A 120,160-nucleotide genomic window follows, 5' to 3' on the forward strand; every position below is an offset into this window, starting at 1 on the left:
TGACTGGTGTCTCCACTTACACGGCTGGTCTATTATGTCGCCGGTGTTGGGCATCCACGTCTTCACCGACCGGCTTGCCTTCGTCGCCGCCGTCTGGTGTCTCCGCCAGCACGGCTGGCCTATTACGCCGCCGCTGTTGGGCATCTACGACTTCACCGCCGGCTTGCCTTCGCCGCTGTCGACTGGTGTCTCTGCCTACACGGCTGGCCTATTATGGCGCCGTTGTTGGGCATCCACGTCTTCATCGACCGGCTTGCCTTCGTCGCCGCCGACTGGTGTTTCCGCCAGCACGGCTGGCCTATTATATGCTGCCGTTGTTGGGCCTCCGTCGACTGGTGTCCTCACCTATATGGTTGGCTGGTCACACCACCGTACATGGGCGTCTACGTCTTCACCGACCGGCTGGCCTTCGCCGCCGCCGACTGGTGTTTCCGCCTGCACAGCTGGCCTATTATGCCGCCGCTGTTTGGCGTCTACGACTTCATCGCCGGCCTGCCTCTGCCGCCACTGACTGGTGTGTTCGCCTATACGTTTGGCGGACTTCGCCGCCGTTAATGGGCTTCATCATCTACACCACTGGCTTTGTTCCACTGGCGCCGACTGGTGTTTTTGTCACCATTGATGGACTGCTTCGTTCCCACATCGGCTACTTTTGCTGTCACCGAGGGAATACGACAAAGCTAAGTCATCATTTATTTTATTCTTTATATGATATTTTTCCTTTTCCTTTGCCTCACTACATCAACTGGTTCGCCGTTGACTAGTGAGTCGGGGGCTATAGATGTTATATCATATTTTTTAAACAATTTTCATAATATTTATCTTGATTGCTTACAACATATTCTGAGTACAAAAGTGCCTATCGAGTTATGGAGTTCCATCTTCCTATGCTTTCCGTTTGGTTTGCCAATGGATAGTTGTCTTTGGGCCGATTCCTAGCACCCGGGGGCTTGTTGGATGGACGGAATAACGCAAAGTGCTAAGTATTATTCGGAATAAATCAAAAGCATAGAGATAAGATAATTTATTTTCTGCTCTTAATAATTGCAAAAGTACCCGAGTAGTAAACTCCGACCCGTGAAACTTTGTTCCATTAATGACGAACTCATGTCACTCATACGCATGTTTGGGAAGTGCCTAGGCCAACTCCCGGTGCTTGGGGGCTATGACTAGTCGGGCAGAGTTTTTAAACATAAGGAGTCATCTGCTCGGGGAAATCAAAATTGACAAGAGGAGAAATACATATTTATAAACATTTTAAATACTTGAATTTTTCTCGAGTATTATATTTACATCAGATACTACTCATCCTATATGTTTGTTCTGTAGGATCCAGATCTAGATATGCATAAAAGGGATTCATGGCTTTAAGCTTATCTCCTACGCTTTAGGGATGGATCAGTCAGAACATCACCACCGGCTTGCTTTCGCCGCCGCCGACTGGTGTCTCCGCTTGCACGGTGTCACGACCGGAAATAACTCAACGGGCGTTCCTTACGTGCGTGCATTATTCCTTGTCCTAGGAGGCAAGGTACACCAAAAGTTGATACAATTCAGAGTTTAACAAGCGGAAGCGTAATTAATTAATTTATTACATGGGCGGCGAAGACCCAATACACAAGAAGACAAACGAAAAACAGCGGAAGACTAGGGTGTCGACCACATCCGCTTGACGGCAGGCACGAGCCAGACACCAAAGCCTTCATCATCCAGGGGCTCCTCTTCTGGGTTTGGCAAAAATTGAGAAAGACTGAGTACAACCACCGTACTCAACAAGACACACCCACAAGTGCAGAATAAATGCAAGGGAGTACAAGGGGGTTATAATATAGGGGGTTAGGGTTTGCAGTAAACAGCATTAAAAGACACTTAGTTGCTCAAAGCTATTTTGTAAACACGATTGTAGAGCTATACAATATTATTAATCAAGGCCGTGAACCCACACGAACCTGCCTTAACCCAAGGCCTACGATGATTCAGACCGAACTGGCAACCCGACCCTGGGTCCCAGCTCGTCCCAAGCCAACCCAGGCCAACCATTCCACATTTTAGTTGTTACGCAGGTTTTAAGAATTAAAACACTAACTTGGGTACATTGCTCGGCTCGCCCATAACCGAGGGCGCGGCTATCCGAATAGATTATACTCTGATCAGAGGTGTACATCTTTACCCACAAGACACATCTTCCTCACGTGTAACCACGTGCCACATACCACCACGGTATACGGACGAAAGACGTGACATAGTTTCCAACCCATCCTAGCCATAAACAAGAGTACCGACCCAACCCCACCTACGGCCGAAACCCCCGGGACAGGTAGGCAGGACTGAGCCCCTAGCAGCAGGACACCGGCCCTATGCCATGACATCTCGACTACCGGCCGCAGCTCGTGTAGCCTTCATTTGCCCTAGAGATGTCAATCGACCCCCGACTTCGTCCATCTCCATCCGTGTACTTTTGTTTATAACCAGACTGAGCCACAAACTAAGCCTTACCCATTAGACATGTGGAAGTACGGTAGTGCTTTGCAACAGAGGCCCGAAGACCGGTCCTTATATGGCCGAGGTGCTACTATCAAAACCATGCACCCCGAGCCCAGCCTAAAACCATTTTGAGGGTTTTGAATAGAGGGGGAGGTGTGAATCCAATTCCACAATAATCCAACCATTCCATAGTGTCCAGGTGAGAAGAGTATTCCCAAAGTCTAGAGTTGTAAAACCACCTAATGTTGCCTAATTAACCAGCGAAGCATCTACCTAAAATCATACTAGTGGTACCATGAGTAGAGTGTCCACTAGTTGGGGTTTTGTTTATTCTAGGGTGAACAAGGAAATAATAACAATAACAATAATAAGGTCATAACAAAGGTAAATAGGCATGGCTAGATAAAACAGTGATAACACGGGAATTTAAATAAAGCGATAATGCAATAATTTAAATCAAAATAATTTTATAAACTGGGATTCAATATGTTCAAGGATGATGTGACTTGCCTTGCTCGCTTTCCCAAACGTCGGCTTCAACCTCCACGAAGAGCGGATCTTCCGAAGCTGCAGCGTCTAAACGACCAATGGAAAAGAAAAGGCTTTTACTCTAAGAAACTCCATATAACAAGCAGGAACAAAGCACAAAAATGGGTTCTTGACTTCTTAAGGAAAAATTAGAGACTTGAACGGTCCAATTCCGAGTTCAAATGGCCAAGTTATGGCCATTTGAAGTTTATATGCTCTTTAAATGGATATTTGTGAATTTCTATTTTTAAATTTTAATTTAAAAAGGGTTTATTGCGTCAGCCGAGGGGAGGGGGCGCGTGGACCGGGTCCACGGGAGTGGGGCCCACGCGGCAGCCTCACGGTCCACGGTGGACCGGGCGTACCCGGGCTCGCACCGGCCGGCGCCGTGGGCCCCACGCGTCAGCCGCACCCGAGGGCACGGGCGGCTGACGGCCGGGCCCCACGCGGCGGCCACTCGCCGCACCCGAAGGCGGCCACTCGGCGCGGCCGGCGGGAGGCGGCGCCCGCGCCCGTATGGTCGCCGGCGGTGGCCGTAGGCACGGCGGAGCGGCGGCCGAGAGAGAGGAAGGGAAGGGGGGAAAGAGGCGGCGGTCCACGGCTCACCCTAGGTCGACGGCGACGACGAAAAAGGCGGCCGGAGCGGAGGAAGGCAGCGGCGCGGCTCGGGTCGACGGGGTCGACGGCGTTCCGGCGGTCGGCGGACTCGGCGAGGGGGTGGACGGGGTCGACGGCGGTGCGGCGAAGCCGGTGGAGGCGACGCCGGGGCGGGAGACGGTCCCGGCGAGCGGAGAAGGCCGGCCGGAGGTCGTCGGCGACGGAGGAGAGAGAGGGCGACGGCGCGAGCTCGATTCCGGCGGGGAGACGGTGCGGCAAGGGGCGGAAACGGGCGAGGGAGGTGCGGGGAGGGTTTAAATAGGGTTGGAAGGGGGAGAGAGCGGCCGGAGGGGATGGAAACTGCCAGGGTGGATGGAATAAGGACTTTCGTGAGCTTCCTGAAGTATCAGCTGTTTAAGTTCCTTGTCGTCCGGAACGCATACACGATTTCCGTTCCATAGGGTTCCATGTTCATCTTCTGTGAAACCAGCGGCTTTACCTTGTTTCATATTCTTGAGGATCCCATGCATATCTGGATCATTCTTCTGAACCTCGCGGATTTGATCGAGCAAGGTAGGCTTGGCTTCCAGCGTAGCCAAGAATCCATGACCAACTATGCTTAGGTTCAGGGCTTCCATCTGTTGATGAAGTTCCGGTGGAATGCCACGGACGCCAAGAGTGTTGCAACGGCTTTTTCGACTCAGCGCGTCTGCGACCACGTTGGCCTTACCAGGGTGATAGTGGATTCCCACATCATAATCCTTGATGAGCTCTAACCATCTTCTCTGCCGAAGATTCAGATCCGACTGGGTGAAGATGTATTTCAAACTCTTATGATCAGTATATATTTCATAGCGATTCCCAATGAGATAGTGCCGCCAGATCTTTAGAGCATGAACCACAGCGGCTAACTCCAAATCATGGGTAGGGTAGTTGCCTTCATGAGGCCGTAGCTGGCGTGAGGCATAGGCTACCACATGACCTTCCTGCATGAGCACGCACCCCAATCCTTGGCGCGAAGCGTCACAGTACACCATGAAGTCCTTGCGAGTATCCGGTAAGATTAAAACTGGCGAGGAAACCAGCTTTTCCTTGAGAGTTTGGAACGCCTTCTCGCATTGCGGGCTCCACACAAATTTTTCTTCTTTCTTCAACAACTGTGTCATGGGTCGAGCGATTTTGGAGAAGTTCTCGATGAACCTCCGGTAGTATCCTGCCAAACCCAAAAAGCTGCGAACCTGAGTAACTGTCTTGGGTTGCTTCCCATCAGTGACGGCGGTCACTGTTTCGGGGTCCATAGCAACTCCTTTAGCAGATATCACGTGCCCTAAGAATTTGACTTCGGACAACCAGAACTCACACTTGCTAAGCTTGGCATACAATTGATGTTCCCGCAACTTTCCCAACACCAGACGGAGATGCTGTTGATGGTCTTCCTCTGATTGTGAGTATACCAGGATGTCGTCGATGAAGACCACAACAAACTTATCCAAGTATTCCATGAACACTTTGTTCATTAAGTTCATGAAGAAGGCAGGAGCATTAGTCAGACCGAACGACATCACCGTGAATTCATACAGCCCATATCGCGTGGTGAATGCGGTCTTCGGGATATCTTCTTCACGAATACACAATTGGTGATATCTGGAACGAAGATCGATTTTAGAAAACACAGTGGCACCTTTAAGCTGATCGAACAGATCATCGATCTGGGGAAGAGGGTACTTGTTTTTGATAGTAACTTCATTAAGAGCTCTGTAGTCAACACACATCCTCTTTGTCTTGTCCTTCTTTTCCACAAAAATCACGGGAGCACCCTAGGGGGAAGTGCTCGGTCGTATGTACCCCTTTTCTTTCAACTCTTCCAACTGTTTCTTGACTTCGGCCAGTTCATTTGCTGCCATACGGTTGGGTCGCTTGTACAGAGGAGTGGTTCCTGGAGCAAGATCTATCCAGAATTCAATCTCTCGCTTGGGCGGCATACCGGGTAGTTCTTCCGGAAACACATCTCCGAACTCACTGACGATGGGGATTTCTGACAGTCCTATCTGATGAAGTTCTGAACTGCCGACAGAGGTTGGGGGTGCAAAGAAAACAACCAGTTGATCTGGCCCTCGGTACAGAGTGACAGTGCGTCTTGCGCAATCCACTACTCCTTGGAATTGAGCCAACCAATTCATCCCAATGATCACATCCAAATTCTTGGTGTCTAGAAGAATCAAATCCGAGGGAAAAGGAATTCCCTGGATTTCTATAGGAATGGTAGGGCTATAATACTTTGCTGTCATAACCCCTCTAGGGGTGGTGATGAGCAGAGGGTTCCTAAGCCTTTCTACCCCCAACTGATTTCTCCCCACGAATGGCACAGACATAAACGAGTGGGAAGCTCCAGAGTCGAACAAAATGGTAGCAGGGATGGAATGAATGAGGAACGTACCAACAATGACGTCTGGAGTTGTCAGCACATCCTCGGCAGTCACGTGGTTCACACGATCCCGAATGACATCCTTACCACCGTTGTTGGGGCGGGGAGGCGCTTGGCCTTACGAGCGCCTCGGCTTTGGGCATTTATCCGCAAAGTGCCCGGGCTCGAAGCAGTTGAAGCACAGACGCTGCTGACCTTGAATGTCTCTGCGGCCTTGACCAGGCTGCACAACGGGCGCAGGAGGACGGGGCGCATGGGTCCCTTGCTGACTCTGCTGTTGCTGCGGCTGTGGGACGCGCACCACGAATTGAGGTCGGGGCGCGGAGCGTGGGTGCTGCTGCTGCTGCTGCTGCGAGGAGGATCCCCCTGGATAGGGATTGGTGTAGCGGACCCTTTGGTTAGCAACCTGTTGATTGTGGAAATTCGCCAAGCGATGCTTGTGCGACTCCAGTTCCTTGTGCTTGGCTTCCAAGCAGATGCTCTTGTCCACCAGATGTTGGAAATCCGGATAGTCCCCGGAGTCCAGACGCACGGACAGGTCAGGGTCCATTCCTGCCAAGAACTTCTCTTGCTTCTCCTCATCTTCACGAACATCCTCTGGGGCGTACCGGGCCAGGTTGTTAAACTCATGCAAATACTCCATCACAGAGCGGTTGCCTTGCTTCAACTCTCGGAATTCCCTTTTCTTAAGGGCCATGACTCCGGCGGGCACATGGGTCCTCCGGAAAGCGGCGGTGAAGCGGGCCCAAGTAATAGGCTGTCCTTCTGGCTGCGTAGCCTGGAAGTGGTCCCACCATAGAGATGCGGGCCCCTGCAGTTGGTGAGCGGCAAAGATGACTTTCTCCTCATCATTGCACTGCACGGTATCCAACTTTTTCCCCACGGCATGCAACCAATCCAACGCATCAACGGGGTTATTGGAACTAGAGAAGGTAGGCGGACAGATGCGGAGGAACTCGGCGAGTTTAGAGTGTTGTGGGGGTGGTGGTGGAGGTGGAGCATTATGCTGTGGCGGATTTTGGATGTGATGGAGGAAAGCAGCCATCATGTTGGCCTGCTGGGCGAGGATTTGGGTGAGGATGGAGTTGGTGTCTGGTGGTGGTGGTGGAGGTGGGGGAGGAGGTGGAGGTGGGCTGCCTTGGATGTTGGGGTTGCTACCTTCGGGTTGGTTGTCATCACCGGTAGCAGCACTTCTCCTGGTTGTCACCATCTGAAATATCCCATACAGAACCAGCCAAGAGAGAGAACAGACTATTAAAGCTAATCACCCACGACTACCAAAATTATTGAACTTATTACTGATATAAAATGGGTTCATTAAGGTTCAAGTTGCTTAAGCCAATAAAATAAAGACAGGCTCCGACACAGTTATACCGCACACCGGTATAACCATGCCCCACACGACTCTAGCAGAAAAACAAACGAGAAGAACACACGCGCAAGCCTACTAACTGCTCGTCTACTTCTGCGACGGGCCAGGGCGGAAGGTGAGCAGTAGCGCATCCTCCATGCTGCCAACGCCAGAGGCTCCCTCCTCCTGAGGAACCACGGGCGCGGGCTCGGCACGAGGGGTCTCGACAAAACAGGTCCATGCCAAGGACTGACGAACAAGCTCAGGCCTGGAGGTACTCTTGCGGGCGGTGATCTTCAGGCTGCGGTAGACGCGGCGGCGCTTGGGGCGACAGACCTCTCCCTGGGCGATCTTGAGCTGACACAGCTGCGCCTCCACTACGTCTAGGTCCTTCTTCAGCTGCAGATTCTCCTGACGCAGCTCCAGGATCTTCATGTTGTTCTCGACCAACCCGCGGCGCACCATCTGGTGGAAGTCGATACGGGCCGCGTCATACGTGTCCACCATGCGCGCCAGGTGCATGATGGTAGCGTCATCCTCCGAGCTAGCATCCCTGAAGGTGGCGTAGTCGTGGGCTCCTCCGCGACGAGGGTGGTAGCGGTAGGGCGAGTGCTGCAACTCGTCCGGGTAGCGCTGGTGAAGAGTGCCGATGGCGAGGGGTGCGGCGTTCTGGCAAGCGGCGGAGAAAGAATCTCCACCCGCGGTGACTGCCAACGAGGTCCTCTCGGGTGAGCCAGTGAGGATCACTACAGTGACCTCCCAAGCAGCGTGGGGCTCTGCATCGTCACCCTCTTGCTCCGGGAGTTGCTTGCCCTGGTAGTCCACTCCATGCGGATACCCCAAGACAACGCACATGCCCCGCAGTCAGGTCCAGACCACGACGGTTGATGCTGCCGGCCATCTACAAACAAAAACAAAAGAGAAAAGCAACATTTTAAAGGTTAGATTTTGACGATAAATGAAGCAGCAGGACAGAGAGAGACTAGAGGATTTTCACAAATAAGAAACGATTTTTATTTTGAAAATATTGCTAAGGCTTGGGATCTAAGGCTCGTCCTAGGGTCAAGGGGCTCTGATACCAACTTGTCACGACCGGAAATAACCCAACGGGCGTTCCTTACGTGCGTGCATTATTCCTTGTCCTAGGAGGCAAGGTACACCAAAAGTTGATACAATTCAGAGTTTAACAAGTGGAAGCGTAATTAATTAATTTATTACATAGGCGGCGAAGACCCAGCACACAAGAAGACAAACGAAAAACAGCGGAAGACTAGGGCGACGACCACAGGCACTTGACGGCAGGCACGAGCTAGACACCAAAGCCTTCATCATCTAGGGGCTTCTCTTCTGGGTTTGGAAAAATTGAGCAAGACTGAGTACAACCACCGTACTCAACAAGACACACCCACAAGTGCAGAATAAATGCAAGGGAGTACAAGGGGGTTATAATATAGGGGGTTAGGGTTTGCAGTAAACAGCATTAAAAGACACTTAGTTGCTCAAAACTATTTTGTAAATACGATTCTAGAGCTATACAATATTATTAATTAAGGCCGTGAACCCACACGAACCTGCCTTAACCCAAGGCCTACGATGATTTAGACCGAACTGGCAACCCGACTCTGGGTCCCAGCTCATCCCAAGCCAACCTAGGCCAACCATTCCACATTTTAGTTGTTAAGCAGGTTTTAAGAATTAAAACACTAACTTGGGTACATTGCTCGGCTTGCCCATAACCAAGGGCGCGACTATTCGAATAAATTATACTCTGATCAGAGGTGTACATCTTTACCCACAAGACACATCTTCCTCACGTGTAACCACGTGCCACATACCACCACGGTATACGGACGAAAGACGTGACATAGTTTCCAACCCATCCTAGCCATAAACAAGAGTACCGACCCAACCCCACCTACGGCCGGAACCCCCGGGACAGGTAGGCAGGACTGAGCCCCTAGCAGCAGGACACCGGCCCTGTGCCATGACATCTCGACTACCGGCCGCAGCTCGTGTAGCCTTCATTTGCCCTAGAGATGTCCATCGACCCCCGACTTCGTCCATCTCTATCCGTGTACTTTTGTTTATAACCAGACTGAGCCACAAACTAAGCCTTACCCACTAGACATGTGGAAGTACGGTAGTGCTTTGCAACAGAGGCCCGAAGACCGGTCCTTATATGGCCGAGGTGCTACTATCAAAACCATGCACCCCGAGCCCAGCCTAAAACCATTTTGAGGGTTTTGAATAGAGGGGGAGGTGTGAATCCAATTCCACAATAATCCAACCATTCCATAGTGTCCAGGTGAGAAGAGTATTCCCAAAGTCTAGAGTTGTAAAACCACCGAATGTTGCCTAATTAACCAGCGAAGCATCTACCAAAAATCATACTAGTGGTACCATGAGTAGAGTGTCCACTAGTTGGGGTTTTGTTTATTCTAGGGTGAACAAGGAAATAATAACAATAACAATAATAAGGTCATAACAAAGGTAAATAGGCATGGCTAGATAAAACAGTGATAACGCGGGAATTTAAATAAAGCGATAATGCAATAATTTAAATCAAAATAATTTTATAAACTGGGATTCAATATGTTCAAGGATGATGTGACTTGCCTTGCTCGCTTTCCCAAACGTCGGCTTCAACCTCCACGAAGAGCGGATCTTCCGAAGCTGCAGCGTCTACACGACCAACGGAAAAGAAAAGGCTTTTACTCTAATAAACTCCATATAACAAGCAGGAACAAAGCACAAAAATGGGTTTTTGACTTCTTAAGGAAAAATTAAAGACTTGAACGGTCCAATTCCGAGTTCAAATGGCCAAGTTATGGCCATTTGAAGTTTATATGCTCTTTAAATGGATATTTGCGAATTTCTTCATTTAAATTTTAATTTAAAAAGGGTTTATTGCGTCAGCCGAGGGGAGGGGGCGCGCGGACCGGGTCCACGGGAGTGGGGCCCACGCGGCAGCCTCATGGTCCACGGTGGACCGGGCGCACCCGGGTTCGCACCGGCCGGCGCCGTGGGCCCCACGCGTCAGCCGCACCCGAGGGCGCGGGCGGCTGACGGCCGGGCCCCACGCGGCGGCCACTCGGTGCACCCGAAGGCGGCCACTCGGCGCGGCCGGCGGGAGGCGCCGCCCGCGCCCCTATTGTCGCCGGCGTCGGCCATAGGCACGGCGGAGCGGTGGCCGAGAGAGGGGAAGGGAAGGGGGAAAAGAGGCGGCGGTCCACGGCTCACCCTAGGTCGACGGCGACGACGAAAAAGGCGGCCGGAGCGGAGGAAGGCGGCGGCGCGGCTCGGGTCGACGGGGTCGACGGCGTTCCGGCGGTCGGCGGACTCGGCGAGGGGGTGGACGGGGTCGACGGCGGTGCGGCGAAGCCGGAGGAGGCGACGTCGGGGCGGGAGACGGTCCCGGCGAGCGGAGAAGCCCGGCCGAAGGTCGTCGGCGACGGAGGAGAGAGAGGGCGACGGCGCGAGCTCGATTCCGGCGGGAAGACGGTGCGGCAAGGGGCGGAAACGGGCGAGGGAGGCGCGGGGAGGGTTTAAATAGGGTTGGAAGGGGGAGAGAGCGGCCGGAGGGGAAGGAAACCGGCACGGGAGGTCCGGCCGCCATCAATGGCGCCGGCGAGATTTGCGGGGGCAAATCCGCCCGTTTGAACGCGAGAGAGAGAGGGAAAAATGGGGGGAAAGGGAGAGGGGATCACGGGGAGTGATTCCCCCCACTTTATTGCACGCGTGGACGGCGGGAGGCGGCGGGATTCGCGGCGGCGGCGGCGCTAGGGCGCGGGGGAGGCGGCGGGAGCGGCGGAAGGAAGGGGATGACGGGTGGGCCCCACCCGTCAGCGAGGTTGGCGGGCGGGCCCGTCCGTCAGCGGCGCGCGCGCGGGGAGAGAGGCCGAATGGGCCGCGGGGAGAGGAGAGAGAGAGGGGGGGAAGGAGAGATGGGCCGGGCCAGCCCAAGGGAGGGAAGGGGGACTTTTAGGGTTTTTCTTTTTATAAAATCATTTTAACTTTGTTTATTTCTTAATAATTATTATTTGTGCTCTGAAAATTCCACTAAAATTTATTTACGCATTTTAGGCTTTTAGGAAATTTACAAAAATCCTCTAAGCCTTATTTGGCTTTTAACTTTGCACATTTTAATTGTTGGAGGCTTTCACATGGATTTTAATTATTCTAGGCATCATTTAAGGGATATATTTTAGAGTCGTTTTGGGACGTGACACACGGCTGGCCTATTATGCCACCGTTGTTAGGCGTCTACGTCTTCACCGTCGGCTGCCTTCGCCGCCGCCGACTGGTATCTCCGCCTGCACGGCTGGCCTATTATGCCGCCGTTGTTTTGGGCGTCTACGTCTTCACCGTCGGCTGCCTTCGCCGCCGCCAACTGGTATCTCCACCTGCACGGCTGGCCTATTATGCCGCCGTTGTTTGGCGTCTACGTCTTCACCGCCGGCTCACCTTGGCCGCCGTCAACTGGTGTCTCCGCCTGCACGGCTGGTTTATTATGTCACCGTTGTAGGACGTCTACATCTTCATCGACCGGCCGCCTCGTATGACGCCAACTGGTGCTATCGTCTTCCCGGCTGGCCACGTCACCGCCACCGCAAATAGGCGTCATCACCATCAACGCAAGCTGTCTACGTCTGCTACCGATTGGTTTCTTCACTTCCATGGCTGCATGATTCTGCCAGTGTTGATTGGCCTTATCGTCTTTACCACCGGTCATCTCGTCTGCTGTTGACTAGCATCCTCGCCTCTACGTCTGGTTTATACAGCTACCACTACTAATGGACATCATCGTCTTCCGTCGCCGACAGGTTATGCCGCCGCCAACTGGTTCTTTTATCTTCACAACTGCGCGTCTTCACTACCGGTTTGCTTCTGTTGCTGCCGACTCGTGTTCACTTCATCACGGCTATGCAATTTTGTCACCATGGTGGAGCAACTTCATTTTTATTATCTTCGGCATCGGCAAACTCTATTGCCTCTACTTCACCAACCATGACGACTACAAGAGTTTCGACACCTTGGCATACGTCACCAAATATGATGCCGTGTTATTTTATTACAACAAGTGGTGTTCCAATCTTCAATATTTATCTTCACTCAAGCAATGACTACTCGACAACAAGAAGTTACAGTTCTCAACTCTATGTTCAGTTGTTTCCCAACTAACCAAAGAGTCGGGGGCTACACAAATACATGGCTCAAAATTCGATAGGTTTTATGTCAAGATGAAGCAATCAACAAATCAGCCAATGAGTTCTATGGAACCTACTTCGGGAGTCATCAGTTTCATCTTCGCTTCAGAGCAGACGTTCTACTTCAGCAACTCTTATTATTTCACCGGCAATTTTTGGTTTCTCCACGCCGCTACAATCTACTCCAAATTTCTCAATTATCAAGTTTAAGATTTAATCTACATGTTTGGGAGTTTAGAATTATCAACCAATCAGCTCAGTTTCGACGAGTTCGACAACAACATCTACATTCTTACAAGTGGAGCATCTGCAACAGCTATAACACCAAGTTCTACTAACATCTTTATAAATCAAGGAGCTTTGCATCAATCTTCGTTATACACACGCTAACGTCAAGGAAATTATTCGAGCTTCGATATCTTCTCAATAGTTTGATGGATTATTGTCATTGACTTCATCACCAGCACCTCTACCTCATCGGCCCTGACATCTCTGCCGTTGCTAATGGATGATTACGTCTTCTCCTCCGGTTGCTTCCGTCATTGCTGACTTGTTATTTCGCCCTCACGGTTGACCTACTTTGCAAACGCTGATGAGCGTCTTCGTCATTATCATCAGTTGCTACACTGCTATTGACTGGATCACCGACATCGTCATCTTCATCAATATCCTGTCAAGCCTCTTCAACATAGCCCTATTCTACTGCTGTTTGATGGCTGCCTCGTCTGTCACCGACTGATTATTTCGCTGCCATGGCTACACAACTTTATCGCTGGGCGCCTTCATCTTCATTGCTGGCTGACCTGACTGCTGCCGACCGGTTTCTTCGCCTCCACAGTTGTGCAACTTCATCACTTTTGATTGGTATCACTATCTTCACTACCATCAATATTTTTGCCACTTCTGGTGGGCAATATTATATCTATATTGGTCATCCTGTCTCTATGCCAACTACGTCAGCTACTATCAATGGACCATTGTAACTACGACAGAAGGACAAGCTATATGATCAGGGGCTTACTAGCTCAAACACAAGTATCATACCTTCAATTTGAACTTGTTCCGGATACATGCAACATGAATTCATGATCATGGGTCTATTTTCTATGCTCAAAGACTGGACTATTTATTATTCCTCGTAAGGGTTATCAACCGAATACTTGCGCCAGTCGAGATTCAATTATTATATATATTTTGGAGTATCTCATAAGGGATAATCACTCAGATCAAAAGCTATTCATATGAGCTACACTTGGTCTATATCACCCGGAAGATTTATTACTCGGGAGCATGTTACATGCGTCATCCTTTAAAGGGTGTCGAAGGCATATTTTTTGGCCTAGGCCTAATATGTCTGCAGCCCATATTTTCAGGTGTGGCCTGTCACGTTCTTTTAGGGACTTAGGCACTTTTTGCTTACGCCAAAGTGCGCGTGATCAAGTGCCCAATACCTTAAAATCCTTTTATACCGCAGTTACTCAGCTTTTTAGGAGTTGGTACAATGCATCTTAAAAGGTGTTAAACAGTAAAGCTTTATATAGCTGCCCCGCTGACTTTTTTATATATAGTCAGGGCACTGTTTGGGTTTATCAAGCAATTGATTGGATACAATATCATTGCTTTTTGCCACGTAAGTGTGCATTTTTATTGACCAATATTATGGCTTAGGCTGATTATATATCTTGGTCATTTTCCAAGTGGTTGGTAAATCCTTTATGAGTTTATTTACTCGGATTTCACACCACATATGCCGTATATTTCCGGGTGTGGTGAAACCATGTGTCTTTTAGGGACTTAAGCACATCTGTTAAAGCAGTGTGCGCATGGCGTATGCCCAATACTTTGGAAATTTCTTTATTCACAACATACAAGCTTCTCTATAGCTGTTTTGCTATGTGAATTTTTAATGATGTAGCCAACTTTAGGTTACACTCATCATATTTTACAAAGTAGTCGGTATATCACTCGGATCATGTTATTCAGGGATTCACACCGCATATGCTACATATTAATATCAAGTCGCTTAGTTGACTATAATTATCGAAACCACTCGGTTGGTTGGATTATTTATTCCTTGACTATATGCTTGGTTTGTTCAATTAACCACATAGTCGAGGGCTACACCTATTAGGTGCATCTAGTCGATGCACCTGACTTTATTTTTCAGCCCTCCACAGTCTTCAGATTTGGTAAAAGTACTCGGGAGACCATGGCAAAGATGATTGAAGCACTCGGCTTTGGAGTAATCTAGTTCGAGAGAAGATTATCTTTTCGACTGTGAAGGTCTCAGGGACTACTGTGGAGATTATGGGTACCCCATACCCACACGGCATGGTTATCTGAGTAGTTATAGGGGATAACTTATATCTATGGAATATGTAATAGATCATGACTTGGGTATTACGTTTCCTTTTATATTATGGAGCGGCCTACAGTCCTGATTTGATAATATTGTAAAATAGATTTAGGAAACCGATACCGTATTGGTTAAGGTTTCTATCTTGTAATCCTGCCCCCCATACTATATAAGGTGGGCAGGAGGCCCTCTAGGGGGCATGACACACAAATTGATCATCAGATCAATATACACCCGGCGGATTCAAATCCCCAAACAGGAGTAGGGTATTACCTCTCGTCGAGAGGGCCTGAACCTGTCTAAATCCTTTGTCTCCGCATCCATCCACTTTTAGGTCTCGTGCGCTACCCCCTTTTCATATTGTCGAAAATTTGTTACGACATACAACTATAACATTAATCCTTACCAACATTCCCTAATTCACACCACTTCTCGAGCCACATTCAACAACCCACGGTTACAACCAAAATACTCAATAAAAATAAGGCAAACATTGGGAAAATTAGGGATTTTGGAGGGGATTTACCTTACAAATCAATCTACAAAGCAATGCCCACAAAATAACCTTTGATTCAAGGGAGATTTGAGGAGATTTTGGGGGAGGAGGAGAGAGGGCGCTGTGAGGAGGAGGAATCCTAGCCGCGTTGGGTGGGGAAAGAAGAGAGGAATGCCGGGCCGGCGCACTAAGGACCCTACCTTAATGCCAACGCGGCTGGTGCTAAGGTTAGCGGGGTCAGTGCCAATGCGACTGGCGCTAAGAAGGCTAACCTTAGCGCCAAGGCGGTTGGCACTGAGCTAATGGCCTATTTTTGGTTGAAGTTTTTTTTTGCACGGTCTAGTTTTGAAATAACTTTTTGAAAAAGATCAATTTGTCAAAAAAAAGGCTGTTTTTTTTTAATCTAGAACACTTTTTGTATGAGGCTTGATTCCATAGAGAATTTGGTATATGGTGGGCGCACCAAGCATAGTACACAAATATAAGGTATCTCATATTCAAGATACTGATAAAAACTACCCGCTAAAAGAGATTTCGCAGGCGACTATCTTAAAGTGAACAATGTATGTTTGCACATGTGTAAAGATTTTTGACGGGCGGTTTTCTTCTCTGCAAGTATAAACACCTAATTTCCATGTGCCATTGATTGGAGAGGGCTAGATAAATGCCCGTATAAAAAAGGAGAGGACGGGTGTGTTAACAGTGAAATTTGGTAAGCCCCGAAGACATCATCGGCCTAGAGTCAATATTGGCTTCAGAGTCCTGGGATCGGCCGATGTGAATTATCACGTCACCAATAGTCGGATTCCTGCTATATTCGGTTAAGGAAATTAATCTATTAAAGGAAGCTTATCTCAAAGTGACAGAGTTCAAGGAGGATGTGTCATGTCAGTTTATCTATTAATTAGGAAGAGTTTGTTAGTTTCCTTTTATCTTTAGGAAAGTGTGTTAGTGTCCAATAAGGACTTTATGTTTTCCTTTTATCTTTAGGAAAGTTTCTTTCTTGTCCTACAAGGACTAGTATCTCCCCATGGGTATAAATATGTACACCTGGGGTCATTGTTATAGATCTCTCCACAATCAATACAATTTGGCGCATCGCCACCTTTTTATGTTTTCTACTTTTTATTATCCGGCGGAACATGGAACCTGACGCGGGGCTGCATCTGTTTTCGATCTCCGGCGAGAGGGAAAGTCCAATGTTCCACCAGCCTAGGCAATTGTATCGTCTACGTCGGCGTCGTTCAAGGCTGCATCAGTACATTCGACCTCTTGGATTGCTCTGATTTGGATGATATATTTGCCTGCCTATTTATCATATGTCTTAGTTAATCTAGTTTTAGTATCTCAATTTAGGTCTATCGGTTGTCTCTCGCTTTAGGGTTTCTGTCGGTATCGGCTAAATTGTTTTACTATATTAGATTAGCTAAGGTATCTACCACTCTAAAAATCAGTCAAGGGCTTGATTGTCTACATATTATGTTTCTTTTCATACTTAGTGCTACATTAGTTAAGTTTGATCTACTAAGTCATGCTTAGAACCATAATCCCTAGTCTACTTGTTGACTACCAATAAGGGTGTCATCGGGGTTTCAGGCGATGAGTTATCTGGACATTGCATCGGCTTATAAGGATTGCATATATAAGTTGGAGTTAGCCGATGATAACAAAGGTTTCATTGATTTATCTAATCTTGTGGAGTTTATGACATCGGACCTCCAGCTGATATATTCTTTAACCTTCGGATCAGTGCTTATTCTATCATATCATTGTTAGCCAATTGGTTTCTTCTGGATTATATTGTTATTTACAATTATTAGTCGTTTGTCTTTATTTACATCAAGTGTCAGATTCTACATCAAACATATAGCCGATAGCTCAAAACCCTATCACTATCGGCTGGTATCGACATCGGCTGGAATTACTCCATCAGCTTGTCAGCCGATCGGCTTATTGATCTACTATTTGCATATCTTATTAGTTGCAGGATCAAACTGACTGGCACGCCCACATCTCATCAACCTTTGGACCTGCACTGGAGCTAAGCAGATCTCTCAGGCTAGTGTGTGTTTTTGCATCAACACGGTGACCGTTCATATTTTCGTGAATCTAGGGGGGCAAAAAGTAGTAAAATTTGCCCATCTTGTAGGGCATATTTGTCTTGTCCTCACCATTTCAGTCGTGCGTGATGCGATACGAGTGAGGGGCATATTCGTGTTGTCCTCACCATTTCAATTGTGGACGACGCAATACGAGTGAGGGGCAGAGCGAGCGAGCGAGAGAGAGAAAGAAAGAGAGAGAGAGAGAGAGAGAGGGAAGCGAGGCCGACGACGACGACCCCGCCAAAGCCAGTGGCGCCATATCTCAGGTACGCGTGGCGGCGTGCCTTTAACCAGATGACCCCTCTTTGCTCCCTCCGATGGTCTCAACTCTCACCGACTAACCCTAGAACGTACGAGAAGCGCAAAAGGCTATGTGCAAGCTCTTGGTGCCCTTCTTCTTGGAGGCGGCTGCCGCCAGGCTCGTCGGCTCTTTGAAGTCCATGTCTTTATCCGCTGCGCTCCAGTAGTTCGACGTCGAGCCCCCATCCACAGAGCGCCCCGTTCGACCCATACCTGCTTTCGACCCCTAGTGTGCACCGAACGGAGAGGTACTCATCATCATTTCGTTGCTTCTAATAAATAAACATGTCACAAAACTTGCAATGCTTGAACACCTATTGCATGAAATTGAATGTTAGGGCTTTGTTTCACAATATTGGCCTTAGTTTTATTGGTTGATGCATTGAAATGTGAATCTGTTCATGTTATTAAGAGTTAATGATAATCATCACTAACATCAAGGCCATTAATTGGGCCCAATTTGAGAAAGAAGCCTTACAAGATAAGGTGTTAAAAGCCACGGATGGAATGGTTAGTTGATACAAGTCTCATTAGAGATTACTTTATACTAATTTCAGCTTAGTATAAGAAATGAGATTACTTTCCACGGATGGAATGGTTAGTTGATACAAGTCTCATTAGAGATTACTTTCTAGTGATTTCAGCTTGGGATAAGAAATGAGATTACTTTCTAGTGATTTCAGCTTCATATAAGAAACAAGGACTTAGAGGAATGTAGTGGAAGAATAGCCTTGTGGATCAGCTTAGTGCTTTAAAGCAATTAATATAATCTGATGATTTTTTTCATCGTTTCTGTTTAGGATATGCATATGATAGTATCAGGCTTGGATTTTAGGATGTTAACTGCAATTGAGTACATGTAACTAAACAAAAGTTCCTCCATTTATCGTCTCTTCTTTAAGTTGAGTAGAATGGGAAAGTAAGTATATCTAATGAATTCTTTAATACTATTTTTACTAAATTGACTTTTATCAATAGCAACCAGCGTAATGCTCCCAGCTTGACTGAGTTTGCCAGCTTTCTTTCAGGGAGATTCATATTGGATAGGGTAGTTATTTTACATTAAGTCATGCATAAATAGTAAGAATCATAGTGGGATCATGCTGAAACTCAATTTGAAGGTTTATGATAAGGTACAATGGGGTTATCTCTTTGAGGTAATGTAAAAGAAGGGGTTTGATGAAAAATGGATTGGATGGGTCAAGCAAACAGTTACAAATGGTAGGGTGGTAATCAATATAAATGGCAAGGTAGGAGGTTTTTTCAAGACCTTTGTCACCATTGTTTTTCAATTTGGTTGCTGATGCTCTAGTTGAGATGTTTAAGTTGGCAAAGGAAAGTGGGCACCTGGATGGGCTAGTTCCACACTTGTACAAAGGGGGCTAACACATTTACAATATGCAGATGACACAATTCAAATTCTAATATTCTAACAGTGAAACTCTTGTTGTACTGCTATGAGGCTAATGTCAGGAATGAGGATCAACTATCTAAAGAGTGAGGTGATAGTGGTGGGGGAGATGAAATTGAAACAAAAAGGGTGGCAGATCATTTTAATTGTCAAGTTGGGACCAATCAAGTATTTGGGGGTTCCCATAAGTGAAGGGAAGCTGATTGCGGTTGATTTAAGTATCCCAGCAAACAAGATTGAGAAAAGGCTAGCAACATGGAAAAGTGGCCATTTGTTGTATGGGGGAAGCTGATTGCGGTTGATTTAAGTATCCCAGCAAACAAGATTGAGAAAAGGCTAGCAACATGGAAAAGTGGCCATTTGTCGTATGGGGGAAGAGCAATCCTTCCAAAGACAACACATCATAAGATGGATAATTTGAGAACTAGATTTTTTTTGGAATGATTGGAAAACAAAATAAAATATCATATGATTAGGTGGAAAGAATTATGTAGGCCCAAGGACCTAGGGGGTTTGGATTTCATAAACACCAAGGTAATGAATGAAGCCTTATTGTGCAAGTGGATTTTCAAGATTGAGTCAGAGGGGAAATGACCCATGCTGTAGACTTCTCAGAACCAAATACTGTGCGAAGGGAGGTTTCTTCCAATCTACTGACATAGGGGTTTCACAATTTTGGAAGGGGGCTGCATGAGTTCAAACATTGGATGAGAGCAGGGAGTAAATACAAAAGTGAGAGTGGGAGATCCGTATTTTTCTGGGATGATGTGTGGATTGGAGAAACTCCATTGAAGATTCAATTCCCATATATATATATATATATATATATATATATATATATATATAGTATATGTAGGGAGCCAAGGGCAGCGGTCAAGCAAATTTGTACAAATGGGGAGTGGAATATAGAACTGCAAGGAACTCATGGAGAAGAGGACCTTGATGAATGTAATGGTTTGTTGGAGATCTTAAGGGATGTTACACTTACAGAAGAAAGGGATGTAATGAGTTGGAGCTTGACTAAATCAGGGAATTTCACCACAAAGTCTTTATACAGGGAAATAATCTCTGGGTGTGTAAGAGATACTAGAATGCAGGAAATTTTGACTATCCCAGTGCCATATAAATCAGAATGGTAAAAGGGAGAATACAGGCAACCAAACAATTAAAAGCAATGAAATGGCCTGGGGAGGTGTCATGCAAATTCCTTTGTTTGCTGGTGAAGATCTTGTTGACTGATTGAAGCAGTGTGAAAAGTTTTATGAAATTACTGGTACACCTGTTGATCAGTGGATAAACTTGGCTTTAGCCCACCTGCAGGGGAGAGTAGCAAAATGTTATAGGGGAATTGGGATACCATGGCAGGTGATTACTTGGCAGCCATCGTATGCACCAGATTTTCAGCTGCTAGCACTCATGAGGCTGTGGAGCTGTTTCAGAATGTGAAACAGTATGGTTCTTCTATTAATGTTACGTAGACTATAAATATTTTTATAAATTATTAATATATTTTTATATATGATAATATCAGTAAGACATGTATTTATACCAACATTGCTATACATGTTGAATTTAATTAGTATTGTTTAGTTTATGATCAAACTTTTTAATAAAATAAGCTAATTATGTGTGTGACGATATTTGTTTCTATTAGAAGTTTAGGCGGTTTTCATGTTGAGAGAAATATTTGTTCTAGTATTTGCGTCCGATCAAATTCGGTCCTTATCTGTATTCGAGATAATTTATATTTATTTTTTATCCGAGCTATTCGTACCTGTATCTGGCATTATCCATTAGTATCTGCTTTATTTTTATCTACTAGGCGTTAGGATCCTAATCTCTACTATATTATAAATATTGAAGATGTTTCTGTCAAAATTCTGGTATGTCATTAATGTTTGAGTTGGTTGTATGTCGCTTGTATCTAATTCAACATGAGACTACAGTAACTATTATACACCACCTCCCAACCCAACCCAACAGGCCCACACCATACCGTTGTCCAGTCCCACGTGTCTCCACTCGGTGCCACACACGCCCCTTCCCAATCAGCCACCTTCTCTCTCCCATTTTTTTCGTTTTTTCTCCTTTTTTATCATCCTGATCCTCTCTTTTCTTCTAATTTCTCTATTTTTATCCTTTTCTTCTCTTCCAAATTTATCTCACAATTATTTTTCTCATAAGTTGCCGCATGCAAAAGAATGAGTCTATTTTCACATGCATGTGGGCCCCCTAAAAGTCCGCCTATAAGTCTAACTTGCCCCTCTTTCCCTGTCAGCGGTTAAAAAAATTTTCGAGTCAACCTTCTCCTCATATTACTCCTCTCTCTCTCTCTCAAACTCCTGTCTTATTTCACTTCTCTCCGATCTCTTTTTCCTCCTGAGTGAATGGCAGCCGGCGAGGGCCGCGCACGGTGGGTGGTAGCAACGGGCAGTTGGCAGAGGAGAGGAGCGGCAGCAACGGGCGCCCCTTCCCCCAGCCGTCAACGCGCAGGGGACGGCCCTCCCCCGCCCGGTGGTGGAGGCGAGGAGCGGCTGCGGCGGGTGGCGGGGTGGCAAGCCATCCCCCGTGTGGATCCGGTGGCGGTGGCTCTTCCGTGCCTGGATCTGGCGGCAGCAGCGACAGGAGGACGACGCCAACGATGGTGGCGGCAGTGATGGGAGGATGAGGAGGATAGCAGTGGCGATGATGAGAGGATTTGGATTTTTTTTTTCTTGATTTTTCTTTTCGCATGAGGTCAGCTTAAGTGCCTAAGTGCGAAAATCTGATTTTTGCATACCTTTGGGCGTTTGCAGGCTACCTGTCCGCATGTAAAAATCGATTTTTAGTAGTGAATTATCTCACCTGTTGTAACGCACAAATATTTTTACTCCTGACTTACAAAACGTTGGATCCTCCGCCGAAAGGCAGGTAGGGAAATCGAATAGCTAGCGATCTCAGCTCGATACGGATACAGATACGGAGTTACGTACGTACCGACTCGAGTCAGTGCCCAGCGGCCGTCCTCCCGACGCTAATAGCTGCAGACAGAGCCGACAGATGTCCACCGCGATCCATCGATTGCTCGCTACTCGCTAGCTAGGGTTTTGCAAAAGGATGGCGACGGCATCGCTAGTGCTCCTCCGATCCACCGGCCGCTCGCTGCTGCAGCGGCCGATTATTCCGCGCGCTCTCGAGGAGCTCAGCTTCTCTCCCCGCTGCCTCATGGAGACCCCACCACGGCGTCTCTACAGCTCCGACGTCCAAGGGACGAAGCCCCCCCCCCCCTCCCCCCACACGTATAAGGTCAGCTATCTAGCTCCTCGTCATCTCACTCATCTGTGTAATTAATTAATTACCCACACTCATCATAGATTCGATCAGAGGCGGATCTAGAAACAGAAAGTTGGGGGACTCAACATACCGAGTACATCGACATAAAAACATAATCTCAATACTCCCTCCATCCCAAAATATAAGGCACAACCATTTTTCTCTCATGTCACATAATATAAGGCGTGTATGCATGTATATATTAACTAGCATCTCTTGACCCTATAAAATTGATTTGTTTTAAATCTTATACCATTAAACCTCCCAATCACATTGCTTGCATGCATCCAAGTGATCCAACCATGAAGATGATAAAATATTTTCTTGGTCTTTGTGTTTTGAGTGTTATACCTTATATTTTAGGATGGAGGGAGTATTAAACTATACTAAAATACTATTAGGAGACCTTTAGCACCTCCTATCTTATCAACTATGACGAAAAATTTGAAGGGGGGACTCAGGGGGTATCCATGGTCCGGTGGGTGTAGGGGGACTTAACTTGAGTCCCCCGCCACCCCCCCCCCCCCCGCGCACCCACGTTGGATCCGCCCCTGGATTCGATCTAAATTAATTCATAAAATCGTTGGTAAGCCAAAACCCTAGGGTCATTGTCTTTTCTTAAAGTAAATTGTATACATTACCCCCCGGTACCATGTTTACAAAGTTTCGGACAAACAAAATATTAATCATTTTAACTGTGATCCACCGCACTTTTTAGTCTTATAATCACTTCAAATTTATAAGTTATTTATCGTCATGAAAATATTACATGACATAACTAAAACATTTTAAAATTTTGAAATAGGAATATGTTAGTTTGGTTAACGGGTTATGTGAAACTTTATATATAACCATAAATACCTGAGTATGTGTCATGTGCCAAAATTCATGTGTTTGTGTAACTTTAATCATAATAGGTAGGGTTCTATGATATTTACTCCTTTTTATATAAAAAACGTAACCGCTGACTCCCAACAAAATCTGATCAAATTTTGTTGAAAATAATTAAAATTCAGTTTTATTTTTTAAAACTTTACTTGAAAACCAAGTAGTTTATGTTATCGAGACGATCCGAAAGTAACTTTTGGGAAAATCAACCGGTTTCCTTCAGTTTTATAAACCGTTTCAACGTCTCCTTCCCTCGATTGGGTAGATAATTTTTTTTTTGTTAATCATATCTGCAGCCACCACATAATGACTAGCATTGTACTCCCCTGTCCTACAATAGTTGAGAGGACTTTATGATTAATATACTGGCAGTATGTAGCATATATAAAACATATTATGAATTTCCTCAAAGAGACTCATGTGGACGTGACGGAGGGGGGGGGGAGCTAGGCGCCACGGTTGCTGCCTTCGCCAGGTAGAGGAGCTGCCTGGGTTTTGGATCGGTTGGAAGGTGAGAAGAGGAGGAGAGGGCAGAAGGTGATGAAAATCTAATTGATTTCTAGGCAACAGTTAAGCATTAAATCTCGCGGTGGCTGTCGGCGGCGTACTGGTTTGTGTCAACATGGGATTGGTATCCATGCAGTTTGAACAGGGACTGCAACTTTAGCAGTCTTAGGTCTTCACAACCATCAGATCAAAGATTTCAACGGCCAGGATTTAGTAGCAGTATTGTTTGTTAGCACTTGCTACAGTATGCGCTACAGGATTCGTCTGCTGCAGTAATCTGATGAACAGTGCTTTTGTGTGATCTGAGTCCTTATTATTTGATCCAACAATGGTTCTATGACTGGTAAAGTTGCAGTGATACTACCAACTAACTGCAGGTGATCTCAATTTGTCAACACGTGGTTCCTGATAGCACCTCGCTATGGCCGGAGGCTGGTGGTGTACCACGGAGGGATTGGAGAATGGGATCGAGCAGGGACTACGTCTATCACTATGCTAGCTATACATTATGCACATGTCTGTTCTTAGGCACGTACTATACATTATACAATATGCATATGCACGTCCTTAGACACATGCGAGCGGTGTGATCACACATGGCCCTCAAAAATTAGCGGACCTAAAAATTGTGTTTCAATTTAAGCCTATATGTTCTGATATATTAATGTTTTCTAATTATATACCATAAAAATCAATATATTGCTCCCATAAAATCAATATATATTAAGACATCCAAATGTTCTCCCAAAATAAAAGAATGCAGTTCTCCCAAAAGAAAAAAAAAATTGACCGACCTGTCTTTCTTCCATGGGTTCACAGTGCAAAATATATATAATCATCATTATGAAAGGAAAATTGAATTCTAATACAAATCCATGCATGTGCATGTGTATGCAGGCTTCACAGCTTGAAACGGCAGAACAGGATCTCGTGGAGAAGAACAAGGCTCTAGAAGAGCACATGATTTCGCGTATGGGTAATTTGAACCGCGCATTAGATGCGCTGGAAGGCAGGATCGACCGCCTACGTGATGTCCTAAAAGAAAGGGAGGTGCAATATCAAAAGTAATTAACTAACCATTTGATTTATATATATATATATATATATATATATGTATATATGTATGTATGTATGTACTCCCTCCGTTTCACAATGTTAGTTATTCTAACATTTTCCACATTCATATTGATGTTAATAAATCTAGATAGATATATATGTCTAGATTCATTAACAACAATATGAACATGAGAAAAGTTAAAATGACTTACATTGTGAAATGGAAGAAGTATATATTAGCACTGTTCATGAATTTTTACTGCTTGTATCCCAACTATGTTTATCCTAATTAACCTGCAGATACGACAAATGGTCACTTGGGATGCCTTGTCTCGCCGCCATATCTTCTGTTTCTTTGCTTGCTAAGAAATCACAATATGGTTGAGTCAAAAAGGGGAGAAAATGGATAGAGGCTAGTCAAGATCAGTGTGATAAGTGGTCACGGGAAAAGCGGGCCTTGCATTGTGTGCTTGTCGTATGGCTTTATATAATATATATATATATATATATATATATATATATATATATATATATATATATATATATATATATATAAACCAATTAACAGATTACTAATTTTCCAATCGTCGCATTAGAATTTTGTACGTTTTATGTGCTTGTCGTATGGCTTTATAATATATATATATATATATATATATATATATATATATATATATATATATATATATCTTAACTAATTAACAGATTACTAATATTCCAATCATCGCATTAGAATCATGTATGTGAGGAATATGGTGAGAAGATATCACAGGACTCGGCGCCCGATCCTCCTTTTCAAGTTGGACATCTCCAAGGCTTTTGACTCGATCAGATGAGACTACCTACTTGCGCTCCTCCAAAATAGGGGTTTCCCGTAAAAATGGCGCGACTGGATATTCGGGCTGCTGTCCACTTCCACCTCAAAGATCACCCTGAATGGAATCCCGGGCGAAACAATCAGACACAGGAAGGGTTTGCGGCAGGGTGGCCCCCTATCCCCCCTCCTCTTCATCTTGGCTATAGACCCCCTCTAGCGCCTATTAGACAAGGCTACCGACATAGGAGTTCTAAGTAAGCTGTGAGGCAGAGCTGTGCGCTTCCACACATCTATGTACGCGGATGATGCGGCCGTCTTCATTAATCCGACCAAAGAGGACGTGAGTGCCTTCGCCGCTCTGCTAAATCGTTTTGGGAAGGTATCAGGATCATGCACGAACCTGCAAAAATCGCAAGTGGCGCCGATCAGATGCAATAATCTGGACCTCGACGACATCCTGCATGGCACGCCTGCAACTAGGGCAAGCTTCCCGATGAAGTATCTGGGGTTGCCTCTGTCCACTGGCTGTCTACGCAAAGTAGACCTTCTACCTCTCTACGACAAATCGATGAGTAGAGTAGCTAGCTGGCGAGGAAGACATATTGGCCTGGCAGGGCGATCAACGCTGGTTAAATCGGTGCTCACTTCACAACCTTTTTTTCTTCTGATGGGCCTGAAAGCTTCAAAAGAGTCCCTAGAGGTCATCGACAAGCAGAGAAGAAAGTTCCTATGGACAAGCGGTGAAGCTCTGACAGGGGGCAAGTGCAAAATAAATTGGACACGGACCTGCCTCCCTACAGCCTCAGGAGGACTAGGCATTCTGAACTTGGAGGAATTTGCAAGAGCTTTATGACTGTGGTGGCTTTGGAACGAGTGGAGATCACCGGAAAAAGCATGGGTGGGGTCGGGAACACCCTGTGATGACACGGATAGGTTACTTTTTGCAGCAGCAACAACCATAACAATAGGGGATGGAGCGAAAGCAAGCTTTTGGGACTCAGCTTGGCTGGAAGGGAGAAGACTAAAGGATGTAACTCCCCTGATCAACGCGGCCTCCAAGAAAAAGAACACCACGCTACAACAGGCCTCAACTACAGACCAGTGGCTGCTCAATCTAGACCTTCCTCCAACCTCAGGTTGGACAACAGAGCTGGTCAGCCAGCTAATCAATGTCTGAGTGCGGTACACAACGTACATTTCACAGAAAATGAGGAGGATAAGATAGTGTGGAAGCTCACTAGCCACGGTGAATATACGATGACGTCGGCCTACAAAGCGCAGCTCCTAGGTACTACAGCCACCAACTTCAACATCCTAATATGGAAGCCGTGGGCACCACGCAAGTGCAAGACCTTTGCCTGGTTGATCATCCAAAATAGAGTTTGGACCTCCGACAGACTGGTAACCAGAGGTTGGCAGAACAGTTCTTTCTGCCCCTTATGCAGACACACCCAAGAAACTGCTCTCCACCTTCTCGCAGAATGCAGATACACTAGGAAAATCTAGGCGGCGTTATCTGATTGGACTAGGTGTGGTCAACTAAATCCCGGTCAATGGCAACCAGCTCAATCGGTGTCAGAGTGGTGGGAGGCCACCGCCAACTTGAAGGAAGCCCCGAAGAAAGCACTTCGCACGTTAACACTTCTGGTCAACTGGGAAATCTGGGACGAGAGAAATCGTAGAATTTTTCAGCACAAAGAGTTATCTACCGGAAGTCTGTTGGCCAAAATTAAAGAGGAGGCCAAAACATGGTCTCGGGCGGGGGTGAGGCATCTTGGTAGCTGGCTTGCTTTTTATTTTTAGCTCAGTAGGACCGAAGGTCCTAGGCCTGGTTTTTCTTACTTGTAAAGTTTACTCCTTCTCTATTCAATGAAATTGGCAGTTCGCCGATTCATTCAAAAAAAAATTTCCGATTGATTCATGGCCTTGAGTACGTATCAAATACAAGCCTTAATTTTTTTTTTGTCTGTTTCGTCCGTTGCTCACGTCACATAAAATCGTCGCTCGCGTCATCATGCCTGCAATGCCGCGTCATCGTGCGATCATGAAAAAAAAAACGCGGCAACGGTAAGAAAATAGCGAATCGAGGCAGAAAAAAAAAACGAAATTGCTAGATTTGTGGCGCCATAAATTGTGGTTGATTGCAGTCGCCTGTTCTGACTGTCGGATAGACGCCGTGATTCGTGTAGTTTTTTTTGTCTGCGGACCCGCTTTGACCCAATAATTGTGGTATCGGATCCCGTAATTTCTCTCTTACCCGTTTAGGTTGTCCAATTTTGAACAATATTTGATATCGGTTTCCGCGCCGCTGGGTTGTTCCGTTTTACTTTTTCCTTTTCTCTCTCTCTCGTTCGAGCGACGCGTAGCCAGCGACCTCGCCGAGGCGATTTCTCTCGTGCTTCCCTTCTTCGGCGCCGGATTTGTTCGTGAGCGCTCTCCACCGAATTTCTCTCGCTGTCAGCTGGAGATTGATCCATCTCGTTCATGGCTAGGTATTTTTGTTGCATTTTTTCTCAGTTTTTTTTGGGGATTTTGAATCCTTTTTGGTTTGCAGTGCAGAACTTGTTTATTTTGTTCCAACTATCACAGATCTGACGTGGTTAGCAACGATTTATTTGTATTTTAGGGTTCATATGTGTGTGCTTTTTTATTTTTGATTTTTTCTGTTCATGTTTTTGAATCCTATGTGCTAGCGTTGCTGGAAGCTTGGATCTAGTCTGTTGGACCTATGGATTAACTATCGATCTAGTATTAACTATAACGGATCTGATGTTTTTTGCATCTACGGATATGTGCTTGGCTAGCGTCGCTGGGATGTTGCAACTTCCCGTGTTTAATATAGGGAGTAGCATCAGGATTAATATTTTGTGGCATTTTTTGTACCCTTTGTATGTGACTATTTGCTTTTTTGGAGATGCAACCAGCGTGGTTGATTTATGCAGTAGCAACCCGATGCAAATTAGAGCATATTGTGTATGCTAGATTCACAGGTCCTTTATACGTTTTATAATATGATGCTAGAGAACTAAGTTTACATATGATGCAGAGTACTATATGCTTTTGGATCAAGTGCTTTTGGATCAAATGCTTTTTTTCTGATGTGTGTTATTTTCCATTTTTTGGATGTAGTTTTGATGCTGATCTGCAGTTTGTATGTAGTTTATTCACATTTGACATGTGTAGTATGAAAAACTAACTATGCATTGTTGTTATTTTTGAGAATAACTATGTATTATGCAGACTCTGCAAATTGATTATAGGCAGATAACTAGTGTACTGTATGTAACATTGCTGTGTGATTCATTCTACTAGTACTCCGCTTCCCACACACACCCACAGTGCTGCAAATGATTTCTTTGAAATTAGAATGTGATTTTTGGTTCATACAGTTCATACTAAATATATGATTTTTTTATTGTATTCATGTTGCTTGTTATGCTCTAATTATTTTTATTCCCATTTTTTATTCGCTTTGCATGTGCTCTGAATCTATGTTTAGTTATACTGACATTTTAGGTTAGTTTTATTTCTATGGCCCCTTCTTTTGCATATATCGTGCCAGTGCTTTTAATTTTGTTTTTCTTTTTTAGGGGCATCAATATGTCTAAGAGGAAAGTACTTGAACAGGGAACTAGCAATGTCTTTGACCGTCCTCAGTATCCATTTGCTAATCCTGAAATTTCTGATGGTTCAGATGAAAATTTTAGAGAAGATGTTAGTATTTATTCTTCAATATTTACCTTTTTTTTTCAAGAATTTCCGACACTTTTTTTTGCTCCTTATCCTTTATTCAGTTCTAAACTTCTAATGTATGTGTATTGATCAAGTTGTTTTCCTATTGTTTCATATAGGACACAGAATCAGATGATGATTTTGACATGGATTATGTCATGCTTGAGTTGTACAGGAAGACGGTAAGATCATAAGTTTTATGTTCTATTTTTTATCATCTTATTTTTGATTTGTTCATGTAATAAATTTAGTTCTTTTTTCTAATCATTTTTTTTGGTTTGCCAGATTGTGCAAAGCATGAAAAGAAAGATGAAGAAGAATTCTAATGTTCTTCTAGAGAATCAAAAGGTAGTCATATTTATTTCATGTTTTTTATTTTGTTTTAGTTTTTTTCGTGTTTTCATTTATTTTTTTCACCTGTTGTTCCAGTTTTAATCTTAAATTAAACTTACTTTCCACAGATGAAGAAACAAACTTGTCTTACTAAGGCCAACTCTTCATTCTCAAGATTTTCAGCAAAGTATTTTTCTGAAGTTATTGCAGATTTATCTGGTCCTCAGAGGTTTATCATTGAGAAATATGGGTTTGCAAATTTGCTTCTGTTTGATGTTAAATCTGCACCTAAGAAGCTTGCGTCATGGGTTGCCAAGAGATTTGATTTGAGCTCATCTGAAATCATTCTTAGAGACAAAGTTATTCCAGTCACAGAGCATAGTGTTACTGTCGTGCTTGGTTTGCCAACTGGACGAAGAGATTTTGGGAAGAATTTCGATATTGGGAAAGAAATAATTCTCTCAAGATTTGGTTTGTCTGTACTTCCTTCTGTGAAATTTTTTGGTGATCTTTTGAAGCATAATAAAGACATGGCTGAAGACAAAGTGATTACTTGTTTCTTGATTGTTGCGCTTGCTTGTTTCTTGTGTCCCAATTCATCATTAGTCCCAAGTGTGAAGTATCTTACCATCTTTGAAGATATTAAAGCTTTGGATTCTTATAATTGGTCAAAGTTTGTGTATGAGTGGCTCTTGATTCATATCAAAAAGTTCCAAAAGTCAAAGAACTTGGGTGGTTGCTTACATATTTGGGCTGTAAGTGTTTCTTCCATCATACTCCAGTTGTGCTAAGTTTTATTTCCATATTTACAAATACATTTAATGCTTTTGTTATTTTATATGATTTTGCTTTTTTTATTTTTTTTCTAGATTTTGTACCTCGATTTTGTTGATTTTGGTCAGAGATGTGTTCCTAAAGGAATCCCTCGTATCTCAGCCTAGAACGATGATTTGATTGCTACGTTTTCTGATTTAGACAAAATTGATGACACCACTTATGGACTTAGGCCACTGAAGGTTAGTTGCACTAGTTACTTTGAGGTTACTTTCCTAATTTTATTTTTCATATAGTGCAGCTCATCTCTTTTCTGCTTATATATTAACCACTTCTTTTTTCAGTCTGTCCTACTACAGGAACAAATGCTTTCATTCCATCACAAACTTGATTCAGCTATTGGGAATTTTTTGTCTGATAGTTTGAAAGATTTTGCGATAAGCTTACCAGTCACTGTTCTATAAATCATGTCTCTGATAGTCTGTCATGTGAAGATGTTATTCTCAGCATTTTACAGATGTTGCATGACTCTAGTTCATCTGAAACAGTTCAACTTGACAGTCATAATATTGCACACACAGCTACAGCCAATGCTTCATTTCAAACTGATAAGCAACATGTTGGATTTAACAATCACTCATTTCAATTTAATGAAAAGCGAACTCCTCACAGTAAATCTTGTAAGTTATTTGTTCCTTTTTTGGTTAGCATTGTTGTATGGATTTTGTACTTTTAATTTTTGTGACTTAAGATTCATTCATTCTTTTTATTATTGTTGTAACATAATATCAACTTTATGATTTATTCATGAGCAGATGCTGAACATTCTGTTGGAAACCACCCATTGTCAACTGAAGATTTTGCTCCTGTAAGTGTCCCCTTATATATATGTATACATGCTTTGTAGTACCCTTTAATTATATATTTGTTTTTTTTACTTTTAATGGCAATGTTAATGATTCCAGCAATTAACTGCTAAATATTTTTTAGCAGACTATTTTTTGTTATTTTGTTTATGTGTTATATTGTTCATATTTTTTATTAGAGCACTTTTGGCTGTGGACAAGCTAGTGCTAGTCTAAGTGCTCAAGGTAATATTAGTTTACGACCTTCTTTTAAACTTTCACCCAATTTCTTTTGTTTGTATCAATTTTATTTTTTATTATTATCTAATGATTTGATATTTTTTTCAATTTTTCAGCTCAGATGTATCATACTCCTGAAGTTGGATTAATTAAAAACAAGAAAGTTTGCCTGGATGAATCATTCAATGGTTTGTACTGATTATTTCCCTCACTAATTTCTATATAAGCAAATAGTCATTGTATTTGAAGTTTTAACATTAATGTTACTGTGCATATTAACTACTTTTGTCATAGTATTGAATTTTTTTTCTTTTTTTATAGCTTCAGCTGCTACAGCAGCTATTGATGCTGTTAAAGATGTTGCAAAGAAAATTAGGTCAAGAATGGCTTATCTTAAATCTAAAGAGAAGATGAATAGGATTTTTGATGGCACTAAATCTCTTTCCTTGAGATTCTTGATTCCGAAGATTCTGGAGATTGTGACAGTGATGATTGCTTGCCTCATATTGTGGATTTTGAGGCAGATTTCAATGAAAATGAGTCACCTATTGATGCAAGGCCCTTGTCCTCCCAAGTATGAATTTCTTATTGTTTTCAAATTTTATTTTTTTAGCTTTTATAATAATGTCATGTTGTTTACATTATCTGTTTTAACCACTTTTTATGTATGGTGATGTTTGCTTTTTTAATTCATTTCCAACCTTTATGCAGATTGCTCTCAATTCTAACTCTTTCCACCCAAATGTGAGAACATATAACAATTTGAAGACTCTGAGCAATAACAAGGATAAAGGAAAATTTGATGCTGAATTTGTCAGGAAAAGGGCATTCCAAGATCTCACAGTATGTGTGTTTCTTATGTTTTGTTTATATTCTGCTCTTTTTCCTTATGTTCTTTTAGGTTTCAAAATTTTCAAAGTTTCAATTATTTAGTTTATCCATTCTCTTTATTACAAACTATCTGTTTTTCCTAATTTATGTTTTTTTTTCAGAATTCACCTGATGTTGTTTGTCTTGGGTCCAATACATGTTCTAACAAGACGAAAAATATGTCCATTAAATCTGAGCATATTTACAACAAGAGCAATCAATTTGATTCCAATTACAAAGTATTTGGCTCTGGTTTCAATAATTCTGAAGCAAGCTCTTCAGGTGGCAGATTGCCCCCACATGGTCCAAGAAGACCTCTTAAGCCATCTAGACATGCAAGTGATCCTTTTGTACCAGTTAGACGGCGCTTTCTAGTTTCTGAACAAGAAAACAAGTACTTCACTGCAATTTGTTGTCTCGCTCATACTAGATGGCAAAGGTATTTTTCTAAAATATTTTGCATTTTAACTTCATTGCAATTTGTTGTGTCGCTCGTACTAGATAGCAAAGGTATTTTCTAAAATATTTGTAATTGTAGTCCTTACTATGCTGCTCAATCATTTGTTTGTTGCCCTTATTGTCCTTTTTTTGCAGCTTGTTTGCAGTAAATATTGACAATGTTCGTATCACATTTTCCAATTTTGGAAATTCTTTGAGGATTGGTGGTGATGTTTCAAACTATGTGATATCTGCCTTTTGTCGACTGATGTTCCACAACAACCATCCATCTAAATCAAAGAAGAATTATTTCTTTTCTTCCATTGGGGTAAGTATTTCTGCATACATATAGTAGTGTTTCCTTTTATATATGCTGCTTTATTAATTGTTTATTTATATTTTTTATTATCATTGTTAATAATTGCAATTTGTCCTATTTTGTAGTATCAACTTTTGAAGAAGATTGAATGCATTGAAATGGTCAAAATAAAGAAATGTTTTGATGGTGCTGCTAGTGCTAGAAAATTACATCTTTGCGATATGGTAAATTGTTTGCTAATTTTTTTTAGTTACTTTTTTTAAAATGATATATGTATATACAGAATATAACATTACATACATTTTTTTTAATTTGTTGCCTTTGATTTTCAGCTTTTTTTTTCCCCATTAATCATCTTGACCACTGGTTCCTGTTCGTCGTTGATATAAAGGACCGAATGCTTGTTTTCCTTGATTCATTGCATCATAAAAGTGATCCATACTTTGATCCAATTATTCCTATGATGGTAAGGCTAAATATCTGCTATCTGCTTCAAACTTTTACTAGTATTTTTTGGTATTTGTGCTATGCTTTTTATTATGCTTATTTATGATTATTGCAGATCAAGAATATTCAGACATTGTGGGATAAATTTGAGGGCACTGCCATAGATTTCAGCAAGTTTAGAGTATTTTTTCCGCTTGTTCCGTGACAGGAATTCAGGTTATCTCTTCTGAATTTGGTTTTATATGTCCTAATTATGTTATGTAATAGTTACTTTTTGTTATTCATACTAACAATATATATGTTTGTGTGTTTGAAGCTGTGATTCTGGCATTTTTGTAATGAAGTGCATCGAACTTTGGTCTCCGAGGGTTGTATTGCCAAACGAGTTCAGCAAAGATGATATCAATAACATCCGTGTTCAATACACAAACAAGATATTCTTCCACCACAAGAATATTATGCTTCAATCTGAAAGTGAACAATTGGTTGTTAACTGGGTTGAAAATGTAAGTTTTCTAAAAAATCCTTGTTGTGCTTTCAGTCTTCAAAGTATTTTTCTTAGTTTGTTCTACTGTGTATTTTTGTTCCTTTTTTATTCCCAAGTTTACTGTCTTTTTCATATTTTTCTTTTTCCTTTTATGTTTTATGTAGGAAGAATTCCAATATGAAGATGAAGTTGCCACGGACTAAGAATCAGGCTACCAATTTTTGCTTCTCCTCCTGAAATCAAGCCTTTAATGTGACATTTCATAGGACTGATATTATAGTTACGTAAATATAGCAGTCAGTAGACATAGTGTTGCTTAGAGACATGTTATCTCTTTTTGTAACGCCACCTATCCTCTGATTCTGTTGAGATCACTTTTTCATGTTGCTGGCCATATTTGTCAGTCCTCATAACATACAATATAAAATTTTCACATAAATAGAGGGTGCTAACTCAAGTAATCCCAAATTTGATGGCATTGGCATTACAATTGTTTTTGTGCAAATGCTTAAGTACTAGTAAATTACATTTTTTTTGTTGGATGATACTATTACATAGTCGCACAGAGATATCCTCCTGATCTTCTCTTCTTCTTTTTTCAACTATTTCTTCTTTGTTTTGTTACTGCTCTCCAACTCTCTGTTCTTTTGTTGCTTTTGCCCTGCTGCCCTGTTTGATCTCTGTTGGTTTTTTGCATGGTTCTTCTCTCCTGCAAGACAGTTATAACCACAAATTAGTCTTTTGCACAATTTTTGCATTAAGAAAATATATGAACAACAAACTTATTTTCAAAAATGTTTTCTCCATTATCTTTTTTGGATCACCTTTGCTTCTTTTCTTTTTCTTATTGTTATTGTCTATCATCTGCTCTACTATTCTTTTGCGCCTTATTGATTTCCTTCCTTTTGTATTAGCTTGATCTGGGTCTTGAATTTCCTCTTCCTCATTTGTTTCTTTTTCCTGCAATTGTTCCTCTTCATTTGGTTCTGTGATTGTTTCATCTTCTGCAATCATTGAATCTTCTGCAATATCTACCAATGTTGTGATCTGTTCCTCTTGTGCAAGCATGGAATCAATATGTTTATCCAACCTATCCATTTCTTCCAGCAGGTAATTATAAGTCTCCACTTTCTTACATGCTTTTGATGATATAAGTGCACCTTTTTTTGATAGTATGTTGTACCTTAAAGCTAAATTATCCCCATTGTATGTAAATCTTTCAACATTTGTGGCTATTTTTTTCTCTCTTTTCCTCCACCTATCAATGATGTATTTGTCTGGAATCTTCTGAACATTTAATTGTAACATTATTTTCAGGACATGACAACAGAGAATTCCATCCTTTGAAAACTTAGCACAAATGCAGCTGAAATCTTCATTAGGTAAGTCTGTCATAACCACATACTTTCTCGGCCTCCATTCTTGTCTTGTTTGGTTTGTTGCAGCAAACACCAAATATGTCTTGCCTTCTTCTATGATTGATGTTTGTAGCATTAATGTCTTCTCTAGCTCTAATTGGAATCTTTCGAAGATTGATGAGTTGTACAGTTCACACGCTTGTTCTTCTATGCAGTAATCTGACCAAAACTCTTTTGGTCTTTTAGTATTTGATTTATGGTCATTGCTGTGCATTGTTTCAAATATTCTGTCATTGATTCTATCATGCTCCTTTAGGAAACTAGTGACACTGTGTCTTGGGCCCACCTCTTTTTTTGTACCTTGCATTTGTTCCTTCGCTTAGAGTTGTGCTATGGATAAATGGGAACCAATCATTCTTGAAGTATACAGGGATATATGTTGCCCTTGCTTTAAACATTAGCTGTAAATATTTCACATTCTGTAGGTTATATTTCTCAATCATTTGTGGCCAAAGAGTTTCAAACTCTTGCTCAGTCAGACAATTGTGCACAATATCATCAAAATCTTTGTATAGCTGCTTCTTTGTTTCATCTGTTTTGCTTGTGATTGTGAATGTGGTGCTAGTTTTTTCCCTGCAATTTTTCATGATGTGAAATAGGCAATTTCTATGTTTGGTACTTTTGATTACTTGTGCTATTGCAGATCTCATAGCATTATCTTGATCAGTAATTATGCTTCGTGGCTCCTTCCCACCCATTGCCGTTAGAAATGTCTCAAAGACCCACTTGAAAGTCTCTATTGTCTCATCTCCAAGGAATGCACAACCAAATATGCATGTATTTGCATGTCCTGTCATACCAACAAAAGGTGCAAATGGCAAGTCATATCGGTTTGTCTTGTAGGTTGTATCAAAACTCACAAAATCTCCAAACTGCTCATATAAATCCCTACATCTGCCATCTGTCCAAAACCTGGATCTTCTGCTTCTTTTTTCCTTAAATACCGCAAGACTTGACTCATGTCCTTGTTCTTTGTTTCTGAATTACTTGATGAAGCGACGTTGCTGATGTCTTTCTTTGTATATGGCAGCGATGATAACCCTCCACGGAGTGATGCCAGTATCACCACCATGCTTCTTGTTGGTATGTTACATTCTTTTAGTGTTAGAATTAAGCTCTTCTCTTCCTGTGTCATGTCTTTGTGTGAGTAGAGGAATTTTCTCTCTTCTGGGGGGCAAAGATTGTGGTTGTGACTGAGATCTAGTCTTATAACACTCCATATGCCATTATTTTCTCTAACAACCATCACACATTTGCAATCAGTTCTCACTAGAACATTTGTATTTCTTGTCCCTTTCTTTTTCTGAACTTGGTTGGTTGCATTGTCCTGATTTTTTCCATGCCTGTTGCATTTGTATGTGTATTTGATGACTTCATTGTTCCTTTTCTTGTCACTGGTCTTCAGGCTGTGGGCAATCACAATGGAGAATCCAATTAAATAAGCATAGAAGTTGAAGAATGTGTATGCTTCATCATCAGTCTTGAATTGCATCCCTTCACAAGGTATATGACGGCTATCTATCTCATCATTGTCAGCTTCCTCTTCATCTGCTGCACTTTCTTTATTTTCTTTGTCTGTTATTTCTGCATTATCTTCTGTAGAAGCTATGCTAGCTTGCACTGCACCATTTACTTGCTCAAGTGCTGAATTCTCTGTGCTAGTAATTTGTACCTGAATTTTTAAAAAATATTTCATATTATGTGTTAGTAGTCGCACTTGGATGTTAAGTAGTAAAGAAACATTATTTTTATTGTACAATATAATAACAAAAAAAATGAACATTTGTTCTAAAGTAACCTCATTGCCCCAATTGTCTTCATGTTCCTCCAATAACCATTGATTCACATTGGAGCACTCTCCAATAGAGTTGCTCACTGACTCAATATTGTGTATGTGCTGCAAAATCAACTTGTTCTTTTAATTTTTGTTTTCTGTTGTAATAAAAAAAGTATTCCCATGCATACAAATAAAAATAAAAACATATTATAAACTAACAAAACACATACATAGTGATTGTCATTGTTACTGTTATATATTTTCTCTATATCATTTTCCATGCATTGGTCTTCAAAAGGCATCTGCATGGACAAGTGGGAGCATGTGTAAGAAACGAGATTTTTTTTTGCTTTTTTGTTTAATATTTTGTGTTAATTATCTTACTATACCTGCACTTCTTGTTCTGCTTCAAGAACTGCTTGATCAAAGTTATCAATGCATCTGTTTGTTGTGAGAATCATTGAGTTCTACATGGAAGACAAAATAAATAGTGTGTTACAATTGGAAATACAGTAATATAGTTATGTCCAGTTTGTTGTTCAAATACCAAGTTAAGAGTTTTATCCAACTTACACTGTATCCTATTGGTGATTGAAGGTGATAGTTCATTTCAGCAAGCCTTCCCTGCATTTTTTTTGTCCAGAAAATTTATTAGTTTAACATGAAACTTTTAATTTCAGCGCTGATTGCTTTTACAAAAAAGTTATGAATTGCTTCTTGTCACCTGATTGGTATGCAAGTTTATCTTAGGACTTTGACTTTGAATAACTTGCTGCATCAGTGCTGTGTAGCTCATTTGTTGTCCCTGCATATATTTCAACATTAAATTTATTAGCAATATAATAATAAAGACTGTTATCACTATGTCCAACTAATTTTTTTTCTCTCACCAGCTCTGTTTGCAAGCTTAGCAACGCGTACTCTTCATGTAACATCTGTCCCCCATAAGCTATTTCTGTAGAATTGGTACCTGCATTTTGATAAGAAAAAATGTTAGTTGTAGTTTTATAATTTTATCATTTTTCTATCAAATAAAATTTCAGTTGTTTTATTATTTCCCATAATTTTGTTCATATAGCATGGTTCACTGTGATTTATATGCTGTCTAGTTTCTATCTCCTAAATTGGCACTTTTTGTTTGAACTGCATTTTTTTAAAAACTTAAATAACAAAAACAAGAAATTTACAAATGTAAATTCAGTTATAGACCAATGTAATTTTATTTATTATTTAAATACTAGTCTTTTATAGACTCATCAACCAATCTCCTTGTTTTGAAATGCATTAAATTTGTTTCATTGGAACTTACATTGACATTATATTGAAATTACAAATGTAATTTACACGGTAGGTCAATGTAATTCTACCGAATTATAGTAAATTAGTCTAGGTTTGTTTTATGAACTGTGAATTTTGTTTTGTGAATGTAATTTTCTGTTTTCTTCATTGATATGAATATAGTAGTTCAAATTGAAGTTAAAAAAATACGGTTTTCGCCATAAATCTTCTCTAATTACAGTAAGTTTGTTAGCCCTCAAAGTTTCGTTTAGATTCGTGCAGGACTGCTTTGCCATTCTGCGTGCAAGCACTAGTCCGTACTATATACACATGCACCTGTGCTGCTTGCTGTGATTTATCCAATCGATCACGCTCCTTTGCTATCTACATGCAAAATTACACCCTACTTACACTCTATTTACATATGTAATTTTAATATTTACATATGTAATTTTAGGATTTACATATGTAATTTTGGATATTTACATTGTAAATACACTAAAATTAAATATGTAATTTAGGAATTTACAATGTAAATACCTGCCGAGTTTTTTTTGGGTAAAAAATATGGCGCCATAAATATAGCTACACCCAAAATAACATAGAGAGCAGTGCTCTTGCAGTTTGTTCTCTTACATTAGTTATACATTGAAACTACAAATGTAATTTTAGTAATAGGTAAATGATTTTTTTATCATACTTACACCCGACTTACAAACTAGTTACATCCTAGTTACACCCTACTTACACACTAGTTACATCCTAGTTATACCCTACTTACATCCTAGTTACATATGTAATTTTTATTATATTTGACTGTAAATCTTGTGTTGTCCTATTTCTAGGTAAAATTTAATTTGCTATGTCTCATCAACGGGTTATGCTGTGTCAATGTGCTTTGTCTGGAATGAAGTAGTTTTATAATTTAATTTGAAGTTGAAGTATGATTTCTCTGCAATGAAGTAGTTTTATAATTGTATTCAAGTTTGGTGTAGATTTGTTAGTTGAAATTTTGTTGAAGTATAATTTCTCTGGAATGAAGTAGTTTTATAATTGTATTCAAGTTTGGTGTAGATTTACACTATTTTTCCTGAACTTACATTGATTTAATATTGAAATTACAAATGTAATTTTCATCTATGGCCAATGTAATTTTCTCCTTTTTAAGTTTATTTTTCGCTAGGTTAGTACTTTACTGTGTAATTTTGGTTTCAACTTCTATATATATTTTTATATGAATTTAATTTAATTTACAGTGAAGATGTTTGCATCATTGTAGCAATTTGTTCACTTCTTACATTGTTAATATGTTGAAATTAAAAATGTAATTTTAGTTACTGGTGAATGTATTTTCTTTTTGCAATTTTGTAACTTGTTGTTTCCTAACATTCAATTTTGTAGTTCTTTGTTTTAACTACTTCTAATTTTGTAAGTGTGTATATTCCTATGTTCATGGACTGCCTGGATTAGTCTTCATTGATTCACGGCGAGATGTTGCTAGCTTCTTGTGTGCCATGTTATATGAATTGATTGAAAACAAAACTTGTATTCATGTCTGGTCACTTGGGCATTTTTTTGGTAGGATGTAAAAATTTTGGACAGTGAAACACAATTGACAGTATCTACTGTACTTTGTACTTGAAAGCATCCCCATTGTTGTGTTTTATCTCAATTTACATTGCATACAGACTAAACTTACAAATGTAATTTTAGTATTAGGTGATTATAATTTTTTGAGGAGTTTGTTTTTATGGCATTAGCAAACTCTAAACTTTCATAATGTTGAAATTTTGGGCAAAATGTCTTACTGTATGGTGGATTGGGGCGATTGGGGATGGTGTAGTATTAGGTGTATAGTGAAGTAAGAAAATTTCAAAAAGTAAGCTGCAAAATGGATTTGTTTTTAGTAGTTGATTGTTGTATACATTATTCATCAGTAGAGCTTCTCCTGGATAGTGATGTTTGTATTTTGGTTTGTCAGTAGTTTTTCACTAATCTAATTTATTAAATGCAACAAGCTTGATCTGATCAGCATATTCATTTTCCAGATCTAGGTGACTTTGGTGAGAAGTATACTGTGTTAAGATGAAAGGAGTATGTGTGGGGGGATGCGACTTGCATATATGTCATGAAGAAGAACATAAAACAGATCTGGATGCCATATAGCTGTAAGGTTTGTAAGATTCTTACCTGCAGAAGACAAGTTTGCTCTAGGGTTTGTGCTCTCTTCCATCTGAATGGATTTTGCGATCTGCTTTTCTGATGAGAAATCCTTGGTTGTTGAGATTGTAGGATTTCCCATGGTGTTTTTTTCTTGAGCAGATTCCAATTCCTTTTGTCTAGATTTCTCAGCGATCTCCATGGTTGGGGGGAGAGAACGAGCTAGATGAGCACTTGTCACGTGGTTTGCTCTGATCTTTTCTAAAGTGCTTAATTGGCGTTGCTTTTCACTTAGCATGTCTTTTTCCTTTCTTTGTAGCTGAAGATGAACCCTTTTTTTTTCTGGCTGTCACTCATGGGCTTTTTTTTTTTTGTTATTTCTAGTTGTGGGCTCATCTTGTTTTAGTTTTAGCCCATATGGGCTTTTTTGTATGCTTGCCATTGTGGGCTTTTTTAAATGGGTTTGTTGTGATGTTATTTTGCATGCCCGTTTTGGTTGAAGGCCGGAGTGATTTTTGTTGTCCAGGATTCGCCACATTTTTAGGCCTAAATGTGGCGCTTGTTTTATGGGTTTTTTTTGCTGTAACGGGTATGGTTTGATTTTTTGCACGCCCGTTTTGTTTGTGGCCTCAGTAGTTTGTGTGGTCCAGGAATCGCCACATTTTTGGGCCAAAATGTGGCGCCAGCTGTATAGGTACTCCCAAAAAAAAAGAGCTCCCCTCCCTATTTCTTTTTTTCTTTTTATTTCTAAAAAATAAATAAACAATATAAATTCCTAATCACAAAAGGAAAAGATCTAATCTTTATCTCTAATCTCTAACTACTTAAAAAATTAAAAAAGTTTCCGTCGTCCGTATATAAAATAAATCCATTATCTTAACTAATTATTCATAATTTTCCTTTCGTCACCTATTTTCCTTTCATCACCTAATTTTCATCCATACGACTGTGCGATCCGTCCCTCCCAAAATTTAGGTTCGTTCATTTGAGTCCGAGTCTGTCTTCAAAAAACATCCCCAAGCTAGATCCCCAAATCAATCAATCAACTAGACAACCAAAAACAACAAGAAAATACCAAATTTAATCTTTCGACCTCATGAATTTGACCCCCACAAGAAACCCATGTATTATCATAAATCCAACAACAAAGGCAGGAGGAGGCATGTCGGGTGTCAAGGTAACCGGCGCATTGGGTGGTGGCATGGAGGATGGTAAGGCGGCGCGGCTCCGGAGCCCTTCCTCCCGCCGGATCTGGCGGAGGGAGGGCGCCTCCGAGCAGCCGCCGCTCCTCCCGCTGCACGCCGCCGATGCCGCCACTCGCCGCTGACGAGGAGGGGAGGGCGCGGCCATCGCCACCGATGCCGCCTCCTGCCGCTGGCCGCACCGTCTCCACCCGCCGCCACCACCCAGCGCCCACCGCCTCCCCTCTTGCGCCGCCGCCTGCCGCCTCGGCTCTAAGAGAGAGGAAAGCGAGAGAGAAGACCGAGAGAGAGGAGAGGAAAACGAGAGACCGAGAAAAAATAATGCGAGATCTCGGCCTTATCTCCTCGATGGCCCCACTGGCTCGGCTCTGCTCAGCCTTATCTCCGCTGTGGATGGATGGATAAGACTCTGCTTGGCTTTTGCAGGTGCCTTTTTTTTAAAAAAAAGGGTGTTATAGGTGTCGGTTTTATATTAACCTACACCTATAATATTTTACAAGAGTTGGTCTTTTTAAAAAAACTAACACCTCTTAACTAACTAAAATATTCGTAACTTTCCGATCGTCACCTCGTCCGTCAACACGCTACTTTTTCATCCGTCCCCTCCAAAAAAAATCCCTCGTCCGGAACGTCTGAGATGAGAGTCCAAGACAAAAATAAAATCATCTAGAGTCTAGATCAACAACCAAATGCACGAGTGATTCAGCAAAAATTCATCACAAACATAGATGCAAAATCCAATAAGACAATCAAGTGAAAGAGGAAAAAAAATAAGACATCACCGGAAGCCGCCGCCACCGTCGTAGTCGTCGGATCCGGCGCAGGAAGCCGCCACCACGCGTGTAGCTGTCGGGGTCGCCGGATCCACCGTGGGAACTGCTACCGTCGTCGCCATCGGATTCACCGTGGGAAGCCACCGGCGCCATTGGTGCCACCGGATCTACCCGCGGGAAGCCGCCGCACTGAGAGACGCCGCTAAGAGGGGAGGGGAGGGGGAGGAGGAGGAGGAGGAGAGGGAGTGGCAGAGAGGGGGCGGCAGAGGAGGAGTGGTGCCGCTGGTCGGGAGAGGGGAGGGGATGGGACGAGGTGCCACCGGTCGGGGAGGAGCCGAGCAAAAGGAGGAGCTTGTGGTCGGGGGAAGGTGTGATTCGGGCTAGGGTTTTGATGGATTTAGAATCGATCCGAGCCGTCCATCAAAACAAATGGCTCAAATCGAGCCAGCGTCCATATCGGGCCGTAGCACCACGCGTATTTCATGGGTTGGGCGCACAATAGCAGGCCGATAAGGTCTAATGGGACTTTTTCTTACAACTTTTTCTATTTCTAAGGTCTAATGGGGCTCATATCATAAAATCTAAATCCTAATCATATAATATTTTTGTATTTATTATATTTTTAGTTTATCCGCTGCAATGCACGGGCATCTCATTATTAAAAATGTTTAAACAATTAAAAATATCTTGACCTGTTCCCTCTGCTCTTTTTTTTTCTTTGTCCCTATCCGCTCTTTTTTTATTTTTTTTCCCTCCCTGTATAATCTTCTTTCATTTTTTTTATATCTACTTATTAATATTTGACCTCAAATACAATTTGTAAATAAAAAACAATACTTACTCTCACAAAAATAATAAGATTAATTTTTACGATTTGTTAAACTCAACACATTTTATTCAGGTAACAATACACAGGTATATTCCCACAATTGCAAAGTGTGTATAATTTAACTGGATAGGTTTCTTGTGGAGGAACCAATCAACCTAGATTCAAATCTTTGATTTAAGACGGTTGCTCAAGGCGTTTGTGGTAACTTCGTCAATCTCAATGCTCGTGTTTCTAAAAAGTATATATTCTCGCAACTCAAAGTACATTTAGTACAAAAATTCCACTCATATTTTATTAGACTTACCTACATAAAAAATAAATATTTCCATTTGTGATACAAATTTTCATCCGTCGCCTTTTGGACAAAGAAAATCGCATTGTTCGTTCATCCATTTTCTCCCATGCTACAAATCATCCCAACTAAACATCATATATATTCCACAAATATAGAACAAACATTTTTTTAGCAGATTAGTTGACTAAACCAAACAACACTTTTTATCACTGTACACCTGGTGCAACGCACGGGCACTTTTGCTATATATATGAAAATGTATATTTGCACTCGGGGTTCACATGTACCTACAATTTACACCGTTGATGTGTTCCAAGATTCATGCTGCAAAATGTACCTAACCTTAACCAAATGAATGCTTACTATAGAGAGAAAAGATTAGGATTAGGTTGGTTCACAATATGTATAACATGTATGTTGCCTTTTTTACCAAATAATTTTTTTCCAATAACAATCATATATGACATTTATATAACTAGTGCATTGTATTTCTCTAACCCTTATTTTGTTTATAACATGCTATTTAGTCACCAAATTGTCATCTTGCAAAAATGATACTTCCAAAATGATATATATCCTACCATCAAAAACTACATAAACAAGATAATTTATATAAACAAGGTAAACTACATATACAAGTTTTGCATAAAAGAAATACAAAAATTACATAAACAAGGTAATTTACACTTGTAAAAAATATAGTATAACGTAAACATCATGCATGGTACATTTTGTTAGCACCTAATATACTTGCCCTAAGATTTGTGCAAGCTACATATAGGGTGTAGATTGTGGGTATATATATATAATATATAAATAATACATCTGTTGCATCCAGTCATACAGTGAATCACATGTATAAAATAATCACACGGTCCTGGTGGAAAGAAAATACAGAATACACAAAAAGAAAACATTGGCCATCGGCAGCTCTCATCGGCATTGGCAAAGAGCAGCACGCATCTGTCGCCGGTTATATTTGCTGATCTACAGCCTAGAGCATTTTGCATCCACTCTCGATCGGTCTGATTGGACAGCCCGGGGGCGTGCGGCGACCGGCAAGCAGCACCTTCCAGGCCACCGTCGATGTGGATTGACCACGATGGAGCCGTCGGCGTCGAGGCATCCGTTCTCCTCTGCGTTGTCAAAAATAATAAAGACAAAAAAAAGAAACAATGGAAAAAAAACAAAATATATGTGATGCCGATGACTTGCGCAGGCAGCGGCTCGCTCCTGCAGCTGCAGCGCCTCAAAACCGACAACTTGTGCGAGATCCCTCACGCCGCCGAGAGTGCCTCCCACGGTCGAGCTCGTAGTTGCCGGGAGTGGAAGGTAACGGAGCCGCTCGTGGTCCATGTCGCTGCCCATGCCATCGGTCGAGCTTCCACCAGCTTCGGCGGCCACCTCTCAATCCACATCATGGTGGTTTGGAAGGTGCTGCTTGCGCCGATCGCCGTGATTGCAGTCAGTCGCCGCTGCACGGGGTTGACAAGAGACGACACCAGGTCCCCTCCACTCTCCACGTCGTCGGCTGACACATAGGGTCAGATCCGGCCGCTCCGATCATTGAGAAGCGACGGTTGCGGGCGACGACCACTGCATCAGGGAGATGGAATCTACCTTCGGTGGTGGCGTTGCCGCGTCGGTCATTCGCCAGTCTCCAAGGCGGGCATGGACGAGACGGCCCCATCATCTTCACCGGCCACCGCCGCCGCTCCTTCTTCACCGCATCCCAGCTGGTCCGGCCATCTTGACGGTGGGATGAGGCGTTCGACGGCCGAGTGAATGGATCCAAAAATTTCGGGGATTAGGGGTTGGATGGTTACTGCCGGATAGAAACTCATATAAATAGACAGTGTCCGTCATAGTAAAAAAATTACTCAGACTATGATAGTAGGAACATCAAGTAAAAAATTTACTCAGACTATGATAGTAGGGGGAGGGGCGCAGGGGTGGGATCGAGATTGGTCGTCAATTAGTTAAATTTTAACTGCATACGTATGGACTTGGTGGGAGCAGGGTGGGGAGTGTGTGTGGGTGGGGTTGGGGCACCTGTATAGTAGTTATATATATATATATATATATATATATATATATATATATATATATATATATATATATATATATATATATATATATATATATATATATATATATATATATATATATATATATATATATATATATGATCTCTCTTTTGTACTCCCAGGTGTATGTACTCCCTCTTCTTAATGGATATCCATTAGTTCATAATGAATAATTAGATAAAAAAAAGAAAACACCATTTCTATTTTTTTTCAAATATCTGCATGCACCGGCCGGTGCGTACGTAAATTTAATGGAAGCTCGTTGGAAGTATATACCTTTTTTTCTCATTAAAAATATATACTTAGCTACTTGTTGTAGAAGTATATATACTTGTTTTGTATTGTAGTATAAGTATGTACTTTTTAAAAGTAGTATGTTAGTACATACTTCTTTTCTTTCCAACTAGTATATTCATGATTAATATTAATAGTTAATCTCGAGGATTATAAGCATATACTGCCTTTTTAAGAGGATCGTGCTGCTTCTTTTAATTAGCTAGATACGCACATATGCCATGCTGCCACAGCCACATACTCCCTCCGTTTCAAAATATTTGATACCATTGACTTTTTAGCACATGTTTGACCGTTCGTCTTATTAAAATAATTTGTGAAATATGTAAAACTATATATGTACATGAAAGTATATTTAACAATGAATCAAATATAGATATGAAAAGAATAAATAATTACTTAAAATTTTTGAATAAGACGAATGGTCAAACACGTACTAAAAATTCAACGATGTCAAACATTTTGAAACGGACGGAGTACTTGTTTTTTTTTTACCTAGAGAAGTATATGCTGCCACATACTTCTTTTCTACTACTTTTTTACGTAGAGAAGTAAAGTATATACTACTTTGTATTAGTATATACTATCATTTTTATAGAGAAGTATATGCTACCTTTGTATTAGGACTATCCTTAGGCTTGGCTGATACATGCATGCATGCTGTGCCGTGACAAAAAATGTTGCATGGGTCCTTTCCTGAAATATGCATGTATTTGGAAAATTGGAAGTAGCATATGCCACTGGTGGAGAAACCATCTTTCGTCGATCGGCCGAATTCCACAATAGTCCCGAATGCAATAAAAACCGGGGCTAAAGATGATCTTTAGTTCCGGTTAAAAAGGGTAACGGGCATATTTGATCTTTACTCCCGGTTGGTCAAGATCATCTTTAGTCCCGGTTCAAATGCTGTCAGGGCCTGTCAGGCCCCCCCGGGACACACCAACCGGGACTAAAGATCGTAACTTCAGTCCCGGTTGGTAATACCAACCAGGACTATAGATCTCGGGGATCTTTAGCCCAACACCAACCGGGACTAAAGTCCCACCCCTATATATATGTCTTCTTCCTCCTCCAGCTGCCCGAGCAAGCTTCAAAATTTCTTCAAAAAAGAGGGCAGGTCATGCCAAAATTTCTAGTGAATTTATTTTGGTGATTACATATAAATCGGAGGTGCCTAAAAGGTTTGCAACTTCATCCTCCAATGTTTTTTTTTGTCATATTACATTTGCAGCTATGTTTTGCACACTTTTTTGTCTCCAAAATGTAGTTGTAAGTTGATGAGGGAGAAAATTTGTGTGGGGAAGAAAGAATATATAGAAATTTAGTTGATTTGCTAAAGAAGGTTTTATAAAATAGTTGAGAAGGAAAACTATAGTGAAAGTTAATCTTGAATACTAGAAAACAAACTAAAATAAAAATTAAAAGAAGTAAAACACATTAAAATTAGTTTAAAACTTTAGAAATAGTAAATAAGAATTATTTGGTGTAATATTTTATGATTTTTGTATGAATAAAGATATGTCATTATTGTATGACTGTTGAAACAGTTTGTAATTATCTTATAATTATTGTATGACTGTCATTATTGTAAGAATAATTATTTTTGTACGATTTTTTTTCGACTCATGTAGATGGATCGGCAATGGATGTACGCTGACCGGCGGTCCAAAGAGTTTATTGACGGCGTGCACTATTTTTTGAGAGTGGCCGAAGCTAACAGGCAAAGGGGTTTTATTTGTTGTCCATGCAATAAGTGTAAGAATCAGAAAGAGTATTCTGCATCCAGGACTATTCATTTCCACTTGTTTGAGTCGGGGTTCATGTCAAGCTATAATTGTTGGGACATCCCACGGAGAGCAAGGTGTTGAAATGGAAGAAGATGAAGTAGAAGATGACAATATTCCGGACTTTGCTCAGTACGTTGGATTTGAAGGAAATCAAACAGGCGAGGAGGAAAGGGATGCTGATGGTAACGACGTTGCGGATGATCTTGGTCAGATGTTGCAGGACACCAAGTAGGACTGCGAAAGTGAAAAGGGAGCCCATAAATTGGACAAGATGTTAGAGGACTACAGAACTTCGTTATACCCAGGTTGCGAGCAGGGGCACAAAAAGTTGGATACCACTCTGGAGTTCTTGCAATGGAAGGCAAAAAATGGGGTTAGTGACAAGGCATTTGGCGATTTATTGAAACTCGTCAAGAACATTCTTCCGGAGGGAAACAAATTGCCCGAGACAACGTACGAGGCTAAGAAGATAGTCTGCCCGCTAGGACTGGAAGTTCAGAAGATTCACGCATGTCCGAATGATTGTATCCTATATCGCGGTGAGGAGTATGAGAACCTAGAAGCATGCCCTGTTTGCAAAGCACTACGATACAAGATTAGACGAGACGATCCAGGAGAAGTTGACGGGCAGCTAACAAAGAAGAGAATTCCTGCTAAGGTGATGTGGTATTTCCCTATAATACCACAGCTAAGGCGTTTGTTAGGAACAAGGGGAATGCTAGAATGATGCGATGGCACGCTGAAGAGCGTCAACAGGACGGGATGCTGAGACACCCCGCCGATGGTTCGCAATGGTGAAACATAGACAGAAAATTTAAAGAATTTGGAAAGGACACACGAAACATACGGTTTGGTTTGAGTATGGATGGCATGAATCCTTTTGGAGAGATGAGCAGCGGCCATAGCACTTGGCCCGTTATGATGTGTATCTACAACCTCCCCCCCTGGCTATGCATGAAGAGGAAGTACATAATGATGCCGATTATTATTCAAGGCCCCAAGCAACCTGGTAACGACATCGATGTGTACCTAAGACCACTGGTCGAAGATCTTAAGCTGTTGTGGAAGAAGGAAGGTGTCCCCGTGTGGGACGAGGACAAACAGGAGGAGTTTAACATACGAGCGCTGCTGTTCGTAACCATCAACGATTGGCCTGCACTTAGCAACCTATCCGGACAGTCCAACAAGGGGTACAAGGCTTGCACTCACTGTATGGATGAAACAGAAAGTACGTATCTTAAGCACTGTAGGAAGGTTATATACATGGGTCATCGTCGATTCCTTGCAGCAAACCACCCGGTACGGAAGAAAGGCAAGCACTTTGAACATAAGGCTGACCACCGTACGAAGCCTAAACATCGCAACGGGAAAACAGTGTTTGCTATGGTTAAAGATCTTAAAGTAGTGTTCGGAAAGGGGCCTAGAAGCCAGCCTATAGAGAGCGAAGATGGTCACGCGGCGATGTGGAAAAAGAACTCTATATTTTGGGAGTTACCCTATTGGGAATTCTTGGACGTACACCACGCAATCGACGTGATGCACCTCACTAAGAACCTTTGCGTAAACCTTCTTGGTTTCCTAGGTGTATACGGAAAGTCGAAAGATACACTGGAAGCACGTAATGATTTGAAGCATAAGGAACAACGCGGCGACCTTCACCCGGAACCAAAGGAGAAAGGAAGCCATTACTTAAGTCCAGCCAGCTACACTCTTAGCAACGCAGAGAAGGAAAGTATGTTTGAATGCTTGGAGAGCATAAAGGTACCGTCTGGATACTCCACGAATATCAAGCGAATAATAAGCATTAAGGAGAAGAAGTTCACAAACCTAAAGTCTCATGACTGTCACGTGTTGATAACACAACTGCTACCAGTTATAATAAGGGGTATCCTTCCAGACAATGTCCGGGCAACAATAACAAAGCTATGTGCATTCATGAACGCAATTTCGCAGAAGGTCATCGATCCGGATAGATTAGAAGCCCTTCAGAATGATGTGGTGCAATGTCTCGTCAGTTTTGAGTTGATATTTCCACCTTCATTTTTCAATATAATGACGCATCTGCTTTGTCACCTTGTGAAAGAGATCAGTATTCTCGGGCCTGTGTACCTACACAACATGTTTCCTTTCGAGAGGTACATGGGCGTTCTGAAGAAGTATGTTCGTAACCGTGCTCGTCCAGAGGCAAGCATCGCCAAGGGTTATGGAACAGAGGAGGTCATCGAATTTTGCGTAGAATTTATCGAAGATATTCGCCCAATCGGGGTACCTGAATCACGCCATGAAGGGAGACTACGGGGAAAGGTAGCTCTCGGAAGGAAAGCAATAATGACGGTAGACAACAATTTATTCCGTAAAGCCCATTTCACGGTTCTGCAACAATCTTCATTGGTAGCTCCTTACATCGAGGAGCACTTGGCTCTAGTTCGCGCCAGGAACATCGGTAAGTCCAATGCATGGATTACACGGCATCACATTGATACTTTCCTCGCATGGATACGACAACATCTCATGGGTAACGAGTCGATCAACCAACAACTTGCCTTCCTGGCAAGGGGACCGTTTGGGTCGATCGCGACATTTCAGGGATATGAGATCAATGGGTACACATTCTACACGAGAGCCCAAGACATGAAGAGCACGAACCAAAACAGCGTTGTTCGTGTTGATGCCATGGGACACGATGGAACAACTGGCACGTATTACGGTGCCATCGAGGACATATGGGAACTTGACTATGGTCCTCTCAAGGTCCCTCTATTCCGGTGCCAATGGGTTAGGTTGACTGGTGGAGGCGTAATGATTGATGACAGTGGGATGACAACGGTTGACCTTAACAAGGTTGGATACTCGGACAAACCTTTTGTCCTTGCCAATGATGTAACACAAGTCTTTTTCGTGAAGGACATGTCTAGCAAAGGAAAGAAGGGCAGAGGGCCTGACGAGCCTAAGCGTCACGTGGTTCTCCCAGGCAAAAGAAAAATCGTCGGAGTTGAGGACAAGACTGACGAGGATTACGATCAGCTGGATGGGCAACCCCCTTTCATGGTGACGATTGACCCTAGCATCCTCCTATCAAATGAAGACACCTCTTACTCACGTAGCGATCACAAGGAGGGAACAATAGTGAGGAGAAAGTACGTGCGGTCAACCGTCACCGCCGATGTATTGCCGTAATTATTGTGTACACGATGTAAACTATTTTGGATGTATTGATTATCCATATAAATCAATTGATGTATGGCATATGTTAATTACGCACGATTATTAGATGTTTTAACAAGTTTAAATCATGTATATGCTAGTTATATGCGATACTTACAATTTTTAAAAGTTTTAAATCACGCAGGTGGCAATTTCATATGTTAATTAGAGTTTTTAACATTTAATTTACTATCATTCATATGCTAATTATAATTGACTAGAGAATTTTTAAAAGTTCTAAATCATGCATGTGGCATTTACATATGTTAATTAGAGTTTTTCACAATTTAATTTACTATCATTCATATGCTAATTATATATGACTATTCGAATTTTTAAAATTTTTAAATCATGCATATGGCATTTACATATGTTAATTAGAGTTTTTAATAATTAATTTAATATAATTCCTATGCTAAGTATATATGATGATTACAATTTTTATTAATTTTAAATCATGCCGTATGTATATACATATGTTAATTAGAGTTTTTACCAATTTAATAATATCATTCATATGCTAAGTATATATGATTATTAGAATTTTTATTAATTTTAAATCATATATTTGCTTATTACGTTTTATCCACTTAATTTATTACAGACAACAATAATTTTTCGAAGTAATTGTCATTAATCTTTGTACTTTAAATAATTGTAATGCATTATCTTCTATTTTAGAAACACATATGTAATGGAAAATAATATTCAGTGCGCTTATCAGTAGTCCCGGTTCTTAACCCTAACCGGGTTTAAAAAGAATTTGGAAATAGCAGGAAAAGATCTTTAGTCCCGGTTGATGAGAATAACCGGGAGTAAAGATATCTTTACTCCCGGTTGTTGAGAGATCTTTTCTTTAGTCCCGGTTGTTCTCAACAATCGGGAGTAAAGATATCTTTACTCCCGGTTGTTCTCATCAACCGGGACTAAAGATCTAGGACTATATATATTCCCGATGCGCGCCCTCGTCTTCTCCACCAACACTTAGAAGTTTTTGCCCGATCGATCTCTCTCGGCTTCTCCTTCGCCGCCACTGCCTAGGGCATCCCCGCTCCGACGCCGCCACCGTATCTCGCCGTCGTCTCGCACTCGTCGTCGTCGCCGCCGCCTCCACCTCCTCCGCCGCCGCCGCATCTCTGGGCTGAGAGCCGCCGCTGTCTCCCTCTCGATCTCTCTCTCTCCCTCTCGGTTGCCGCCGGCCGCCGAGTTTCAGACGCCGACGCCGACCTCGTCACGACACGACGCCGCGCCACGACGACGCCGCGCCACGAGACGCCACGACGCCGCCGCGGCACTGCACCGGCGCCACGCCGCCACGCCGCTGCCGCGCCACGCGCCACCGGCGGCCGGCGCGCCACGACGCCACCACGCAACGCCGCCGCCGTGAAACGCCGCCACTGGGCGTAGCGCCACGACAGCACCGCGCCGCACGCCGCACGCCGCCGCCCCGCCACGCGCCGGCCCGATGCCGCGCGCGGCGCCACGCCGCCGCCGCGCCGCCCCGCCGCCGCTCCGCTGCCGCCACACCGAGAACGTGAACGAGCGAACGAACGTGAACGAGAACAAGGTGAATGAACGTGAACGAGAACGAGCCAACGAACGTGAACGAGCCAACGAACGTGAATGAGAACGAGCGAACGAACGTGAACGAGAACAAGGTGAATGAACGTGAACGAGAACGTTGTCGGACGAACGTGAACGAGCCAACGAACGTGAACGTGAAATGCAATTATAGGCAGGTTAATGAACGTGAACGAACAAACGTAGGTGAATGAAACATGACCTTAACGAGAACGCGAATGTGAACGATATCGTGAATGAAACGTGAACGTCAAATGCCATATATGTTACTTCGCGTTTATCCTAATACATCTTTTTGTATCTTGCAGAAAAGATGTTGTCGGAGTCGTCCCTCAAGCCGGAATGGTAGAGCCAGCCCTCGAAGGAATTCGCCCAGGCAAGTGACGTAATTATATATATATATATATATATATATATATATATATATATATATATATATATATATATATATATATATATATATATATATATATATATATATATATATGATTGTTATATTTGTAATGCAATTAAGATTATTAGATTTGTAATTAGACTTAATTAGCATATAAGATTGTGTAGTGTTCTAATATACAACAGTTACACTTAGAATACATGACTATTTGAGTTTTAGTATAAGATTATTGGAGTTTTAATATAAGATTATTATATTTGTAATTAGACTTAGTATATAATTATTGACTAGCTAGGGTCCTATAATATACGTCACCTAGACTTAGCATATATCACTATTTGAGTTTTAGTATAAGATTATTAGATTTGTAATTAGACTTAGCATGTAAGATTGTGTAAGGTTCTAATATACGACAGTTACACTTAGCATACATCACTATTTTAGTCTTAGCATATATATAAGATTATTGGAGTTTTAATATAAGATTATTATATTTATAATTAGACTTAGTATATAATTATTGACTAGCTAGGGTTCTATAATATACGTCACCTAGACTTAGCATATATCACTATTTGAGTTTTAGTATAAGATTATTAGATTTGTAATTAGACGTAGCATGTAAGATTGTGTAGGGTTCTAATATACGACAGTTACACTTAGCATACATGACTATTTTAGTCTTAGCATATAAGATTATTGGAGTTTTAATATAAGATTATTATATTTGTAATTAGACTTAGTATATAATTATTGACTAGCTAGGGTCTTATAATATACATCACCTAGACTTAGCATATATCACTATTTGAGTTTTAGTATAAGATTGTGAAAACATAAATGTCTCATGACTTAGCAAATGTTTCCTATATGAACAGATGGCTGATCGCAATGAGGAACAGATATTGTACGATACAATCGCGGAGGGAAGTAGCCAGTACTGGAACGAAGAAGAGGGGAACGAGGATCCAAACCAGTATTTGAACGAGGAAGGGAACGTGGAGAGGGATGCGGAGGGGAACCAGGAGTGGCACGTGGAAAGGGATGTGGAGGGGAACCAGGAGGAGGCTAGTGGAAGTCAACCCTCCGTTGGACAGAAGAGAGCACGCGGGCAACGAGGTGCCGCGAAGAAGCTTGAGGGGTCGGCACATCATAACGGAAGTGGAATAAGCTGGACGACCTAGTGCCCCGGCAGAAGCCGCCAAGAACTATGTATGTCACAGCGGTTGGGTTGTGCGGGATAACGTGCCTGTCAGTACCGTGTACTGGCGAAGAACAAGGGCACACGGAGATCATGAGAGCTTTGTCCCAGATTCGGAGAAAGAGATGCTGTGGACCACAATGCTCGAGACATTCACCCTTCCCGCGGGTACAGAGGACAAAGTGAAAAGGTGGACTCTGAAGAAAATGGCAGAACAGTTTCAGAGCTTCAAGGGAGAGCTATACAAGAAATATATCCTGAAGGGGCAGACACCGAACTTCAACACATTCCCAAAGCTAAGGGATCATTGGGACGAGTTCGTTGCATATAAGACAGGTGAACAAGGGCAGGCGATGATGGAAAGAAACAAAGAAAATGCCGCCAAGAAGAAGTATCATCACCACTTGGGGTCAGGCGGCTATAGCGTCGCGATGCCGAAGTGGGAGGAGATGGAGGCTAGCTTGCTTGAGAGGGGTATCGAACCGGCCACCGCTAATTGGCCGGAACGATCAAAGTTCTGGTACTATGCTCACGGTGGAATGCTCAACCTAGCTGATGGCTCACTGGTCTTCGGCGATCAGATACAAGAGGCTGCGCGTCGACTAACAGACGCAGTGGAAGCCTCTTCTCAGGGCACGTTCCGACCGGACAGAGAGAGGGACAAGCTGTCACTCGCCCTGCAGACTCCAGAGCATCTAGGACGAACATGAGGGAAAGGGGTGATTCCTTGGAAGATTGGGTTCAAGGAGGACATCCACACGTACAGGAGTCGGATGAGGAGCAAGAGAGATACCGAGGAAAATATTGCAGAATCTTGAGTTCAGGGTATCGAGCTACGAGCTCAGCATGCAAGAGGAGGTGGCAAGGAAGGTTGATGAACGCATGGCCGCACATCAGTCCAATGATCCCCAGCCGACCATTCCTCCTGCAATGGTGAGCCCGTCAGGAAACCGTAGCAACTGCGCCTCAACGGGGCAGGTAGGATCACAGAGCATGGACGCCATGCAAACCCAGGACGAATCCACCTGCCCCGTTGATGACATCACTCAGCGGACACCATGTGAGCTGCATATTCCTTTCAAGAACTTATCAATAAAGGTAAGCTCGTAGTTTATATATTTTAGATTTGCCCATTCCGCTAGTTGCTGCTTATATATGTTGATTACTAATAAATAACCTCTCACCACATGAAGGTGGCGTCGGGCATGGCCATCCCAACGGACCCTTCAGGTACTTACCATTGTAGGCCGATTCCAGCAGGATACTCCAAGGTCGAAGTTGAGTTGGTCGAAGGCGCGTACGAGGACCTCGAGCTGGATTACCCTGGAGGAGACGGTGAGACGCATCTACGAGACACAAGCCATGCCATTATTCTATGGCGCAGGCGGTACATCATCCTCCCTGGGCGACAAGCGGCGTCTCGTGCACCATCTCCTCCGGCTCCGCCATCTCCTCCTCAGGATCCTGCACCGTCTCCACCTCAGGCTCCTGCACCGACTCCTCCTCAGGCTCCTGCACCGACTCCTCCTCGGTCTCCTACACCGACTCCTCCGCAAGCTCCTCTTCCGGCACCTTCAAAGTCAAGGGCCCCCCAAGCTCCACCGCCTGCCCACAGAAGGACAACGAAGAAGGCGAAAATTGACGCCGCCAAGAACAAGGACCCGGGGTACAATTGCACGCAAGAGGAGCTTGACGCTTACGTGGCATCAGAAGTCAAGAGACAATTCAAGCCTCGAAGTCCAGAAAAGAAGATTCCTATAGACCCGAGTATCATGAACTTCTTCAGGGGTATGTCTGCACCTGCCAAGGAGGCCATTAAGCTATCGGACTATGAGCGAACGCTGAAGAAAGCATCTTCTGGAAAGTCCAAACCAGTCCCTCAGCTTGGAGAGCAACCAAACCAGGAGATCGAGCCGTTGGTGACCGGTAAAGAAATGACGATAGAAGAATTTATTACTGACACCAGTCTAACTACAGATCAATTGTTAGGAGTCGCACCAATCGAAAAGGCGAAAGTGAAATACATGTACGAACTCGGTAAACCGCTTGTCAAGCCTGAGCTGCTGCAGTCCTTACCCACACAAATGTACAAGTTCCATCAGCTGTACATGGAGATGAGCGCCACCGGTAGAGAGATGATCGGAGCGAGGATCAGGGACACGGACTTCTTGCAAGGAGATGACATTCTCTGGATCAATTTCAAGGGAATCTACGAACTATACCAGCTGGACGCCCTCAACGTCTCTATTATGAGTTGCTGGATTTTGTAAGTATATCGTTCAGTTAGATTTCTTACTATGTCTCCTTTAATTAATTAGGTCCTTGTATATAAGTAGACTATAGAAAATAATATACTCCATTTTATCGTTGTAAAATGGAGATTCAAAGGGCCCGACGGCGGGGGTTTTCGATACTGGATTCATCGACCCTCGGAAAATAAACGTCGCAATGCTCGACCAATATCCGCAAGCCACAGAGGACAATCTCGTCCATCTCCTGAAGGCGCAGCATTACAAGACGTTCATACTGTTGCCGTACAACACAGAGTTAGTTTAATTTTACTGTCTTCCTATACCAAATTTCATTCCCGTACGAACTTGCTAAGTGTTTCATATGTAATGCATCCCACGCACATTGCAGATTCCACTGGGTGCTTTTACTCTTCGACCTGTCGGCCTGCACCGTCAACGTATATGACTCAATGGATAAAAAAGAGTCTACGTTTGACAAGGTTTTCGAACTTATAGACAGGTACCGTCATAAGTTCCTCTGTTAATTAAGAAAATCTTGTTATGTTAATTGCTACTACGAATCATAGCTTTAAACTCCATGTAGGGCTTGGTATCGGTTCCGTCATTTGGTCCGCGGCAAATGGAGAGAAAGACTTAGGCAGAAGTTCAAATTTCCTGTGAGTACACATGCTCTACATTTATATTTCTCCGATTCAAATACATACAAGTGTATATTAATTAGATCTCTCGTTGTTTGTCATTTATTTGTAGTGCGCAAAGCAAAAGCAGGGAACTAACTTGTGCGGCTATTACGTGTGCGAGTATTGCCACTGCCTTGCAGACCAAATCATCACCACAAGAGAGCTCGATGTACGTACAAATAAATTCAAAATTTCATTACGTATCGATTTCTTGTTTAATTACTAATCAATTTTATACATTCATATAGTTTATTCGCATCAGGGATAATTTATCGCGGCGGTTCAAGAACAACTCATGGGATTCATCAACGAACAAATCCTTGATCCCAAGGGTGAATTCTACTACGACGGAAACACAATTCATAGGTCCTTAGCTTCTGAGCTAGCGACTACTACTACATCGAAATCGTAGCTAATTAGGACATATAATGGATTGTAATTAATACATGACTACATATGTTTCTATATGCATGTATACACATTTTCTATAATGTAAATATATTTTGGTCATATATATATATACATATGCATTTGCATAACATATATATGTATAAATACATATATATTATGCATGTACATATGTATTTGTATTGAAACATATATAAATATAATATAATATATATATATGCATATATATGTACTGAAACATATATATATATAAACCATGCAGCAACAGGGCCATGCAAAAAAAAAAGGTTAGCTCAATCTGGGACTAAAGATGGCTCAGCCGGCCACGTGGCTGAGCCATCTTGAGTCCCGGTTGGTTAAAGATCGATCTTTAGTCCCGGTTATTTCACCCGGGACTAAAGATAGCGATCTTTAGTTCCGGATTGGTAGTCCCGGTTTGAAAATCGGAACTAAAGGGGGGTTACGAACCGGGACTACAAAGGGTTTCTCCACCAGTGTGCTTTTCACAGAAGTGGTACACTGCTGAATTCAGAAGTAGTCCATACATTGAAAAAAAAAAGGAGATACAGAGGTATATCAGCCGTGATCACAAAATTGAGAACCAAGTGATTCCAGTTTCGTCGAAAAAAAAACAAAACAAAAAGGTGATTCTAGTTTAATTTCAGAAGACCAGAACGTACATATGCATGAGATTGCCAGTGTTTTTTTGGCAGCGTCCTATGCACCTGGTTCTAACATAGATTTATTTCAGCTTAGACGTAAAGAACTGGATAGCACCTGTATATATATATATACACACACACACATATACACACATATATATACACATACACATATACATATACACATACATATACATATACACATATACATACATATACATACATATATATATACGTATATATATATATATACGTATATATATATATATATATATACGTATATATATATATATATACGTATATATATATATATATCTATACGTATATATATATATATACGTATATATATACGTATATATATATATACGTATATATATATATATATACGTATATATATATACGTATATATATATATATATATATATATATATATATATATACGTATATATATATACGTATATATATACGTATATACGTATACGTATATACGTATATATATACGTATATATATATACGTATATACGTATATATATATACGTATATACGTATGTATACGTATATACGTATGTATATATATATACGTATGTATATATATATATATATATATATATATATATACATATATATATATATATATACACGTATATATATATATATATATACGTATATATATATATATACGTATATATATATATATACGTATATACGTATATATACGTATATACGTATATACGTATATATACGTATATACGTATATATATACGTATATACGTATACGTATATACGTATATACGTATATATATACGTATATACGTATACGTATATACGTATATACGTATACGTATATATATACGTATACGTATATACGTATACGTATATACGTATATATATACGTATATACGTATATACGTATACGTATATACGTATATACGTATACGTATATACGTATATACGTATACGTATATACGTATATACGTATACGTATATACGTATATACGTATATATATATATACGTATATACATATATATATACTACTACCTCCGTTTCAGTTTATAAGACTTTCTAGCATTACCTAAAATTTATATAGATGTTAATGAATCTAGATATAGATGTTAATGAATCTAGATATATATGTGTGTCTAGATTCATTAACATCTATACGAATGTGGGTAATGCTAGAAAGTCTTATAACCTGAAACGGAGGTGAAACGGAGGTAGTACTTTAGTGTATTGGTTGTAAACTTTAGTGGACTTGGGATTTTTTTTATATGTGTTAGATTGGTGCCCCTCTAGCTTGTACTCCCTCCGTCACAGAATAAATGTAATTTTGCATTATTTATGTCTAACATTTGACCGTTCATCTTATTTGAATTTTTTTTATAATTAGTTTTTTTATTATTATTAGATGATAAGACATTAATAGTACTTTATGTGTGACTATTTTTTTCATAAATTTTTCAAATAAGATATACGGTCAAACGTTGGACATAGATTCCCACAGCTGTACTTATTTGGGACGAAGGTAGTAATATTTTTTAACAAAGATAAATCTGTTCTTACCAGGATATAAAGAATGTTTGTATTCAGTCACGCTTTGTGGGCTGGTATACCAAAAGTCTTGCTTATACTGGTACTTAGGTACAAATTTAGTCATTTTAGACGTGACTAAAAAGTGGCTAATTAGTCTTAACCAGCTACCATTTTAACAAATGAAAATAATTGGCATACATCTCTAATCTCATTTTCAAGTGGAAGTATGTAACAGTAAGAAAAAAATCCTAATAGCTAAATTTCAAATAAAAGTTTCTTTTAAATTATTTATCCAATATAATCCGATTATATCATATGTAATTGTCACGCCCAGAAATTCCCGAATGGAATCTCAAGCAGAATGTGCATTAAAGCCCATGTCCAGGACCGGCTAGGGTACACAAACGGCAAAGTTGACATATAGATCCACGTCAAACAAACATCATAAAAGTCTTACATAAATGCAGCGAAAAATAAAAGATAATTGGAGCTAAGCCTTGACTTGGATAGCAGCAGGAACACCACTCCACAGGCATCCTCGATGGCACGGACGAAGCCTACTCCTCGGAGAAACCACCATCGGACGCATACTCGAACTCTGAGGGTTGGGAGATAGAGCAAGACTGAGTAGTACTCACTGTACTTAGTAAGTCATACCGGAATGGAGGGTATGATGCAAAGTATAACCAAAGAAGGGCTAAAGAAGGTTCATTTGCATAAAGCTAGCATTTATAAACAGTAGTTGAAAGCGGTAAAACAGTTATAATAATTAAGCAATATTAAACTGATCACTGCTCAACGCTACACCACGTGGAGACAGGCCCAAACCACCACCTAAAATAATCAGTTCCATTAGACTAAACTAGGGTGAGACTAATCACGGTGAATCTGGTTGACCGCCCATAACCGCGGGCACGGCTATTCGAATAGTTTTACTCTTATCAGAGGTGTACAACCGTACCCACAAGACACAGCCCCACGACACGTTACCGTGTGCCGGCATGCCACCATGACATACTGGAAAGAGGCCGCGACAGGACCCTTCGCATAAACCCCTCTAACCGAACACACCACACCTCAGGTTTCACCCCTACTCCTCGCAAGGCAATGGACAGTCCCCTCTCATGCCTAGGTAAATCCAAAAGCCGCATAGGCCGTCGCAGGGCCCATCCAAACTCCATCACGCCCACCCTTGCCTGGATGCGTCAGCTAGAGGAAAGCTACACTACAAGCCCAGCCATTGCCCACGCTGGCTTGTGATAAGTACAATAAGTTCTTCCAGCGCATCCCACGAACTGGTCCTTAATTGCCATGGGCACGACCATCAAAATCATGCACCCACAGCCCACCATTAGTATATTTTAGTTAACCAACACCAAAGCAGTGGTACTAATCCAACATCAAACTATGATCCGAAGTCTATGTATTAGTGTGTTTCCCCCATTGTGTGCTAGTTAAACTAAGCATGGCTAAGCAATCCCTAATCCAACATCTAATCAAGTTACAACCCAAGCTAACAAAGGAACAAGATAATAAATAGTATGGCTGAGACAGTAGGTAATCACCCCATAGTAACATTATAAAATGATGCAATATCTAAAGTAGTGAAAGAATTAATCTTTCTCAAAACCTGATTGAGCCACGTCATCTGCTTAATATGAGCTGTTGGATGCAGCAGAAATTCAGTCCCTGACGTACGATCTAGTTTAAAGGAAAACAATAGAGCATTTGTAATATGGGATCAATATGTTCAAGTGACAAGCATGACTTGCCTTGCTCTGCGGCTGGAGGAACCTCGGCGACTACCTCGAATACACCGGAGCGTCGGGAGAGCCGGAATCTATGCGACATACACGGCAAACAATGCAAATAGGCTATAATACTACTGAAACAGAGAACAAAACCATTTTTAATGGATTATTTGCATTTTTCTTGATTTACTGAGACTTGAATGGGCCTAAACAGAGCACGGATGAATTTTCTATAAATTTTAGAAGATTCATTGTGTTTTTACTATAAAAGAAAAAGCCTTAATCAAATTATTGCGTATTAATTAACCCCGGGTGACGTCAGCGAAGGGCGGGGGCGGCGCCGACATGCGGGCCCCACATGTCATCGGCACAGCGCCGCCGATCCACGCGGTGGACCGAGTCCACGGGACCGGGGATGGGAGCACCACGTGGCGCCGACGTGACGCCGACGTGGCGGCCACCTGGGCTGCCACGCGAGCGGCTGATGAGCGGCCCCGATCTACCCGAGGCGGCGCGCGGCCAGGCGCACGCGCGGGCGGCTTAAGCCAGCCCAACGACCTGGCGTGCGGTGGCGCGAGGCGGCAAGCGGCAGCGAGGGACCGACGGCAGCAAGCGGCGGCGATGCGGCTAGGCGGCGGCACAACGGCGCGGCAGTGCTAGGCGGCGCGGGAGAGAGAGGGGAAAAGGGGGAAGGCCTCAACGATGAGGATCGACGACAGCGAACGGCGGGAAACGGCGGCGACGGCGAGACGGGCTCCGGAACAACCTGAGGGACGAAATGGGAGAGATTAGAGAAGGTGAGAGGGAGTGAGACAGGGGGAGACGCCGGCCGAAGGCGGCGGCCATGGCGGGCTCACCGGCGTGTGGAGGGAAACGGGCTTCGGCGGCGGAATCAGATGGGGAAGGGGTGGACAGTGTGGCCCTCGGGGCGGCGAATGCGACGGCATCGATGGCGCAGCTCGGCGCGGCGACTAGCGGCGGCTAGCGGTGACCGGAGCGGCGGCGGCGGCGGCGGAGAAGAGGGCGACGGCGCTAGAGCGGTGGGGTGCACGGGAGAGCTTGGCGAGAACGGGAAAAAGGTGGAGGAGGGGGCGGGGGTGCTTTACATAGGCGCGAGGGGGCGAGACGTGGCCGGGATTGGCGGGGAGTGGCCGGCGAAGTTGGGGGGTGGAGAGAGAACGCTGGCGGGATTCGACAAATCGAATCCTGGCTATTTCTCGGCGCGGGCGCACGGGGGAAGTGGGGCGGCGGTTGCGGGACGTGCGGGAGGGAGCGATGAGAGGTGGGCGACGTGCGCGGGGCGCGTGGGAAAGGTGGGAACGGCGGTTGCGGGCACGGGCGCGGGCGGCCGGAGGTGGGAGACGGTGCCGACTGGTGAGCCCCACCTGTCGGCGACCCGGAGAGGGGAGGGGCGCGGGGCGGCCGCTGGCTTGGCTTCGGCGTCGGGCCGGCCCAGCTGGCGCGTGGACCGACGGCGCATTTAGGGAAAAAAAGGGAAAACGAAAGGAAAAAGGGAAAAAGATTTTCCAGGGGTTCAATAATTGCTTGTGCTCAATTTTAATTGATTAAAATTATTTCTAGGGCTATGAAAATTCCACTAAAAATCCTGTTAGCATATTTTGACATGTAGAACCCAAAAAAAATTCCACATGCCATTTCCGATTATTATTTGCATTTATTAAATTAGGGTTTCTCTCTTGCCATTACACAGATAATTTCTTGGGGTCATTTATTAATTCCAATTAGGCTTGGAAGGAGAACTTCAGGGTGTGACAGTAATTAGGGATGAAAACGGTCAAAAATGATCGGAAAATAGCCTCAATCATTTCCATAACTATATTTTTCTCGTAAACGAAATAGAAAACGGTAAAGTTGGAAACGAAAACGATATCGGAAATATCAGAAAACCAAAAATAGAACAGTACGGATGGAAACATGTCAGTACAGATCTAAAACTGGTAACGGAAACATTAAACTTTTAAAAAAATATATTTAACTTTACATAACTATGTAATATGTATAAACAAATTTAAGTTTATACTACATAAATTATAAATTAACTCTATTTTAGAGACTGATTGAAGAGTTAGTATGTCTCAGTAGAAATACCCTATAAATCTCGACATATTTAGAAATACGGTTATTACCATATTATAAGAAACGGTAATTTCCACAAAAGAATAGTAAATACATAAACGATCTGTATATCAACAGAACCATCTCCGTTTCCATTTCCATTTTTATTTCAGTCAATTACCAAAGTCGGAAATGAACATCGGTCGGCCGGAAATTTCCGTTACCGTTATCACCCCTATTTGTAACTAAATATTTATAACAAGATTTTATGTTATTATATTTTGATAAAGATATAAGTTTTTTTATGTGTAAATTGCTTTCATCATATATGTGAATTATTTTTATATTTGATTAAATTAATTCTTAGACATTCATAATGTTGTAAGTTTTTCTTTTATAGTTGTTTTTAGTTTAGTTCTATCTTAGGCTATCCCGTTCCCGGGCAGAGGCTGAATATTGGTGCTTTTGCCAATGTTGTGGCCGAAACTAGCTAACTACAATAACTTCTACATGAATTATATGCTCCCCTTCCAAGGCAAGTAGGCAACTTTGATTTATTGTGATAATGACATTTTTTTTCGTGGAATCCTATTCAACACCAATATATGAAGCAAACATGTTGAGATCGATCTAACTTTGTTCGAGAGTGTGTGGCACTGAACGGAGGGGAACGACGGCCGGCGCAGCGCGAGCGAGCAGAACGGGGGTTGCGGCCGAGAACGGGCAAAATGGGGCTAAGCGGTGGCTACCGCACGGCGAGGTGGCACGGTCGCTTGCTCGATGGCAGCTCCACCCTCCTCGCCAGCCTTCCCCGCCCCCCTCGCCGGCCTCCCCGGCTGCCTCCTGCCGGCCTCCCCACTTACTTCGCCTCAACGGTAGAGCCACATAGAGAGTAGATAGAGGTAGGGAGGGTGCGGTGGACGAAGTGGGAGACCTCACTAACACGTGGGTCTTACTATTTTTATATTTTTGTTTGACTGATATATGACCTCCATATTTTATTTTATTTTATTTTATTAATTTGATCATTTTTTTCTATCAAATTGTTATGTAAGCATCACATGGGATGAAAATATAGTCAAAGGATCCACATAGTCGTCATGTTGGTCAAAACCAATAGCACTACTATTAAGGACCTCGTTTACACTAGTTTTGCAAGGTTGGGAATGCGTTGTATCTAGTTTTTCGGTCAGGTACGAATTTCAGACTTGGCGTCAAATTGAGGGACCCAAAATGAACTTGTCCATGAGACTTTCTAGGGCTAGGGTTTGGGCCCGAAGATTTTGGAAATAATTTTATGCATTTATTCTTCTTAAGAGAAGATTATAGAGACTAGTTTGAAAATATCTTCCTGAGGAGAAGGGTTTTATAAAAGAGGGATGCTACAAAACGGGATCCCGTTGCAACGGGATAAACATATTAAGTATTCTCTTACATGAGTATCACAGATATCAGGTCCTAAGTATCACAGGTACCGAGTAACAGGTATCACATATATCGGGTACCATGCAGCTGGTACCACAACAGATATTAGGTATTAGGTCCTGTCTCATAGAAGGGTATTCCGTTCCAACGGGATACCGTTGTCTAGGTTTTCTGCTTATAAAATAGTTTTCTAATATTTAAGAAGGGTACGTTTTATAATTATAGCAAACATATAATTAGTTAGGGCTTGAACTCAACCAGCTCTAAATTTATTTTGGTATTCACTATTTGGGGAAATATAATCAATTCCCATTGTGAGCGAGGATCTTAATTCATGTGTTTCAGTGATGTTTCTTATATTTGGAAGATTTAATTATTTGTTGTTGGTAGTACTTTTTAGTTAGGGGTTTGCAAAGTATTCCTTTGATTTAGGATATTAAATACTTTAATCCCTGGTCCACTTTTATTACCTTTATTTAATTAAAGGTATTGTTGTCGCTGCCACCACCTGCCATGGTTGGGTGAGAGAGAAAAACTTGTGGGTGAGAGAAAAGAGATGGGAGAGCTAATATGTGGGTCCAGGGGTATTTCTGACATTTCACACGATTTTTTCTCCCCTTCTACAAGAAATTATTATTGTAATAGTTGCGGTGTCCGCTAGGAAATTACCATATTTATAGTGTGTCTTCCCTCAAAGTCACTTCATACGGTATCCTACAGCTAAAACCGCGAAGTCACAATGTCCTGTAGCAAAATTTGCCTTAATTTTAAGACAAATATTTCACGAAGCCAAGATGGGCGGTGTATATATAAATAAGGGAAAAATTCATGTTAACTTTGGCTTTTGAGTACTCCCTCCATTCTAAAATACAACTTCTTATCTACTTCCTCCATTTCATATTTATAAGAATTTCTAGCATTGTCTATATTCATATATATATTAATGAATCTAAACATATATATGTGTGTCTAGATTCACTAACATCTATATGAATGTGGGCAATAAAGTCTTATAGTATGAAACGGAGGGAGTACTACTCTCTTATCTCAACCAAATACCTTACATTTAATTTATCCATATATTTTCTCTTTTTAACTATTTACACCCTTCTCTTATATAATTCCACCTACTTTATTAATATATGTGACATGTTGTTATCTTTTAGGACGAAGGGCATTGGACATTTGGTGTTGGACTTCATAATTTGGGTAAAATTTTAAAATTGAGCACAGCTACGAGCATACTAAGGGTGTGTTCGGACCTCTAGGTTCCCAACCCAAATCTCTCGTTTTTCGCGTGCACGCTTTTCAAACTGCTAAATGGTGTATTTTTTACAAAAAGTTTCTATACAAAAGTTGTTTAAAAAATCAAATTAATTTATTTTTGAAAAAAAAATTAACTAATACTTAATTAATCACGTGCTAATGGATTGCTCCGTTTTCCGTGCGGAGTCACTATGTTCCCATCATCCACATGCGAACACAGCCTAAAATTTTCTTACAAAATACTCTTTAACTATTTGGTTTAACTAGGTGCGACTTGTAGGAAATCTCATTTACTCGCGGCATTGCCACGTAAGAAAATTTTAGTACGAGTTTTGTAAAAAATATTTTGCATGTATAGACTTGCCCGTCAAAAGTTGCAGTGCATCCGGCATTGCAGGTATGGTCAATGTAATAAATCAATGTGAATTTTGGTGGCTTTTCTGACAACGTTGTGTCTGTGGCTAGTTTGTTCGATAATGGGACCAAAATAAACTCACGGTCCTCAATGCAATGCTACAAGTTGATGGATGGGTGCCGCCCTGTATATAGTTTATTTACGTATATACAAAGTTTATACGTATGTATACATGGATCTAGAAATTTTTTAGAGCCTGGGCAAGAATAATATTATGGCTGATAATTTTGATTTTAAAGCTAGTATTATCTTGAACATAGGTGCTAGTAAGTTTTATAGTTGCTAGCAATTCAAGGATTATTAGTGGGTAAAAGAACTTGATCTTCTCAATCTTTTTACGAGTTAGTTCTACATCTATTGGCAATACAACTTTCTTCACACAAGTCGTCTCTGGATTTTCTGAAAGAAAATTAAGTCAATAATTATTTATGGAAAGTATATATACAAAGAATAAACAAAATTTTGATTTGCAGAACCACAATTCTGACAGTTCTTACGAACACTAACAAACAAGAATGCTTCTATGATGACAGAAACAAATGACCGACAAAAGAATTAACATATGTACCACAAAGAATCTTGGGCCGTGCAGAAGGATGCTTCTGCTTTTAATCATGTATGATCAGCTGGCCTGATCACAAATAAGCACAAACAAAAAATTTGTGTTCTGCCTGTCAAACAAATGAGTTTGGTGCGTGTTTGTTTTTGAACTCCTCTTTCTTCATTTTGGTTCGTCTTGCTGCTTCAGTTGCATGACTTGGCTCCTCAAGCTATACTCTCGCATCTACATAAATTCAAAATCATTAACGCGGTAGGTAGGTATTTCACGAAATTTCACGAAATGTCCAAAACAATACCTGCAAATTGTGAGCTTGATAGAGGAGATTCCCGCACTCCTCAATCGCAACTCTTTCACTAGCTATAACTTGGGCAAGCTTAGCAGCCACATCGTCAACTTCTTGAACCTGGACACAGATAGATTTTATTTGCATCAATGGAAGAACACAGTGAAGTTCCTAGATGAAGCTTTCTTACTTTATGGATCAAAGTTGTAAAATAAGATTATCAGGACTTGGTATGGTATTCAAAGGTCTGTCATACGTTCTATTGCATTAACTCCCCAGGGCCAGGAGCCACTCCAATAAGTTTACATGTGGCATTACGAACTCCCAAACTCTTGGAAAGGTGTAAAATGTTTAAGGTTAATATGGTTTCTCACCTTTGGTAGAAAATTTTTAACACAAGAAGACACTGGTTCCAGCAGTTGTACAGAAGAGTTGAGAACTTCTGTAATTTCCTCGCTATTTGCCTGCAAACAGTAGAAGAATTTTTTCCCCTTAATACAAATAATGAAATGCTTAATCTGCATTACTTTCATAATTGATGTAGCATTGGACGTGGTTAAAATGAAACCATACCCGAACATTCCCAATGACTGGTAGTCTAAGTGAAGAATTATACAGGGCTGATGTTAACCCGATAAGAGAGCTTGAATGATCCCCCTCAAGATCACACCATTGATCCAAGTGCGGTACCTGAAAGTTTGGCCAGAAAAGAAATTTTAACAAGTCGAACATGATGAAAACTACTGTCATAATAACATTGTAAAACTTATGTCATAATAACATGATAAATCTACTGTTATAATAATGCAGTCAGTAGTATAGGTCTTCTCTCAATTTGGTGGCTTCTAGCTCTTAGGTTCTCTGAATATTAAATTTGATAGTACAACAGAATACTAGAATAGGAAAACAAAAGGAGCCACAGGTTAAGTTTTCTTAAAAATAACATGTTCCTCTTTTTCTTAAAAAATATTCAGAGATTAAACTAGTAATGCAGGCCAGTGGGTTGATCTGGATTTCAAGATAAACGTATGGATCCAATTTACCGAGTACCATAGAATGACAACTGAGATGAAAGGTTGTGAACTTGTGATGTTGGTGCAAAATAACACTACCCCAAGTCACATGAGTCAGTAAATTATTTGATACATCATGTGATACATCAATTCACCACTTTCCCACGCATCGAATTCAATATTCATTCATTTTCATTTGGACCAATTACTACGCAAAACGCCCCATAGCAATTCAAAATTTACAGAAAGAAGGAGGAGCCCAATTTCGCTATACCTGAGCATCAACAACAGAGCGCAATGTCTGCTCCCTCCTCATCCTCTCCACCTCCATCTTCTTCTCGGCGACAGATACCCGCAGCGCAGTGATCCTCTCCTCAAGCCCAAAGAGGGATTTCTTCATCCAAGAGAGGAAGAAACCACATCATCAGTATTCTAATTGGGACTCCAAATTCCATAATCATCGAGGTTCAGATCAGCAAAACAAGCCAGTCGTGAAAGAAAACCTCACCTCTGCCACTGAAGCCTTGGCCCTTGCCACGGCCTCTGCCCGGGCGTTCATGAACCTGTACTGGAGGTAGGAGTTCTCCAGCATCCTGAGCTGGTGCACGTCCTCCTGCTTCCCGGGGACTTTCCTCCCTCCAATCATGGCCACCTTCTTCGATTCGGCTGCCTTCACCCCATGCGGCTGCGGTGGTCTCGCGGCGTTCACCGCCGCCTTCCCCGCCGGCGCCGGGCAACCGGACAGGGCCGAATTGAGCGAGCGGTAGCACAGCGGGTTCAACGCCCTCACTGATCCACCGGACTCAGGCACCGACGAGCGGAGCTCCGACGAGAGACGGCCCCCACGGCAGGACGCTGGGCCGAGCAGCGGCGGGCTCTCGCATGGCGCGGCCGGTAGCGCGATCCCGTCGACCTCGGAGAGGTCGGTGAAGGTGGACCCCGTGTCGGAGGAGCAGCAGGACGCGGCGTCGTCCGCGGCCGCCGCGGACGACGACGACGGGCAGGAGGCGGCCCGCGCGGGCGTCGGCATGCGCGGGTACCCTCTCCGCGCGGTGGATGCCGCGGCCGCCGCCGGCCCGCTCGTCGACCGGTGCAGGGCCCGCGGCGTCCCCGCCGCAGCCGCAGCCGACGCGCGCGGGTTGGCGCCGCCGGAACCGTCGTCGAACAGCTTGAGGACGGCGCGCCTGCGTGACGCCGTGGACGGCGGAGGCGGCGGCGGCGGGTGGTTCTCGTTGGCGAAAGGGGTGGCGGCGCGGGGGCGGTGGGCCCTCGGGGACGGGGTCCGCGACGAGGAGGTGGAGAGGCGCGGGGAGGAGGGGACGGGGCCCGGGGTGGTGGAGGAGAGGTACCTGGAGCTGACCTCCCTGGTGCGGCGGCGCGGGCGGCGCGTGGTCTCCGGGAGCGGGATCGCGAGCGGCGGCGGGGGTGGTGGCAGGTCCGCTGCCGCCGGCATGTCCGTACGCTGGGGCGGGGGCGGGGGCGGGGGCGGCGCGGCGATGGCCATGGGAGGCGGCGATCTGACCAGATCGGAATGGAGGAGGAGGAGGAGAGAGAGGGGGGGGAGGAGGAGGAGGTGGGGATAAGGAGAAGTAGCCGTTGACGCGTAACGGCTAGTTTCGAGGGATCGGGTTGTTTTAATACGGCGCCGGCGAGAAAGGGGATGTGAGGCCCCGTGAGGATTTTGCCAGATGCGGGGTCGCCAGATGAACGGCTGATCTGTGTTTGTCCCTTTGTGTGTTGTTGCAGTCGAGTGGTGATGGCGGGGTTGCCGCCTCCACCGACCAAAACGGGGGAGCTCTCCGCGGCGTCATCGGCGTTCCAACATCCATCATCGGTGATCTCGATAATGTAACACAAACCCGTTTGGTGAAGAGAAAACGCAGGATTTCTACAAATGGAGATTGCAAAATGAGCCGACCGCATAAATAACTGATTATTAATTTCTTTTTAACTTAAAAGTAGATTTAATATGGTTTTTAGAGCAACTTTTCTATATAAATATTTAAAAAGAAACGTATTTTTAGCCATTTAGGAAACATGAGTGCGAATAAACGATTCTCTCCAATCTGAACATAACCTCTTCTTTTGAGTTTTAGGCCTTTTGGCCGAATATGGATAATACGTCATACGGTGTATTAGCAAAATAATAATATGGCTGGTTAGAGCAGAGGACTCAAAATCCTCTTTAGCTTTGCCTACTTCTTGTGCCGACTTCGCCAGTCTCGCAGGTACCGGTTTCCTCTTGTTTTGTTGGCGGAACCCAATGTCCCATGGACTCATTCTAATTTTAGCGACTTAAATGCCAATTCTAAAAATAAAATTAGATGGAAAAAAGCTTCAAAATCAACTTCAAAAATTAAATTTTAAAATTAAAATTTTGGTAGCAACTAATGCTAAATAGAGGAAACGATGGGGCCTCGTACGTTTTGCGCATAAAACATCAGGAGCGGCAAAAAAAATTAGGGAATGCTTTTCCCCGTAGATGATTCAGGACATCTTTGTTGGCTCATTATTCATCAATCAAGTATTGCAATTAACTACGTCAAGGACCAAACTGACGTAGTACTACTTCAAATTATGGCTATGGAACCTTTCTACTGTACCTGTTATTAGATACTCCCTCCGTACTCGTAAAGAAAGTCGTTTAGAACAATGTTTAAGTCAAACCTTGAGAATATAAATTATGAAAAACTCTCAAGCTGTTGAGTTTAAAAATGTAAAAATTATATGTATAGATTTGTCTTGAAAAATACTTTCATAAAAGTATAAATATATCACTTTTCAATAAATATTTTTATAGAAACGAGAAGTCAAAGTTGTATTTTGAAGACCGTGTCGCTGTCCTAAACGACTTCCTTTATGAGTATGGAGGGAGTATTCATTGTAATAAATAAATAGGCAATAAATTCATACAAGTTTTATTGCTGCAACCATCATTATTATATTGTTAATTATATTTAGCTCTGCACTACGTGTACAGTGTACCAGGGACGACGAGCAGCGACGTTACACTGAAGTACAACTATGATACAATCTAATACTACCCCGAATCTAAACAAAGTACTCCTACTATCTAAGTTTGATTTATTTTGGAACAAAGAGTACGGCAATTATGTTACTACGAGTGTCATGAACAACGTAACGTGAATACAGTGAGAAATTGGATATTATGCCACTGTCAAAAGTGGGTTTCGCCAGAATGACATTCCGCCGAATGGATTCGTTAAAATGCCATGCACAAGAGATGCCAAACATTTGTTTTGCCATTTGGACCAATTCTCTCCATTTCCACCCAATTTCGCACCCGACCTGACCAAAATGCCCTTTCGGCTGCTTGTTCTAACTCGGTCACATGGGAAGCAGGCGATGTGGGGCCCAGATCGGCTCGGGCTAGCAGTGGCACTAGCAGAGGAGCGACTCGACGAACAGGTCGTCCCGCGGCTTGTCCTTGGTGCGCTGGAACGCCGCGCCGGCGCCGTTAGCCGCTGTAAAGGCAGGCGGGATTGGGGAGCATCTCGAGGGTGTAGTGCCCCTGCTGGCCGGAGACAGCCGACGGCCGGATCGCGCTGGACGACGGCGCCGGCGTATGTGGTGATCACGGCACGCGTGTCGTGCAACGCCCGCTCCACGTGCTACCGCACCGGGCAACCCACCGTCGTGCACTTGTAGTAGCTCCTGCCATTCAAGAACAGATTGATTATTAGAGAGATGCATACAAGAACAGAGATTGATCGACTTATCGACGGAATTTTATCTGGTTAATTCTTTGATTAGTGAGGAGATTGATTGATTGATTACCTTGGGTTGGGGTTGCCCTTGACGACCTTCTGGCCGTACTTCCTCCACCGGAAGCCGGCGTCGAGGATGTCGATGTTGACGTCGATGTCGCTCAGCGTGTGCACCACAAGCCTCGGCTTGCGCACCGGCTTCCCGCCAGCGCCGCCGCCCATGCCGCCGGAGCTACCCTCATTGTCAGCATCCTCCTTCCTAAAACCACACAGCCATGACATCCATGAGACCCAAGAACACATGCACACACGTGGAGATTTACGTTTTGATTGCTGATTGAGTGATGATGGCTTACCAGCACTTGGCTTCGGGCTCGTAGCCTTCGCTGCTATGCGACTCGTTGTCGGCCTCGTCGTCACCGAACGTGACGGAGGAGTTATCGGGCGTCGCGGCGGAGTACTGGTCCGCGCAGGCGGCGGCGGCGGCACAGCCGGAGGAGGTGTTGCGGAGTACTGGTCTTGAACCAGCCCGAAGGGGTATTTTGGTCAGCCCAGATGCAAAATTAGGTAAAAATGGAGAGAATTGGCGCAAATGGCAAAACAAATGTTTGGTATCTCTTGTACATGGCATTTTAACGAATCCATTCGGCAGAATGGCATTTTGGCGAAACCCACTCTTGGGAGTGGCATAATGGCCAATTTCTATTCAGTAGCCGGACAACGGCAGATATTTTGAGTGTCATCAACACGGCACATCCAAGGACAATATGGTACTACTAGTACTAGTACCACTATCATATTGAATGCAACAGCCAACAAGTGTCATCGGAAATTCGACAAGTTTTCAAACATGAATGATTTAAGCCCCAATGATGATCAGTAACTTCAAGACCAGCCAATGACACAGCTGGTGATTTGGTTAACATGCTTTTCCAACTTGACAGTAAGCTGCCAATGATCAGCTCTGGGTTATTGCAATCATTCTAACTCATGACATGGGCTTGGGCTCAGTTTTTTTTCCCTTACAATCATTTTTGTCTCATTACAGCTCCACCACGTACTAATCGAGGCCTAAAATATATACATGAAGCAGCATGCTTTCGTCATCGCCGACGAATCAAGTTGTGTTATGATATCTATCCTACGGTATGCTCTTTCATATGCTATTCAACTATGAGAAGTTGTATACTTACGATCGCTTCCAATCTCATCACATGCTACCATGCTAAGTATCGTGTATGTGGCTGTCAGGTGGCAACTCATCCAAGCTATTGGTCATAGAATCCGCGTCTCTGGTTTTGGGGTTGTTCACCTATATCACAAAACAAGAAGACAACAATGAACAGTCTCAGCAATTGAGGGGAAAAGATCAAAAAAAACTGCAGCCCATGCAGTAAAAATTAAGTTGATAATACAATTACGATACAACACATTTCAGACTAGGCAAATAAGATCATTTTGCAGTATCATGCGGACTCTTGTATGCTAGCTACCATGTAAAAGAATAAGCTACTTACCGAAGACATCATCATCCTCATCAGTTTGACTGGTGAAAAATGGAGTCAGATAGTTCCTGTCAAGGGCAGTGAACGATGTCGTGCTGCATGATCATTACAAGGCGATAAGCATTTCCTTTTTTCATGTTATGACGTGTAGCGAATGGAAACATAAGACAGGTAGTACCTTTTGTGGAATTCCTTCAGTTTCATTCTTAATCCTCCTCCAGATGATGAACCTTCCTCATACGTTGGGGGGATGTAACCATTGTTGTCGTCATAATTCTGCAAGTGGTGTCACACAGAAGTCTTTAGTCCTAACTCCTAATTGTCTTTAAAGTATAAGAAACAAGCAAATTATACAAGACCAAATAACCTAAATCGTGCAATGACCAATAACACAGTTAATCAACCGTAGTCTCATTGGATGAACCAGATGGGCAATGGAAACAAGATAACCAAATCAGCCACCTTTGATGATAATATTTTTGCTTCTAGAAATTGGAACAGTATTCTGTAGCCCAGGTCCATCTTAAGTCTTAAAGAGAGTAGTGACAAGCCATTCAGAATTATGAAAAAAAAAACGACGCTTACTTCTATTGATCTGTTTTCATCACCAATTACATCCAAAGCTTCCAGCATGGTGCCCGTCGATCCTCCGATAAGAAGTACCTGTGAGGTTTCAGGTGATTGATTAGAACTGTTCAGTTTACTTTCAATTAATATTGCACTAGTCCTACTCCTACTGATGCATTATCTCATTGTTAGTTCAATGATTCAGGACTCCCATACGTGCAACACCAGGAAAAAAAATGCACAGAATGCATGTAGCAATTTGAATTTCCATGCCTTGTATTTTCCTAATGGTTTGGAAAATTTTGGTTGGTCTATGGAACTAATTTTGTAAGGCAGCCACATCAACAATAAATTGCCTATTTGAAAGTACCATATGCACAGAGAAGTTACCCAACTAGTAGAGTATATGTGCAAGCATGACATGCCATCTGAAGGACGGCCGTAAGAATAAACAATAGCATTCCAATCAATAGTGTCACCATTTATTGAAGTCAAAGTAATAGAAAATGGAAAACGTGCAGGTACCGTTAAAACAACAATAGCTGTGGTGGTTGTGAATATTGTTTTTCCATGTCCTCCAGGAAGTTCATTGGCAGATTGGAGAGCAAGTGCAAAAGCCATGGCCCCTCTAAGCCCTGTTTGTACAAATAAGAACAATTATCTTGAATGAAATGTGAATCATATAAACTACCAGCTGTAATGGCGATCTGCCCTCACCACTAAACCAAAGTGCTTTCTGATGCTTTAGAGGTATGCGTCGATGTTCTGGCCGTGACATGTTAACCAAATATGCACAAGAAAAGACATTTACTGCCCTGCAGAGTAAATAATGTATAAAGTTAAACACCACCGCCAAGATGAGAAACAACCAATGTAAAACTGAATACTCCCTCTGTTTCAAATTAATTATCGTTCTAGGTTTGTCCTAAGTCAAACATGTCAATCTTTGACCATTAATTTTTAGAAATCCGTATATTTCTCAGGGTGAATCTAAAAATATACTACCGCCGTCCCAAAATATAGCAACTTCTTGCCAGCTAAAAGTCAACATATTTTGGGATGGAGGGAGTAAAGCTTATGATGTTAAACTATACAAGTGTATAGAAATGGACGATCAAAGCTTAGAATGTTTGACTTAGGAAAAACCTAGAACCACAAGTAATTTAAAATAGGAGGGAGTACATATAAATTACATCATAAATGCAAGTGAAAAATTGTGAAAATTCTGTTCCTACACTGAGGCTTAACTTGGAACTGATCAATTTGACACTTGGGACAGATTTTCTACATCTGGTCTAACATTATTGCAGTCATATATTCAAGCATGTAGATAAATGATATAAGCTCTCGCGACATCTATCATTTCTCTAAAGTCTAAACTGTATTGAATGGTCATAGATGCACATAAATAAGGGATAGATCTTTCATATACATCCCACTACTACATGCTTTTACTATAGAGAAGACATAATTTTGCAAATCAGGACAAAACTGTGGCTTTGGCTGCCAATTAAGTATTATATTTGCATAGAGGGCTCATAAGTCATGACAGTACCTTGCAATGATTATAAATATCTGTGTTGTTCAGTAAGTCAAGGAACCAATTTTCTACCAAACAGAGAAAAGGCCAAAACTGGCGATTTAGGAAAATGAAAAACAAAATTAAGGATACAATTGAGAAGAATATGAAGCCCACATGAGACCAGCTATGTTCTTCCATGGCAATATCAAAGCCCATATAAATGAACCTGAAAAATGAATTCAGGAATTGTCCATTAAGAGCAAAAGGGAATGGTTGTTTTTATATTACTCAAACAAAGCTCCTGAGCTTACACAAATGTTTCTGCTAAAGATGACAGCAAGTGAAAGAAGGCAGAAACGAAGCGCTGAGAGTTGTTTGAGAGATTGGAAAATGTATAGTGCTTCATAACCTGAGAAAAAAAAATAGCAAGTATGATTCCAAGAGACATAGCCATGGTGTGCAGATATGGTTTTTCATATAATATGCTATTTTGCAATATTGCATATTGTACTTACCATTCCTGTGAATAGTATGGAAACAATTCCTGACAACCCAAGTCCTTCTGCTAACATATACCTAGAATTGATACGAAATATTTTAATAAAAAAAGTATAGAAGAAGGGTAGAGTGAAGTATTTAAGTGTCCTTACGAGAAGTATGGGAAGAGAACAAAAAGGCAGCACTCCAAGTTTTGAAGACTGAAACCGTTAACAATTCAGCAGGCTTAGACTGGCAACATATTTCGTATGAAATCATGAAAAAGTCTATGAACTAAAAGCAGGTAGCATGATATGACTTACTTGTCAATATCCAGTCCAGCATACTTAAACAGGTACACAGAGTGGTCAAGGTTGCACAAGATCAAGTAGTAAATAAAATAATTTACCGTAAAACAAGCAATGAGTAAATGGTAAATAGTAATACATAAATATTGCAATTTAACACTATTACAAAGAAAAAAATAATGCATTTTACACAAAGCTATAAGGAGCCAAGGACTGATAACACAACTGCCACTAAAAAGCATATGAAGATTTAGCTAACATTCAATAAGAGCAATGGAAAACATGACCATAAGAAGAAAATGAATATTGCAATTTAGATTCTACCATGTTTTCTTTGTTGCTGCTAATCTAAGAGAAGAACATTTCTTGTGAAAGTTGTTTAAAGAGGAAGATTTTGAATTGGTATATGAAGATAAGATTAAACACACACTGGTCAATACTAAGCATGCATAGTCTTTCATGTTTTGCAAACAGAGTTTCCATGTAGAACTTAGGAAAAGGATATAAGAGCAGAGATAAATCCAACTCCAACACCTGCAATCCGACAAATGGAATGGTTACATGAGCTAATGAATTGACAATGACTATGAAAGGGACTAGATCAGTTCGAATTAGTGATGGAGAATATATCGTTGTCCAGAAAATTTCAACCCCGAGTAAAAGCAGGTACATATTTTCCGGGCATCTACGGTATAAAACTAAATTTTGGTATTTGATCATCAGAGTCTAGTTCCTCAAAAGGGAGAACGTTTATGACTAAACTTGCTAGAGCATTTTTGCTAACATGAAGGGGTAGCATATTATATAAGATCCAGCCATTAATACTGTGCCCTGCTGTGCTGTTATGTACCATACATTAAAACATTGTTTTTACCTATTCTAGTAAAATAATTCTTATATTGCTCTAAAATATATGATGTTCATTAGCTTGCATCAAACAGAACCAATTTTAGAAGGCAACCACAATGCCAAAGGTCCCTTTGAAATAGTTGAGAATATTCTGAGCTGTGATGCAACCTGATGACAATGAACCAACAAAGGTCTCAAGGAACTGGAAAACCATCATAAAGAAGTTCTCCCCAGCTGCTGCTTGACTTCTGACCAATGACATTGTCCTGAACAAAAGGATAGATATAAGCAAGAAATGCATATGTCAAAAGAATTATATGTAATTGAAAGAGACAGACCTGTAAAGCGAAATCGCCATCTGCACTATCCAAATAAGATATGCATGTTAGTCATAAACAAAAGTAATTACTACTATTGCATGCACTCGAAAGAAGTAAAAACAAACCGCATCATTTAGAACAGATTCTCCAAACACAAGAGCATACAAGTTAACATCAGTGCCCAGCTCCTGCATGGAATAATTTCAGGAGATGCATCATTAGTTCAGATTCCCAACATCCATATGGCCACTAATCCTCCAACATTTTTTAATATGCCATATTTAAACAATGGAACATCTTTAAAAAAAACATTGGCTAAGGACATATATCAAAGTACATAAAAAATAATAATAATGGCTGCATGCACTGATTCAGTATGTTACACTAAATATACAGTAACTTTACCACCACAAACTTCTGTTGTAAATTCTGATGGTGCATCAAAATCTAGTAGTAATGATCTGTTTTCAAGTTCAAGCCAAATGCTACCAAAAATATGGTACAACACTGAAACTACAACAAAACAGTGTTACGAGTTTAGCACATTTTTTATCAATTACCTGGGCATTAGGATAATATTTGCTTTCAGAATGTTTCATATTCATTTAGCATTGCAACCAGGTTTCTATTTTACATTTACTTACATAAACAATCATTTGCCTCTAAAAGTGGGGTTCCATGTATAGTACTGAGAGTCTATGGTATGCTTCACTAGTAGCAATATAAAGAAATGAAGATGATGCGTCTTTCAAGAATGAGAACACAACAATTTTAAAACATCAAACAACAGAGACAACTTCTGATTTATTGACTGCTTACAACCTCATTAAAATTTTCTTTTTGTATTAGACAACATCATGTAATATAGAAATCATAATGCAACAGCGAAGTTCAAACAAAAATCTGTTCACAAGAGTGTATCAATATGTGCTGTTTCCTAGCCCTGCTGGTGCATTAATACTTAGGCCCTGTTCTTTTCAGACTATCCACCGGATTATTTGCTCCACGCTTCTAAAACTATGTTTTCTCAAAAAAAAAAAAAATCTTCTACTGCATTGCTTCCTTGGACCACTTGTTATAAGCTATTTGTTCAGTTTACGATATATAATATTTATTTTATCCCTATATTCAAGTAAATCATCCAGCAGCTTTCATCCACCAATCATCTACAGTCTTATTGTTTGGCCTATATCTGATAAGCCATAAAACGGCATAGAAGCAACCCAAAAGAAATTATGTGTAAACCGTTTATATCTGTGTTATTCGTAGTTTAAAAGCCAATGCTCAAAAATAAAACATGATGAAGAAACCCCAAAATCAACTCCAAAATTAAGTTTTAAAAATCAAATTTAGCAGTGGCTTATTATAAGCTGAAAATCAAATGATGGATTTGCTAATTCAAACGGTACCTTAGTCATCTTGCTAGTTAGGCATGTTTCCCTATAGATGTAGTACATGGTTTAGGATAGGTTTCCTGAGATAAGAGGTTTACTCATATTGGTAAAGTGTGTATGTGTATGTGTGCAGTTTCGTGCATGAAAAATTTAAGCATCTCATACAAAGTTTTCTTCCCAATCTATATCTATATGATATCCTAATCACCTTCTAGCCATGCAAGGCAGTTACGTGAATTATAAGTACACATGTCCAAGAACGAGATACGTGAAAAAAATAAGCACCTGGAATATTGATAACACAGTGACAGGATCAGTTGCAGATATAAGAGCACCGAACATGAGGCACTCAACAAATGGAAGTTTGTACATTAGAAATGTCAACCCACCAAGATAGCTGCAGTATGATAGAGGTTGACTAGTAAGATAAAATACTTCAGACAGAATTAGAACAAAAAGTTTGTGAAATTCTTACACGAGAACTCCTGTTACAACAGAAGCAATGAATGTCCCAAGGATGGCAAAAGTTACAATAGCCCCAAAATTTGCAAAGAATGGTTTCTGTAAAAAAATATATTATTATTTCAAGGAAAGAAGTCTAGACAATTTGAATTATTGCCATCATGAGGTACTTACTGGGGATAGACTGAATCCTGATTGGGTTCTATGAAGTCAAGGAAAACGTATTCAGATATTATGAAGCATCTTTTAGAACAGTATAAGAAATTAAGTTTGAATTTGAAAATCAAAAGGATATAATATTATTGGAGGCAATAAGAACAAGAAGAAAAATTCGTCATGGAAGTTGAACCACATCCTGCACATTGAAGGAAACAAGATAGAATCAATGGAAAGCATACATACAGCATGCATAAGATCCTGAATTCCTGATAATAATAAGCATGATACGGGAATGAAATAACTCCCAAATCTTGCATAGCATATGTCTACATCATGTGAAAAATACTCTTGCATTGTGTATAAATGTTAATAAAACAACACAAACCTAGTGTTGGTCTCTGTATTTGAAATATTAGCAAGCCCACCGACAACTAGACCTGTAACAGAATCATTAAAGTTCCATACATAAAGGGTGTCCACAATATGCATGATCAAAATGATATTGATATCGCGAGTCTGTCATAAAGGAAATCATATGACAAATTTAAGAAAATACAAAAGAACTAGAGAACTCAACTTATTTTCATGATGAAGTTTTTACTCATGTAACTGAGCTTGATTTGCATCAGCTCAGCTTCTATGCAAGCAGAACATGGATTGTAGTTGTTCACCTTGATCAAAGGATAGCTACTACTAATCAAGGCATGCAAATCGAGCATTTATACTTGAAAATGGTTTGTTATTAAGAACATATGTTTTTACTCATGTATCATTTATGACTTTAATATTGACCCTACTGTTGAGTTTCCCATGAGTAACAACAAGGCAAGCGGAATAAGAAAATTCAACAAATTTTCATTTAAATTTCTCTTTTCCAGACTTGAAACTTGCAGGGTAACACAAATGGATGACAGGTCATGCAATTTCTCCATATGAGGGGAACAAGGTAAAACAGAAACCATGGAACTAGTTCCTACCCCAAATTAACTACATAAAAAAATCAAGCAAAGGAAAACTTACAGCGCCATGTACATTTGAGGGGAGGTCCTTAAATCTATGTATTGATTTTTATTTTTTATATATAATTTGCATTCCCATTCATGGCATTACTTAAATGGCATTAAACTCAACCAAAAAACAGAAATAAGCCAACAAAAAACTGCCATTATTCTAGTCGAAACGTATGATTTATCCATTTCTTCTATTCCTTCTACCAGCTTATGACCATACAAGGAAATGGTGTTGATCCATTCTTTACGTTCCCTTTTTACTTGAGGTTCTATCTTTCCACGGTCTCATTGATACAGCTCTATTTTTTAATATAAAATTATCATATCATCAACTTGTTTCTGTGATAAACTCAGAACATATTATCGGTGATCTTTTTCTTTAAAAAATTACTCATGCTGTGACGCCCTATGCCATAGAATCTAGCTAGTTAGTGTTAACTTTAGTAAGGTGGTGTTCTTTTCTCCTCAAGATAAAGATAAAGATGAAGACTAAGTATTTTACCCAAAACGAGGTGGTATTAACGTATGATTAATTAAGTTTTAATTATTACAAACTTGAAAAATATATTAATCTAATATTTTAGAGCAACCTTCATATAGAAAGTTTTCGCACGAAACGCACCGTTTAGCAGTTTGAAAAGCGTGCCACGAATATCCAAAACTTTATCCACTCTTTGTAGTGGAAACAAACGGGACCTAATATTATGATGCCATGGCTCGAAAGAATTGTGTATCCCAATAAATGGGGTACAAAGGTAGACAAATTAAGTGCTACCATGCAGCATCTCCTAAATGAATCATCTGCATTAATAGTATGATCCCTTCTCATTTCGCTGAAAATTTCATCTAGAATTAAGTTTCTTGTAGAAAAGCTACCACAGAGGCAAAGGCAGACAAAATGAATTATCTACATTATTAGCATGATCCCGGCTCATTTTCGCATTTCACCTAGAATGGCACTGAATTCCAACCCTTCACAGTATTTGCAGGGCATCGGAAACATGCATCAATCCCCATACCATCTCCATCTGAACATCCCACTTCTAATTTCTAAATCCCACAAACCAATAATCACCTCAACAAACTAATCCAAACTCTATAAACGAAACGATCCTTGACAGCTAGGGTTTGCGACTCGCACGATCAATTCGTAGCGCGCGTACGTACCGATGAGGAGAGACGCGCTGGCCTCGGGGAGGTAGTAGAACCGGTGGCGGCGGAGGACGTGGCCGAGCACGAAGGAGAGCACGAGCATGGAGATCTGCAGCAGGATCCCCACCCCGGCCACCTGCTGCTCCTTCCCCGGGATGGCGGCGGGCGGGGGCGGGCTCGCCGCCAGCCCACCAGGGGGCGAAGCGGACACCAGGCTCAGCTCCAGCGCCATCCCGGCGCGCGCGCCCCGGTGGTGCCGCCGCCGCGGCGGGGAGGGGCGGAATCCGTACGGTCGCCGGCGGCGAGGTCGGTCGCGGTCAATCGATGCGTGCTTCTTCCAGAAGGCTCGCGGGGGGGAAAGCGTGGGGGGAATGCGGGGTTTGGACTTTGGTGGGGTCGCGATTTCGGGCGGAGAATTTTTTTTTTTTTCAGGTGGGTGGAGAATTTTAGTTCTTCGGCTTTTTTTATTTTTCTGCCTTGTTGCGCTGGCGCTGCTGGTGGGCCTCTAAGTTATAACTTTTCCATTTTAAAAGGTTTAAAGCTTCCGACTAACTTGGAAGGGATTCTATTGATTCCAACCCATAATATTTGCTTGTTTTTTTCATGCTATTTTATGAACTGTGATCATTGTAATTATTTTCCTTATCAAACTGATGTGTTCTTTTTTAAAGCATGATAGTGTTAACAGTTAAGATAAAAGAACATGTAACTTTGCTAAGCATCAAAAACATCTTAAAACAATGGTTCCATACGAGACTATTATAAATTTATGATCTACCTCATCACAGCATCATCTCTATTATAAATTTATGATCCACCTCATCACAGCATCATCTCTTAGACCCTTAGCGGTCAATATTTTTTAAAAGAAAAACTCTAAACATGTGGTATCCCCGGAGGCGGAATCCATGGGATATGTCCACAGCTACAGAAGATATCTCATTTGATCTTGTAGCAGCTTTCACCCTCCTTGAAACCACGGTCTTTACAGAAGAGCACGCATTGATAGGCAGGGCACTCACTAATCAGAGAACATGACCAATTTAGATCTGGACCATCCAATAAACCTATGCAGAACACAATTTCTAATTCCAATATGTGATTGACCTTCTCCGACGCTTACTGCCCAACCGGGGAGCGGACGATCATGTGATCATTCGGGAGATAAAATAGATAAAAGCATACTTATGCTCCTCCCTATTGCATGCTGGTAGAAGAAGGTGATGGACATGACCACTAGAATTGCTAGCCATAGCACCCTTGTATTGTTCTTCATAGGCGCCATAGGGATAGGGAAGACGATGCAATGAGTCAATTGACTTTTCTTCATTGCATCATGGTGGTTATATATATATAATTGTTTCCATCATGGGTAAAATTGCCATCCCTACAATAGATACTGTGGCGAGAATGAGGAGGCCCAGCACAGGGCTAGGTACCATCTGGGAGGGGTGCTGGCATGGATTCCGATAGGAGAGTGGGACAACCAAGGTGAGATCTGAGCCCTCATCTTCCTTGGTCTCTCCCCAACCTCTCATCCCTCCCTCCCTCCCTCTTTCTCTCTCTCCACTCACCTCAAGCTTACTAGGAGAAGGGCAGTGGTGTCGGTGAAGTGCAGAGGGGGAGGGAAGGAAGATGGAGGAGGTCGGATCTTGTGCACCAATGCTTGGGAGCGCCGATCAGGAGTACCGGATCTAAATGCATTCTGAACCACTTGCTGTTCCTATAGCTGCGGTCATAACCAGATCTAGATTGAGGCTGTGGTGCTTGGCGGTGGTGTTCGCGCAAGGACTGAGACGATGATGGCGAAACTGTTGTTGTTCATGTTATGCTGCTCATATTGAAGTCGTTGCTTGTTCATGTTCTAGTGCATGTTGATGTTTTGAGCTTGGCCATGGTACTCTCTAATGTAGATGTGCTCTCCGATGGATCTAAATCGACGTTGTTCTATTTTATTTTTCTTTCTCTTTAAGAAAAAGCATTTTTCACATGCAGGTGGCTTAGGGACCCACCTCTGAATATCAATATTTATAGAAGGTATTTTGAGGTAATTTTTTTCAATTTGTACGCACCACCTTTTTTCTACACACTTTCTCCACTTTGTTATTAGAATAAATTGTGGAGAATAATGTTCTACCTTTTTTACACATTAGTGCTATACCCATGAATTGCAATGGGATCAAGAGTAATACAGGGGAAGGGGTCGGATGCAGAGTAATACAGGGTGGGGGTAGGCCGGTTCGGTAGGGAAGAGAAGAGAACGGCCATATTTTTACAGAAATACTATAGAACATTATTCCGTCTATATGGGTCAACTTACAGCCCCATCGTTTGGCTGTTTGATGGAATAAGCCAAAAGGCATATTCGCAAATGGAAAATTACACATATTACTTTTGACACCAAGACCAAGGAGAAATTAAAATCACCTTGAATGTTACAAAATTGAGGAGAGAATGCAAGCATGCAACCAATGAGTATTTAGATGACTCCTTGAATTCTAGTAAACATTTAATTTATCTCTTCATTTAAGCCTTGAATACATAACACTACAAATAGGAATAACTTATTTGGAAAAACTCAAATGTGGAATATGTGTAACTTTTGTGTATGGAGGGTATCTGATACCCGACACCCTGGTACCAAGGTTTGGTACCACGATGGGCGGTACCCTATACCGAGGTACCAGGTACTGGATCTGGTACCTTTAGGGATCAAGTCTGGTACCCTAAGTACTTGGTACCAAATCGCGGAGAGGGAGGTACGTGTAGTTGCCTCTTAGGCGATCGTGGAGCGACCTGTCACTGACTCCTCTTCTCTCTTTCTCTCCTCAATGCCTCCCTCCTTTGCTATTGCTATGGCTGAGCAAGGGAGCCAAGGGGAGCCCTTCTGTTTCATTGTATTTTTGCACAATCTCGAGCATGAGAGGAAAAAAAATCGATTCATTAAAGTGTACCGTTCGAACGGTATCCCGTGCTGTAGCAGTCCTCAATTTTTAAAGTAGTACAGATATTCACCGAGAAAAATAAGTTGGAACTGGTAAAAGAAATTTTCATTTCAGTTAAAAAAAAGGGGAAGTGAAGCGTGAAATAGGCCTTGAAGGTCCAGGCCCACGCGGCAGATGGCCTGGCATGCAAGAAAACCCAACCTCGAGCCGACTCCTCATCTCGGGCTCCGGCTCCGGCCGCCGCCTCCTCCATCCTCCGCCGCCGACGCGGCTCCCTGATAGGTGATCCACTTTCCTCCTCCTCCTCTCCATTCTCTGATCGGCTCACCGGTGGAAAGCTCCCTCCTGATCTCGATGGATTGACTACCTGCTTGATATTGACATTTACGACATCCATTTTTCTTCCATACTTGTTTTTTTTGTGTTATTAGGAGGAGGTTAGGCCACCATTTTCTTACGAGTTATAACGACTGAACTACATGGTTGATGGTTCAGATTTTGATTCTCTTGTTCTTTTTTTTTTAAGGAATGGAACGATGAATGATTGCGCACACTTCTCAAGCTTCTAAACTATGCGATCTTTAAAAACTTTTCATGTATAATACCATTTTAAATTTATTTTTAACTTTATAGTATTTAATTTATTCGTTTGTACATCCAATAATTACTATAGAAATTATTCAGCTGTTTAGCCGTTCAACCTTTTTAGAAGAAAAAAAATATGGGACAAAAGAACAGCCGCTCAGGGCAAAAAAATTGCCATTCAAGTTTAAAATCATTTACCATGTCAAAAAAAAAAGTTTAAAATCATTTGGCAGCTACAAGAGATGATCAGTAGTACTAGCTGGTTGTTGTGGAGTAGTAAATCAAATCAAACCAAAGGTTAAGTACTCATGTCATGTCATGCTAGCAGTAGGTGCTCTGCCGCGAGTGCCGACGATGAGTCCATCATAGTGAATTACCGATGCCTGTCATAGCATGATTAGAAAGATGCTAATATTGTTACAGTTTTTTTTTAAAAAAATAAGACGCTAATGCTGTTTTGAATAAAAGACGCGTGCAATCAGCTGCTAATGCTAATGCTAATGCTTATGGTTAGAAAGATGCTTGCTCTGACTTGTCAGCGATGAACTTTTGTTGATCGGTGATGATGAATGCCTTGATAAATTACTTCCTGAAATTGTCGAAATCGCACTGAGGCAATCTAACTTGGTTTACTTGAATTTGTTTTCTTATATTAGTAATAATATATTCGTGTATTGTAATGGCTCCATATATAATTTGGAGTATGACTTTTTTTTAAACTACCGCTTTTTAATAGGGATTTTTTAACGCGAGAGGGAGAGCGGTGGGAGTACGGATGACTCCGCTGTTAATAATAGAGATATCTGTAATTAGGAAAAGCGGTTAGGGAGTAGTTTTTTTAATTATTATCATGCTGATGATTGTCTGTTCTTCCAATCTTCCATTTTGCTTGCAAAGTTCCTCTTGGCCTAGTTCTTAACATATTGTCATGGGGGGCCAGAGTTGTGAGTGCTAGCGGTGATGGCTCTTCCATGTGGTGAGTTCGAACAATTAGATTTGTCGAGCGAATCAAATGAAGCTACGAAGATAACAACTCAAGTCAAGTACGAAGGACTTGTGATACGATATGGTAATTGAACATCTTCTAGATAGTGGTATATTCATAACAGTGAAATTTGTTAGAATAGATTAAAATATATAAGGCCTATTTGATTATAGTTGGATTTGGAATTGTATTTATGGTATATGGTAGTAAACTTGGCGTCGAACTCTACAACCCAAGCTAGGGAACCACAGCGTACATAACCATGACAACATCACGACAACAATAGCATATATAGAGGGTGATTGACTAATCGAGAGTCGCGGTAACCCGAATAAGTGTTGATAACCTCTGCAACCAACACTATACAATTACTTTTCATATTGTTCGATCCATGGGACATATGTATGCAAATTACCTTATTGGGGTCCAGTGAAAGGAAAAAAAAAGAAATGCTGATTTATTCCTGCAAGGCAAAGCTAATTTGCCAAAACTTTGCTTAACCCCACAATGTGGTGCCTTGATTATCATTACAAAGGTCATCAGAGTTCAATTCCCATTGACAAGTTGGGGTCATCTCTGTGCGTCCTAATTGCATCCCCCAAAATTGTTCCCCACCTTTGGAAAAAGCTAATTAAGCTGGCGGCCCTTGTTTGACAAGATTATTAGGCGAGTCGCATGTCAAGGTTGCAAAGACGTGCCGTTTATGTTGTCCTGTCAAAAGGGAAAGAAAAATGTAAAATCATGATGAGTAACATAGAGAAAACAAGAAAAAAATAGTAGTAACTTTATTTAATACTGCACGTAAATGCTAGAAATGGCATGAACACACAGAATTCGACTGATCCTCTATGATCTAGATCATTCAAAAGTGCAAATTTTTTTTACTAAAACTTTCATGGCTAATGCCACATGCTATAACTAATTCTGGATTTCTTTTTTACTCCCATCTAATTAAATGGAACATTCGAGAACTTGTTTAGAAAGTGTTTTGTAGAAGAAAAAAAGAAATTAAGTACGCGTAGCAGTGCCCTTCAAAAGTTGCTGAATTTCTTTCGGTGATTGAACAGTTGAAAGCACCGAAATGGTAAAATTGTGCAATAATTACCATTGCAATCCTTGTTAAATCCTATTTATCTTACTGGATTTGTTGTTAATTTTGTTTCATGAAATTGTTAAAAACTTTTAGACCTGCTTGGGTGTGGATTTAATTACCTGAATCTGCTCTGTTGTTCGTTAGCTCCAGAAGCGCATGTCGCCGGTGGTCATGTCGAAGGCGGCGAGGAGGCTGTCCATCAGGTCGTCGGAGCAGCACTCGATGAGTATGCGCGAGTCGCCGGAGTCCTCCGTGGTCGTCGTCGGCGTCGTCGAGGGGCTCCTCTCCGCCGCTGGCTTCTCCGGCGGCGGCGGCGTGGGCGGCGATGGGGGGAAGTTGGTCTTGGCGTTGCCGCCGTAGATGCGGCGAACCTCGTCGTCGTAGGCGCGCGCGGCGCCCTCGGCGGTGTCGAAGGTGCCGAGCCAGACGCGGATGCCCTTGACGGGGTCGCGGATCTCCGACGCCCACCTCCCCCACGGCCGCTGCCGGATGCCGCGGTACGGGTAGCTCCGCTTCTCCCTCCGCCGCCGCCGCCGCCGCTCGCCGTCGTCGTCGTCGGCTCGTCGTCGTCCGCCGCTTGCGCCACCGCCGACCGTCGACGCCACCACCTCGTGGCCGTGGACGCACTTGTCACTACCACGGATCAACGGCGCAACAACGACATGCTGACCGTCGTGGTCGTCGTCGTCGTCGTCGTGGTCGCGGGAGAGGAACTCGCGGAAGGCGGCCTCCCAGTCCTCGTCGACGGCGAGCTTCCTCCTGCTGCGCCGCGCCTTGTGATGCCTCGCCGGCGACGAGGACGAGGAGGAGGAGGAGGAGGAGGAGACGCGGCGGCGCATGGTGTCGTGTCTTGTTCGATCGATTCGATTGGTGGGTTGTGATGCTGATGCTTGGGGGTTGTGGGTGGAAGAGAGTAGCTAAGCTAGCGGCGTGCATTTAAACTAGCGAGAAACTTGGAAATTTTGCAGTCATGGTGGGGGCGCCGCATCGTGCAGCTAGCTGCTGTACGTGCGGAGGGGAATTTTTTCGGAAGAATTAAGGCTTTCTTTTTTGTTTCTTTTAGGCGACGTTTTATTTTGTTCTCTATTTTGTTCGTCTTACTTTACCATGTTATAAAATTATTGTTACCTGTAATTTTTTTTTCAGGGTAGTCCATTATGGTGTTTCCGAATTCATAAATATTTTGTATATTTACTAATACTCCGTATAAAATTTTTGTGTGCGTATAGTTTATAGGATTCAAACCTAAAATCTCTCTCAGCGCGTATAACTTTCTCTTTAGTCTTTGCTATATATTGTCTGAAACTTGTAATTATTTGACATTTTCAATGGTTTCAAAAGAAAACTACTACAAAGATCCTGTTGAGCATACACTGGTGGAGAATTGCTTTTTACTCTCGGTTCGTAACCCCCTATAGTCCCGGTTTTTCAACTGGGACTACGAATCCGGGACTAAAGATCACTATCTTTAGTCCCGGTTCAAATAACCGGGATTAAAGATGGATCTTTAGTCTAAAGATCCATCTTTTTAGTCCCGGTTGGTAACACCAACCGGGAGTAAAGAGAGAATACGGCAGTTCCAGATGGTCCCCTTTTCTTTTTTTTTATTTTTTCCCAAATCAAGTGGGAAGCATATCCCCAAATCAAAGTAACACCCCAAATCCACATCACAAATAAAGTAACATCACAAATCTTAAAGTTACATATACACACAAATCAAATACATCACAAATCCTAAAAAATTACACACAAATTAAATACATCACAGGTCATCTCAGATCCATCCAATAAATCACAAAATTATACATGTGAATCACAAATTAAAAAAAAAAAGAGAAAACAACTCCGTTGCTGCCGCCCGCCATGGCCGCCGGCCCACCGCCTCGGCCCGTCGCCGCGGCCGTCGGCTGCCGGATGGGAAGGGGAGGATGGGCAGGAAAGGGGAGAGGAGGAGGTGGAGAGGGGAGGGGATGAGGAAGGGGAGGAGGTGGAGGGGAAGGGGAGGATGGACAGGAAGGGGAGAGGAGGAGGTGGAGGAGAGGGGAGGGGATCGGATGAGGAAGGGGAGGAGGTGGAGGGGATGGATCGGGATGAGGATGTAGGAAGCAGAGGAGGAAGGGAAAGAAGGGGAGAGATTCGATCTGTGGAGGAGAGGATAAGGGATATGGATCTGTGGGAACACCAACCGGAACTAAAGTGGTGATCTTTAGTCCCGGTTGGTAGGCCCCCTGACATCAATCTGACAGGGGATGAACCGGGACTAAACATAACACCAACCGGGACTAAAGATCATAGAATGCCTCTGGGGTTTTCAACCGGGACTAAAGATCATTTTTAGTCCCGGTTCTTTTTGGAACCGGGATTATTGTCGTTTTGGGTCGACCCAGCAAAAATCATTTCTCCATCAGTGATAATACTTTTCATATAATTTTCATATAAAGTTTGTCTCCATTCGAAGTCATTTCTTAAATCCAAAACAATAGTCGTGGATTTTATCGAACTATCTAAACTTTAACATAAAATTTATCTTTATCCAATTTCATATGAAAATTTATTAATTTCTTTTAAAAACAAACTGTCATTTAAGTATCACTACCGAATCGACACTCAATACACAAACTATGGTGTAGACTATCCAATATTGAATATCAATGTTGGTCGTGTTATGAATCAATCATGATACTTCATTCCTACCCCTGTTTTGTTGATATCAAAAACCAACTGTGATACATTGGTGTCGATTTAAAATGAATAGACAATGATGATCCGGTTCAGACGGTTCAGAAGGCCATTTTGTTCATTGAAAAAAAAGTTATAGTCCATATCTCTAGCGCTAAAAATAATTCTGGCTAAGGTAAATCAGGGTTATTTGTCGAAGGGGTGTTATCTATACCTTTTGTATAGGTAACCCACTAACTCTAAGTTTAATGTGCAAACATACCATATCATCACTAACAGTTATTAGTTAGAACCAATTAGCTCTAAAGCTTAACATGCAAACATGGTTTTTCATAAATCACCATATATTTTATATATGCGGGTAATTTTCAGGGCAACATATTGGCTCCGGTTTTGAGCACAGTTACAAAAGTAGGATGAATACAGAGAGTTTTTAAAAGTTGCATGCAGAAAGCTTGAGTCGATGGTTATGCAGTTTTTTGCCAATTATGGATGGAGATTCACAAATATACTTTAATAATGTGTTCTCCGTATCTTTTACTGGTTATTTTTATCTTTATGCGCTGGTTGCTTTTATTTTTGGACAATACTTGTTTTGAGTGCTAGATTATAATAATGGGCTATAGCTCTTTTGAGCAAAGGTCGGGATGTTATATTCCATTATCTAAAAAAATTAGCTCTAAAGCTTAACATACAAACATGACACTTCATCACCCATTAGCAGCTCTAGAAATTATTATATGTTAGAAATAATTTTAACTCTAATATACACATGTTATATCATCTACAATTATTACATTATGTAACATGTAATACACATTCATCATATATTCTACAGCAAAGTGCATGACATCAATTAGTTTATACTTTATTTCCATTATTGATAAAACTTCACATTAGCCTACAAACTCTATATATATCTGCCAAAAAAAAAGTGAAATCAAAGCTTTTCCAAATAGGCTTTGGCCCTAGGTTGTTTCAGGTTTGGGTTGTAACCCATTACCACACAAAAGATTTTCCTAAACATGGAGTCATTTAGATTGCAAACGGATCATAACTGGTTGTGTCTGGAAAAATAGCGCGTCCTCTTAAATGGACCGCACGTGAAAATGTGCCTATTTTCGCGTGCGGACCTATTAAGAGAGCCGCACACAAAAATATCCACCATCTCTTTCCCTGCTACCCACTTTCTCTCCTCTCTTCTCTCTCTCTTTTTCTTCCCTCCTCTCCTCCTTTTCTCCTCTCCTCATTTTCCCCATCGTCCTCTCCTCTCCCCGAGTCCCGACGGTGCGCGGCGGCGCGGCGATGGCGAGCGCGATCCGGTGGGCGGCGGCCGCTCCCCCCACCCCGGTGGGATCCCGCTCCCCTCCCCTTCCTTCCCTCCCCAGATCCGGCGGAGGGGAGGGGCATCGGCGGCGGTGCAGCCGGAGGGGAGCCCGGAGGCCAGTGGGAGCGCAGGATTCGGATCCGCGGAGGCCGGCGACGACGACGACAACGACGAGGAGGAGGAGGCGGCGGCTGCCGGGAGCGGCAGAGCCACCGGCGGATTGGTTTTTTTGAAAATTATTTTCCCAGATTTTTATTTTCCTGTGCGGGCGACATAAGCACCCGCACGCGAAAATCGTGATTTTCGCAGACCTTGGTTGTTGTGTGCGGGCCGCCCACCCGCAGGCGAAAGTCAGATTCAACCGCATGGAAAAATCATTCTCCTACTAGTGACCCGAAGTTTGGTTTACTAAGATTTTCGTTTAGATATTTTCCTGTCTTATTGCAATCATGAAAAGAGAGCACGCGAACAATTAATGTTGCAGAAAAAACAACTAAAATTTAACCTAAAACCGAATTTTAAACTTCACAATCATCTTGGATTATAATCTAAAATTCAAAATTAAGACTTGACATTTGACTGGACCTGGAAAAACCTGACGTTGGTTATATTTTCCTGTGGGCAGCCGTCAAGGATAAAACACTGAAAAATATTTTTATATTCGTCAACGTCAATCAAACTAAGGGAATTTCTGCATTGAACTTGTAGTTATCCTCAAAGTTTGTTTGACGGCTGACCCATCCAAAAATAAATACTATTTAACTTGTGTTGTATACTGTATCATATATTCATATTTTACTATCTTTTTTTCCCTTGTCATGCATGGAACTGTAAGAAATTATGGATGCATCGAAGGCTGGCGATTTCCCAAAGCAACTACTCTCTCCATCTCAAAATATAAGCATTTTTAGCATAGTGATAAATCAAATATTTTTAACTTTAACTATTAATAGTAAAAAAATAAAAAATATTAATCATGTAAAATTGATGTTACTTAATTTATTATTAAACAAACTATCATAATATACAACTCGTTTTATTTAAAATATTCTACTTTTATAATATTGCTGGTTAAAGTAGCATCTCGGAAACTGTGTGATAGTCTAAAAATATTTATATTTTGGAATGGAGAATGGAGGGAGTAGTAAATAAGTTGTACTGTATACTATGTATTACTACTGCGATAGCATATAATTGTGGACCTGTGGTGGATGCCTTCAACCTCAACATTTCAATTATGCTTATAATTACCTAAAACAGTTGAAGTTTAAAACTTAATCTTTAAAGTTAATTATATGGTTTTTTATCACTGTTTATTTCACAATATTTGCTTTTACATCATTAATGATAGGCAAAGATGAATATATATAAAAAATACTCATAAATTATTTTTTGTTTGCTAATAAACGGTGTGGATTAAGACAAACATAAGCAAAATTATAGTGTCCCTTGGTGCCATGGATTATGCACGGTACATCAGATTGCTCTCCTTTGCTTTTGTGCCTTTGTCATACACCCTCTCTGGCTAGAAAGTTCTGGAATCCCAACCGTAGTCGGAGACGAAGGTGGATAGGGAGATATTTGGAGTCTCAATGGCGACAGAAGTACGTCCTTGTCTGCTCACTATTTTATATTAATGTCTTACTTTTAAATAATCGTCTATATTAAAACTTCAATCATTTTTAACAACAAATTTATACTTAAGAATATATGCCATATTATTGAAGGGAGGGCGAGATGGAGGAGGCGACGGGAATGAGCTTGTTCAATGAGAGCTGCACCTCAACCTACACTACTGCATAATTATAATTGATTTGTATAGACGAGACCTCCTGCAGACTCCAGACAAGCCGTAATGGCGTAATGGCGCTGCCGCAGCTGCTAGGCCGCTTCCCCTCCCTCCCGATCTAGCGGAGGGGAGGGAACCACCGCCACATGGTAGCCCACCGCCTCCCCTCCCACCGGACTTGGTGTAGGGGAGGGCGTCACCGGGCCGCTGCCTGGAAGCCCGTGCCTCCCCTCCTGCCAGATCTTCGCGAAGGGGAACGCGCCGCCATTAGGTGGGGGAGAGAGAGAGAGGTGGATGGAGGATGAGAGAGAGGGGGAGAGATGGATGAGATAAGGACGGGTGAGTGAGGAGATATGTTGGATAGAGAGAGGGGGTGGGTGCGGTGAGGAGATAAGGCAAAGGGGGGAGCGGGTTCGGCTCGATTTTACGGGTGCCTTTTTTTTTAGAAAAACGACAGCTATAGTATTGGTGATGGTATTTCTTTAGAACCGACAACTATAATTATTTAAATGTGTTGGTTCTATATGTTTTCAACCCACATAGATGATAAAAAGGGGTTTACACATGTGATTACGCTGTTCGTATGGAAAGATGTTGATTTTCTTAGATGTCTAGGTGCAGGCATGTGCTATGCCCGCCTACGAATACGGTGCCTGGCAATATGCGAAAATCATTTTTGATGTAGTGCTTCTTCTCCTCGCTCCTTAGTCTACTGCTTCATCGACTAGTCGGTGGGGGTTTGGTGGTGCCATGGTCTCCAGATCTCGCAATGATAAGTTCGTGGGCAGCCCGCTCGACAAGGATGGGCGGACGGGCGGACTTGTCTACCCACGGCGAGTATCGGTGGTGGCAGCTCAGCTGATTATGTGGATGCATGGGTATTGATATGTTAGTGATTTAGATGAATCGGCTATGTAATGTATTGATTCTTGATCTGTTCTTTTGTTTGCTTTGTAATCTCTTCTTTTTTTTCTTTTCTTTTTAAAATAATACCGTGCAAAACCTTATTAGCGTCGGTTCTTGATCCGGCACTGACAGTTAGCCCTTATCAATACCGTTTTCATAGTGGTGCCCGTTCAAAATTCAGCATATATGAGGGTTTGGAATCGATACTGATGAGTCATTCTGCATATATACTTGTGTGTGAAACAATATATTGTTTGCTCTACTCTAAGATATGAAGACGGGTTCAAATATATAATCCCAATAACGGGTTTTAGCACAATATGAACTGTAACGAGGTTATAATATATATGTCAATGGATTCGATTGAATCTTGTAAATTAAGCACATTAATGCTAAGTTGCTGCAAGAACTTCCCGGACTCATGTCGATCAGAGAAACAGAACATTTGAAAAGCTGGCAACGTAGACCTCGCAAAAATTTACAAAGGGAGTACTACATTTCCCATAAACATTATTTTTTATCGGAATATTTGGTTGTTCTTGGCTGGTAGAATTGTGTAAGAACTGAGTAAGCTCTTTTTCAATCAAGGATGAAAAAAATGTCAATGATTGAATTTACCCATTGGGTGACAAGACATTCGCTCGGCTTGGGAGGTTAAGACTATGAGAATCAATAGGTTGGTAGTCGGTTTATGATAATGGTAATTATAAGATAAAATAAGGAGAGTATTTTATATTTCGAATATGAAAATAACAACAGTGAATTGGAGTTCACTCATCACGTTAGCTAGAGCTAATTCTCAACAAACATACAAAAGATGCGAAATAAGTTTAGCTCAACTAGTTAGGTTAATTTGTTTCAGTGGTTGATGACGTACCCTTTAATATTAAGATGTCTATAATAACTTTATATATGAATTACTCCCTCCGTCCAAAAATATAATAAATTTTAGCCTGTAAGGTTTGTCCCAAAATATAACATCTTCACCAACATTCTCTTTTCAACCAATAACAATCCTCTACCATTCAATTTTCTCACCTACCTTCATTTCTCAACCAATCACAACCTTTTTTCGTTTAATTCTAATTACTTTCTTAATACCCATCACTACTAGAAAAAGCATTTTTGCAGATGTTGGGAGATTATTTTTCCAAGCGGATTTGACCCTCAGAGCTAAATGGCCGCCTAGGAAAATGTAAACCGGGGGTGGAGCTCAACGTTCGCCTGTGAAAATCAATTTTTTCAGGCGGACCACTTAAGAGGTCCGCCTGCAAAAATACATTTATTTTCGCAGGCGGACCTCTTAAGTGACTCACCTGAAAAAAAATATGATTTTCGCAGATGAAACTTTATTAGGTCCGCTTGCAAAAATCATGCCTCAAAAAAAAAATCTAGTCATCCTTATCTTCTCCTCCACCATCCTTATCCTCTCCTCTCCACCACTCATTTCCCTCCCCTCCTCTCTCTCTCTCTCACACACACACACACTCTTAGGAGAAATCCTCCGCCTCCGCCGCCGGCTCCCTCCTCGACGACGACGACGACCGCGACGCCGCCGACTCCCCTCGGCCGTGACGACGATGACCTTCGCGACGCCGCGAAGCTACGGATCCACCGGCTCCCCTCCTCCCCGCCTCCGCCGTTAGCTCCCTCCTCGCCGCCGTCTTCCTCCTCGACGACGACGACGACCTTCGCAACGTCGCCAAGCTGCGGATCCACCAGCTCCCCTCCTCCCCGCCTCCGCCGCCGGCTCGATCCCCTCTTTGCTGTTGGCTCCCTCCTCCCTCCTCCCCACCGACAGCGCCGACGCGACGACGACGATGACTACCACGACCATGACGCGACGACGACGACGGCGCCGATGCATGTGGGGCAGCGGCGGATGGAGGAGGAGAGCCGTCGTCGGCCGGAGGGAGAGGCCGGCGGCAGCGGTGGTGGGTCTTTTTTTATTTGTTGAATTGTTCTTTGCAGTCGGGTGAATCTACCTCCTGCTGGTCTGCCTGAAAAGACGGATTTAGCCTGCCTGAAAAACCTTTTTTTAGTAGTGCATGTACAACCCTAAAAATCGTTATATTCTATGACGAAGGGAGTAGGGTACATTTGTACTATGCTACGGAATAAAAACAAGAATAGGAAGCTCTAGATAGCTACTCCTGCATGTTGTAAGCAAGGATGCAATGCATCTGGCAAAAGTGGCAACGACTGCCATTGCCACAGGATAGACAGAGGCTATTATGGTATCTATTACTCACCATTTCATATTATAAGGTATTTTTATTTATTTTAAGTCAAACTTCTCAGATTTAACTAAATTTATAGGAAAAATAACATCAACTACACTAAATACATTAGTTTCATTACAAACCCACTATCGATAGTGTATTTATTTTGTAGTGAAAATAATGTTACATTTTTTTTTATAAAACCAATCAAATTTGACAAACGGTACTTATAATATAAAAAAGAGAGTATTTTACATTTCGAATATGATGGAAAACAACAGTGAATTGGACATCACTCATCATGTTAGCTAGAGCTAGTAATTCTCAGCTAGCATACGAAGTTGCATAATAAGTTTAACTCATCTGATGAGGTTTCTGGTGGTGGAACCAAATTATTGTTTAAATGGTTAGCGATGTACTCATCGACAGCAAGATATCTATAATTACTTCGTGAATTATAGATCTAAGTTTTAGGTGGTGTTTGGATCCAGGGACTTTAACTTTAGTCTCTGTATTTAGATACTAATTTAGAGTATTAAATATAAACTACTTACAAAACTAATTACATAAATGAAAGCTAATTTGCGAGATAAATTTTTTAAGCCTAATTAATCCATAATTAGAGAATGTTTACTGTAGCATCACATAAGCTAATCATGGATTAATTAGACTCAATAGATTCGTCTCGCGAATTAGTTCAGTATTATGGATGGGTTTTTATTAATAGTCTACGTTTAATATTTATAATTAGTGTCCAAACATCCGATGTGAATGCATCTGTACTATGTTTTGAAAGAAAAAAAATATGAAACTATAGATAGGTACTGCTACAGTATTAGGTCGTAGTACGATTGTTTTGTACAGTATTACCATATGCATGTTGCAAGCAAAGGATGCAATGCATCTGGCAAAAGTAGCAACGACTGCCATATATTGTCACAGGATAGACAGAGGCTATTATGGCCTTCTAGCCCACTGGCTTTTAATTAATTAATTAATCAATTCAGCCAGCCAAGTGGAGAGAAGCAAGTTGGTCCAAAATGTCGTGTGCCGAGAACGCGCAGCAAATTGCCGTGTACTACACATCGAGCGCCAAGTTCAGCGAACCTAGAGATATTTTTCTCTGCACACGTCGGAGGAGGCATCGTGTGGGGCCCACCTGTCCAACATCTTGTGGCTGTCGACGGCCCAAGGTCAGCAAGGTGTGGGGCCCCCGGGGGTGCAAGCTGGCTGCTGATGCCGATGCCGTATCTTTTTTGCGGTTGCTGCGCTGCTCGTGGTGGGACCCCTAGAGATATTTTTTTTCTCAAAAAAAGAAAAAGATAAAGTGAGGTAGTACAAAGCTTATTGCAATGTAAGAGCAAGTTGAATAGTATAGCCATCCTCCAATTCATGTATAATCAATTTAATAGCTCATTCATATAATAGTTACATACTATACTATTAATATCTAGTCCCACCTATCATAGACACACTTCGTCTTAGAGTTCGTGCTACAGCTGGCTACAAATCTGTAGCCCGCTGCTCTTCTCTCTCCTGATTTATCTTCTTAAAATATGTTTGCAGCTGGCTTATAGCCTGCTATTGTACCTGCTCTAAGGCTCAGTTTAACTTTTGTAACTACCTCGTTTATTACGAGAACACTTTGTTTTTTTAAAAAAATAATTTTCTTGGAGAGGCTTCTTTTAAAAAATTCAATAAACATATTTTTATTAAGTATGTAATTGTTAATATTTAATTAATCATACGTTAATAATATTTCTTACTTTGCGTGTGATAAAAGAGCCAAAGCTAAACGAGCTTTCAAATAAAGCCTAAGATAGAAAAGTTTTACTTATAGTTTTACTTAAATATATAAGGGCACATGCATATATAAAAGTTTTACTTATAGGTTTTTTTAATCAATCACAAGCCGTTATAGCTTATAATATGCCAAATGATGTAGATAGCGAAAAAAAATAGGGTGACGTTATCATGGCTTACTATACAAGATGAGAAATAGAAATTTCATAAAAGAGGTATTTAGTTGTTCTAGATGAAAATCACATGAATTTGAGTAAATTACTTTTAGAATAGCCTAAAGAGGAGACATAAAGAGATATGTTGTTTTGGACTTACATAACAGATGTAAAACATATTGTCTTGAGATTTTATCTAATGTTTGGAATCCTCAAAATAGTGGAGGAATGGAAAACCCCTATAGATACAACCCAAAGGGCTTTATATATGGAAATATTCTTTTCAGGATATATAAGTCATCGCCTCACCTAACTTATTCAACCAATTTAAGGAAAGAAGGTCATGAACAACAACATGATCTAGAAGGATGAGATGGAGATGTGCCATAAGAAGGGGATACCACGAGATATTTTGTAGCATTTCGACCTCTTCTTTTGTGTCAACAAGTGTGCAAGTGGACCATTCTGTTCTCATACTTTCAATCGTTGCCCATCAGTATATTGTGTTTTTTTCCTAATTAATGCCTTTTTAACTAGGTGTGATGTTAAAAATTTTCGCCTCTAGAATCGAACTAATGTATTTTTATTAGTCATCTTCACGATTATTATAGTGAACTATATATCTACACGATTATAGATATAATATGAAATATTTTGATAAAACCTAGCAAATAAAGTAGAACAAGGGATCTAAGCAATGCAATAGAACTTTTCTTAAGAATTCATGACAATAATCCGGTAGTTGAAAAGAACATGGCAAATATTTTTATAAATATCATAAACTTTTAATAGGCTTTAAGTGGAATTAAGGAGCCAAACATAAGGCTCAAGTCCGAATTGCCATAGACCTAACTCTTCCCCTGCTTCTATCCTCTCTCAGGTGTCATGGAGCCATGCATCATGATCGGGAAGAAAGCAAGAGAAAGGAAATGGAAAAATATGATAGAGATTGAATAGCTCATGAGTGTTAGTTAATAAGCGAACATGAGGGATAAGAGAAGATGGGATGAATATGCTTTGAATAAGATATAAACCATGGCTTATAATTTTTAAGAAAATTAACGAGAAAAACTATATAATTATAAATAATTCCAAAAGGAGATATATGCTTGTTTAATTTGATGAAACTATGTTTATTTAAGTTATTAATCAAGAAGATAATCCTATGAGTTGAAGTGTTTTTACTCAAATTCATTCACTTCTCTTTTAGGTGAAAGTACACACTTCCAACAAAGATCCGCAATATTTTTGAAGTCATAATTTAATATTTTCCTACTAAAATATGAACCCAAATTTTTGGTCCAATTAACTCCATTTCATTCCAAGTATGAACCCTAAGTAGAACTATGTGATTTTCAGTTGTAAGTCATCATAAAAAAAGTATTTAGACTTGAGAGTAGGTAGGGAAGAATTCAAGCGAAGAGGCGCCGAAAGGTAAAGCTAGGGAAGGATTGTAGCATGACATGCATAGAACATCCAATCTCATAGTTACTCGCCACATATAGCTCGCTGTTGTATGCATATGTGTTGGTAAACTATTGATGACCAGAAACCTATATTGTAAAGTTTTCCAGTCATCGACACAAACTTATATATATGTTCAAGCTTTCGTTGGAATATAGTTAGTAGAAGAATACTTCCAAGTTGTGCCACATGTTGAGAGTGATGCAAGCTGGCATGCATATCTTTTTCTTGGTCGAACCCGTTTGGTTCCTCCACCTAGATGGGCTCCACACACTCACACACACACACACACACACACACACACACACACACACACACACACACACACACACACATATATATATATATATATATATATATATATATATATATATATATATATATATATATATATATATATATATATATATATATCTATCTATTAGACTAGTCACAAGTAGCTATATAGATATTTTTGGAAAGTTACAAATTAAATGATCATGCGTGTTAACGAATTGTCATGGCTTGCGTAGGTGTTTTTATCGGAATTAGTAGCACGATTAGTCTATGTGTTACCTATAGCTTAAACAAGTTGTGCAACACGCTGATGAGGATAATGCATGCAGCATGAGACGTATCTTTTTCGTGGATGTTAGGTGTCCCAGTCCCAAGATTTAGATCAGCTGGGCTCCACGAGTCTTGTTGTAGATATCATCCTAGTGTCATGAGAGATGTTGGTAAACCAATAAGAGAAGTGCCGTTTATCAAAGTTAATTTTTAAGGGGTGTATATCTAAAAATATGGCGACAGATTTTTAGGTAGAAATATGTCAAATGTAATTATAGTATAAATCTAGTGTAATTGTAAATGCAATTAGTATAATTACATATGTAATTTAGGGACTTACATTATAACACTAAAATTACATATGTAATTTAGAGACTTACAACGTAAATACATGTTGATTATTTTTTCATAAAAAATATGGCGACACATTCACAGCAAATCTTGTTTTAAAAATCAGCAAGTTGTCAATAAATTAAACTTCCATGGTGAAAAAAAACCCATTATATTTAGATTTACAATCTTTTGTTTCTGTTTCCTTTTACTCCCTCCGTTCTCTCATGTATAACATGACGTCGAATAAAAAAAGAGGAAGTATATCCTAGATTAATTTATAGATGTGCATTTAGTTTTGTGCTTATCTTAAATACATTTTTTTTTCAGGCAGGTATTGACAACAAAGTTTAATTTTTCTTATTTTAATTTATAACAATAGTTGTTTAACTCTGAAGAAATAACTGAAATTTATGTTGTTCAGATGTTGGCCAATTATTGGAAAAGTAATTGATAGAGAAGAAAAGTAAATCACACTTGATAAATAGATGATCTGTTTTGAAAATGATTTACCAGCAAGTTAGTTACTAAGCTAGCACTCCTATTTGATAAACCAGCAAGTTGTGCCAGGAAGATAACTACATGTTGACACGGCATTGCTACCAAACTCCTCATATGTCATCATCATCATATATACACATCATCCTGCTAGCTGTTTACTTTGATGGTTCAAAACTATGGCTTTCTTGATAAAGATATTTTCACAAATTGTTTGTCCTCTACTGTTCACAGAAATTTACCAAAAAGGGAAACTGGGCTAGATCCGTGGTTAATTACTAAAACGGGTAAGGGTGAGAGGTCAGTGGCGGAGCCAGGATAAAATTATAGTGAGGCTCCTCAGCCTTTTAGGCCTTCTAACCATCTCAGACAAAGTCTATTTTAGCCCCCTTGTAATAGACATGGATTTAAATTTTAGGGGGGTCTTAATGGGGGCTCTAATAATTTATTAGGGGGTGGGGGGGGGGGTCTAAAGACCCCCCCAACCCCCACGCTGCCTCTGCCACTGTGAGAGGTCCCTAGCTAGCTCTTGCTCACATTAATCTCTCATTTCAACCATGCAAAACACTGAAGAAGAGAACAAAATGAAGGGTATACTCTCGCTCTCAATAATAACTATGAAACTAAAATTACCAAAATTGTATATTTACTATTTTAGAAGAAGGGTAGGTAATGAAAGTAAAACAAAACACAATTTGGAGCTCCTTACATAGCGGTACTAGTGATGCCAATACCATATATAGTGATTTGGTCGAAATATATGTTAGTTTATGGAGATGAACGAATAGCGTGTGACGATGGATATATATATTCTAGCTTCCTATCAGCATAAATTAATGTAGAGCGAAGAGAGCTACCTGAATAGAACTCCGATAAGAGATTGGGAATAATAACTTGTATAGTCACCCTAGTTGTGATCAATGGATTAGAATGATAACAAGAAGTACATATATATTTACCGATTTCTAAGTCGATGGCTATGGAACATGGCCGCAAGATGGTATCCTTATGAGATGAAATGACTTTCCCTTTTGATCCACCATACAAACAATATATACTTTCATGAAGATTGTTTCTCACATGTGGATAAGCTAACAATTAAGGGAGGTAAATTATTGATGCACAAAGCAGGCTGACGTATGCGAGGAGCCTATGGGGGTTAGAGAACAATAATATGGGAGAACAGTGGCGAATCCACTATTGGGGCTTTGTTGCTCAAGCCCCACTCCTCCAACCACTGCATGCCTCTAATTAGCTATTAGTGAGTCTAATTAGCAGTTAGTGTAAACTGACCATACAACAATGATACCAGGAAGCTAGCTGAAGCGCTGGGTGCATACCTATTTGTTAATTGATTTGTGTGGATATATTATTCTATATAGATGCAAATTAAAATGTCGAAAGCAATGTATTTTCTTTTGATTGTATGTGTATTAGGTTTCATCGGAAAATATTGAGTTGATATATCTCTATTTTATTTAGTCATATTGTTACACTTGTGCATTAATTAGCACCCACTCAATTTATTACATCCTAGGTTTGCCACTGCGATGGACAAATAATTAATGTCCATATGGTTTGAGGTGCAGGAAGCATCGCACTCGTACAGACGGCCTATCATTTCACCTAATGGCCAATACTTTCCGCTAGCTAAAATGTGTTGCAGTTTTATCGAGCCAACATTAAGCATGCATGCTTAACAAAGAAATATGACAAGCCTTATAGATAAGGGATACATGCAAGTTTGTCTTATTTTCTCCATATATATAAATGAATTTGAAAATGTGACTTTACACGTAGTTGTAATACTACTAAAATTATAGGTATAACTTTTTGTTAGAACTTTTATTGATATTTGTTAGTTGGTATGTACGTGTGTACACGAGAAAGTTTATGTATATATGATACATTATTCCGTATAGATAGTCTCAACATAACCATTTTTGTTGTACAAAAGCAATATAAAGATATTTACATTCATTGATTAACAAGGCACACAACATCATACATATGTACATCCTTATGTAGCATTGGGAAGTCTGAAATGGACATGAAAGGATACAACAGAACAATGAGCAAACTTGCTAACACTACAGTAGTAGTGCAGAGACATGCATATTTTATTCTTGCACTCCAAGTTAATTTGCTCCTAGCTAGTAGTAACTACTTCTCTTGTACTTCACATGTACCGATCTAATCAGGCGTGCGCGCTGCTAATTAACCATTCCCTGTTAAGATGAAGAAGAGAAAATAAGGAGAAGCTAGATTAGACAATTGGAAACTACTAGTATTAAGCACTGCATAGCATGGAATTTAGTAAGTATTCTGGTGTATATATATGCATGGTTTTTTCAGAAATTTCCGACAAAAAATAAGTTTGTAAATTTAGTTAGGCTAAGGAGTTACCGCTGCGTTACTTCTTTTTAAGCATGTGTTAGAGATAACTTTTACGGGTATATGTGAGGGTGAAGTTATTATATTTTCCGTGTAAAAGAAAAATATCTTTAGTTTGATTTATCGGATATAGATATTTCGGCTCCGAAAACTTGCAGTTGTCCCGGTCAATCCTCAAAGACACAAACAGGTCACTTTTCATCCATGAACAGTTTGTGTCAATGGATTGGTATGATAAAAAACTTGAGATATCGATCATTTGACGAAAAATTGGAGAAACCATACCAAAACACTGCGTGGTTCGCTGGACACGTCGAAGCCGGCGAGGAGGCTGTCCATCACGTCGTCGGAGCAGCACTCCAGCAGTATGAGCTCATCGCCTCGCTCGCCGGACGCCACCGTCGACGACGTCGTGCAAGCGGAGGCTCTGTCCGGCGCCGACGACGACGCCGGGCTGTTTCCACGGGCCACGCCGTCGTCGTCGTCGTCGTCGTCGAGCAGGAAGCAGAACGGCGCCTGCGATGGCGCCGGCAGCGGAGGCTCGTCGGGCGGGAAGTTGGTCCTTGCCTTGTGGCCGTGGATGCGGCGCGCCTCGGCGTCGTAGGCGCGCGCGGCCTCGACGGCGGTGTCGAAGGTGCCGAGCCAGACGCGGGCGCCCTTGACGGGGTCGCGGATCTCCGACGCCCACCGCCCCCACGGCCGCTGCCGGACGCCGCGGTACGGGTAGCTCCGCCTCACCCTTCGCCGCCGCCGCGGCCTCTCCACCACCGCCGCCGCCGGCGCCACCTCTGTGGTCGTCTCCATCGTCCCTGCACCAGAAGGGAACATGGAAACGCCGCCGTCGTCGTCGTCGTCGTCGCCAGCGATGAACTCCCGGAAGGCGGCCTCCCAGTCGTCGTCGCCGCCGCCACCACGCTTCTTCTTCTTCTTCATCTTCGTTGTGGCGTCCCACTCCGACGACTCCGACGGCGGCGGCGGCGGCTTGTCGCCATAGTCGTTCGGGATCAGTGCTCCTCCACACATCGTGATATTCTTATGATGTTTTTGTCTGATCTGATTCAAGTAGTTTGAGTTATCCTTGCAAGTTATTGAAGGTGTGTGTCTGAATATCTGATGGCGTGTGCTCTGAATATCTAGTTATTTATAGGTGTTCATATAGGTGGCTGGCCGGGTAAGGCATTTTTTAAAATATTTTATAAGGATAAATATGTTTTAAAAATAAACTCACTTTTTTTTTGACAAATTAGTTGGGTGGAACTAAGCTATAGGAGAGTTTAATTTTTTCCAAGCAAAAATCTCTTTCATGCAACTAAAATTGATGTTTAAATAATCTCTATAACGGTTAAAACAATAAAAAAAAGATATACATTCCCGCAGGTAATTCAAAAATTAATTACTGAGAATCTCTTTCATTCATTAGTTAGTTAGCTTATTACAATCTCTTTCATATCATACAAAAATCTCTTAGCTACTTATATACATTCCGGCAGGTAATCCAAGATATATATAAAGAACAAGGCATGTCCTCCGAAACGTCTAATGGGCGATCGATCGCCCGACCCATCGGGTAGCGATCAGATCCCCTCCCTCCTCTCTCCCTCCACTTGGTTTCCTTTTTTGGCACCGCATTACTTTCCTATTTTAGTAAATTTATGCACCTAAAGTTTATACACCTCAAGTTTACACATCTAAAGTTTAGAGACCCAAAGTTTATAAGTCAAAAGTTTATATATCCGATTCAAATTTGAACTTGAATTCAAATTTTTTTATATATAGTATTTCTATATATCTAAAGTTTATAGGCCCAAAGTTTATGAGTCAAAAGTTTACATACCCGTTTCAAATTTGAATTTGAATTATATCTGATTCAAATTTGAATTTGAATTCAAATATTTTCTATATATAGTATTTTTATGCATCTAAAGTTTATAAGGCAAAAGTTTACATACCCGATTCAAATTTAAATTTGAATTATATCTGATTCAAATTTGAATTTGAATTCAAATATTTTATATATAGAATATTTCTATACATCTAAAGTTTTTAAACCCAAAGTTTATAAGCCAAAAGTTTACATAGCCGATTCAAATTTTTTTATATATAGTATTTCTATACATAAATTTTTCTAACCTTTTGTTTTTTTTTAAAAAATATGTGGTGTACTGTAGTAGGAAGAGAAGAAGGGAAGGAGGAAGGGGGAGAAGAGGGAGGAGGGGAGGCGGGCGGATCTGATCGTTGGGCGATCGTCCTGGCGATCGATCGCCCATTAGGCCCCCCACCCCCCCACATCCTCTAGAGATCCATTATCCTACTATAATGGTTAAAACAATAAAACATAAAAAAAATCTAACTATTGATCCACTAAAATATTCTTTTTATTATCCTTACTTTCTTCCCCAACCATCGAGCAAACAATTTTTTTATTATTATGAGCTAAGAGGAATGCAATTTGATAAAGAAACATGTTACCTTGGACTTCAATTGTTGTTCTCTCTTATATCATCGTATTGAACTTTATGGTAGTTTATGGGTCAGCTACTTGGGGGACACATTTTCGAAGCTCATAGGTGCCGGATCTAAAGGGTTTATAGGTACCAGTTTTGGTGCCGGTACCAATAACCCCAACTCTGAACCGACAGCTATATGTGGCACTCTAGATGCCAGTTCCTATAAGGGTGCACTTTATTTTTTAATTTTGGTACGTACTATAAAAACCCTAAAAAAATATTTGGTATTTTTATTAGGGAGACCTATAAGGTCACACATCACTGCCCACATGTCACATTATTTTTCCAACCCATGCATAAATATGGATCAAGCAACATTCGAACTCAAGATCGCTCCCTCCATCCAAAACATTCTTTCCATCTCACCAACAAACACTTCTTGTCTTGAAAACAAATGCTATTCTTTTGAGATTAATATCATCCGAACTTATAAACCCCCCTCCCCCCCACACACACATGTATGTATATGTATAAGGCAACTCTATTATACACCCCCTATAGAATATACCTATTCTACAACCCTTCCTATCCAACCCACCGGGCCCACCTCGACATCCCACGCTCCTCTCTCGCCGTCCCACCAAGGGCTCACGCATCCCCTTCCCCTTCACGCACACGCCCTCCCCTTTGGTTTTCTACCATCCGGTGCCCTCCTCCTCTACTCTTGATCTCTCCATCCTGGTTTTTCTCTCCATCTCTGTTTTTTCTTTTCTTTCGGTTTTTCTTGCCTCCTTCTCTGTTTTTCCTTTTCCTTTTTTCTTCCCTCCATCTCTGTTTTTTCTTTTCCTTATGTTTTTCTTCTGACGGAGCGTGGGGCTCCTCACCGGGAGACCGCGCAGGCCCCCCTTTGCCGGTTCGGCCGGGGGCCCTGGGTGAGATTCTAAGCTCCTAGTCTGTGGAAAGTTCGCGAGAATGGAAAAAGCACAAGACACGGATGATGTATACAGGTTCGGGCCGCTGAGAAGCGTAATACCCTACTCCTGTGTTCTGGTGGATCTGTGTATGAAGAAGCTACAAAGAGCTGGAGAGCCAGAGAGCTCTTACTCTAAAAAACCCTCTTCTCCCTTTTTTCCTCTCGTGGGATCTTCTCTCCAGATCCTCCCCCCTTTCAGCCCCCTTTCAGCCCCCTTTCTTAAGTGGGCAAGGTCCTCCTTTTATATCTCAAGGGGATACCACATGCGCCACTTCTCCCTCTCTCTCTTTTTGGGTGGGGGCCCATCCTATCTATAGTAAAACTTGGCTTGCCTTCTCTTGGAAGCTGAAACACTGCCTGTTTTTGAGTGTGGCCACGCGTTCTCGTTCGTCTGACCTCGGGGATCACCCTGTCATCTCTTCATAAATGGGCGGAGATTTGCAACGGCTGCTGCCCGAGTGACCCTTCTGATGGGACGGCCCATACCTACCTCCACTCCGCCGGAAGCAGGTGCAACGTGGGAACACGGTTGTCTTCCGGCGACATAACCAGTGTCAGACCAGTCACAGACCGGTCACCTTTGTCCACCACGTGTCAGTTTAGCAATCTGCATGTTCGCCCTTCTTCATACAACGTCTTGCTTATAATGGTTGGGATAAAGCCTGGCATATATCTGACCAGGACCAACGTGCCATCTCCAGGAGCTAGCACGCTGGCTCCGGCTAGGGACGAGTGCCTAGAGACTCTCATCCTGACGGGACGGGGCGAGGCGTGTGTCAGATCGCCTGTTGCCACCTAACCCGCAATCTGACCGATGTATGACCGGTCACAGACCGGATAAACGAGCGTGCCATACTGCGCTACATGTGGCGTGACGCGCTCGTCCAAACCGCAATAAATGCGGTTAGGTGAGCCCCGCTATGCTCACCTACCCCATATACGCGGCGCAAAACCCACAAGGGGTCGGGGCGCCTCGGCCCTCGGGGCCGAGACGGGAGCGGTCCGACCCCTCGGGGAGACAAAGAGAAGGGCGGCCGTATCGCCCTCGGGCCTGACCCCCCCGAGGGGGTTAGGCCACGTGGGTGATCGTGTCTGCCTCAAGTCTCTAAGTCATGATACTCCCGGTCCCATGTCACCGACAGTAGCCCCCGGCGTTATGCCAGGGCGATCGCCCTCCTCGAGGGAAGCGGTCGGGCGTGACGCCACTTCCTAAGGCCTGGTGACAGGTGGGGCCGCTCTCTACAGTTGGAAAGAAAACCAATCGGTCGCAAATCACGCATATCGGCATTGGTAACTCGACTGTCAATAATGAGCGGTCTCTTCAAGACTGCCACATTACTCACAAAAATCGGGACAAGCCGGTTCGTTTTTCCTGGAGATATGGTGATGGCGCTTCGGTCGGCGAGCGTAATTAACGCGCGCTCGATATGTTCCATCTCGACTGCCACAGCCGCATATCCACCTCATGCACCGCAAACGGGCGAATGGGATTAGTGGAAGCGTGGGCGCGAGAAACGAGGGGGCGAGATAGTGGGCACGAGAAACGAGGAGCCGGGCACAGCGTTGGCAAGGGTATAAAGTCGCCGAGGAAGAGATTTGCTTCCTTCCTCTCGCCATTATTCCCCTTGTCTTCGCCGCTTGCGCCCTAACTCCTTGTTTCCTGTGCCCTACCTTCGCCACACGCGCTCGCTCTCAAACATCTCTTCTTCCGGCGTCATGGCACGGGGCTCCGCTCCGCTTGACGGTAGCGTGCTGCCGCCTTCCCGCATCGTGAGCGAGAGACAGGCCGGGCTGCCGCGCCGCTTCATGCCGGAATCTGCCACCGGCCGGGAGATAGTCTCGCTGGGCGAGGGACGCCCGGCGCCACGCTACCCGGGGCGGTCCATCTTCTTCCTCCCTTTTGCAATGGCAGGGCTGGTTCCGCCATTTTCTTCTTTCTTCATGGATGTTCTGGAGTTTTACGATCTCCAGATGGCGCACCTCACCCCCAACGCGGTAATGACATTGGCCATCTTCGCGCACCTATGCGAGATGTTCATCGGGGTGCGCCCATCCCTTCGGCTGTTCCGGTGGTTCTTCACCGTACAGCCGGTGTCGCCGCCGTCGGTGGTTGGTGGTTGCTACTTCCAGCCGTGGGGGCCGGTGCTGAACCGCTACATTCCCTGCGTCCTCCGCAAGAAGTGGGATGACTGGAAGAGCGACTGGTTCTACACCCCCTCGCCGACGAAGCGCGCCTCCGACTTCCGAGCCAGCCTCCAGCGCAGGCCTCCAACTGGCGGTCGCCGGTAGATCTGGGAGATGGCTACGACGCCGTCCTCGACCGCCTGGCGGGCCTGCGATCCCAGGGGCTCACAGGGGCCATGGTGTTCGGCGACTATCTTCGTCGCCGGATCGCGCCACTCCAGCGGCGCGCCCGGGGCGCCTGGGAGTACACCGGGTCCGAGGACTGTATGAGGACCCACCGGGGGGTCAAATGGGACTGGGTCCCTGAAGACTTCAAGGTAATGATCCAACGGGTGCTGAATCTCAGCTCCGCGGAGGCATCCCTCATCCCCCAAGGAGTCCTCCCCCTCTGCAGCGATCCAGATCGCGCCAACATCCTGACCATCATGATGGCGGTCGGGGCCTCGGAGGAGCGAGCTCCTAAGGGCCATGACGGTGCGAGCGGGAGCCGCAAGGGAGATCAATCTACCCCAGGAGGGGGTCGTGCTTCTGGGCCCCGTGATGGGGGCTCGGGGGGCAGCCGCCCTGCCGACGCCCGAGGGAAGAGGAAGCAAGAGGGTTTTTCCTCCCCATCTCCTCCCCGAGGGGGCGGGGTGGCGCGTGTCAGCAGCAGGCGCCCGGAGGGGGCCGCGCCGACGCCGCAGCCCGAGGGGGAGCGGAAGAAGAAACGGCTCCGCAAGATGGGGGGAACAGAACCATCCCGGGGAAACCTCATTTCCCCTCCAAGGTGGTCGTTTAACCGACCCCCTCGCAGGTTCGTCCCACGCCCATTGTGGCTGTATTCATTCTTCCAACACAAGTTTTCATTCACCCATCTTGTTTGTCTTCTGGCTTTTCTTCTGCTTCAGCGAGATCCCGTCGCGTCCTTCTTGCCAATCCAAGTCCGGCCAATCTGAGGCCGAGAATGCGGCGACCACGGAGGCTCGGAGGCGGGAATCTGACCGGCGAGAAGCCGCGGATCGCCTACGGGAAGCCGAGGAGGCCGCCCGGGGGGCCGCCCGGGCTCGCCAGGCTGAGGAAGCCGCTCGGGAGGAGGCCAGACTCCGCCAGGCCGAGGCGACGACATCCTCCGAGGCAACCCGCGAAACTGATCGGCAAGAAGCCGCGGATCGCCTTCGGGAAGCCGAGGAAGCTGCCCAGGTGGCCGTCCGAGCTCGCCAAGCTGAAGAAGCCGCTCGGGAGGAGGCCAGACTTCGCCAGGCCGAGGCGGCGACGACTTCCGAGGCAGCTCGCGACGAGGCCGCGGGCGCATCGCTTGGGCCCACTCCTTCGGGCGACGCTCAGGACAAGCCAGGTCCGGGGGACATCCCTGAGTCCGGCACGTCCATCGGCGGGCTGAGCCGCGCGGCATCCTCACTGAGGCGGCTCTCCCCCACGCCTTCCGCTGCCCCACTGAGCGCAGAACCCCTTCTGCAGGCCTTGGCCGTCGCAAACACCACGGTGTTGGACGGGTTAAGTGCCCAGATGGAGGCCCTGCAAGCAGAGCGGGCGGAGCTCGACGCCGCATGGGCGCGTGTCGAAGAGGGGCGACGCTCAGTGGAGGCCATGGTGGAGGTGGGCCGCAAGGCACACCGCCGGCACGCCTCAGAACTCGAAGCCCGTCGGAAGGTGCTGGGGGAGATCGCCAGGGAGGTGGAGGAGGAGCGGGGGGCTGCCCTCATCGCCACTACCGTGATGAACAAGGCGCAGGACGACCTCCGCCTTCAATACGGGAGCTGGGAGGCGGAGCTAGGGAAGAAGCTCGACGCCGCCCGGGGGGTCCTTGACGCTGCCGCTGCCCGAGAACGGCGGGCGGCGGAGACCGAGGTGGCATCCCGGCGGCGCGAAGAAGCCCTTGAGGCCCGTGCCATGGCGCTGGAAGAGCGTGCCTGCGTCGTGGAGAGGGACCTGGCGGACCGCAAGGCCGCCGTTGCTATTCGGGAGGTTACACTGGCGGCGCACGAAGCCGCCTGTGCCGAAGAAGAGTCCGCACTCCGCCTCTGCGAGGATACGCTCACCGAGCGGGAGCGAGCCCTCGAGGAGGCCGAGGCCGCAGCGCAAAAGCTGGCGGAGAGCGCGTCCCTCCGCGAAGCTGCGCAAGAGGAACAAGCGCGTCGCAATCTGGAAGGTGCCCGTGCCGAGAGGGCCGCACTGAACCAACGGGCCGCTGAACTCGAGGCGCTGGCAAGGGAGCTGGATGCAAGGGCGCGTAGCGGCGGGGCGGCCACGGGCGACAGCGACTTAGCCGCCCGCCTCGCAGCTGCCGAACACACCATCGCGGATCTGCAGGGCGCGCTGGATTCGTCCACCGGGGAGGTCGAGGCCCTTCGTCTGGCAGGCGAGATAGGGCCCAGCATGCTTCGCGACGCCGTGTCCCGTTTAGACCACGCCGGGCGGCAGGCGGGCCTCTGGGGCGGGCGGACTGCGAAGTACGCCGCCAACCAGGGGGGCCTCGCCCAGCGCCTCTCGGAGATGGCCGGGACTCTCCAACGGCTCCCCGAGGAGCTCGAGAGGACGATTAAGTCATCCTCGAGGGACCTTGCCCGAGGAGCGGTGGAGCTCGTACTGGCGAGTTACCAGGCCAGGGACCCCGACTTCTCCCCATGGACGGCGCTGGACGAGTTCCCTCCCGGGACCGAGGACGGCGCGTGCGCACAGGTCTGGGACGCCGCCAACCATATCGTCCACAGCTTCGAGGGTTCGGCCCCTCGGCTCGCGTTTGCCCTCAACTCCGATGAGGAGGACGATGACGGCGGAGTGGGCGATAGTGGCGATGAGGCTGGCGACCCGGGTGCATCGGAGTGAGCCCCAAGGCCCCCGCCAATCTTTAAATAGTTTTTTCTTCTTTTCTTTCTTCCGAGGCCTTCAGGCCTCCTTTTTGTATAGATTAACTTAATCTGCAACCAAAATAAAGAAATTTCTGTGTCAATTTCATTTTGCTGTGTGTATGAGAACGAGGATGATTTGTGCCGTGGTCCTTTTGTGTCTTAGCTTGAACAAGGGCTCGTGCCCAGGTCCCACTCCTCAAATGGCTCGGGTCGGGGCTGGTGCCTAGGGAGATCCTCATGTCGAGACTGGCTAGGCCGGAAGCGTGGTGACCGAGGGTTATGGGTGACCCGATTGTGGGTTTTTGCCGATTCCCCCCCGGAGTTCACCACGCCCCGGGGCACGGCTCGGTTCTGGGCCCCTTTTGGCGATTTTAGCCGACCCGAGCCCCCGAGGGCAGGATTGAGCACGAGTGACCTATTTCAAGTCAAGATTCTTCAAAAGGAAACAACAGCACAGATACAGCCTTTAGGAAATCGAAAATGCTTTTATTGAAATACGGAAGAGAAAAAGATGAAGATGAATGTATGCATGGTAGCCCCCGGCCAACCCTACACGCCCGAGGGGGGTGCGGGGTTGGCCCGAGCCCAAAACCTGACACCCGAACCCTTTCATCTTCATTAGGGGTAGAAGCGACGAAGGTGCTCAATGTTCCATGGGTTAGGCAGCTCTGCGCCGTCACCCGTGGCCAGCCGAACGGAGCCCGGCCGGGGGACGCCGATCACTCGATACGGACCCTCCCACATTGGTGAGAGCTTGCTCAATCCAGCACGCGTTTGGACGCGGCGTAGGACGAGGTCGTCGACGCAGAGTGATCGAGCCCGGACGTGGCGCTGATGGTAGCGCCGCAGGCTCTGCTGGTAGCGTGCGGCTCGGAGGGCCGCGCGCCGCCTTCGCTCTTCCAAGTAGTCGAGGTCATCTCTGCGAAGCTGATCTTGATCAGCCTCGCAGTACATGGTGGCCCGAGAGGACTTCAGGGTGAGCTCGGATGGGAGAACCGCCTCTGCGCCGTAGACGAGAAAGAAAGGCGTTTCCCCGGTTGCTCGGCTTGGTGTGGTTCGGTTTGCCCAGAGCACTGCTGGCAACTCCTCGATCCACGAATCGCCGTGCTTCTTGAGGATGTTGAAGGTCTTGGTTTTAAGGCCTTTGAGGATTTCCGCATTGGCGCGCTCCACTTGGCCATTGCTTCTGGGGTGGGCGGGTGAGGCGAAGCAGAGTTTAATGCCCATGTCTTCGCAGTAGTCACCGAAAAGCTCACTAGTGAATTGGGTGCCGTTATCCGTAATAATACGGTTAGGCACCCCAAACCGGGCTGTGATGCCCTTAATGAATTTAAGTGCGGAGTGCTTATCGATCTTGACGACCGGATAAGCCTCGGGCCACTTAGTGAACTTGTCGATCGCGACATACAGATACTCAAACCCGCCCGGGGCCCGCCTAAACGGTCCCAGGATATCGAGCCCCCAGACAGCAAACGGCCATGAAAGTGGTATGATCTGCAGTGCCTGGGCCGGCTGATGGATTTGCTTGGCGTGGAACTGACACGCTCTGCATCGCCGGACCAGGTCGACCGCATCATTGAGAGCTGTCGGCCAATAGAAACCTTGACGAAAGGCTTTGCCAACCAAGGTGCGCGAGGCGGAGTGGGCTCCGCATTCGCCTTCATGGATATCAGCAAGAAGCTCGACGCCTTGTTCCCGAGGAATGCACTTCAGGAGGATTTCGTTAGCCGCGCGCCGATAGAGGGTCCCTTCTATCAGCACGTAGCGTTTGGAGATGCGCTGGACGCGTTCACTTCCTTCGCGGTCCTCGGGTAGAGTCTTATCTGTGAGGTATGCTTGGATCTCAACGATCCAAGCGATCAATCTAAGGGAGCTGGGAGCACTCCCCTCGGGTCCCGAGGCCTGGACTCCGACGGGCCTCGGGGGCCGGTCAGGCGCGTCCGTTTCCCCTAAGGGGTCAGGTCGCACCGACGGCTGGGCAAGCCTTTCTTCAAAGGCGCCCGGTGGGGTCTGGGCTCGCGAGGAAGCGAGCCGTGAGAGTTCGTCGGCAATCGTGTTATCCCGTCTGGGCACGTGCCGAAGCTCTATCCCGTTGAAATGGTGCTCCATACGCCGTACTTGGCGTACGTAAGCATCCATCTGCGGGTCAGAGCACCGGTATTCCTTACAGACCTGGTTAACAACCAGCTGGGAGTCGCCTAACACCAGGAGGCGGCGGATCCCCAGTCCAGCTGCCACCCTGAGTCCCGCAAGGAGTCCCTCGTACTCTGCCATATTATTGGTCGCCCGAAAGTCAAGGCGAACCAGGTATCTGAGGACGTCTCCGCTCGGCGAGGTCAATGTGACCCCCGCTCCGGCGCCCTGAAGAGATAGGGAGCCGTCGAACTGCATCACCCAGTGGGCGGTGTGAGGCAGCTGCGAGGGGCCCGAGCTGGCCTCGGGGACTGAGACGGGCTCGGGAGCCGGGGTCCACTCTGCCACAAAATCGGCGAGGGCCTGGCTCTTGATAACGTGACGTGGTTCAAAGTGCAAATCGAACTCAGAAAGTTCAATTGCCCATTTCACCACCCGTCCTGTACCCTCTCGATTATGCAATATTTGGGCGAGGGGGTAAGACGTAACCACCGTGACCCGATGCGCCTGGAAATAATGGCGCAGTTTCCTCGAAGCCATCAGAATAGCGTAAAGCATCTTCTGGGCCTGAGGGTATCGGGTCTTGGCGTCCCGGAGGGCCTCACTAACAAAGTAGACGGGCCGCTGCACCTTTCGGTGGGGCCGATCCTCTTCGCCAGGGGCCGCATCCCTGGGGCGCTCTTCGTCCAAGCGGCCTCGCGGGGCGCACTTGTCTTCTGTGCCGACGACCTCGGGGTCGGAGGACGACAGGTGCGGCCTTCCCACAGTGGCCTCAGGGCCGTCCTGGGGGTCGGGGGCTCCTGGCGTCGTCGGACAAGCGGGCAAAGGGCCAACTCCGGTCGTCAGGGGCCTTAGGCCACCGTTCGGCTCGGGGGCCTCTTCTCCCTGCTCTCTCCCGGGTCGAGTCGGCACAGGGTTAACCTCGGGGTCAGAGGGCGATAGGTGCGGCCTTCCTGCAGTGGCCCCCGGGCCATCCTTGGGGTCGGGGGCACCTGGCACCGTCTGACAAGCGGGCAGAGGGCCAGCCCCGGTCGTCGGGGGCCTTGGGCCACCGTTCGGCTCGGGAGCCTCTCCTCCCTGTGTCACGCTCGGAAATTCACTAGTAATTTCCGAACTTATTTGTGCATAAAATCCTCGTCCAGGAATCAGCCGAGGTACACAAACTGACAATTTAATATACAAATCCATCATAATAATAACGTTACATACTTACAAAAGAAAAGAAAACAGCAGCGGAATTAACGGTCTAGCGATGGCTTCAGCTCCACTCCCACAGGCAGCTCAACTGGGGTATAAGCCAAACATCTTCTCCTTCTGGATCCTTTATCTTCAACTGAGGTTTGATTGATTATTGCAAGAATGAGCATATGACATACTCAACAAGCCACACAGCAAATATGCAAGTGCACAAGGACACCAAAGGATGGCATAATATAGGCTCATTTGCAAAAGCAGCATTTAGCAAAGAGTTAAGAGTAGTAAAACAGTAGAGTAATTAATTAAAAATTTTAATCAACACTGAACAGCACACCCATGCTGCACAGGCCCAACCATCCTGAACAACCATACCCGGCTGTACAGATCTAACTCCAAACCAGGAGCTAAGCAAATTATTACCAAGTATAACATCCATAATTATTGTGAGAGGTGTGAGACTAATCACGAAAAACATTGCTCAACCCGCCCATAACCGCGGGCACGGCTATTCGAATAGTTTTACTCTGGCCAGAGGTGTACCACTGTACCCACAAGACACAACCCCACATCATGTCACCATGTGCCTCAATACCACCACGGTACCTCGGAAAGGAGTTGTGACAATACCCCTTGCACAACATAATCCATTACAGCGCACCTTTCCTGGATCATAATCACCCCCTTATAAACAAGGCATGGACTCCCCAGCGACCCCCGTGGACTTCTCGCCACTTCTCAGTCTGGCGCACTATAATGAATCACGCTATACAAAAGATAAAGCCGTTGCCCACGCTGGCTTGTGGTTGGCACGATAAATGTTTCACAACAGTAGCTCGCGAACCGGTCCTTAATTGTCATGAGCACGACTCTCAAAACCATGTGCTCACAACCCACCATTATCAAGTTTTAGTTGGCAAGTAATTAATTAACCAATCACGATTGACCATCGTGAACTATCATTAAGCCATCCTTAAATAATAGTGAGTCATAAGTTATCCCAATAGTGTGCTAATGTTTCTAAGCATGGCTAAGCAATCATAACTAATATCTAGCTGAACCAATATATAAAGCCCAACTAGTCAAGTTATAATAACCCAAGGTATCAAGGAATAGGGTAATCAATGCAAACTGGCCATAACAAAGGAATAGGTTCACACCACCCGGTGACATTCGAAAATAAATGCACAGTTGAAATAAATAGAGAATTTAAATATAGGATCAACATGCTCAAAGGATTGTGTTTAGGATCTGTGTGACTTGCCTTGCAATAATCGGTCTTCAATTAATCTTCTTGAATACTTCCGGCGCACTCACGAACCTTCGCAACGACGGAAACGACAAGCTAACACGCAAAACGAAGAAAAAGACTAATAAAAACCAAATAAACAGTACATATAAAGTAAACAAACATGTAGATCATGATTTTAGATGAATTTAGCAACTTGAACCACTCAAAACCGAGTTACGATGATTTAGTTATGAATTTCCGAAGATTTAATCTATTAGAAAAACAGGAAAAAGAAAAACGATGATGACGTCATGATGACCTCATCAATGGCCGGACCAAGATGGCGACCTCGCCGGAGATTGGATGGTCGGCTGCGACTTTGGAGGACATGAACACGTAGAGGACGACGAGACGAACCCAACGGTACTCACCCTCGAACCAAACGACGAACGACGACGGCCGGCGACGAGGTCTAGCGGCGGCACGGCTTCGGTCGACGGCGGCGACGGGGCTCCGGTGACCGGCGACAGCGGGGAGAGAGCGGCCGGGCTTCTCCACACCTCGGCGCACCTTACGGCGGTGACGGCGACCGGCGGCGACGACGGAGGCGGCGGCGCGACGCGGATGGAGCTCGGCCGGCGACGACGGCGGGGTGGAGCACGTGGCGGCGGCGCTACGAGGCACGGGAGACCACGGGAGAGGGGGCAAACGAAAGAGGAGGACTAGGGGGTCCTATTTATAGCCTTGGATTGAAGAGATCGGACTCCTCCCGTAAGAAATCGATCCGGGAAATCAAAAACTCGGTTTTGGAGATAAACTCGAAAACGAGTTTGATTCGGATAAGATACTCAACGATTTGCTCCGATTTTTGGAGGTAAAGATAGAGGAGGATAAGAGGAATATTTCCCCTCAACTAATTTTAGAAAAACACAAGGGGAAAGGTCAGATTTGGAGGGGAAAACCGCGGCTATACAGGTACTGTGCGGCTGGCTCGGGCTCTGTCTCCAGCCGGCTGGAGATTGAAGATGACACTGTAGCAGGGAGGCAAACTAGACTTTTTGCTGGGCTTCTACTTCTTGGCCCGATTGAAAAAGGGACACAAAGCAGACTTTGGAGGAGGGATAAGGCCAGCCGAAAGGAAGGGAGAATGGGCCGAGGATAGAAGCTGAACTTTTCCTATTTCGGCCCGAAAAGGAGAAGGGGATTTTAAATACTTTTCCAATTAAATTAATCACTGAAATGATCTTTGAATTGTTAAAAATACTTCCTATGCTCAAATAATTCCAAGAAAAATCTTGAAAATACTTGGACACTCAAAGTACTTAACAAAATTATAATTAGACCATTTAATGATTAATTTAATATGTGGGTAATTACTGAAATGCTCTTTGTAAGATTAAAAATTAGGAATTGAGCTCCGAAAAATCCGAGAATATTCCAGAGAGTTGACTTAATCATGGAGAATTTAATAAAAAATTAAATCCATCCATGCTTTATATTTAGGAAATTTTATTTCCCACATTTAACTTCACATGTAAATTAATGAACATTTAATATAAATTCTATTATTAATTTATTAAATAATTTATAAATCCTGAAACGAAAATCAGGATGTGACACCCTGCTCTCTCCCGGGCCAAGCCAACACAGGGTGGGGATGCGCGGAATGAGGGTTGTCCTCATCGCGCTCCACAACTAACGCCGCACTAACTACCTGCGGGGTCGCCGCTAAGTAGAGTAGCAAGGGTTCACCTGGCTCCGGGGCGACCAGAACTGGGGGAGAGCTAAGATACGCCTTCAACTGAGTGAGGGCACGTTCAGCTTCCTCCGTCCAGGTAAACGGCCCGGAGCGTTTGAGGAGCATAAATAAGGGTAGCGCCTTCTCTCCCAGCCTCGATATGAACCGACTTAGGGCGGCCATGCAACCGGTGATGCATTGCACATCCCTAAGCTTACTGGGGGGGGCGCATCCATTCTATAGCTCGTATCTTCTCGGGGTTGGCCTCAATGCCTCGGGTAGAGACCAAGAACCCGAGAAGCTTGCCCGCAGGTACACCGAACACGCACTTATCGGGGTTCAGCTTTATGCGGGTGGAGCGGAGACTCTCGAAAGTTTCTGCCAGATCTGAAAGTAAAGTTTCTCGGTCGCGCGTCTTCACAACCAAGTCATCGACATAAGCCTCAACATTACGTCCTATTTGGCTACCCAAAGAAATTCGAGTAGTACGTTGAAAAGTAGGACCTGCATTCTTTAACCCGAATGGCATTGTCGTATAACAATAAGTTCCTATGGGGGTAATGAACGCAGTTTTTTCCTCATCCTCCCTAGCCACGCGAATCTGATGGTAACCAGAGTATGCATCTAGAAAACACAAAAGGTCGCACCCCGCTGTGGAGTCGACAATCTGATCTATGCGAGGAAGGGGGTAAGGGTCCTTAGGACATGCCTTGTTAAGGTCGGTGTAGTCGATGCACATCCGAAGCTTGCCATTCGCCTTGGGAACGACCACCGGGTTCGCCAGCCACTCCGGATGGATGACCTCGCGGATGAATCCGGCCTCCAGAAGTCGCGCCACCTCCTCGCGGATGAAAGCTTGACGTTCCGGGGCCTGCCGGCGCACTTTCTGCCGGACCGGCTTTGCGCCCGGCCGCACGGCGAGACGGTGCTCAATCACCTCCCTGGGGACCCCGGGCATATCCGCCGGTCTCCATGCGAAGACGTCAGCGTTTGCCCGCAGGAAGGAGACGAGCGCGTCTTCCTATTTGCCATCCAGAAGACCACCGATTCGTGTGGTCTTGGACGGGCCGTCGCCCAGGGCAACCTCCTTGACCGGGACCTCGTCGCACGTGACTATCCGCTGCCTCGGGGCGGCGGGGACGGAGGTGCCAAGCCTCTCGTCGCCACCCTCCGGCTTGGACGCAGCGGCGAGGTGGTCCGCGCGCTGCTCCATACAAGTGAGCGCGACTTTGAGATCCCATGGACAGAGATGGGGCCACCGGGGCCCGGCATCTTCATCTGGAGGTAGGCGTAATGGACCGCCGCCATGAACTT

At 43.1% G+C, this 120,160-nt stretch overlaps 4 protein-coding genes, 3 long non-coding RNA genes and 1 pseudogene across 8 annotated transcripts; 2 read left to right on the forward strand and 6 right to left on the reverse strand.

Moving 5' to 3' along the window:
* Window positions 1–34,151: 34,151 nt before the first annotated feature.
* On the forward strand, window positions 34,152–34,761 carry LOC112936481 (uncharacterized). The gene is made up of 2 exons (XR_003238764.2): window positions 34,152–34,341; window positions 34,487–34,761. It is a non-coding gene; the product is annotated as an uncharacterized lncRNA (long non-coding RNA).
* A 10,134-nt stretch (window positions 34,762–44,895) lies between these two features.
* On the reverse strand, window positions 44,896–45,907 carry LOC136351736 (uncharacterized). Its single transcript, XR_010734868.1, has 2 exons — window positions 45,675–45,907; window positions 44,896–45,190 (listed from the first exon to the last, which is right to left on the reverse strand). It is a non-coding gene; the product is annotated as an uncharacterized lncRNA (long non-coding RNA).
* Window positions 45,908–67,463: 21,556 nt separating this feature from the next.
* Window positions 67,464–70,485, reverse strand: LOC4346625 (protein ENDOSPERM DEFECTIVE 1). The gene is made up of 6 exons (XM_015755832.3): window positions 69,435–70,485; window positions 69,201–69,320; window positions 68,487–68,603; window positions 68,288–68,377; window positions 67,926–68,033; window positions 67,464–67,852 (listed from the first exon to the last, which is right to left on the reverse strand). Exons 1-6 carry the CDS (start codon window positions 70,428–70,430, stop codon window positions 67,790–67,792), a joined length of 1,494 nt encoding a protein of 497 aa, XP_015611318.2. The 5' UTR covers window positions 70,431–70,485; the 3' UTR covers window positions 67,464–67,789.
* Window positions 70,486–72,065: 1,580 nt separating this feature from the next.
* Window positions 72,066–73,420, reverse strand: LOC107278956 (probable WRKY transcription factor 33; annotated as a pseudogene).
* A 92-nt stretch (window positions 73,421–73,512) lies between these two features.
* On the reverse strand, window positions 73,513–82,729 carry LOC4346626 (sodium/hydrogen exchanger 6). 2 transcript variants are annotated; one of them, XM_015756756.3, is made up of 22 exons: window positions 82,395–82,729; window positions 80,603–80,654; window positions 80,354–80,413; window positions 80,233–80,257; window positions 80,072–80,157; window positions 79,882–79,993; window positions 78,328–78,390; window positions 78,221–78,240; window positions 78,051–78,148; window positions 77,539–77,567; window positions 77,049–77,080; window positions 76,899–76,946; window positions 76,764–76,824; window positions 76,560–76,657; window positions 76,399–76,474; window positions 76,282–76,301; window positions 75,444–75,541; window positions 75,252–75,361; window positions 74,745–74,822; window positions 74,338–74,435; window positions 74,172–74,254; window positions 73,513–73,966 (listed from the first exon to the last, which is right to left on the reverse strand). In XM_015756756.3, exons 1-22 carry the CDS (start codon window positions 82,609–82,611, stop codon window positions 73,923–73,925), a joined length of 1,608 nt encoding a protein of 535 aa, XP_015612242.1. In that variant the 5' UTR covers window positions 82,612–82,729; the 3' UTR covers window positions 73,513–73,922. The 2 variants fall into 2 exon arrangements, with proteins under 2 accessions (XP_015612242.1, XP_066160155.1); XM_066304058.1 differs by having other exon boundaries at window positions 74,745–74,818; window positions 75,248–75,361.
* Window positions 74,685–75,349, forward strand: LOC112936412 (uncharacterized). Its single transcript, XR_003238530.2, has 2 exons — window positions 74,685–74,818; window positions 75,248–75,349. It is a non-coding gene; the product is annotated as an uncharacterized lncRNA (long non-coding RNA).
* Window positions 82,730–87,329: 4,600 nt separating the features above from the next.
* Window positions 87,330–88,892, reverse strand: LOC4346628 (ethylene-responsive transcription factor 1-like). The gene is made up of 2 exons (XM_015795858.3): window positions 88,107–88,892; window positions 87,330–87,605 (listed from the first exon to the last, which is right to left on the reverse strand). The coding sequence occupies exon 1, from the start codon at window positions 88,824–88,826 to the stop codon at window positions 88,128–88,130; it is 699 nt and encodes a 232-aa protein (XP_015651344.1). The 5' UTR covers window positions 88,827–88,892; the 3' UTR covers window positions 87,330–87,605; window positions 88,107–88,127.
* Window positions 88,893–103,668: 14,776 nt separating this feature from the next.
* On the reverse strand, window positions 103,669–105,927 carry LOC4346629 (ethylene-responsive transcription factor 1-like). The gene is made up of 2 exons (XM_015755149.3): window positions 104,386–105,927; window positions 103,669–103,934 (listed from the first exon to the last, which is right to left on the reverse strand). Exons 1-2 carry the CDS (start codon window positions 105,121–105,123, stop codon window positions 103,920–103,922), a joined length of 753 nt encoding a protein of 250 aa, XP_015610635.1. The 5' UTR covers window positions 105,124–105,927; the 3' UTR covers window positions 103,669–103,919.
* Between the last annotated feature and the right edge of the window lie 14,233 nt (window positions 105,928–120,160).

This window comes from Oryza sativa, chromosome 9, assembly GCF_034140825.1.
Source record: "Oryza sativa Japonica Group chromosome 9, ASM3414082v1".
NCBI classification, from domain to species: domain Eukaryota; kingdom Viridiplantae; phylum Streptophyta; class Magnoliopsida; order Poales; family Poaceae; genus Oryza; species Oryza sativa.

Coding starts and splice junctions, on each gene's coding strand:
- LOC4346626 (XM_015756756.3), bottom strand. CDS start 82,611: ATGGCGCTGGAGCTGAGCCTGGTGTCCGCTTCGCCCCCTGGTGGGCTG. Junction 78,391..79,881: donor CTGTGTTATCAATATTCCAG/GTGCTTATTTTT, acceptor TATTCCATGCAG/GAGCTGGGCACTGATGTTAA. Junction 74,823..75,251: donor CAGCTATTGTTGTTTTAACG/GTACCTGCACGT, acceptor GAAACCTCACAG/GTACTTCTTATCGGAGGATC.
- LOC4346629 (XM_015755149.3), bottom strand. CDS start 105,123: ATGTGTGGAGGAGCACTGATCCCGAACGACTATGGCGACAAGCCGCCG.
- LOC4346625 (XM_015755832.3), bottom strand. CDS start 70,430: ATGGCCATCGCCGCGCCGCCCCCGCCCCCGCCCCCGCCCCAGCGTACG. Junction 68,378..68,486: donor CAGTCATTGGGAATGTTCGG/GTATGGTTTCAT, acceptor TACTGTTTGCAG/GCAAATAGCGAGGAAATTAC. Junction 68,034..68,287: donor TTAAAAATTTTCTACCAAAG/GTGAGAAACCAT, acceptor ATCTGTGTCCAG/GTTCAAGAAGTTGACGATGT.
- LOC4346628 (XM_015795858.3), bottom strand. CDS start 88,826: ATGCGCCGCCGCGTCTCCTCCTCCTCCTCCTCCTCCTCGTCCTCGTCG.